Source organism: Lissotriton helveticus, chromosome 4_1, assembly GCF_964261635.1.
Source record: "Lissotriton helveticus chromosome 4_1, aLisHel1.1, whole genome shotgun sequence".
Classification (NCBI taxonomy): Eukaryota; Metazoa; Chordata; class Amphibia; order Caudata; family Salamandridae; genus Lissotriton; species Lissotriton helveticus.
The window spans coordinates 1,365,522,582-1,365,666,760 of record NC_136063.1 but is presented as its reverse complement, the minus strand read 5'-3'; positions in this window follow the sequence as shown (position 1 = coordinate 1,365,666,760).

Here is a 144,179-nt window from a genome sequence, read left to right as displayed (position 1 = left end):
GTTCGGGGATTTTAATTGTGTCCTTGATCCCGTCCTGGATAGGTTTCCGCCCCGAGATGGCACAAAGCCCCGTATGACTGCAAAGCATAGGGAGGTCATGGGGAATATAGGAGCTGTTGATGTTTGGCGCCAGAGAAACCCGAAACAGAAAGTGTACACCTGCTTTTCTCCCACTCACAACACGCATAGTCGATTGGATAGGGTATTAGTGGCGAACGCAGAGTCAACTATGTCCCTTGAGGTTACCCACCAGGCTCGTTTCTTATCTGATCACTCCCCGGTGGCGTGCATGGTGCAATGGGGAGCCCCAGTCTCCCGTCCCCGGACTTGGAGTTTGCCAGCAGATATCCTTCAGGACCAGGTGGGGAAAGGTCATGTAGAGACAGCTCTCAACGACTACGTGGACCTTAACTGGGAGGAGGGGAGCTTACCTTGGCCACCAGGTGGGATGCCCTGAAGGCGGTGGTGAGAGGGGCGTGCATGGGGCTCACCTATGGGGTCCGGAAACAGCTCCATCAGGACCTCCAGAAGGCGGAGGATACTCTCTTGAACGTGCAAACCTCGATGGCCCCTGACGCCTTACAGCGAGAGGAGGAACAGACTGCCCGGGCTCGCGTACACGACATCCTCGATCGGCTTGACAAATATACCCTCGGCCAATATAGGCAGTGCCTTCACAGGGAGGGTGATAAATCAGGGCGCCTTTTGGCTTGGATCCTCCGGAGGAAGCAGGCCCCGGAGCGTATTGTGGCCCTGCGGGACCAAACCGGGGCCATTGTTCACTCGGAACTGGGCATCCTCCGAGTTCTCCAGTCCCATTTACAACAGGTATATACCACGGACCCCGCTATCACCGAGGCCTCTTATCTCCCTTACCTCCAGGGGCTGACCCTGAAGACCCTTCCCGAGGCGGCACGGGAAGATTTGGATGAGGCCTCAACGCTAGGTGAGGTGCGTGCAGCATTGGGCCGTCTGCCGCGCCCTAGGTCCCCCGGGAGCGATGGGTTCCCTCCTGATTTCTATAAGGCGTTCAGGGGTACACTTTCCCGCCTCCTCTTGCAGGTCTTTCTCGAAGCGTTTAAGAGCGGAACTCTCCCACTGAGTATGACACGGGGGAAATCTGTATGATCCTGAAACCGGGGGGGGACAAGCCTGACCCTTCTTTGTATCGTCCGATCACTATGATCAATACTGACGTGAAGATCTTGACCAGGCTGCTGGCCACACGCCTGGCACCGTATATGTCCCATCTGGTCCATGCAGACCAGTGCGGATTTATTCCTGGGCGCAATACAGCCATGAACCTGCGGCGCTTGAATCCCATTAAACATGAAGTACATGACAGCGAGGAGCAGATGGTTTTGGTATCGATTGACCTCGCTAAAGCGTTCGATACAGTTGATTGGGGGTATCTACAGGAGGTCCTTCAAGCAGTGGGCTTGGGCCCCAACTTTTGCCAATGAATCCGAATCCTATATAGGTCCCTTAGTGCCAGGATAAGACTTGGAGCTGCACGATCGGAGGAGTGGCAGCTGGGACGGGGTACACGACAGGGGTGTCCCCTCTCGCCACTCCTACTTGCCCTGGCCATAGAGCCCTTTGCTGTTCAAGTCCGCACGGAGATGTCACAGTGGGGCACTCCGGTGGGAGACACATGCAATGTCATCTCCCCATATGCAGATGACGCCTTGTTTTATTTGAAAACCCTGAGGGAGGCACTCCCGATATTGTTGTACCACCTGGATCGGTTCGGTGAGGCGTCGGGACTGAAACTCAACTGCAACAAGTCTCTGATCTTCCCGCTGTCGGGCCCTGACTCAGTGCCACTGGAGGACTTGCCAGATCTTGGGCTGCGCTGGGAACAGGAGGGCTTCTGTTATCTCGGTATTCAGGTGGCCTCGGCGGACTCACAATTGCTGGCCCGGAATATCGATCAGATAATCAAGTCCCTGCAGCAATCAGTGTCCTTTTGGAATTCCTTGCCGCTATCTTTAATGGGTCGGCTGGCCGTCGCAAAGGTGGTAATGCTTCCTAGGACGCTATACGTCCTCCAAAATACGCTGTGTCCTCTTCCCCCACGAGTCTTTCACACTCTAAACATGCTGCTCACGTCCCTGCTTTGGGCGGGCCAGCGCAGTAGGGTAGCTCTCCACACTGTCATGCGTAACTACGAGGAGGGAGGCCTAGAGGCACAGCCCTATATTGTGCGTCACACGGCGGGCGTCTGGCAGAGGTTTGTAGAGAGGGTCCTGCGGAGGGCACCCTTCCATAGGGAACTCCCGGTCTGGATACTGGCCCCCCTAGTGTCAATGGAAAAACAAATGTCCTTCCACAACTGGCGGGAGGGGGGATGTGAGGTTCTGGACGATCTATACCCCAACTAGTCCTTCTTGATGTATTAGCAGGCGGAGGAGACCTTCGGCCTAGGAAGAGGGCAGTATCTGCACTATCAGGGACTGCTCGGTGTGGTAAGGGCGACCTGGCCTCAGTGTCCGGATGCACCACCGATGACTCACACCTTACACATTCTTCTGTCCTGCGGCAGGGGGCGCTGATTATTCTCCCTGCTATATGCAGCTATGAAACAGGACTCCACCCCACCGGTGCCGCCGGCTTGGGCGGCATGGGGGGTGATCTTGGTGCTCCAGTGGAACAGGGGCAGCAGAAGCGAATAGGGTCTCTCACGCGTAAGGCCTCGAGCAATGCAGATTCAAATTGATACACTTTAACTTCCTGCACCGTACCTACCTAACCCCAATCTCGTTGAGGCGTTTGTCTGGAGGCAGGGGGGACAGATGTAGTGCAGAGGGGGCGGGCTTCCTACATTTAGCTTGGGACTGTCAGTTGATTAAGAGCTTTTGGACGGGCGTGGTAGATCACATAGTTACCACTACAGGCCTTCAGATTGCAATGAATCCCCTGCATTTCTTACTGGCGTTAGTCCCGAAGCCCAAGAAACAGAAACTCTCCTATAAACTATTGCAACTGATGTTGGTGCTTGCCAGGCGCAGGGTGGCAATTACTTGGATGCGACAGAGGGCCCCGGAGGTGCCCATATGGCTCAGAGATGTGAGAGAGTGGTCCCTAGCCGAAGAAACACATATGCAGCTCACCTGGAGGGATGAGAAACTGCAGGAGGACTTACTTGCCTGGCGAAGCATGTGTATCTCGGGACTGGCAGAGAGAGGGCAGTCTTCCCAGAGCGAGTCTGATAGGGCAAGTGATGGATTTTTCTCACCACAGGGGTCGGGATCTGATGGAGAGGGTGGGGGAGTTTCCTAGTGTTTATTTATTGCAGGGAGTTGTGCGTGGCCTAATTGCTTCCTCACGATGTTATTTATTTACCTGCTATTCTGTTATTCCTCATGTGTCAGAGTATATCCAAGTGAAGCCTATATCCACAAGTGCCATAATGAGAAGGTCGATTTGTGTACATGTGTTGTTTCGATGCCGACTAAGGGGGGATCTTCCTTTTGTAACTGTTCAAAATAAAAATCTGAAAAATAAAGTGTAAAAAAATAAAAATAACCCTGTGGTCCCTGCGGCTCCCCGTTTCCAATGGAGCTGGAATTGCTCCCGCATACAGGGAGCAGCCACAAATGCTGCTCCGTGCGCCCGGGAGTAATTTTTTCATAAGACAGCGGGCAGGAAAACAGATGAAAAGTCCTCTCCCAGCAAGCGGGAGCAGTTTTCGTGCTCCCTCCCACTGAGAGTTGACTTACTGTTTGCTCTAACTTGGTGGGAGCTGTCAAAGCTCTCACCAAGTGAGAGAAAACATATAAGTCCCCAGGGTGTGCACCACAGGACATAGAGAGCGGGACCTGGGGGGGTGGCAGTCCCAAGGCCATTAATGACTCCAGGAGATGGCTACACGACCCCTTTCTCTATTATTCAAGGGCCTGCCCCAAGAGGTTTATGGTCCCTGGGGCCAAAAACAGCCCAGGAGGGGGGCCATGAGGCCCCTTCTCCCCCTTTCAGAATTTGTCCAAGACCAGGGGAGGTAGTGGTTTCTGGAGCCGTAAAATGCCTACAGAGGGGGGGGTTGGGGGGGGGGCAGCCCTGCTCTCATATTTACACATTAGCCTAGCCCCAGGGAGATGCGTCCCCCGGGCCCATATCAGCCAGGAGTACGGGGGGCCGCATGCACCCCCACCCCATAATATATAAATAATATGCCCCCAGGACCTGGCCCCACAGGAGCTCAAATTCCAAGAAGCGTTGGAGACGGTGCTAGTTTAAAAAAAAAACAATTCAAGGATTTCTGAACCTGATTTTTGGCATCAGTTTTTTTTTTTAAAACAATGATATTTGGTCCTATCGGGGTCTCTGGGGGTCACCAGCACCAGACGTAGGGGTCAGGGTAGTGCTGATCCAGCGCTCTCACCAAAATTTTGCATAAATGACTCTACCTACTACCACTAAACTTACCATACAATACTAGGCCCATATCAACAACAGAGCGACTGAATCATGAGGCGATAAGATCTATATATGTTGTTTTAAACTATCCACAGTAAACAAGACCAGCTTGTCATTTAGAAAGTTTATTTAAACATAATCCAGAAAAACTCAGGTTTTGGAATTTTATTAATAAGCATTAGAAAAAGGTCATAAAGAGAGATTTATTCAAAAATAATAAAGAGAGCATAATACAAGAATTATTATTCATTAGCAGAAGTAAGTAAAAATAAGCATTTCCAAATCCTAACTATCTCTCTGTCTCTACCCTCATCGCCTAGAAATAAAGTATTTAATAAAACTGCTTTCCTTACGTATGTTGTCCATCAGCATAACACGTCCCTCAGGAATCTCGAGCGCAAGCCAAATGTCTGCTGTTTGAGCTGATTCTTATACCCTAAAACTATGCTGAGCTAACTATTTTCACATTCCAAACAGACGAATTCTAGCTCTCCATTGGCTGAGCCACCTCATGCCACAGTAAAATATGACATCTTCTACTTCATGTCCGGGCTTATTCACTAGTTCATTGTTCATGCACGAAGTCTTGGCAGCACTTCCTCAGGCTGCTACATTTTGTAGCGAAAGAAGTTCAAGCAATGCAAAATCTATCACGTCTCTTCCTTTCAGCCTTGAGCTTGTCCGTTCTGAGCTTTCGTGGCACATTTAGCAAACCTCTCCACAGAGTCACTTTTGGCAGTTCTTTTCAAAACCTTTCAAAATAAAAGTTCATAGGCTTCTCATCTTTTTCAGAATAATTTTCTCTTGTGGCCTTTTCATCAACAGGCCTCTTTTCAGAAAGCGTCAGTTTTCTGCGCCACCTTTTTCTTGCGTCACTTTTTAAAGTGTGTTAATATTCTGCAGCCATCTCTAAGCTTCATTTGTAAAACTATTATATAAACAAACATAAAACATGAGTTAATTAAGGAATTAACATTTGTTCTGTTTCCCACCCAACTTTGCTAATTAATTAACCCATTAGTCTATATTACCTAGCAGAAGCAAACAAATAAAGCAGCATTTATATCTACCATTCTTCACTTAGTTCAGTAGGATTCTCCATGCATCTGTAAAAGAATAAAAGGACACCACGTAGACAAAAGCATACATAAAATAGGCACATGCCATTAATTAAACAGCCGCAATTAATAAGACAATAGACAAACAAACAAGGTTAGTTAATTATTTTTAAAACGTACTTGCTGCAACATAGAGCACATAATGTTAATTCCTTATGTTGATGAGTGCAACTTTTATTCTAGGTTGGTTTAATAACATACATGCAAACATTAGTTTTATTAAACATTATGAAAGTTTGACTTCACAAGGCTGAACAAAATATTATTCATTAACCCGCTCCATCAACTCCCTCATCTGGTGATTTTAAAATCACCAAACACCACCAAAAATTTAGCAAAAATTTTATCTAAGATGAACATAATTCGATTTCACTTATGTTAGTATTTCTAAAGACTTGTCTCATCAGTTTGTCTGCAACTCTCATATTGAGTTTTACGAAACCCCTCCAGTTCTATCTCTCTCTCTTGTGCCTTTCTGATTTTTATAAATTTTCTTTCTCTTGTGTAACATGCAACTGATCTGCAACAAAAGTGTCGCAAAAACTATAACTAATAAAGGTGTCAGTATTTCACTATGTTTGTCTTGACTAGCTGACGCTTTGCTTGTCATAATGACCTTAAACTTCTCCTTGTTAATTCCAAAAAAGGAAATGACAACTAAAACTAATCGAAGCAGAATTATTATAAGCACATATATCAGAGATATCTTACAACATCTCTTTAAAATTAGGCATCTTGAACTGTTTTACAAAAACGTAAGTCATTTTTACTAAGCAGTTTCACTAAGTTTGCAAAGAAAAAACAAACATTTTAAAATTGTCTAAATTTTCCCAAAAATTATAACACCCCCCTTTTTCAAATGTTTTATTTTTTTATATCACTTCAACCCTCAAACAACTTTTCTTCGACCTAATGTCATAAGTTATTTTTCCAGCTAACACAATTTCTTCGACCTTGTGTCACCTAACACATTTTCTTCAGCCTTATGCCAAAAACAGGAAACCTAAAATTTTAACAGGTAAGTACTTCAATCTTTGTCACTATTGTCTTTAATCTCTTTCTTACTACTACTATTTACCTCCACAGGTATCACTTCTATTTTCTTTCCTGCTTCACTTTTCTTTTCAGAATCTTTTTGACTTGATATTTCATCAATCTTTTCTTTTGATCTGTTTACCAATTTGAATTTTAGGCCTTCATTTTCTTCTGGCCAATTACCACTTTTTCTTGGTAATTTCTTCTTTGACTTGGTCACATTATATTCTGTTCTCCAAGCTCTTTTTCTGATTTTTCTTATTTGAGAATCTTCATCACTCTCTTCATTTTCAGTGTCAGAAATTTCAACTTTAGACTCAGGTACTTCTTTACTCGGCAGCTTCACTCCGTTAGGAACATCATCTTTGTAGCTGGTACTTGGCAATTCATTTTCTTCTTCGATTACCTTCAACTTCCCAGTTTCAGAATTCCTGTTCCTGATTTCAGAGCTTCTTTTCTTCTTTTCAATACTCTCCTGGTCTTGAATCACAACTTGATTAGACTCTTCTTCTACTTCTCTGTCTAACAGATCTTCATCATTTTCTGAATCTACAGTCACAACTTCCAAATCTTCTTCATTCAAAGTTTGTTTTTCAATCAAACTCTCCAGATATCGACCAACCTGTCGATCTTCAAGATCTGCATTTCTTTCAGGCTCTTCTTCAGAATATGAATCAGCAGTGGTGACACTTTCTTCATCAGAATTTTCAAGTGTAAGTACACGAAAAGTATGGCCTGTGTCAATCCACCTCTTCAGTCTTTTGCACTTCACTGCATTTGTTGTAACAAGAATAACTGGCCTCGCTTTCTGCCATCTTGGTACTAGACAATTTCTTTTTCGACGAACTTTTTTCCTGACCCAGTCACCTGGTAAAAAATCATGTGCTTGCTCTTTTTCTCTTGTTTGCACTTCAGTTCCATCTTGGTTAGACACAGAAGTCACTACATCTGATAAATTCCTGCAGTACTCCAAATTGACGCTATCATTAATAGTCATCATTCTTTCCACTGGTGTGAATGCCTGTCTCATGACTCTGTCCATAAGAATATCTTGTTGGCTTAAACCTGACTTTTTATCAGTAGTACTTCTCAGAAACATTAAAACAAGTGGAAGGGCATCTGTCCACTTTATACCTGTAGCTAGGCACATTTGTACATCTCTGTTCTTTATAGTACCATTCTCTTGCTCCACAACACCTGAAATTTCTGGTCTATATGTACATTGGAGCTTTTGTTCAATGTTTAAAACTTCACAAATCATTTGTAACAGTCTGTTTTCAATATGTCTTCTACCATCTGGTAACTTTGCAACAAATATTGCATCATTATGTCGCGTAAGAAATACTTCCACCCATCTTGAAAACAAACAGATAATCACAAGAACGTAGCACAGTTTGTTATGCAGTGCCATCTCAATTAAATCCATTTGTAATCTGGTGAATGAACCACTATCCTGTCCTTCTCTTCCCATTTCCACAACTGTTTTCTTAATTGTGTTCACTTGCTGGTAAGACAGACACCTTTTGCAAAGAAATTCTACAATTTTTCTGAATTTTGTATTGAACCAAATTCCTCTGAAAAGCTTGATCATTGAATCTTTTCCAATATGTTCCAAACTATGGTACATTCTGGCCATGTCAGCAATCATGCTATTTGGTAAAACTACTCTGCCATCTTTGTGTGTCCAACTTCCATCCTCATCTCGCTGTCTACATTCTGCTCTCAACCATGTATTTTTCTCATCATGAGTTGCTTCATCTTGTAAATCTTTGACTCCCTGCCATGTTTCAACTACAGATGTTAGTATTAGTGAACTCAAAGCATGTTCATCATTCTTTTTGTATGCTGCACATTTCATGACAGCAATCCTTTCTGGCAACTAAATGCCATCAATCAATCCTTTAATTAAATTTGCATTTCTGATAGGTGAACCTGCAGAAGTCAAATAACTTCTATGGGACCAGAGCTGTTCATAATCATGCACAACTCCATAACCGTATTCACTGTCAGCAACATCAGCAACTGTGCAGACAGAATATGCTCCTCTCATAAAGCCTTCCTCTGTTCTTAGACAAGAGCCATCAGTGAAGTAGACATAACCTGACTCTGGCAGAGGAACATCTTTAATGTTCTGTTTGGGCTTTTTGTAAAATTCTAATACATCCCGACATTCATGATCACTTGTCAAGTTTGTTTTAATCTGTTGATCAATTTCATCTATTACTCGGATGTTTTCCTTTAAAAGACCATCAGATTCATTCCAAGATACTGGGAGTACACTTATTCTTTGTGGTCTGTTTTCCTGTTCTTTATTTAATCCTGTATCTGTATTGTCTGTCTGCTTATTAACATAATCTGGCAATGGCAGTGAAGCCATCTCATTCTGCTGAATCATCCCCTGTCGCTGTATTTGTAACTGTTCATTCAGCTCATTTCTCTCAATCTCCTTTTCCTTTTACCATAATTTTGACTCATCAGGCTGTGTCAAATCAATCAGGTCAACATCACAGTTCTCATTAGTTAAAGCTTTTGTCATTACTCTCTCCAGTTTAGTTGGAATCTTTACTGGCTCATTTTCAGGTACATTAGAATAAAGTTTTTCAGTAAAATGTTTAATTTCAGAATTTAATGGGACTGTTAAAACTGTGGAACTAATTTCATTCTTTCCAAGCACAGGGATTGTCACTGCTTCCATATATTTCGTTGACTGTTTTAAATCATTTGTAGAATTCACATAATCAGGAATATTAATTCCAGAATTTCTGGGCATTTCATTATACTTTTCTGTTGCGTCATGTTGAGAAGAAGTCTGAGCTGGGACTCTATTAATCTGAACCGGGACTTTTGGTGTTACATTAATCTGTTCTGAGGGTCTTCTTGAATTTCTGTCCTGATCTGTATTTACAACATCAATTTTACACTGATCAATATTTTCTACTCTGACAGGTTTATTATTTATATTCGCTAATTTGGGAATCATTAATTTGCTCTCACATTTAGCAACAACTTTTTTTCATTTTCTGGTACCAAGAAATCATTTTCTTTTTCTTTAGAAAATTGTTATCCATGTTTTTAAATACTTACCTTATTAATATTGACTACAACAAATAAAATATTTACTTATTTATTAATACGCAAAATTCTCTAATTAGTCCACAAAGCCAAACGATTTTCAGACTCTACTTTCTCTTTTTTTCTAAGTTCTCTCTTTTAATTTGGGCAGTAGAAAAATAAACTAACTGAAAGCTTCAATGGAAATAATCCAATTAATAAATCAAAACAGGGACAGAACTGTGTATTTTAAAATTATACCTCTACGTGTGTTGCTATTTTGGATACAGCGCAATTTCTCTAATTCACTTTGTCTATCTCAGTACTGGATTGTTGTTACGCTGTTGACAATAAATCATATGCAGCTTAAATGTGCTCAGTGCGGCATACCATTCATTCAATGACAACACCCAATCACACACCAAAAGACACACACCGGGGAACAGGCGCCTCACTGCCCTGTTTGTAGAAATATATTTTGTCAGTGATCTAAACTATTCACACACAAGCTCATTCATTTGTAACAGCCCGTAGCTACTATTCCATTTGTCTAAAGAGGAGGAGATACACTTAGATAAAAGACAAGAGTGTTATAGAAATGACAAGGAAAATATTTAATCACTACTCAGGAAATGAGGAAATGCTTTTGATGACTCGGGGGCACCAGGGGTCCTCTTAAAACAATTTAAACACAGTGCTCCCTTCACAGCCGAGGGGAGACAGGGACCAGAAAGACCACAGAATTCAGAAGCACACTACGAGCGTGTACCTTAAGCTTTTATCCCTCTAGAAATGCTGCCATTCAAAAGACTTGTTTTATTGGAAAAAAACGATGGAGCGTTTTCATTAATATGTGCTTCGCTAACAGGGCATTTGGCAACACTCGTCTCACTAAACCAGACACTGCCTTTTCCCAAGCGCTAGGCTCTCAAAACATTAGTCTGTTAGAACGTACACCCACTCGTGAAAGCAATAGCAGATACAGATACCAGGCATAAACGGGCAGACAAGAATAAATGCCTATAACTTCTGCTTCCGAAAACATGCAAATAACGGTCTGCGCTGGCAAGGACAAGACACGAACGCCACGTCAAGAACGCGACAGCCACCAAACACGAACAGCGTTCAAGGCTCACCACTACTCACTCTACAAGATAAATAGGAGGCGAAACCCGTCCCAGAAAGAACAGTTCCGAAAATACAGACCACAGAACGACGCAAGCAATTCCACCAAAACTCCCAGCAATCTGACTTCAAGAAAACAAAGCTATGGGCACTATCGCCAGAGCAGAAGTAAACAGTGTGCATCAGTCATTTGGGATGCTTCGGCCAATCATAGCACAGCGGCTGCAAAATGCTCCATCCAATCAGAGCGCGGCTTTCGCGATGCTCATCCAATCTTAGCACGGCTGTAGCTGTAACGTTACTGCTGCTGCTGCTACCTCTCTTTCTCCCCTCACGCTCTCGCGCTCAATCTATTAATACACACAACGCTCGTTGACAGCTGTCACAATATTTATTAGCTGTGACATCAATAACACAGCTGCAGAAGACACTTGCAAATGTTTCGAAGTGGCAACTCGCCTCAGCCAATCACAACGCTGTTGGCGATGCTTCAGCCAATTACAGCGCGGCGGTCATGACGCACATAGTCCCTACAGTTTCTATCTCTTTCCTCGCGCTCCAAGCAGCCCCTCCCATACAAAATGTGCTCTTTATACAGCGTGCTTGCCACACGCATCCGCCTTAACACTCTTCTTCTTTAAAACAACAGCGTGATTGTAGCGAGGGAAACCAAAGCGGACACTTATTTCTTCATTCAAGTGTGTATTCTGTATGAGAATCAGCTCATACAGCCGATCCACTACTCTCTAACATGCAATAACCTGAGGATACTTGCTAATTTTAAAAATCTCGACAGGCAGTAGTGATGCGCATTACCCAATTTGAGCGCAACCACTCTAAACATAGAGACGCTGTTAACCAATCACAGTGCAGCTTTGCACGACGCCTCAGCCAATTAGAGCGCAGCTTTGCCGAGACACTCCAGACGCCTGAACCAATCAGAGCGCGGCTCTATTATGACGCGCCAGCCATTACTACCAATCAGAGCGCGGCTTTGCTCGGACGCTCCGGACGCCTAATCCAATCAGAGCGCGGCTTTGCTCTGACACCCCGGACGTCTCAGCCAATCAGAGCGCGGTGGTTCGGACGCACACAGCCACTGCAGCTTCAGGCTCTCCCCACACGCTCTCGCTCCTAAAATCGGCCCCTCCTTCACAATTTCGATCGGAATACTTCTGAATATGCTTTTTATTAACGCGCAATAAATTTAAATGTATTTAAATAGCGCGCAACACTTCTAATGTCTTTAAATAGCACGGACTTTACCTTGAAGGTTCCTAAGTGCTTTAAAATTACTTTTGTTACAATTTAGTAACTACATAAAACAAAACCATTTGCCTGCTTCTCTAAAAAGGATAGTTTTATACATTCGTTCAAGTATTCTCAGCGTGGAATAGACGACGCCATTCTCACAGAATAATCTCAATCGCCAATAGAGCAATTCTTACCCTACCCTTCTAACAGGTAATAATCAAAAGTGTTTCAGTTGAATGCAGGTACATTTAGCAATTCAAATTTAACTCAATTGACATTACAGAACATTCACGCACTTTCGAACAGGAAAACCCTAAAACATATATACATGAAAACTTCGGTATGGACTCTAACCAACCGTAGTAATCCAGAATCGCCAGTAAAATAAACGACGTTACTTTACCCTTCACACAAGCTCGAATATATTCTATTACTTTTCCCACAGTGAGTTTTAGAACGGGCTCATTGTCCCTATACTCAAAGCTTCGGTTTTATAGATAATCCTCACTATCATACATACAATTTTACTTAGCACACCTAGAACCCTAAACTTGTGTTGCACGTCTACAACACGATGATATGCGACAATATCACCTTTTGAAGCAGTACAAATGAACCTGTGTAACCTGATAACATAACAGTGTCCTGATCACAGCGTTACACTACTCTTTGCCATGGCTAACTTGGGATCTTTCACACTGCTGGAAAAAACCCTTTCAACTACATTAAACAATCTGACAACATCACTAACTCAACATATGTTAAACATTTATCCTATGTGTTAGACCTGTCTGCCTTTGGGTAGTCCCTCCTAATTAGTTATTTATTTTGTCCCCTTTTTGCCCCTCAAACCCTTTTTATCTTTTTGTGTTCACTGACTTTTTTTTGGTGTTGACAGGGGTTAGGTGCTCTTTGCCCTCATAGTTTTTGAGGCCTAGGCGCCTTCCTGACAGGATTTTTTCTGACATACAAAATGGTGGCTATTAACTGCCTCAACTGCCACCACTGGGACTGGGTCTATAGGGCACAATAGGATTCTTCTAGAACCTTCCGGTCCCTTCTGGACCTTTTGAGGTCAGCCTATAAAAAGGCTGGTGTGTGGGCGGCCATTTTGTGATGACCATAGAACCCGAGGAGTGAGGCTGTGACCTGGGAAGGGTGGCGCACAATTAGTAATTAGTTACCTTTAAGGCTGACACTTTCCACTTGAGGACGCTCCCCCCTGAGTCCCTTTGACTGAGCCCCGGTGTGGTTCATTACCCCTGAGGGAAGTGGCCCTTCAAGCTCCTGCTGGCCCCCCTCAGGTCCTTCCTGAACATTCATCTAACCCCCCTTGATAAGGCTCCAAAAGACTGACTTACCAGCCTTGTGAGTAGCGCAGCGCGAATCCACGAGGGCCCTGAGGAGCTGTAGTCGAGGAGGAGCCCCTGGGACCCCGCGCGGGTCTGAAGGGGTACATCGCCCCTGGAGAAGTGTTGTGAATAGCGCCAGCTGAGGCGGGAGACACCGCTCTCTCGCGCATGCCCCGAGGCGCGGAGATCGTGAATAGGCGGCGCCGGGCGGAGACACTGCTCCTTCGCGCCTGTTCTCTAGCGCGGCTGCCCAAGGAGTGAGGTGGGAAGCGCAGGAAAAAGCGTGTGCAGCGGCGCCCAGCGGAGACACTGCTCCGTGGCGCCTGTGTGGAGGCGCGGCTACCAAGAGGTGAGGTGGGCGGCATAGGAGGCAGCGAGGGAGGCGGCGCCCGCGGGGACACCGCCCATCGTGCCTGAGAAGAAGCGCGACCACTCGTGTGGAGAGAGTGGACGCGAGTGGCAATTCCAGGCCACTGGTGCCTCGAGGAGGCCTTCCTTAGTTGTGGGGCTGCTGGGCATGTGGCCTGGCCTATGAAGGAGGCATCGACTTGAAGAGTGAAGCCCTGGCTGCTGTGGTTACTGCTTCTGGTCCCAAGTAAGGTGGAGAAGGGAGGGGCTGTTAATTCACTGGGCAACCCCCGTGTGTCACAAAGGAGGGGTGGTGCTCCATAGCCAGCCAGTATTTGGTTAACTGAGAAACTGAAGGAGAGGAGACTGAGACTAAGGTCTATTGACCCTGCAAAGTGAGGAAACAGTGTGAATAAAGAGGGCAACTGCCCAGTGACGTTTATTTTAACCCCTGTGTGCCACCAAGAGTGGGAATTATGCTAAAGATCTGTATTCTCTTTCAGAGGCGGGAGGGGGGAAAGAAGCTCTGGGCTTGCTTGACCAAAAGTATTTAGGCTGTACAAATAAGCTGTGTTGTGCACGGAACCTGTCCATTGGAACCCTAAAATAGTCACCTGTTCTAAGGGAGGGAGTGTCACCCTTTGGGTACCAAGGTGCCAATTTAAGTGTATAAGCCTGAAGATTTTCAACTGAAGTGAATGTTAAATGTAACATCAAAAGTACAGTAATAAGCTAAGTAAGGAGGAGAGGAAGAGTTTACATGATAAAGAAGTGTGACCCTTAATTTGTATTGTAAAAGTGATTTTGAAATAACAAATGAACCTAAGAAAATAAGTAACTGACAACAAAAGAAAATATAAAGCTTTTTCTACTTTTATAAAAATTAAGGTGTAGTGTCATTTTTGAGTGGAATTGCATTGAGTTACCGCTGGGTGGTGTGCAACCTTTACACATGTGCCTCTATTTAGTGACTGTCTTACCCTAGGCCAGGCTACCCTATGTAACCAGGCTATCCTAGGTCCAACACTATGAATATACCAACATATATGTGTCATGCATGTAACATGTATGTCAAAAACAACATATTAACCGTCCGATTGCTACCAGGAAATTGATCCAGCGCTCTCACCACAATTTTGCATAAATGACTCTACCTACTACCACTAAACTTATCATAGAATACTAGGCCCATATCAACAACAGAGCAACTGAATCATGAGGCGATAAGATCTATATATGTTGTTTTAAACTATCCACAATAAACAAGACCAGCTTGTCATTTAGAAAGTTTATTTAAACATAATCTAGAAAAACTCAGGTTTTGGAATTTTATTAATAAGCATTAGAAAAAGGTCATAAAGAGAGATGTATTCAAAAATAATAAAGAGAGCATAATACAAGAATTATTATTCATTAGCAGAAGTAAGTAAAAATAAGCATTTCCAAATCCTAACTATCTCTCTGTCTCTACCCTCATCGCCTAGAAATAAAGTATTTAATAAAACTGCTTTCCTTACGTATGTTGTCCATCAGCATAACACGTCCCTCAGGAATCTCGAGCGCAAGCCAAATGTCTACTGTTTGAGCTGATTCTTATAGCCTAAAACTATGCTGAGCTAACTATTTTCACATTCCAAACAGACGAATTCTAGCTCTCCATTGGCTGAGCCACCTCATGCCACAGTAAAATATGACATCTTCTACTTCATGTCCGGGCTTATTCACTAGTTCATTGTTCATGCACGAAGTCTTGGCAGCACTTCCTCAGGCTGCTACATTTTGTAGCAAAAGAAGTTCAAGCAATGCAAAATCTATCACGTCTCTTCCTTTCAGGCTTGAGCTTGTCCGTTCTGAGCTTTCGTGGCACATTTAGCAAACCTCTCCGCAGAGTCACTTTTGGCAGTTCTTTTCAAAACCTTTCAAAATAAAAGTTCATAGGCTTCTCATCTTTTTCGGAATAATTTTCTCTTGTGGCCTTTTCATCAACAGGCCTCTTTTCAGAAAGCGTCAGTTTTCTGCGCCACCTTTTTCTTGCGTCACTTTTTAAAGTGTGTTAATATTCTGCAGCCATCTCTAAGCTTCATTTGTATAACTATTATATAAACAAACATAAAACATGAGTTAATTAAGGAATTAACATTTGTTCCGTTTCCCACCCAACTTTGCTAATTAATTAACCCATTAGTCTATATTACCTAGCAGAAGCAAACAAATAAAGCAGCATTTATATCTACCATTCTTCACTTAGTTCAGTAGGATTCTCCATGCATCTGTAAAAGAATAAAAGGACACCACGTAGACAGAAGCATACATAAAATAGGCACATGCCATTAATTAAACAGCCGCAATTAATAAGACAATAGACAAACAAACAAGGTTAGTTAATTATTTTTAAAACGTACTTGCTGCAACATAGAGCACATAATGTTAATTCCTTAAGTTGATGAGTGCAACTTTTATTCTAGGTTGGTTTAATAACATACATGCAAACATTAGTTTTATTAAACATTATGAAAGTTTGACTTCACAAGGCTGAACAAAATATTATTCATTAACCCGCTCCATCAGTGCTACGCTGCCCTATGTTTTTTTACCTTTTTGTTTGGTACTTGGCTGAGTCCAAGTGCTAAAATGGCTGCCAACATTTCCTGGTTGAAGTGTTGGCAGCCAATCAGATTTCAGCTTCAGATCTGTTGGATTTGTGGAGGGTTTGAGCCTCTATATTTATTGTTCCATAATATATCAAAAACTACGGATGCACCTTGATCATTCTTTCTACCAAATTTGGTGTAATTTCGTTCAGCAGTTCAGGTTGCAGTCCTGTCTCAAATCTCTAAGAGAATTAACATGGCAAATGCACTTTTTTACCCCCTCTTTTTATCCGTCCCTGCTTGATGGATCACCCTGAAACTTTCCAAGCTCAACTAGACAAAGTGGAGCCCTATTTTGGGAAAAGTTAGTAAAGATTCATCAAATAGCACCAAAGCAATAGAAAGGCCTTTCCAATGAAAACTAGGTCCTCATTATAACTACCTACTGGTGTCCGCCAGTAGGTAATATACAAATATATTCCATTGAAAATATCGCAACATCCTATTGCCAATAACTTTGGCGCCAGTTGACGAATCTTCGCGAATTTTTCAAAACTTATGGCCAGCTCCGGTCGGCTCCTATCTTGAAAGTTTAGGGGTGATTCGGTTAGCGGGGCCGAGAAAAAAGGGGGGTCCCAAAACGTGTTTTCCCCATGCAATTTTCCATAGGAAACTTTAGACACGGCTACAGCCCGAACTGCTGAACGGAATTACAACAAATTTGGCAAGAAACAGACCTTTTTGGTAAATGGTGTGAATCCGTTCAGTAGTTGCTGAGGAAATCAAAATTAAAAAAATGGAAATATCTAGAGGCGCGCAGGATCCGCGCACCCTGCAGATTAGGATCTGCGCTCCCTGACGATCATGAGCTGCATTTTAATTGGCTGTGAACACTCTAAACCAGGAACTGTTGGCAGACATCTTGTGCCACCTGTAGAAGTGAGGCACAAGAAAACTGTAAAATGAAGGCAGAAAACAAGAATAGGGGGCAGGGTTGAAACACCCTGACCCCCTAGGCCTGCTTAGAGGGTGCCACAAGGACTTTCTGGGCCCGAAAAAATCATTTTTTTGTTTTAAAAATGCTGTGATGCGCGCTGGGTGTGTGAATCCATCCGCGAAAATGAAAAAAAAGAAGCGCGGGCTCCCGCGCTTCGTTATTAATTAGCCCTGAGGTATTTCTAAAATATATGCGCGGGGCCCAGGAGGACCCCCCAGTCCTGGGGACCGACACCCCTTGGGGCTTTCTAAAAATATTTGGGGGGGTGGACACAGCCGCTTCCCAGTCCTGAGGACCGCCTCCCCCGGGGCATTTATTAAAAATGGGTGGGGGGCCTCCAAGGCCTCCCAAGCCCCAGGGACCGCCACCCCCGGGGCTTTTCTAAAATATTTGTGCGGGGCTCATGGCCCCCACAGCCCCGGGGACCGTCACTCCCCGGGGCTTTTTTAAATGGGTGGGGGCCTCCAAGGTCCCCCAAGCCCCGGGGATCGCCACCCCCGGGGCATTCCTAAAATATTTGTGGGGGTCACGGCCCCCCACAACCCACGGGGACTGCCACCCCTGGGGCTTTTTAATTGTTGTGAGGGGGGCCGCGGTCCCCCTTCCTGGAGCCTTCGATGGCCCTGGGGACCGCCACCCCCCAGGGCCGGCTCCTGCAGTGTCCCGGGGTGCCCACCCCCAGGATACTGCTGTTTGCCACGGTAAGGCGGGAGCATGTCTCCCGTCCTACCATAGCAAACTCTGATTTGTATTTTGGAAAATAGAGCAGTGAAACCTGCTCTCTCTTCCAAAATCCAAAGCCGTTTGCTTTTCCACACGAGGAGCTGCAGGTTAGCAGCTCCCCGTGTGGAAAAGCAATGCCGGCTCCCGGAGGACGCGGGGAGCCAGCAGGACCGTGGAGGCATTGGGGCTCCCCCCACGGTCCCCATCATTGTATATAGGCCCCGGGGGATGGGGTCCCCGGGGTGAATATAAATTAGTGGTAGGAGGCAATTTTTTTTTTAGGGAAAGATTTGGAGTTGCCACTCCAGCGCGACGCTCGTCGGCGGCCCCCTCGTGTGAACACGCTGGGTGTGCGACTCCCAGCGCAGTCTCCTGGTTTGAACGCGCTGGGTAATCGAAACCAAGCAAAAAAAAATTAATATTTTTTAAATATAAATCTAGCTTATATGTTTAGATCTTGGGTGGCTCTAAAAAGAGCCCTTGTGTTTATAGGGAGATTTTGGTACCTACAAGTAAGTACCTATGCAGAGTCTAAAATTGTTGAGAAAGACTCTGTTACCCTCATCTGTGAAATGTACACCATCTCTCCTGTAGATGCCATCCATATTAAAATGCAGATTGTTGTTGGAAATGGACCCCTTCCTATAATCGCTGAGATAAGCAGAAACAGCTTTATTGACATGTTTCCTAGCTTTCTCAATCTGTGGACAACATTGATTGGACCAGTTCCATTTCTGTCTTTGACAAATGTTAGAGTAGACATAGGCAGTTTGGGGGAAAAGTAAAATCAATTCTGCAAAGGTGTCCTTCATTAGCATTTCCAGACCTACCCCAGTCAAAGTGCCTAGGTCATTGCCACCACAGTGCACAATTATGAGGTCGGGGTGTTGGAGATGCAAACAGGATTTAACCAATGGCATCAATTGGTGCAACTTTAATCCTCTCTGTCCAATCCATTTAATGTCTACATTTTGCAAAGCTAGGTCTATGTCAATACCTCTGCTTTCAGCATACCTTTTGCACCAGAAAATATAGGTGTGTCCCACAATCCACGCTCTAAGCATCTTGATGTCAACTACTAGTAGTATAAGAACCCATTCACTGTTTATGCACTTGGTGAATGAGTCAGGCATTCAGACAAGCAGTGGTACAGTCAAATGTGCACAATGTATGCGGTCCTCTAAGCCCTTCCAGACTACTGAGTCTCTCCTGCAAAAGTCCATGGAATAGTGATGCCTGTTTGCAATCACACTGTGAGTATGTGTCCATTTCTTCAACCATCCTGACAGAAGCATGTGCTTATTTAATCTCTCTGCAGACACATAAGTGCTTATAAACTTATCCTGATGTCAACTACTAGCAGTATGAGAACCCAGTCACTGTTTATGCACTTGGAGAATGATTCAGGCATTCAGACAAGCAGTGGTACAGTCAAATTTGCACAATGTATGCGGTCCCCTGACCCCTTCCAGACTACTGAGTCTCTCCTGCAAAAGTCCAGTAAATAGGCTTGCCTGTCTGGAATCACACTGTGAGTCTGTGTCCACTTCTTAAATGATCCTGACAGAAGCATGTTCTTATTTAATTTCTCTGCTTACACATAAGTGCTTATAAACTTATCTTGCTGTCACCTACTAGCAGTCTGAGAACTTAGTCACTGTGTATGTATTAGGAGAATGAGTTAAGCTTTCAGACAAGCAGTGGTACAGTCACATGTGCACAATGTATGCGGTCTCCTAATCCCTTGCAGACTACTGAATCAGTCTTGGAAAAGTTCAGGGAATAGTCATGGTTCTCTGGAAACACACTGTGAGTCTGTGTCTACACCTACAATGATCCTGACAGAAGGATGTCCTTATCTAATTTCTCTGCTGAAACATAAGCGCTTATAAACTTATTGGGCTGTCAACTAGTAGCAGCCTGGGAACCCAGTCACTGTCTATGCACTTGGAAAATGAGTCAGGCATTCACACAAGCAATGGTACTCCTTGCTGTGAACTACTAGTACTGTAGATACTCATTTACTATGTATGCATTTGTAAAGAACTACTACCTGTGTACTTCAGTACATTAATTGTGATTAGAAAAATAAGGGTTTAAATGTTTTTATGTAAAATGTGTTTGTTTAGTAATAGAATAATATATTTTATAGATTTATTAAAATAATTTTAAATATATTTAATTTTTACAGATGTTGTTTATAATCACCTACATTCTGCTGTGCAATTTATGTATAACCCTCTAACCAAACTAATAAAGTAGCACCTATGCAATCTAGGAATCCTCCTGTCTATCTCATGCACTTATCCAATCACCCATCCAGCACTATCTACATATTCTGTCACTTCACCAAAACCTAAGCACTTATCATTTCAGCATATACTCCCTTTGCAGCACTGAAATTACTCCAGTTACAAGTCATATACTTAAGAAATGGAGCCAGACACTTCTTCATATTTACAAGGAGAGGAAAAGCCACCTTATGTAACTTTTCTTCTCCTTGTAAATACAACCCCTTCATACACAGCACTTTGCATTGAGGGGACGTTCCATAAGTGTTGTTGTGGATGATCCCACGCAACACTCATAGAACAAGACACATCTCCAGATTCATGAGAAATCATAAATCTGGAGATGTGTGTGAATGCTGTGGCATCCTAGAGTTAGTGGAGCAAGGCACAACAAGGAAAAAAATTTCATTTCTCCTCATTTTTTTCTCTGTCAATGCATGCTGCATTCCACAGCATACATTGAAGGAGGAAAATGCCTTTACTGATTGTTTTTGTGCAGGAGAGTGTCCCTTCCTGCACAAAAAACAATCTCCCCACGACACAGACATCCTTGCACCATGGTGCAAGGATGCCTGTGTCACCACATGGTTGCACTTTGTGCAACAGTGAAGAGGGAAGCATAGAGTTGCAACACATTTATATACATATGTCACATCTCTGTGCTTCGGAAGTGCCACAGCGCAATACAGCTGAAGAGCTTGCACTGTAACGTTGCAGTACTTCCTCATAAATCTTCACCTATAAATTCACCATACACTACTAATACATTCTTTCATTCATTCATGCTCTACACATATATTCAACCAAACGTCCACACATTACCATGCAATTATAGTTCTTTATTTAACCAGATAAGGTAGTTCTGATAAGAACTTTTTTTTCTTCTTTTATTGTTTTATATTTTTTTGTATTTTTTAAACAATTTTGTATTTTTTGGGATGTTTTAAAAAAAAAAAAACTGAACAATAAGACGAAGAAAAAAAACAGGTAACTTTGGGAATTAAATATCATTCCCAACCAAAAAAATGAAAAAAATTAACAACGGTGGTTGCGTTGAGCAGCGCAAATGGCATCCACGGACTGCTCTCCGTAACAAACTATTTTTTTGCACTTGATGGAGTGCTGTTCCAAAAGTCCAAATTAAGCCTTATATCCATCTGTTGTTGTAAAGTAGATGGTCCTGAGGTACTTGCTCCAGTTGCTGGTGGATGTAATGCAGCTCTCCTCATCTCCTCCCGAGCAAGATTTAGAGGGTGAATTGTCTTGAGGTGTTTATACATGCTAGCAGTGCCGCATGAATACTTCTTTTCACTGTCTCTAGAAAGTACTCTTTGACATATCTTGCATGTCACCTTTGTGGCATTAACTTTCTTTTGTCCTTCAGGAAAAGTAAAGAATTTCCAGACTACAGATTCTGGTTTCTGTTTTGTGGGTTCCTCCTGTAAGAATTCTTCTTCGGAAGATTCTTCCATCTGCTGCTGTCGTCCAGAAGCCATTGTTGGCTGAAAGGGATCCCTGTTTTCCGGCTAGCCCTGCCAGGCATTCTTCCACCCGGACCAAAAGTCCTTCAGCATTGGGCATTCCCACATTGTATGTAAGAGAGTTCCTTTCTGACCACAGCTGCGTAGGCAGCGATCAATTGAAGCACAAACAATCCTGGTCAGTAGTGTCCTAGTGAGATACCCCCAGTGCAGGATCTTTATTTGTACCAGACAAAAGAGTATTCTATGGGTAGCTCTCTCAATGCAGGAATCACTTCTTCCCACTCCCCATCCATAAAGTCACCCAAGTCACACTCCCATTTTGCCTTAAGGTCTACCACAGGGCAGGGGGTATTGTTTCGATATATGAGAGATGCTGCTTTTTTGTTTCATTGCCTCTGACAGAACCCTGTCTTCCGGATTAGAGTCCTATTTCCAGCATAAATAAGCAAGCATTTGACTGCTGAAAATAAGAGAACAACATCTTATACGAAATAGGACTAACATATTCTTGTTCTGTCAGGCATACAGTTTTCTCATAGGCACATGCATGATTTGCTACGGTGAAGAAACTACCCCAGAGTCCTAAAGTGCCAGCCTCTGAATTATTGGAGTGTTTTACGAAATCCCATTAAGAACTCTACTACAACACTCATCAGGCAGTGTAATTAAAAAGGTACTAAAAATGCACTGTTTGCCTCAATTCTTTCAATTCTTACATGGTGGTATAACCCCACAGATCCCTCTGAAGAGATTATGGCTTGCAGCAACATGGAGCTGATTTTAACACACTTTTCGGAGCTGCTTTGGATTCTAGTGAGCCATGTGTGTACTTTAGTGCAGAGTAAAAGGTCCTGGTGTAGATGATGTTGATGGCGCTGATGCTGCTGTAGCAACCTACAACAATCTTGTGTTCCACATTTTTAAATATTCACAAACTATGCGTTTTTTGGAAAAGTGCATGGTCAAAGATAATGATATTATGCAACCCCTCAGCCCAGTGCATTTATGGAGCACAACAGGATATAGAGGTATACACCCGTTACGACGCAACTTTTACTCCGCACTACCATTACAACGCGGGCATTACAACGCATGACATTACAACGCATTGCGCTGGGGGGCGCTCTAGGATAAGAGGTAAGTTTAATTTACTATCCAACACCTTCCCTAGGGTCCACGGGGACTGGAGTTAGAATAGTAAATTATACTTACCACTATCCAGCACCCCAAAGCGCTATGCGTTGTAACGGTATTCGTTGTAAATACCGCGTTGTAATGGTATGCGGAGTAAAAGTATGCGTTGTAACGTCATACATCCGGATATAGAGGAAAGACTGAGAGAGCTCTAAATACTAAAGTTATGCACAATCATGACTGAACAATAAATATATTACACTACATTTGACATTTCTATTTGTTTGAAGTAGAACATGTACCTGCGCTTTCTGGTTTTCTCGCTTAATTTCTTGATCATGTTTATTAAATTCTGATTTCTTTTCTCCAGACTGTAAATAAATCACAATTTCCAGATAAGTTCATAGGTTTCTGAGTCTACTGTTTTCATAATCTTTGAGGTAAAGAAGCAGTGAAAAGAGAATGTGCTGCTCTCTTTGCGACATGCAAGGTAATTTGTAAAGCAGAATAATTAGCTTAACCCATCAAAATGAGACCTGTGTATTATAGGGTGACCAGATACGTTCATGTCAGTACCAGCAGAAATCCCAGCCGCTAGCGCCCACCCACCCCATAGTACACCTCATTTAAATGAATTAACCTTCAAAAGAAGTTGGTGAACCAAAATGATGACTAAATGTTTAGTTATTAGCACAGCCATTTTGACTTGTGAAAGTTGTCATTGTGTGCCTTTCCTCCTTAGTTGAATAATGCAAAATGGCAGGGCCTACCAGTAGAATGGGATGGGGAGGCCACTGGGTCTCATTTGTTTATTCATTGGTCTTCAAGGAGTTCTCTGAAGGGTTGTGGTCCCTCCGCAGGAGCTTGTGTTACTCCCCTGTTCCTCCATCCAGTGTTATTTGTGAATCAAATCAGTGAACTGCTCTGCTGTGTCAGCCTTCTGTTCTCCAAATTTAGTGTTTGGACAAAACATTGAGTAAAAATATCGGGAGGCAGAAATATCAGATATGAAATATCATGACACACAAATATCATGTTGCACAAATCTCATTACAAGAATATCAGTTTTTGAGCTAAGTAGGGTAGGAAGTTAGTTTTGCAATAATTAATTAATTATAATTTGTAAATTAACTATTCAATTGAATTTTAAACATGTCATTTAGGGAATACTTCTTTATTTTAATTGTATTTTAGCTGTGTTCTACTCGGTTTGCTGTGGTCTAGGCTAGTCAGTTAATTAAGCAATAATTGATTAACATTCAATTATGAATGTTTAATTAATTATTGCATTCAATTTAAATATGTAAATTATGGAATACATGTTTTTGTTATATTTTAGGTGTGGGCTGCTAGGTTTTTAGGGGTATAGGGTGAGAAGCTAATTAATTAATAATTGAATGACATTTAATAATTTTAAATAATGTAATTTATTAAATAGTAATGAAGTACGTTGATTAATTGTTGTTAGTTTTTAAATATACATAAATATATATTTTTTCATGTTAATAATTTTAGAGTGAGAGTGCAATATTTTTTCTGTATTCATGGGGTTACTATTATATGTAATGTGTTTGAAGTGTAGTATTTTCCCTACTCTTGTGGAGACTGCAATAGGAATTCGAAAATGAACCTCTTCACAGTTCAACACTTTCCCTACTGTTGTGCTGTTTGGAGTGGGAATAGTGAATTTCATCCATCTGAAATAGAACGCTTTCCCTACTGTTGCACAGACTGGTGTGGCACTAGTAAACATTACCCTTCCAAAGTCAAAGATTTTCCCTACTGTTGATCTGTTTGGAGTGGAAATAGTAAATTCTATCCCTCTGAAATCCAACTCTTTCCCTACTGTTGCCCTGTTTGGAGTGAGAATAGTATATTTAACCCCTCTGAAGTCTAACACTTTCCCTACTGTTGTGCTGTTTGGAGTGGGAATAGTAAATATAATCCCTCCAAAGTCTAACACGTTCCCTACTGTTGCACAGATTGAAGTGGGAATAGTAAATGTTACTCCCCCGAAATCCAACACTTTTCCTACTGTTGTGCAGACAGGAGCCGGAGTAGTAAATTTGACCCCTCTGAAGTCAAACACTTTCCCTACTATTTTGCTGTCTGGAGTGTGAATAGTAAATGTATCTCCTTTGAAATACATTGATTTCCATGCTGATGCACTTATTGGAGTGGGAATAGTCAATTTTACTCCTTCCGAAGTCCAACACTTTTCCTACTGTTGTACTGTTTTGAGTGGGAATAGTAAATGTAACACTTTCCCTACTGTTGTTTAGACTTGAGTGGGAATAGTAAATTTAACCTCTCAGAAGTCCAACACTTTCCCTACTGTTGTGTTGTTTCGAGTTGGAATAGTAAATGTAACCCTTCCGAAGTCTAACACTTTCGCTACTGTTACACTGATTGGAGTGGAAATAGTAACTTTTACCCCCAGAAATCCAACACTTTTCCTACTGTTGCACAGTCTGGAGTGGGAATAATAAATTTAGTGCATCTGAAGTCCAACACTTTCCTTACTGTTGCGCAGACAGGAGACAGAAAAATAAATGTTACCCCTCTGAAGTCAACTTTCCAAACTGTTGTCCTATCTGGAGTGGGACTAGCAAATGTGTTTCCTCTGAAATACATCACATTCCCTGTTGTTGCACAGATCAGAGTGGAAATAGTAAATTTTACTCCCTCCGAAGTCCAAACCTTTCCCTACTTTTGTGCTGTTTTGAGTAAGAATAGTAAATGTAACCTCGGCGAAGTCTAACATTTTCCTTGCTGTTGTTTAGACTAGAGTGGGTATAGTAAATTTAACCCAGTTGAAGTCCAACACTTTTCCTACTGTTGCAGTGACTGAAGCAGGAATACTAAATCTAAGCTCTCATTAGTTCAACACTTTCCCTATTGTTGCATAAACTACAGAGGGAATCGTATATTTAATACTGTTAGACTTCAATAGTTTTCACTATATGGGGAGAATGGATTTCATAGCATTAATTGTTTGTTTCTGCATATTTGAAATTATAAGCTTTTCTTTTTACATTTATTTTAATGTCTATAGTATTTTTAGTTAATGTGTTTTTTTTAAGTTTTATTATTTTTTTATTGTGTACATTAATTAATATATTTTTTTCTTATTGATTTGTTTATATTTGTTATGGTTTTATTCTGTATGGATTTGATATATTTATTTATAGATATAAATATACATATATATATATACACACATATGTGTGTGTGTATACAGTGTAACATAAATAATAAAATATCATTTTATATTAATCTTTTAATATTTTAAATGCATTACAATGAATATACATATAAATAGGAATATATATATATATATTCATAGTAATACATTTAAATATTTATAATATATGAATATATATATATATATATATATTCACAGTAACACATTTAAAATATTTAAAAGAATAATAAAATGTAACCATTAATTACGTAACAGGATATTTATGCAATAAATTTCCTTGATTGAAGACTAGTGTATGCAGTCCAGCATTGTACTTTGGGTGTCTGGAGGCCAAACTGTTGTTTTGATTACAACGGACAACGTACCCGTGAAACCACACCAGCCCCGCATGGTGGACGTGGCTGGGATTTTTTAAGGGACACTTTCCCTTTAATATTTATACATTATTTATATAACTACAACCCCATATATGTGTGTGTGCTTATGTAAGTATATATTTACATTTAATATTAAATAGGAAATGTTTATCATTTACATTATATTACATTTATATATTACAATATTTACCATTTTAAACTTCAAACTATGTATTAAAAAACAATATTTTGTTTTGTTTTGTAGGATATTATGTCAACAATATTTGTTGTGATATTTTGGTACTTACCATTATAAGTATAGGAGCACAATATTGTGGTAAATGATATTTTTGACAAGATATTTTTGTCAATGTTATTTTTTATTATGATATTGTGTCAGTGATTCCAAAATTCAGATGGACTCAGTGAACTAATTCATTAAACATCTGAACCTCCCCAAAAGAATTTCAAAATGATGTCTTGGTAATCCACTTATACGTGCGCCCCTTTCATTTAATTTTCTCTCTCAGAATATGTACGTCATGTGTTTTAGAGTTCTGGGGCGATGGCACTGTGTAGAAAAGAGTTTAAGACGCATTTTAGAGAGATAGGCTAAAACTTCACCCACATGTTGATCTTGCTCTCTACAAATTTTAATTTGGCAGGAGGCTTATCCTTTTGCTGAAAAGGGTGTTCGTATTGCACTTTTTGCTTTGTAAGAAACCTTACTCATAATACAGTTAGCCTGAGTTGAGTATGGTGACAAGCCAATAATCAAGACTTATCTATTTCTTATTGTTGTATATTGCTCTGACAACTGTAATTTTTTACATATTTTTAATTGTATAACTGTACCTGATGGCTGCCTTGTGGGAAAGCTTATGCTCAATTCAGTAGAACTGATTTGGTTATGATGAGAAGCCAATGAAGGCTTCTCATCATAACAGGAGATGATGCAGGAGGCTTATCCTTTTGCTGAAAAGGGTGTTTTTATTGCACTTTTTGCTTTGTAAGAAACCTTACCCATAATACAGTTAGCCTGAGTTGAGTATGGTGACAAGCCAATATTCAAGACTGATCTGTTTCTTATTGTTGTATATTGCTCTGACAACTGTAAATTTTTTACACATTTTTAATTGTATAACTGTACCTGATGGCTGCCTTGTGGGAAAGCTTATGCTCAATTCAGTAGAACTGATTTGGTTATGATGAGAAGCCAATGATAAAGGCAACCGGCCTGACGGGGTTGTTGGAAAAAGTTAATTCAGATGCCAAAGGTCAAATCTGTTTAATACAAAAAGTTATGATAAAGGCAGTAGGCCTTATTTATTGCGAAAATCATATGCTAAAGGCAAATGTCTTTTTAGGGTTGATGTTATTACAGTTTTAAAGCCAGTAGACAAATATTTACTTCCATGAAATTTCACAGGTTACTTTATTCCGGAAGGGTTTTGGTAACAGACTTAGGTAGAACATATTTGCAGTGTTATAATCCATACTAAGCCCTTCTAGAGGAATTTTATGATGTTTTGCCAAATTAGATATTGTACATTTTTGTATTTGTATGCCTTATTCTTGCCCTTGGGTTAGCTTGAGCTCAACACAGGTTAGTTGGTTATGGTGACAAGCCAAGGAGGAAGACGATAGAAGGCCTGTTTGGTTCTTTGGGAAAACGTATGTTTATTTCTTATCAAAAGTTACCACAAAATCATTAGGTCTGACTAAGTTACAGTGAAAAGAATATGTTAATGTAAATACACCCTTAAGGGTGAATTATAATATTTAATGCACTATGTATATACAATCCAAAGTATAATTCCAAGGCAGATGTTTAATTTTGTACTTATTTTTTGTCACAGATACATGGCCAACACTTTTAGGCCGCAGCATTTTTTCTACTTTTTTTCTTTGAATGATTCTTGCATGTGCTTGTTGAGTTTGGGTGTATGTTTTATTGTGACTGGGTGAATAGGTATATGCCAAATAGTCAGCAGGTGGATGAATGTATGGTACTGCCAATATTAGTTCTAAATGAAGGCTGCGCTTTGTTCTTCTCACAAGTAAGATGACCAGATTTTAAACAAAAACCCGGGACATATCACAAATATAAACTAAGGACTACAATTTTACGTCCACAGAGGAGCAAAGAATGACTTAACTAATAGCAGTCAGCTACATCTAGGCAGGGCACGCGGCACATGTTTTTTACCCTCCTTAAGTCCCATTTTGATATATTTATGGACCCCATCGCATATAACAGAATCAGAAGGACTTTCTCAGTATATACAGATAGCAAATTAACGAAATGTCTTTGCTCCATTGCATTGTAAAAAGCAGATAACCCATTGGCACACAAAGAAGCATGTGGGCAAGGTATGGTCTGGGTGAGGGAAATAGGAAGTTTTGAAATTGTGCCTGATCTGTTTACCATATTTTAAGGAGGGTTAAAACCATGTGCCGCGTGCCCTGACTAGACAAAAAGGGGTGCATACAATGCTTAAATTAATTTCAGGCACTCCTAACTACTCTGGACCACATTCCAGTCCATTGTTTTTGGCCTATTGTGCCACTGCACAAGTAAATTCCCTTGAACGAAGTGGGCATGGTCTACAACCTTTACACCGCGGTCAAAACACCGCGGTGCCATTACGACGCGTCTTTTACAACGACTTGCGCTGGAAGGTGCTCTATACTAAGGAATAGTAGATTTACTATTCCAACACCTTCCCTACTGTACGTAGGCTGGAGTTGGAATAGTAAATCTTACTATTCCTAAGTCCAGCACCCTACAGCGGAAGTCGTGGTAACGACTTGCGTTTTAAAAGATGTGTTGTGATGTACCGCGATCATTTTGATCGCGTTGTAACATCATACATCCGGGGGCTTGGCAAGGTCTGGGTCCCTTAATCACTGTGTCTTAGGGATGCAAGTGGTACATTGATGACAAGGCCCGACAAGGCTGAAACTGGTCTAGGATTGTTTCTGTTCAATTCAAAGGGAACTTAACCAAGCAATTCAGGCTGGGCTGTTCCTAGAAGCGAGGGCCAAGTCTAATGTGATATGTGGCTGTTGCAATTCTGTAAGGACGCAAATAGGTTAAAAAAACGACATGCAATGAACTCACAGTAACTACCAATGACTGAGGTGATGTCAAGCATTTCAAACATTTTTAGAAGCATTTTTTTCAGTTCAAGAATCCTCCAGTTCATGAATCAGCTTCAAACATGAGTCCTCATGGAAATAAATCATGATGAACTTGAAAAATGAATGATTATGATTCGTAGAAGAGAACTTACTTTAAAACATGGGTGTTGTACCTCTCCAGCCTAAGGTCAGCGCACTGAATGATTTCCTCAAAGGATGTTACCTTTTAAAATAATGCGAACAATTAATTAGAGGAATAACATTAGTGTTATAAAACATATTACTGAGAAATGTCTATTTCAAAAGGTGTTCTCTATGCTTCATGAAATTTGGATCACTGTAAAATAAGAAAAATTGTATAATATTGAATAAATAATTATATTAACAATGTTCTTACTTAGGGCTTGTTTTGTGATAATGTGAAATAGTGAATTTATGATAATTAATGTATTTACTGCTGTCTGCCTTAAGAATAAGACCTCCCATATTTGTAAAAAATATTGAAAGGTTTGTGATTCACTTTAAAAATAGAGAGAAGAATGTATTACACACGTTTGGATCTAAACGCCTTTTATTTATTATTCTACTTATTTATTTTTAAATAGCACTAACTCAACCCAAATGGATCCCAGTGCGCTTTATGAATATGAAATATGATTAACCAAAAGTAGCATCTGTAGAAAACTGGGACTCCTATCACGAGTGCCCCAAAGTGATATGTGCTATTTGCAGGTGGATAAATGCCACTTGTTAACAAGCATTGACAAAGCCAATAGGTCTGGTGTTGGCCACCAGCCTTTCGGAATTCTTGTTTTGAATGAATGATTAAGCATTATTTAAAAGAACAATCATAAAAGCACGCAATACACACACATATATATATATATATATTACCTACTGGCGGTCGCCAGTAGGTATATATAGTTAGGATTTTTTCTCTATGGGATTTTTGAAAATTCTATGTCTAATAACTTTGCCGTTTGTGGACGGAATTGGCTGAAATTTTCAGGAAAATGGCACATTTTGTTTCTGAGCAGCCTTTGAAAATTTGGGGGGGGTTCGTCAAGGGGGGGCCGAGAAAAAAGGGGGGTCCCAAAACGCGTTTTTCCCATGTTAATTTCCATAGGGCGGTTGGCCTCACTTTTAGACCGAACGGCTGAATGGATTTGCACGAAACTTGGCAAAATTGTAGGGACTGGTAGCCCGATGTGCCTTTTGTAGGTCTCAATATATGTGCTCCAGTGGATTTTGAGAAATTAACGTTTAAAAAAAGATATATATCTGTAAGCGCGGACCGGGCAGCGGCCTAGGACGCGTACTTTTCGCGCAACGGAGCTTTGTGAAGCGAAGCTGATTGGTTCTCCGGCGTCTGTCAACATTCCAAACAGTCCGTAGTGGCCGCAAACAGTCCGTAGTGGCCGCCATCTTGTCTCTCGGTAGGATCGAGAGACAAGAGGAGGCCAAAGCGAAGGGGTAAATGACCATAAGGGGGAATAGTAGATCCTCGCTGACCCCCTAGGTTTGATGTGGAGGTTTTAAAAGGGCCCCGCGGGGCAAAAAAAAAAAATTATAATAATAATCTTACGGCTGAATGGATTTGCACGAAACTTGGCAAAATTGTAGGGACTGGTAGCCCGATGTGCCTTTGCTAGGTCTCAATATATGTGCTTCAGTGGATTTTGAGAAATTAACGTTCAAAAAAAGATATATATCTGTAACAGCGCACCGCTTCGCGTACTTTTCGCGTTACGGAGCTTTGCGAAGCGAAGCTGATTGGCTCTCCGGTGTCTGTAAACATTCCAAACAGTCCGTAGCGGCCGCCATCTTGTCTCTCGGTAGGATCGAGAGACAAGAGGAGGCCAAAGCGAAGGGGCAAATGACCATAAGGGGGCATAGTAGATCCTCGCTGATCCCCTAGGTTTGATGTGGAGGTTTTAAAAGGGCCCCGCGGGGCAAAAAAAATAAATAATAATAATAATCGAACGGCTGAATGGATTTGCACGAAACTTGGTAAAATATTAGGGACTGGTAGCCCGATGTGCCTTTGCTAGGTCTCAATATATGTGCTTCAGTGCATTTTGAGAAATTAACGTTCAAAAACAAGATATATATCTGTAACAGCGCTCCGCTTCGCGGAGATAAAATTATATCTGTATTACCTAGCTGTTGCTAACACCAGTTAGCGACGGCTAGTAGGAGATAGCGACCATCTTGGGCCCCACTTTGCATGTGAGTGATATTTATCACTAATGACATGCAAAGTGGGCATGCCAAGATGTTAGCGACTGGAAACAGTCGCTAACATCGCTATCTCCTATTATCAACTTTTGGAAATATTCGAGATAAGCGCGAATATCTCCAAAAAGTAACAGCTGCCCTGAGCAGTTCTTAGCCATGTTATCCTATGGGAGGTGGATAACATGGCTAAGAGGATTAGCTCGGTAATGCATGAATATCGCTGAGTTTTCAGCGATATTAATGCATTGCGGTCGGTTTTTATCGTATTTGCGATAAACTTTGATAATAGCAAGGTTTATCTGCGATAATTTCTGACGGTAAAAAAATCTTTGCAATGCATCGTTAGGGATAAATATCGCTTAACTTTGGTAATATGCCCCAACGTCTGTTAACGTTCGATTCGAAGGAAATCAGGAAGTGTTGAAAAACATTGTCTGCGCCATCTTGTCTTTTTACAAATGCCACACTTTTGTCGTGCACGGCAGCCATTTTAGATGCCTTGACCAGACCCACTCTGTGCACGCTGTCGATCCTTAGCATGGCTCCCCACCCTCGCAAGCATCTCCCCCAGGCAGTGGTCACCCCCGCTCTCTGTCTTATGCATGGGTAATAAACCTCCCCCCATCTGCGCTGCTCTTTCCTGAGAATCACACCCTGTGCCCGCCCGACACCTCCCTTTCGCCCTATTCACTACTGCACCCTCTGACACTCCTTTTCCTCTGTGTCCGATTGTCCAGGCTGGTCCTAGGGTATCAGCTAGCCCTGCAGATGTAGTTTATGGCCACAGCTGTAAAGATTCACCCCTCTTCAAAGGAGTTATAGTAGATCAAGGCCCACACTCGATGAGATCCGTCACAGCAGAAGCGTTGCTATTATCTGAAAACCATCCTGTATTGTGATTGGGGAGGGGACCGAGCGTGAAGCGGAAGATTCCAGGGATGACTCTTTGTACATCAAAGTTTTTACAATTATGTGTCACATTAAAAATATATAGCACTCCGACAAAGTAGTAAGATTATAAAACTTTAATAATTTATAAATATATACAAGAAAACAAAAATAGTAATAACATATAAACATTTTTAGGGAAAAACAACGAAGTAGCGGTCGGCTGTGCGAATAGTCCCAACGCAGCACAACGTCCAGATTTCCGGCGTGGGGCGGGTCATCAGTAGCAAACTGTTGTGCGAATAGTTCCAAGGCAGCAGAACGCGCTGAAATCTAGATGACACGAAAGTGATGTCTAGTAAGTTGCCACCCAGCAAATAACGGCGTGGGGCGTCGCGGGGGGTGGGTCTTCAGTAGCAAACTGTTGTGCGAATAGTTCCAAGGCAGCAGAACGATGGCACCAAGGTGATGTCCAGTAAGTTGCCGCACTGGTTTTGGTATCCTACAATGCTGCTCCGAATAACGGCGTGGGGCGCCCCGGGGGAGGCGGCGTGAACGGGCCTCTCCAGGTGGAGTCTCATCTGTTTTAGTGGGGCGCCCCTTTACCGTTTCAGTTGCCATTCCGTCCGTTTTTGGTCCACTGTGTCAAAAGCCGCAATTCAGCTGAGTTGCGCCCACTCTTGCGGTGCAGCGATAGGCGGCTGTCACAGGACTCTCAAAATGGCGGCAGGCTCTTTCCTTTTTGGGCCTGGTCCACTGAAATGGCCCTGGGACACCTTGGAAATCGGACGCTTGTCTGCTAGGTCTTGGACCCCATTCTCGAAAGCGTCCCCTCCGCCTTGAGAATTCATCAAAAGTTTTGGGGGCCCCGACTCCTGCAGGCTTCTGGTGGGGAGCGGCTGCCATGATTGCTCGCGGAATGACTACGACGGAGCTACGAGATGGTGGTGCTCTCATGCTGACGCCAGCTTCAGTCTGAAACATCCAGAAACAAGGTGGGGCTTTCATCGTTTGGAAAAAAAAAAGTTTTCATCCAATGAAAAGTGTTGTTTTTAGGTCATATGATCAAGCCTTCCATCATTAGGAAACCAAAAGTAAAATGAACCAATGAAAAGTTTTATAAACAAGTCACATGACCTGTTATGCGGCATAGGGTATAAAATGCGGAGAAAATACGTTGGCACGTGAGGCGGCGTCAGTAGCGGACCGATGTGCGAATAGGCCGAAGGCAGCACAACGCGCCAAGATCCGGATGGCACCGAGGTGGTGTCCAGCAAGTTGCAGCACTGGTGTGGCCATCCTACAATGCTGCGCCGAAAGTCGGCGTGGGGTGCCCCGTTGGCCTGTGAGGTGGCGTCAGTAGCGGACCGATGTGTGAATAGGCCAGAACCAGCACAAGGCGCCAAGATCCGGATGGCACCGAGGTGGTGTCATAGTTGAGAGTTCTGAGCAGCGCTTGTAACACTGTCTGAAGCTTATTTGCACCTGCTGCAGCTTCACTATTGCCCTGGTGTGGCCTAAGATCGCCCATGACATAGGCGGCCACCTCCCGGGGTCCGGCGGAACTTTTTTCCTTTTCCTTTCTGCATCTTGTCCCAAATTCGTTTGACCTGAAGACACGACCAGGTCCCTGAATGTGTGCAGGGGGACGCTATTGATTGAATCAAAATGGCGGCTTCACACAAAGCTGACTCAAGCGTTTTCTGGTGGTTTCATAGTTGAGAGGCACTTCATCTGCAGTGGGGCGCCGAGATCCGGATGGCACCGAGGTGATGTCTAGCAAGTTGCTGTACTTGTGTGGTCATCCTACAATGCTGAAACTCGGCGTGGGTCGCCCCATTAGCCTGTGAGATAGCTGTTCTTTGGATTTGGGCCTGGTCCACTAAAATGGCCCTGGGACACCTAAGAACTCGAACGCTCGATTTTTTTTTCCTTTCCTGTACATGCAAAAAAAGGTAAATGCCCGGTATGTTACACGCTTCATCTGCCACGATGAACTCTCCAGAGGAAACGAAAAAATATATAGTTGTGGTAACTATACCATGCATCGTCATATGGAGAGGTGGCACCAATTAATTATAGTGCTGCATAAAAGAGAGATTTGGAGGAGAACCCCTGACCTGCTAGTACATTCATCAAAGAAGTGGCACTGAGAGCTTCAGAGGCAAGGGAAACGGTCCCAAATATTTAGAAGAACTTTGGAAAGATTAAAATGACATGTTTAGATTGTGGTAAATTAATTTCATGTGGGCAGATGAGTGTTACTCTAATAAATACAGCATATGAACATCATCATAGTCGATGGTTGGTAGAGACATTTTGACTATATCCTGGACCTGCCCGTCCTCGCCCAAAATGGCGCCGGAATAAATGGGACTCGTAACTCCTTGTTGTGTACTGGTTGCAGAACCTTGAAATCACGAGATACGTATGCAGTTTTGAAGCACATGGCGGGCGGGGACGAGAATTGATTGAATATTTCGACATCCCTATTGATATTAAGTTCTGATGTGTTATTGATTACTGTACTGTTGAAAGTTCGAATTAACGTCACCCATGGTACTTGCCCGCAAATGTATATCTAGATAATTTTATTGTAACTGGCCCTGTCGTATTTTAATTATAAAATGTACGTCCACCGATTCCATAACTGTTAGACACCTTAGTTCTTGCAACCTAATGGCCCGCCCGTTACGTTCCTCTACAGTGTAAATGTCTACTCATCACATACGATTACAGTTTGCTCCATGGCCGGCCCACGTGGTTATAGGCTCGTATTTGTATAATGAAATTTTCACAATAAAGGTTTTTAAAAGAAAACATGGTAGTAGTATATACATTGGTAAAGTTTGTAATAATAGTCACTGTTTTAGAATCATTAAAAGGCAAGTGAAATAAAGCAGACCAATTACATGAAGGGTAAAAGGTATAATACGAAGGAACGCAGTAAAGATAAATGGTCAAGGGCTGTTGTGTTTTCTATTCCTGCAACATAAAGTGATCGATAAGAATCTCATATTCAGGCGTATCGGCGACTAAGACAGCAGGTCGACCCTCTTTTGCTCAACGGCTCCATCATGGGACGAAGAAACGCTCTTTTTCTCGAAAAAAGAATATATTTTACTTGCAGGACAGTTGTAAAATTTCCGGGAAAGTACATTAGCCTGGAACATTATAACATATATTTAAGAAAAAATAATGTTCGGAAGTAATGAAAAGCGTAATTTTTAGGTCATATGAGCAAGCCTTTCATCATTACAATAAGAAAAGTAAAATGAACCAATGAAAAGTTTTATTAACAAGTCACATGACTTGTTATGCTTACGTTACGCGCTGCGCGCCCCGGATGACTTCCGGATGCGCTAACGCGGCGCGTCATATGACGCATTACGCGACAACGCAGGTCCAGAATATAGTCAAAATGTCTCCACCAACCAGCGGTCGGAACACAACCCCTTTCAGCAGGCTAAATAGTTCTGTTAAATGAGAACAGAAGGGACAGGCAACAAGAACCATCAGTGAAAGAGGGGAGGGCTAGTTCTTCTCTACCGGGTTACATTGGGGCGCTACCGGAACTGATCGAATTGGTAGTCTACAGTGTTTCTGGATGTTTCAGACTGAAGCTGGGGTTAGCATGAGAGCAGCATCATTTCGTAGCTCCGTCGTGGCCATTCCGCAACCAATCATGGCAGCCGCTCTTTATCGTTATTTTGGGCGGGGTGGGTGGCGGAGCCGAGCTGTTTTGCAGCCATCATTGTGTGGAGTTCAGTTCATCTCACTAGTTTTGTATTTGTCATGAGGGGTTGTTCCTAATGTTTCTATTTTAGCGAGGTCAAAAAGAGATCCCATTAGTGGCCTACTGATTTTGCTCGATTCCTTTTCTTTTTTTTTACACGATTTTTCGTTATCTGCAAAGACTAAACAGAGTATTGCGACTCTGTGTTTGTTTGTAAATAGAGAATGAACCAAAGAGAACTAATTCTAAAACAGTAAATACTTGGATAACAATCAATCAAATGGAGAGAGAAGCAGGCACGACGGATTACAACGGGGGCAAAGGCCTGCGTTAACTACCTTTCACTATCTGCAAAGAGAGAGTACTCCTAATAGAAATGAGGGGGGGGGGGCACCATTCAAAGCAGATCAGTGTGCATAAACACGAAAATGTTTTCACTTACCACGTACTTGACATTCGACAGCTTATGATATTTGCTATTAAAAAACCATTGAAATTCACTGAAAAAACCATAGGTTATAGACCATATATAGTTAGGAATTAGCATTTACAAAACCTTGAAAATTCACTGAAAAAACCATAGGTTATAGACCATATATAGTTAGGAATTAGCATTTAAAAAACCTTATTTTACTCACACAAAACCATTGAAATTACATATATAGTTAGTTGCACTAACTATATATCGCGCACCTGCAATCCACTGCTGATGATGTCACATATTACATCATTCATGACATGGTCAGTGACATCACTGATGACATCACTGATGACATCTCAAATGACATCACTGATGACATCACTGATGACAACATCCAGTGACTGTATGTTTCTGTAAAGTTAAAATGTGTCTTACATATTGAAGAATGAGTGGAAGTATAAGTGTCTGGACAAAGGATTTAGTAGGTGCATGACTGAATGCATGAGTGAGTGATTAAATGTGTCTCACTGAGTGCATGGGTTAGTGACTAAAGTGTCTTAATTTGTGCATCATTATGTCTGTTGTTCTGTAAACTGCTGCATGTTTTGATCAGTAGCTATATAATTAACTATATGGGTTACTGATTGATTGTCCAAGTATTTGTATGGGAGACTGAGTGTGTGTGTGGCTGGCTGGGAGGTGTGTGACTCTGTGCAGATCAATGTGTACTTGTATCAATGATTGTATAACAAGGTAAGTATGTGTTAGTATATGTTTGAAAATGTAAGGTGCTCTATGTTTAACTGTATAGACAAGAAAATGGAAGTGTCATTGATTCTTTACAGGACTGACTAGGTGTGTGAGTAACTCCATGGATGAGTGGCAGACTGTGAGTGTCTGTATAGGTGTATGAGTGCATATGATAGTGTTGTAAAGATGAGTGATTGTATGTATGAATGATAGTATGGGTGAATGAGTGAAGGTGTGTGTAGACGTAGGAATCAGTGAGTGCGTATGTAGTAACTAGTATTGGTGTGTCAATGGTTTCAAAAATTATATTCTGTATTTAACACTGGGTGAAACAGAGGTTATATTAAAATGTGAGGAGATGCATTGTATTGTCATATGAATGATATCATCAGTGATGTGGTCATTGATGTCAAATGAGATGTCATCAGTGATGTCATCAGTGATGTCATTTGAGATGTCATCAGTGATGTCATCAGTGATGTCACTGACCATGTCATGAATGATGTAATATGTGACATCATCAGCAGTGGATTGCAGGTGCGCGATATATAGTTAGTGCAACTAACTATATATGTAATTTCAATGGTTTTGTGTGAGTAAAATAAGGTTTTTTAAATGCTAATTCCTAACTATATATGGTCTATAACCTATGGTTTTTTCAGTGAATATATATATATATATATATATATATATATATATATATATATATATATTACCTACTGGCGGTCGCCAGTAGGTATATATAGTTAGGATTTTTTCTCTATGGGTTTTTTGAAAATTCTATGTCTAATAACTTTGGCGTTTGTGGACGGAATTGGCTGAAATTTTCAGGAAAATGGCACATTTTGTTTCTGAGCAGCCCTTGAAAATTTGGGGGGGGTTCGTCCAGTGGGGGCCGAGAAAAAAGGGGGGTCCCAAAACGTGTTTTTAACATTGAGTTTTCCATAGGGCGGTTGGCCTCACTTTTAGCCCGAACGGCTGAATGGATTTGCACGAAACTTGGCAAAATTGTAGGGACTGGTAGCCCGATGTGCCTTTTGTAGGTCTCAATATATGTGCTCCAGTGGATTTTGAGAAATTAACGTTTAAAAAAAGATATATATCTGTAACAGCGGACCGGGCAGCGCACTGGTTCGCGGACTTTTCGCGCAACGGAGCTTTGTGAAGCGAAGCTGATTGGTTCTCCGGCGTCTGTCAACATTCCAAACAGTCCGTAGCGGCCGCCATCTTGTCTCTCGGTAGGATCGAGAGACAAGAGGAGGTCAAAACAAAGGGGGAAATAACTATAAGGGGGCATAGTAGATCCTCGCTGACCCCCTAGGTTTGATGTGGAGGTTTTAAAAGGGCCCCGCGGGGCAAAAAAAAATAATAATAATAATAATTGAACGGCTGAATGGATTTGCACGAAACTTGGCAAAATATTAGGGACTGGTAGCCCGATGTGCCTTTGCTAGGTCTCAATATATGTGCTCCAGTGGATTTTGAGAAATTAACGTTCAAAAAAAGATATATATCTGTAACAGCGCTCCGCTTCGCGTAACGGAGGTTTGCGAAGCTGATTGGTCATTCTGTCACTGGGCTATAGTTGGGCTACATCTGGCTGATATTTGGGCTACATTTGTTTTTTTGTGTGTCTGGCGGCCATCTTTGGGCTACATTGGGCGACATTGGGCTTCATTGGGCTACATTCGGCTAATTAGCAAATAGCTCATCGCAAACTAGGAATGGTAAAGAATCGCTATTTATTCCTTAAAGTTCGCTATTTAGGAAATGCAAATAACTTTGATGATACATATGGCGGTTCATCTCTAACAAGATAAGAAGCATAGGGATACATTTATGATGACTGGCGCATCACCAGGGATGTGTTAGTCATTCTGTGCCGCTGTTCCGTCACCTATGGTGTGCTGCATTTACAATGCGGCGCATCATGGGGCAAAAACAGCACAGATGCGTGATGTATCTGTGCCGTAAAGGTGGCGCATTGCTGGAGTTGTATCGCAAGTGTGATGAAGCTCCAGCAAGGGTCGGGGGTGCCCCTGTCGCAGGGTTTCTGTTCTCACACAGAACTGTGGACAGAGGATTGGAACCTCGGCGAATGCATTGCTGGAGTTGTATCGCAAGTGTGATGAAGCTCCAGCAAGGGTCGGGGGTGCCCCTGTCGCAGGGTTTCTGTTCTAACACAGAACTGTGGACAGAGGATTGGAACCTCGGCGAATTAGGGTGTCCCAAAACTCACGTTAGTAATCAAAAACTATTTAGCAAGCTAGGTACAGTGTCACATTGGATATAACAAACTCTCAATGTTTAGACAATCCAGAATATGAACTTATAGTACCTCAGGATACGTGGAACTCATGAACAGTCGGTCGTTATAGATTTCTTAGAAACCAGAACATGGAGTTAAGAAGAACAGATGTGTATTTGAAATGTTTATTTACTAATGCCGTCTTCTCAGGCGTAGTACCTTAGATAATAAAAGTACACATATTATCAGTAGCAAAATTACCAGCATAGTTACTAGTACATAAAAAGTGAATGGTGATAGTATGTTAACATGCTGTAAATGAATAAGAGTTAGCAACACTTATAAGCAGCCGCGGGCCGTGGAGGGAGTTACGGTGAGGCAGGGAGGCGGGGAGGGGGAGAAGCAGGGTGGAGAATACAAGTACACATATTATCAGTAGCAAAATTACCAGCATAGTTACTAGTACATAAAAAGCGAATGGTGACAGTATGTTAACATGCTGTAAATGAATAAGAGTTAGCAACACTTATAAGCAGCCGCGGGCCGTGGAGGGAGTTACGGTGGGGCAGGGAGGCGGGGAGGGGGAGGGGCAAGGTAGAGAGGGCTCCACCCTGCTTCTCCCCCTCCCCGCCTCCCTGCCCCATCGTAACTCCCTCCACGGCCCGCGGCTGCTTATATCTCACCCTCCCTAATACACATATTATATTATTTGCTAAGAAGGTCTCTTTGTGTTGGTTTAGGGCGTGCCCATACTTTAGTGTCTTAGATTTGAAGGAATCACATCAGCATACACCAGCTCTCTCTTCATGTGAACCGCATCAACTGTTGTGTATGTGTGTTCGGCAAAGCAATATAAAACCCGCCTCATGCCCAGAATTGGCAGAAGTTGCACTTATGTTATGAGTATGAAGTCGTGGAGATCAGACCTCATAACAATTCTGTATCGTGTTGTTCTTGAAACTTTAGCACTCGCTGTACAGATATAGTTTAACAAGTAAAGCAGATAGTAGACCAATAACATATTATTCTCATGTAAACCACGATGAACTACTAGGTGGAAAGCTAAAGCAACAACTAAGTGTCGTGTGCAGAAGTTGCAAAAAAGGAAAAATGGCGTTTAAACCGGTAATGAGCCCATGCTAACTTAACACGGTGTAAAGATATCCAGGACCTAGATGACACCTCCTCATGATCCGGAAACGAACTGAATAAGATAATAGAAGTGCCATCTCATGAGAGCAGATTGCAAGTTTATATGTGGACGGTCCGCAAGGTAAAGCATTAAAAACTAGGAAAATTTAATGCTGAAGAAAAATAAAACAGCCAAGTACTTTATCGAGTCTTAAGCCAATAGGCAAGGTAAATAATAAAAACTTGACAAATAAGTCAATGAATTGTCAATGAAATGCTAGTACTCAGCATATCAAACATGAAAAAGGTCTATGACATAACTGTGTATGCAAAATAAGCTGCAACAGCCTCCAATAGGAAGTCACCGTCTTCATCCGAAAACAGTTCAGCCATCCAATTTAAAAGCGGAAAAGAACATACGTGCTCTCCCAGCACCGGATCCTCTATCACCATCAGAGGACAGCTCGGTGGGTTTTCAAGAAAGCTCTGTTCCAAGAAAGACTGTGCTGCCGCCAGTAAATTCCAGGGACCAAGTAGTCCATGCATCAATGCCACAGCCATAATCCTTTCGCCAGGACAAACCAACTCGTGAGTAATGATAGGAGTCATCAGCTGATTAAAGTCGACGTCAGGAGAAACCGGTCCGCAGAGACACAAATCAATGGCCCAATCGAAATCACAGGTCAGGCAGTGAAATACAGGCTGGACACAGGTGAAGTAGGAGAACCGAAAAGATAATCCATATGCCGTGCTTAATATCGCCAACGGCATTGTGCCATAATATTCTAGCATGCGATTGCGGAACAGTGTCAGCAGCTGCAGGGTCGGAGGTTGCATAGGAGGGACATCCATATTTAAAAATGTAAAAAAGCACAAGAGCGTCCGCTGGTAATGCAAGTAAAAATGCCAATCCACGAACCAGAGTGCAGAAAATACAATGAAAGGAAGCAGGGATGACTCCAAAGATTTTCTCAAATGAAGTCACGAGACCACTGGTAACAACTTTAAAAAAGTGCACCAGGGACTTTGTGGAGGATGCGTTACAGATAGTCGGAAACATGTTGCTGAAATTGAAAGGCAAATGTTAATTGAAAAAGGTTTTGCACCTCTGTATGGGTGTTCGCTATGTGAAGTACGAAAGTTTCACGGGCCGAACTCAAGGCCACCTCTCTCTGAGACAAAAGAGCTCTTATTCTTGCCATGCCGTTGAAACGTGTCTCAAGGTTGGTATTTGTGGCCAGATTGAAAACTCCCTATGTTCATGTGTGGGAGGAAATAGAACATTTCTGCAGCAAATAACCCGTTCACTTACTGTTACGATAAAAGGAATACTTTTAATTAACTCAGAACAATCTTCATTATTGAGCATCAAATAACTACCATTTTCCAACAACTTGAACGTGGGGATGATAGCAGGAACTGGCGTGCCTTGCAACACGCAAGCCATATTTGGTCGGTGTTTGTTGCATGAACCGTGTAAATGTATGTGCCTACACATTAGTGAATGATCTGGCGTCTCAGTGCATTCCTCTCCATTCAGATAAACTTCTTGATCATCTTTGAAACATCTGTATGTGTATGGAAGCGACCAGACCTCATGAAGAAAAGCACTACCTAAAGGTTCATAACGACCTATTGGTATATATTTCATACAATTTGAAAACTTATATAAAGCAAAAGGCAGCGTTATTAAACCGTGGATAAGGCATGTTGCCAAAAAACCCGCAATCCTCTGCTGATGATGTCACTGAGCATGTCATGAATGATGTAATATGTGACATCATCAGCAGTGGATTACGGGTAATGGTATCTCTAGTTTACTCCCTTATAGCTGTCTTTCTTTTAACATAAGTGTCTGTTTCCTTCCCTTATACTTACTGTTTTTGGGTCGCTTCCGGTTCGCGTACCCGCGAGCGAACTGGGAAGCGAACTAAGAGAAATAGAGGTTGGCACAGTTCCAAATATTGTACCAATTTTTTAATAACGGGGAGGTAGTTCTGAAAAGAACTTTTTTTTTTTTTTTCTGAACATTTTTTTACTGTTTTTGAATTTTTCGGAACAGTTTTATATTTTTTTGGGTTTTTCTTGGAGGGGGCAATGAAAACGATTCATTGTAAAGGGCTCAACAGGAGCAACAAAACAAAAAAAAGAAGTATTTATTATTTTGGGCGTTTCGGACAAACTTGCATATGATAGTCAATAGCTCTGTTGATCAGAGTGATGCTTTTTTCTCCGTAGGAAATGAATCCATCGCAAAATGCGCAGATGTGTTTTACATCACCAAATCTCATTTGTATATTTGGCACCATCTCCCTGCCCTCTGGTCCCGTTACTTCCGGTACAACAGATCTTCTGGCCATAATAGGGAGATTATCTAGGTCGTTCCGAAACTGTGCAGCACTGTAGTTGTTAGGATGCCACCTAGTCATATGGCGATGCATTGTGTAGTTTCCGAAACTGTATTTTTTGTCGGTCCCTCTGGACAGTCTATCTTGACATATAAGGCAAGTTACGTATCTTGCATTTACTTTTTTCTGACCTTTGGGAATTTTAAAAAATTGCCAAATGAAGTTTTCTTTCCGGTGAGACGTCCTGGGCTGCTAAGGCAAAAACTGCCTCTCTTCGTGCTCGTCCTCCTGTTCCTCTTCTTCTTCTTCTTGTTGAATTACAACTTGAGCAGGTGGTCCACTCTTCCTTGGATGTGGTGGAGGTGGTGGGGAAGCACCAGCTGAAGCTACTAAAGAAGCCATTGCTCAGTGATCACAAAGGGTCTTTCTCTCACAATGATGAAAGTCAGAGTGAGGAAAGAAGGAGGGATTTTCATCATTTGGGAAAAACAAGAGTTCTCAACCAATCAAAAGTGTTCATTTTAGATTATATGACCTAGTCTTACATCATTAGGAAACCAAAAGTGAAATGAACCAATGAAAAGTGTTATTACCAAGTCACATGACTTGCTGTGTTTACGTTAAGCGCTTTGCAGGGCCTCCCGGTTTGCTTCCAGAAACCTGCGCTTTGCGACTCGCTTCGCGTACCAGTTCGCTAACGTAGCACGTCATATGACGTATCACGCGACAACGTGAAACGTCATGCGGACGGGAGGCGTCACGATGTTGTTTTCTAACGCGGCACTTGCGGTAAAGAAACGTTTACCGGCTCGCGGTCTATTTCGCGGCATCAAGGTCAGCTAACGGGAAGCTTCCCGATTCGCGAAGCGGGAACGAAGAAAAAAAAATATTTTAAAAAAAAATTATTCATAAACATATAAAATATATTTTTGGATTTAAAGAAGAATACATTTTACAGCTACAGATATTAGCTGTTAAAAAACCAATGAAATTCACAGAAAAAACCATAGGTTATAGACCATATATAGTTAGGAATTAGCATTTACAAAACCTTGAAAATTCACTGAAAAAACCATAGGTTATAGACCATATATAGTTAGGAATTAGCATTTAGAAAACCTTATTTTACTCACACAAAACCATTGAAATTCCATATATAGTTAGTTGCACTAACTATATATCGTGCACCCGCAATCCACTGCTGATCATGTCACATATTACATCATTCATGACATGGTCAGTGACATCACTGATGACATCACTGATGACATCTCAAATGACATCACTGATGACATCACTGATGACATCTCATTTGACATCATTCTTGTGCTAATACGATAAACCTCTTCAGACTCTGATATAACCTTAGATACACTCAGTGTATACAGACACTCACACACTGCCACTCATCCATGGAGTTACTCACACACCCAGTCAGTCATGCAAAGAAACAATCTCACCTCCATTTCTTGAACTATACAGTTAAACACACCTTACTTATTGAAACATATACTAACACATATTTACTCTCTTATACAATCCCTGATACAAGTTCACAATGATCGATACAACCACTCACTCATTCAGTGGCTCTCATGCACAGTTATTTATATATGCCAACTCTCAAATGTACTGTGTTTTACATATGTACTTACTATGACATGTAGCATTGAGATATCCATTCACTCATCAATACACTCATGCACACAGTCAACTGCCTATGTAGCTGTTTCCACATGCACTCTTGAACTCATACACCTAGTGAATAAACTGCTCACACATCTATGCATAGAGTCACACACCTTCCAGCCACCCCCACACAAACTCAATCTCCCATAGAAATACTTGGGCAACCAATTAATAACACATATAGCCTCTCGTATAGCTAATGATCAACACATGCAGCAGTTTACAGAACAACAGACATAATGATGCACAAATTAAGACAGTTTAGTCACTAACCCATGCATTCAGTGAGACACATTTAATCACTCACTCATACAGTCAGTCACGCACCTACTAAATCCTTCATCCAGACACTTATACATCCACTCATTCTTCAATATGTAAGACATATTTTAACTTTACAGAAACATACAGTCACTGGATGTAGTCATCAGTGATGTCATCAGTGATGTCATTTGAGATGTCATCAGTGATGTCATCAGTGATGTCACTGACCATGTCATGAATGATGTAATATGTGACATGATCAGCAGTGGATTGCGGGTGCACGATATATAGTTAGTGCAACTAACTATATATGGAATTTCAATGGTTTTGTGTGAGTAAAATAAGGTTTTCTAAATGCTAATTCCTAACTATATATGGTCTATAACCTATGGTTTTTTCAGTGAATTTTCAAGGTTTTGTAAATGCTAATTCCTAACTATATGTGGTCTATAACCTATGGTTTTTTCTGTGAATATATATATATATATATATATATATATATATATATATATATATATATATATATGCATTAAACACATGAACATCTCATGAAACAGATTATCCCAGTAATTCATTCATCATTAAAACCAAATGATCAGAATCACAATAAAAAGTTACGACAGGAATTTTCTCCTATGACATAAGGGAGATTTGAAAAAGGAACAAATACTAAAGCACACTGACGGAATGGTAAAGTAGGCTTACATTTTACAAGATTGCTCATTCTCAGTACAGGGATTAAAAATCTTTTTGTATGTTCACAATAAAATTTACAAAAAAAAACGTAAAATGCAATAAGGTTTGTACACATTGCCCTTCACAGGAACATATTGCAATAGTTGTCCTATCAAACTGGCCAAGAGGAAATGATAAATAACTTCTAATAATTCCAGACCTAGATTTTATCAATAAAATCCGATCCAATGTGTTAAACACCATATCCAGGGATTGCTATACACCCAGAGTTGAGTATAATTTAAGATGTGCAATATTTGTTGTATTAACTAATTCTACAACTCCGATTGCATTTAATGCCCTGGGATAGAGAAGACTGATGACCTATCCAACTTATTTGGAATATGTTGTATATAAGAGAAACATGGAATCAGACACCCCAGTCACAAGATAAACAATCCTCAATGATCTCCTTGTTAAAATTGGCCTGCGAGCTACACCAGATCAAACTCCATAACATCAGAGGGACAAGATTGATATGGTCTTTCACATATGCAAGGTACAGCACATCATGAATTACATATGCAAGACAACTGGCTGAAAGGCCCAAAGTTTTTAGGCAAAATTCGCAGATCCACCATGAATCCCGCCGAAATATTTTTTTTAAACAAAATACTTTTTTGGGCCCTGGGGGAGCCTGTGGTAATCCCTGAGCAGGCCTAGAGGGCCAGGGTGTTTCTACCCTGACCCCTTTTCTTGTTCTTTCACTGTTTTTTAAACTTTTTTCCTGTGGCTTGGTTCAACAGATCGGGAGGGTTCGCGCAGGGTTTGTGGATCCTTCGCATCCCCAGTTGTATATGTGAGTAATGTTTAAATGTCTCAGGAACTATTGCACAGTTTTACACCATTTAACAAAAAGAGTGCTTTCTGGGCCAAAAGCTACCTTTTTGCCAAATTTGGTGTAATTCCGTTCAGCAGTTCTGGCTTTAGCCGTGTCTAAAGTTTCCTATGGAAATTAACAAGGAGAAAATGCGTTTGGGACCCCCCTTTTTCTGACCCCCGCTTGACGAGTCACCCTGAAACTTACAACCCTTATTTATAGTTACCTGATATATCACTCACCTTATTTGTACTTACCTGCATGTGCGGAAAAGGCATGCATTGTAAAAAAATGTGTGGTAAAGGTATGCGTTGTAAATACATGCATTGTAATGTTGTACAACCATTGTACTTAGGACACAGGGATACGACTTGTTCTCATCCATCCAGGCATTTAAACAATCAAGCTCCATCCTGCCCATAATCTTAACAACAGCATCCTATAGTGAGATTGGGTGACAGCAGCTGAGACTCACACGATTCCCATTTTTAGAAATGGGAACAATGATTGCACAGTGCCAAGAATGAGGGAAACTGGACTCACACACAGCATTTGTAAAGTTAGCAAGTAAAGTACCCAAAGTTTTAAATTTGCCTTATATAGGTCCATAATGACTCCATCTGGCTCTGGTGCTTTATTTGCAGTCCTATTTACAATAGCCCCCATAACCTCTTACAGGGTAAAATCAATATCAATAGGAGAAAAGGAGGATGGGTGTTTAGTGGCCATGGCTACACAATTAGTTGGGTTATACATTTCTTTTTTTAAATGCTCCACCAAATTGATATGAGCGTATATTGGCACAAATTCTATTGTTGGTGCTCGTGGTTAGCTTATTATGATTAACTACATGCCAGAACAAACTAGTATTTCAAGTTTTGCAAAATAAACCAGATAGTGCCAAATATCGGCCTGCACATTTTGGTTTCTTTTCTATAAGGTCCGCTTTCTACACACTCACAAAATCAGCAATCAGCCTGCTTTTTGGGGTTGGCATTCAGTGCTTTCCTAAGCTGTTTATAAGCTAACGTACATAATCCAAGATAGAGATTAAAGGATGATATTAAAATCATAGAAAAAGAGTTCCATTCTTTACCAAGGAAAGAGAAGTATTTAAACCAATGTGGTGCATCAAAAGGAAAAGGTATGGCATTGAGTGGATGTGTGTCCCAAAGAAAAAAATGTCAGTGTTGTGTTTTGTTGTGTTGTGTTTGTTTCCCCTCCTTTGCGGTTTCTTTTTTATAGTCCATATGGCACCTTCATGACGTGGTGTCGCTTTACTATTCAGTCTATTGTATCATTAGTTTATGTTGGTAGTCACCAAATACATTTTAATTACTCTTACATTCTTTACCAAGCACTTTGTGTAAACAACTTGGCTTTTCAGGCCTAACTGATTTGTCAATAGTAAGAAATATACAATGTAACAGACTATGATGTGTGGTTAGAGTTGATTGTTCCACCGAGCCATCTCAAAGTGAACTTCGAAAGCACGTCCTTTGTATGCAAAATTAAACATGCACAAAACAAATAATGCATGCATCCACTTTAAATGAATTAAACTTATTTGGAATCAATATTACACAGCCTTTAGCACACACAAAATTGTAAACAGAAATAATGTGATCAGTCTTTAGTCGTCGTTTCCACTCTCGGTGGTTATGAATGATTTATTATCTTGAATCTTTTCAATTAATCTGTTCTAGCCAACATGTATTATCTCGTATTCATGATTTCATCTGGCCTAAAGTTGACTCTGTTCCTGACCCACTGAGCCAGTGCTTGTGTTTATTGCTCACTTGTGTTTTGAAGGGCTGCCTGACCTGTATTGCAGAAATATAGGCGGGTGAAGTCAAGGTTCCTGGGCCCTCACTTAATTATCAACACTGTTGTGTAGTTCCTATAAAACTATACAGGATCCGTGCGTTCAGATAGCATACACTGTAAGATTTGTGTCAGACTGATTCTGAACACCCCCACTGATTATGTTGGCCTCTTGTATCAGCTAGCTCACAGTGCCACTATAACCTAATCTTACCAAGGAGAGAAAAATTCTTGGCAACCATCAACATGACAACCCTGATCCCTCAGGACAGTGGAAACAATATATCAGTTTTTGCTCAGTCACTCATGCTTATTTAGTCTGTTTTAGAGAGATACACAGAATAAACAGGCTGGGCGTTTTCAATAAGTATTTATTGAACAGTTGTTATTCTGGTGTAAAACAGATGAGCTGCAACAACTGTTAGACAGTAAAAGATATAAATGAGTAGCAGTACTATGAAAGTAAACGGATGGTAAAGCTCTACCATCTTGCAGTAATCATGAATACATACAAGTATATAGGATACATGATAAAAGATGTGTACACCTACGATACCTCCCTAACTAGATGTACATAAGTGCACCTAGCATTTGTGTAGGTGTTAAGCCAAAAATCCCTCTAGGATAAAGTCAATCCCATTCCATGAAGTGAGAGACTGTGGGACACCATCCTGGTCTCGAGTTGGACACCGCGCGAGGGATGTTAGACCACTGGGATCTGGAGTATCTTCATGCAGGAGCCTCAGCGTCTCTGGTCAGTGTGTTGGCCGGGATGTCCTGGTCTCCTCTGTCTATCTTAGCAAGTTGTGATGTATATATGCCCATAGGCCTCCCCAGGGGTCCTACCTCACTGTATTACTGTGTCGGACTTAGGATGACATCAGGCATGAACTGTATACATAGATATTCTACAGGAGATGGTAGTCCTGCTGCCCTTCCAATAATCTTCATGCATAATGTATGAGAGTTCGAACTAGGGAAAACCCGCGTTCTGAATGCAGTGTCGTATCTAGATAAAAGGTCATTCCCTGTAAACCGTTATAAGTGTAATGCAGGGAACAATATAGGTGAAGGGTTACGAAGTTACCTGGGCCTATATCAGGGTACCTATATGGAATATAGCACAGTCTCCTCTTCGGAATGGACAACATAGTTAAATACTAAACGTACTACTAGGCTGACTTGATACTAGTACGCAAATAGTTAAAAAAGACATTTGTTTCTTGTTTTAGAAAAAACAATGTTTAAAAGTTCTAAAAAATCTTTTAAAAAAGGTGAAATGGAAATTGTCACTAAAGCCATAACTCTAATGTGTCCGTAGGTATAGTTCAAACTACTACAAGCATTTTGAAAGCCAAATATGCCCAAGAAGAATGCCAATTTTGTCTTGTTTGAAAAGAAAAAATATTTCTTCCAGCACATGATGAGCCAAATGAGTCAAATGTTTATGTGTTCTGGCTGGTAGGCACAACATTATCATTGCCTGCCTCCGTAGACAACCGTCCCTGTAACACCTCGCAGATTATGTCAATTGAGCACAGATGATTTTTCATACTGTCCACAGCCGATGCAGGGGCAGCCTGTGCGCCATCCAAGGAGGAAACAATGTCCATACCAATAGGAGCTGATACTACATGTGGTAGCTCTAGGAATGCTGCCATCAATATTGGAATACGCTGGGGACACTGCAGAAGATGGGCCGTTATCTGGATGCGCACATGATGGGAGTGTGAGACAGAGATCCAACATGCATTCTTCTCCATAAAACAGTAATAGGAGGACAGATATGATGCAGTCCACCCAGATTGGTCTAAATGACAGGAACCAAGACGCACTTAGTTCTCTTAGGCGAGGTGTGCCTAGATGTTTTACCATGCGATCATGGTATTTCCACTCCAGGAGTACTGGTTCCATCTCCTTGGTGACTGGGACGTCCATTGCGTAGCAAAAAAATAACAATCAGGATACCTACTATTAGAAACAGTATCAGTGTCAGTCCTCCAAAAATGCTTCCAAATACAGAGTGTATAAAGTTTAGTATAACTCCGACGACTGTCTAAAAGGTGCTTAATTGCCCAGAACCTATGGTCTTAAATAGGTGGATGATGCCTTCGTATCAGACATGTTAAAGATACAATTTACCATTTCTGTAAAATGGAAGGGGCAGTTTGTACGTATGAGCACCTGTATCTCTGCTGAAGGCCTTTCGAAATGGAGATCAAAAGTCTCTCGAGGGGAGGTTAAGGGCTCAGACTTCTGTAAAAGATGGCTTTCATTCTGCTCAAAGCATCAAACCGTATTACTGAAATATTTAGCGAAGGTCATAACGGCGTCTCCCTAACTTATTGGTGAAAACAATACTTGTATACAGCAAAAAAACCTGGAACGAATGGTCACCAAATACGTGCTGCCTGTGAGCATCCCAGAACAACCTTGATCGTTCAGCATCAAGTAACTCCCATTCTAAAATAGCCTGAACACTGGAGTGATCATGGCAGCTGGGGCACCCCTCAAGTGACAGGATAAGTTTGCTACTGAACCGTTACAGGCCCCATGCAGCATTTTATCCTGGCATATGCGTGATCCACTTAAAGTATTCTGACAGTTTGTACCACTTAAAAACACTTCTCTATCCCCACTCCAGCCTCAAAATCTAAGCCGTAATTCCCAAGATTCCTAAATGAATTCCTTACCCATTTCTTCATATCTGCCCGCCTGTTTTTGTTCAAGGCAATATTGAAATTGAAAAGTAGTGACTGGTAGAGTTATGTGGCCATGGATTAACAATTCTGTGAACGGTGACTCTGCCACTGTAAAAGCGAATTTGTCCAGTTTTTCAATACGAAGCATTGTACACTTAGCTCCCTTTTGTGCCATTTGTATCTGTTTTCCTATTAGATTGTATGCATAAAACAGAGACGTGCTGTTGATGAAACGCCAAGGCACATAGCCTGTGTGCAAAGATTGCAGCGTCCAGCTTAAAAACATAATAAAACGCAAGTGCAGTTAAAACATTGTCAACCACTGCCAGAGCTTTCGCTAGGTTTATACGATCTATTTCGTGTAATATATCTGCGGCTTCTTGTGATATTTTCCAAATCTCATTATAGACAGCATAATAGAAATGTTTATGAGGGGGCTTTCAAGGACCTAATAAAAAATCCTGTAGGTCCACATTCTCTGTAAGTAAGGATAAGTGTTGTTTTACCTGTTTAAGTGTTGAGGTTTTTAGCCAATCGAGCCATAACTTCACTGTATGATGTTCTCTCTGTACATAGCGTGGATCCGGCCTCTGGATCTTAAACCCTTTGGTTTTACCCAAGAATATTTCCTGACATCTATTGGTGTCTGTGGGCCAAATCAACCATGCTTCCAATCGGGGTCTGATCTATTGTATTGTGTGATCTCATCTAATGTAATCCCTTCTTGTGATGTTATGTTACCCTCAGTGTGTGATGGTGTGGGAATCCGAGGTGTATTCAAGTCTTAGTACTTGGCTATTCCAAGACAGGACGTTTGTTGCACGGTTTTATTCAAAAACATGATTTGCTGAGGAATGAGGGATGCTCTAAATAGCGCTTCTGTTCCCTGGACCTGCCAGTCTCTGGTACCACAGACAGATAGTAAGTCCATTGTGTCTTTCCATAAGTCGAAACCTTGTTCAGACAACTGGTTAATAAAGGAAGCAGAGTAAATCTGTTTGGTGTTTGTCAACATATTTTTCTGTGCTGGTGTTTGTGCAACCGTATAATAATATGAGACTGGGTCTGATGTGTTAAACCTTGAAAGATATGAAAAATTCTGTGCAAATGTCTTTAAACTGCTTTTTGGCAATAGGTGGTATGTGAAAACATTTCTGGGATTAGCAGATTTATGCTGAAAGTGATGACCATAATGTTGATAGCAATACATAGTTTTCTACAACAGTTCACTGTTAGAAAATGCAGCAGATTTTTCTAAACAACATATTATTTACAGTTTCAAAATCCCAATCATTGGAAAATGTAATGGAGGTAATGATATCACTCAACGATATTTTAAATAAATGTGGAATTTTTAAAATTTGGGTCAGACCAAATATATCATAATCAATCTTGTCCCGTACTATACCATCAGGTATAGGAACTGCTGTAATGTTCACTGATGACAAGTCTCTTTGTTCTTGATGTGATGATAGGTAAGGATTCAGAATCAGATTCACTTTTTGAGCTGCAGAGCTTTGTCGAATGTAAGTTCCATTTATAAGCATACTAAAGACAATTACGGAGCCTATGTAGAAAAGAAAGAAAAGTATCCCGGTCATTGCCCAGAGTTCTATCCAAGGTGATAGCAGGTAAGTCTTTTTAAGAAAGTTCAGAAAATCTTAAATTTGCTGGTTGCGTGTATCTTGGGCTGGCATTGTTTCAGGTTCACTTGGATCCAAAGAAAACTTATCAAAGTCAATGAAATAGCCCGATGCAGTTTGATCTATTTTCGGTATTTCTGCATGTCTTGTGGAAACTGTAGCTTGCTCTTGTTGAGGCATGTTGATGTAGATATCTGTGTTTGGTCGAATTGAAATTTGCCTTTTATTTTGGTTTTGATTCTGATTCTGAACTTCAGTTTCAAGAGGAACGAATTCCATTTCATCATTGCATAGTTCATCATTCCGTGCAGGTGCCTCTTCAATGTGATGAGTCTTTCTGCTTAAACTTCTTGTATGCTAGCGAGAGGAGGGTGTTGGTTACTCCAGAGTCCATGCAGCCTATTACTCGGTATCGACCACATAGTGTGGTTTAATTAGATCAATTAAGACAAATCTTTTCTCCTTTTTATTGGCAAGAGGCGGCAGAAGTACAGTTCTTGTTCCTTCAATTCCTAGGACAGGTACAGGTTTCCTATACGATGGCCCAAATTCTCTTTTGTCCGCTATATTTTCTCTGACCAGATCCCCAACAATCGAGATCCATACAGGCTTGCTGTTACTGGCTTGACTTCCCCAGTGGCGGTCCTCTTTACATATACATTGCTTTGTAGTGCCTGGGATATATTTAGATCCTGTAAAACAGTCGAATGTTTATGGATGTCAAAAGATTTCTCATCCGCCACTGTGCCTTCACAATCAAGATCAGGTACCCACATTCTTGTCCCAAATAGGATCTCAAAAGGAGTAACACCCCCTAGAGAACTTCTTGGCATTTTGTTAAAAGCTCTTTGTACTCCATATAAGTGTTTGACCCAACTACCACCCGAATCTAATACTCTAGCTGTAAAAGATTGCTTTAAGTCCCCGTTTTTCCTCTCCACTACTGAATTTCCCTCAGGATGGTACGGAGAGGAGCACCGCAATGTTACACCCAAACCTCCAATGGCTTCTTTGTAAGCCAAAGAGCTAAAAGCGGGGCCACGGTCGGAATGTAATGTGCCAATTGCGAATGTCCCTATAAAGACCCGCACATCTTTTATAACAGTTCGAGCATCAGCTGAGCACTGGGGCCACACCCATAGGAATCTAGAGCATGAATCCACTGCAACCATGATATACCTGTAAGCCCCATCTGTTTGTAAGGGGCCACAGTGGTCCAAATAAACACATGCATGTGGTTTGTCCGCTATTAGCAATGGTGTCTGCGCTGGACGTATTACGGTGAAGCCTTTCATTTTCTGACAGATGTTGCATTTCATTATATAATCTTTAGTATGCTTTGTTAATCCTGGCCACCAGTAGCGTTGTTTCAGTAGGGAAACAGTCGCCGTAACTGCTGTGTGTGCAGAACCTATACCCTTGTGTGCTGCTAGAATTAAACATAACCTGTGATCCATATTTGATATTACTCTATCCCCACTCCAGGAATCTGAGCAAATTGAACGTTATTTGCATCTAACTTGTAGGAGTACTTGAGTGGAAATATTTTCCGCACAGCTGATTTATTGTATGTAACAATAATCTCAAACAATCTCACCATCTATTCTCGTTTTTGAACGAGTGATTGCAGCTACAGAAGCCGTGCGTACAGCCCCCTTCACGGCTTTGTCTGCCAATTAATTCCCATCAACGTGAACACCATTACGTTGATGACTCAGTGTGTCTTTCATGTGAGCCCTTGGTAGTTTGTTTTTCAACTCTACTACCTGTTTCCATAGCGTTTTGTACTTAATTGTGCTACCTTTGAATCCTTGAGTCCATTTTATCCCCAGTGGTGTAAGTATTCATTGTATGACTGTACACAGTCAAAGAAATCACACACCATTAGTGTGGGGAATTCTTGATCTGTATTTAACAGTGCCAGTAACAAGGCTTTTTATTTTTCTGCTAGCTGTGCTGTGCAGTCTCCTAGACACTGAGTTTTTGTACAACTCGGATGCCATTTTCCATCCTGCATGCGCCCTTTAACGATTGCGTATGTATTGCTATTTACTCCCAATGGCCGGCTGAGCAGATCCGTCAGTGTAAATGATATACTCATACCGATCTACAGGCATTATTTCATTAGGAAGGCGATATTCTAGTTCGTATTTCAGGAATGCTTGAGTTTTTAAATGTGGGTCATACCTGAATTCTACATCTGTTGCAGTAAGAGAATTAGCCCATTGCATCCATCTCAGATGCAAGGCTTTAAAGTTAGGAACGCTAGCCTATGTAGCAGCCTCTAAGGCTGGTACCGGAGTTACAACAATTATTCGCTTCCCCTGTGCCAGTGCTCTTTCTCTCACTACAGCAGTCGGCACTGCTGTAAGAATCTTTTCTGTTGATCCAAAGCGCGTCTCATCATTTGTCTACAAATGCAATTTGTATGCAATTGGTACTGTTTCACCATCATTATATGTTAGGTAGGTGTATCCTCATTGACCCACAACTATACAGATCACTAAGTTGCGTACATTCATGCATGTCTGTAAGTGTTTTGAAGCTATCATTTCAGCTTGTAGGCAACAAAGAATATCTGTGCGTTCCTGTGTCCATTGTCTAAATGAAAATTCAGGTCTTATCAAATTGTAGAACGGTTTAACTCTTTCTGCATAATCCAAAATGTATGTTCTGTCAAAGTTCAGGAATTCCAGTATTAATTGTAAGTTCTTTAATGATTTTGGAGGTTGTAGTAGTGCACACTTTTCTAAAAAAATTAGCTGCTAAACTTTTTCCTTGACTTGAAAGCTCATATCCCAGAAAAAGGACATTGAGGTGGGCTATCTTTGATTTGAAAAAATTATATTTGTAGCCTTCAGAAGCAAACCCCAATATAATGGTATTTACTCTGTTCAATTGTCCCTCCAGGTCATCAGCCATTAGATTAATATCATACATGTAGGCCAATGCCTCTATATTTTGAAGCAATTCAGTTACTCTGGCCGAAAACAACCCCTGGCTGTTCTTATACCCTCGGGGGAGTCGACAAAATTGACGCTGGAGCCTAATGTGGAGAATGATGTTTAATACCTGCTTTCTGGCGCTATATTTTGGCAGAAGAATCCATTTGAGATATCTCGTGTTGTTTTGTATTTGTTCCGCACAATGTTATTCATTATTGCGGCACTGTGTGCATTTTGTACTGCAAATGTTTTAGTGCAAGTGTTTAAATGTCTGTATTCCAAAGCTAGATGATCCGAGTTGTCAGGTTTCAGTACTGGAAACAAAGAATTATTAATTTGAGAGGTGCAAGTTTCAATCACCCCATGGTATTCAAGTTGATCTAAGATCTCCCTGACTTGCTTTTTAGCTAATAGGATGTCATAGCCAAATGTCAGGTTCTCCCAAAAGAGACCTCTAACTTTCCTGGGCTTGTCCCCCTCCATTTGGAGTGTTATTACATATAATTTATGTGGGACACTTACCGTAGTATCAAGTGTTTCCACCGTGATATAATCATTCAATTCCGCTGTCACCAGAAATTCCATCAGGTTCTAGTGAGTTATTGTTAATTCTGCCGCACTGTCTAGCATTGTCAGAGCCCATTCCCTGTTCAGCAGTTGAGTCCTCAGAATTTTGGGCATGCCTGCAACCTGTTTCTTTTTGAACTGAGGTTTTGGTGCGGCTTTATCTTCTTTTTTAGAAGTATAGTCTTGAGTGTGCTGCTTGTCTCTGGGCTTTGTACGCTCTTCTTGTCTGTCTGAACGTCCTTCCCTCTCTGATTTTTTCGGTGAACCCTAAAAGGAATAAGAGGAACGGATATCAGTATCCTGATACCTGTCAGATTTCCTAATATTGTCCCTATTCCTAAGGTTATACCTCCTTTCGGAGGGCTCCCATGGAGAAGATCTACCTCTGAATTGAGATCTGGTTTCTTTTTTCTGTTTTTTGTTATTTACCCACTTCTTAGAAGAAGCAGGTGCCTGCTTAAAGGTGTCCTTCTCGGGACTACTCATTAGTTGTAGTTTTAATGCTTTCCCACCCAAACTGGCTCTGCCTAACTCTGCATATGCAGTCTCAATTATTTTAGGTAATTCATGCTCCTGTTGTAAAGGACTGAACTCCCTTGCGCGTTGACGGATTGCCACTGATGCTGCTTCTCCTTTAATATTTGCTAATATTATGGCTGATGCCTGGGCTTAATTACCTAGTAATTTCATCCACAAGTTCAGAGCAGGTTCTGCTATGTACTCATTTTGTATTTGTCCTAATACATCTGGTATTACTGCTAATAACGGGATACCATGTGTTCTTGTATATATGGCTGCAAAAACGGTACCCCGAGAGGTACAATCCACTATCTGTGGTGTTATTCCCATAGGCAAGCATATTGTCAGCATTCTATGTTAAGGCTAGTATTCGAGAATACTGCTTCCAGCTGTGTTATTTTCTGAGCTACCCAGAATGGCATTTGTTCACATTTAGCAGGCATTTTACCCATTACTGCTTGTAAAGTTTGTGGTGTAATTTTAGTTGTTGAATTTTGAACTGGAGTTTTGTTTGTTGTAGCTGCTGCTGGCTGGTCTGTGAGTGTCCTAATGACAAACTGTGTCAAGTTTCTGTAAATTTTGATTCATTCTTTGTGGAGTGTGAGTAAGTCTCCTCCTGGAATTATTTCAATGTCAGGATGTGGTGTGTAGGCCGCTAATATTGTCTTGACACCATGGAGAGGGGCTCATAAAGTCCGAAAGGGACAGAGCACCAGTAACAATGTCAACAAAAAGATTTTACCCTTTGGACTCTAGAACAAACTTCTAAATCAGATCCACATACACCACATTCATACACTTAGTACAACTCCAAAAGGGGTACACTAACTGATATTACAAATCTTTTATTTATAGCAAAACAAAAAATGTTAAAACATTTTTTTTCAACAACAAGTCTTTGCATTTCAATATTAAAAATAAGCACCAACAATTACCACAGCATAAAAACTATACAGTTAAAATCCATAAATCTCAAAAAACATGGCACCACATAGCAGCAAATTGACAACAGTAAATATACACCACACAGAAGGAGAAACAGAATGAGGCAGCAACAGTGCACACTTGCTGTGTTAATCTGATAATGACTATAGACAATGAGTGGGACAGTGAAATTCGGTCTCTATGGTGCTAGTCTCGTTACAGATTTAACAATATAGATTGCGTCAACGCATTTCGGTGGAACATTATGGTTACATCCACCTTCTTCAGGACAAGAATAGAGAATTCCTTCAACCTTTGCTTCCTCTATAAGTATCTTAACAGAGTTTATCTTTGATGGACCCCTACGATGCTTCTTGTGAGCAGTAGCCGACTTTTTGCCTACTTGGTTCACAACCTTATACACTATTTGGCAACTCCCAAACAGAGCTGATCACTTCAAGCAAGATTGGCCTCTTATTGATCTGAATCTCGAACAATTAAGAATTCAGTGGGCGATCTGCCTCACGATTTGTTGATTAAATGTCACCAATTCGAGAGATATTTACCAAAATGATCCTTCCCTTTATAAAAAACGGCCTCTGTATGGAGCCTGGATGTGCCCAATTTCAATGCTAACAAAAGGGCTCTATTGCCCCTATTTGTAGCTCAACGGAATCGGGTACGGCATTTCTTTTCAAACCGCCGCCATGAAATATCCCGGTCAGGAAGGGACTTTGACACCTTCACTGGCTGGAAGGGGCTGAACACCTGGCTTTTCACTAAATAGTCACTTCATTATTGGTATCCAATTAGGCAGTGCTCAGTGCCAGGACACCTTAGGGTAACAGTCGCGCTTTAGAAGTATTAATAACATAACAAAACATAACAGTGGCAAGCTATGTTAGGTTATGCCCCCAGCAACTGATGAAGGTATTTGCATACATACATAGTAATTACCAAAATTCATGGCATTAACATGTTCACTTAGTAATCTAGTATTTATATTTGTTGACAACCCAGTTATTGCAACCTTATTATGTAAAGCTTTAGCATTCAAAGTGATGCAATTATTGTCAATAATCTTTGCAGTTTCAGAAGAAATTGTAAGTTTAGAATCTTTTGCAGAAACATAGAGTGGAAAATGTAAAACAATAACCAAAGCAAGTCATATCAGAGAAATAATAATGTAGGTTCCAGTATATATGGACCTTTACATCTAGAGGAGATTTCAGTGTTGGACCCCATGGCTTCTCAATTCAAATCGTTCAACTAGAAAATTAAAAAAATAGCAGCAGTTGTTTGAGCAAATTGGCTACGTTTGGCACACATGTTTTTTTAAGGCATAGTTCTATGGTTTCTTTCACTACAGAAGAATATTGTATCAGGTTAATTGATGAGTATATTCAAGAACAATTGTGTAAGTCCTTCAAAACGTACACCAAGGTTGAAATTTAGATGCACAACAAAGTTAGTTTCAAGGAGGATCAGGTGGATTCGTATTGCTAATACAGTGGGAAATAAACTCACGTTCCCATTTATTTGCTGCTAGAAAAGTCAATTCAGGAGATGAGTATTGGGTGTTCTTGCTCTTTTGATCTCCTCACAGCTTTTTGCTCATCGTTGGAATTACTTTGTTCAGACTGCTCAGAACTTTCGGGAACAGTAGGTGGTACTCGTCCTGTTGTCAGACAACTTCCCAGAATCTCACCTCTTCTGGGCCAACAGTCGCCAGGTACTATTCGCTTTCTTGCTACACTAGGCCCTTCGCTAGGGTCTTTATCTCTTGCAGTCAACTTTGTTGGCTTAGGCCCCTCGGTACCTACAGTTGACTCTCCTGGACCCCCTGAGGCAAAATGAGTGCTGTCCCAGCAGCCTGCTGGTTCCCAACAGCTTGACTAACCTGATCCTCTGTCTCATTATAACCACCGGTACATCAGGAATATGTGCTGTTGTATCATTGAGGGGACATGGGATTCTGCAAGTATGACTTGAGTGTACCCAATATACTAATATCACCTTGAAAGGCCCTCTCCAGCAAGGTTCCAAGCACGATTTGTGCACATATTTCTTCACCATTACTGAGGTCATGGCACTGCTCCTGTTGAACCGCAAAAGCAGCTTTGCCAGCCTGGTGAGACACAGAACATACCACATCAGCCAGTCCCTGGCAGTAATTCAAAATAAGGTTGTCTGTTATGTTTACTAATGCATTAGCAGGAACAGCTTGCAGTCTCACCATTCGGCCCATAATTACTTCATGCGCCGACAATCCTGTCCTCCTGTCTGGTGTACTTTTCCAACTCATCAACACAAGAGGCCATGCATCAGGCCACTTCAAAGACGTTAAAGCACCCACTTTCACCAATCTTGATTTCAATGTGCCATTAACTTGGTCCACCAATCTAGAAGCTTCTGGATGGTAACTGCAATGGAGCTTCTGCTCAACCTGTAGTACTGCACATAACATTTTCAGGAACTAATTTTTCAAATGAGTTCTTCGATCTGACTCAAGAAAAGTCGGAAATCCAAAACATGGAATCAACTCACTTAACAATAATTATGCCTAAGGCTCCCGGTTTTCCGTTTAAACGGATTTTTGCATATACATACAGACTGAAAAATATTTTTTTTTCCATCTGTATTTATAAATAGAAACGGAAAAATGCCAATAAACCTTTGCTGCTGTGTGCCAGGAGAAGACGAGCCTGTCCCAGTGCAGGACGGGGAGAGGGCTTATCAAATTTCAGCTGAGCCCATAACAAAGGTGGACATTAAGGGGCCATCAGACCCCCTTTTGTTTAAGTATCCTGGCTGGAAGCTATTGGGGTGGGGGCCGGTGAGGAGGAAGACGCAGCCCTAGAAGCAATTGAGGGAAAACAAATGTGTACAGCTTGTCACTTCACAGGCACTTAAGAGAGGCCTGCTTTTGACTTAGTTCAGTCACTGGATCAAAGAGATATAAACACACTGTAGGAATGTTAGATGTGTTGGTTTATCCCAGTATTTAAACAAATAACAATTTAAATTCTGCTATTGGATTTATTTCTTTTACAGCGCTTTAACCCTACTCATCATAATGCAAGGTCTCTGAGCGCTTGCCAATTAATCATATGTGTGTAAATAACATGAATATGATGTGTTGCATAAGACAGTAAGGGTTACATTAGGAGGACTGCAATTTACTAACTGCAAATAACAAAAGGATATTTGTTAAAAGCAGTAACCCATTTACCATCTACATAAATCTATGTAAACCTATAACAAACAAGCACACATTGCCTAGTAAAATAAATGTGGAAAAATACTAACTGCATCTTTTGTTTTTGCGTGCGGCAAAATAAAATGTGCTTAAATACAGAAAAAAATGATCAAAAAATAAATATGGATAAATACAGTCGGAAATGTTAAAAACATAAATACCATAAAACTGGGAGCCCTAATTATGCCACAGTCAAGCTGTCATTCCTATGAATCGGGTGTTTCCATATCACTGTCCTGAGGAAGACTCAAATTGATACATAATTAGCTCATAGTTTGTAACGGATGAGCCCTGCGTATTGTCGTAACAGCCTAACTTAAACTTAAGAGCCTCTATAACAATTGTGGGTCCAGACTTACAAAGCATTCAAAGTGCTGAATTTTCACCATTAACTCACCTCTATGCACTTCACCAGCACTTTTAGCATTTAATATGCCCAGAGCATTGTACATAACTGTATTTTTGATTGAAACATTATAAGTTATCCTATAACATAACATGATATAAACTATATATTTCTCATTATTGTGTGTTCTTGAACTATTTAGTTTTAAGTACAAGGGAATAGCTTAAACTCTTTTCTCAAATTCATAAATGTGAAAAGCTAATCAGACAGAACCATATCTATATATTGTTGTATTACATTTAGCCTAGGTTCTGAGGAACACAGGGATACTGCATTGATCATTACAACTCTTCTTTCAGAGATCGTGCAGTTTTCTGCACAACCGTCAACATCAGCTATTGGGAGCAGACATTCTCAATGTCATCAATAATGTCCACTCTTCCTTTGACATCAGAAGCAACATCAAAGTTGTCAGTATTGATCTGAAGCTCACACAGATAGATGTCCACTTCTGCAGTGGTCCAACCATCCTTGGCTTCAACATCAACCCTGAGCAGCGAGAACGTCTGTACAAGATGACAGCAAAGAATAATGAGTTGACCACAAAGGAGGAAGGTAAGGAAAGCGAAAGAGAAGAGGGAAAAAACTCCAGAAGACAGAAGCAAATAAATCCCTTAAGGGCATAGAGAAGCACACTTAACAATGGGATAGAACGTCTGCTCCTTTTTGTCAAAGAATGTCAGATGAATACATTATATCTATGAAAATAAATCTTAAAGAAGGGACCGTACGGAAGGTCTGCTACATGACCAGAACCCTTTCTGGGAATTTTATGGTTACCAGGAATATTGAGAATATGACTCCATCTTGGATGAAGAAAGAGGTTTCTCCATATTCATTTCCATATGTGCAATCTCCAAAGTATTGCACAAAACATCAATGGCAACACACAATCGACAATATCACTTTAGTCAATATTAGCAATACCTGTACGAACTTCTGAACACACATATTCGATTTGGGCAAGTTAAACATACCCATCATTGTGTCTCACATGGCCTATAAGCTTCTAATAAATCAAAACTTTCACTGGAGATTATGATATTCTTTTGTCCTCAAACCTAATTTTGTGTTGTGGGTTCCCTGGATTCCAGCAAGTGTAGCTGGCTGAACTTGCAATGATTGTGTGGACACATCCATTGTCTACCGCCTACCCGCTTGTGCTCTGTGGCATTGACCCTGATTCCTTTCTCAGTTCAATGCTATGTGCTTCCCTGTGGAATTATGGGAGACGCTAGGGAGCCAGGCCCAAACCAAGGTGCTCTTCTCTAAGAAATTATGGGTGAGGTTATATCCTTCCACATGAGGCTATGGGGGACCTATTGGCTTCATGGCCTTGACAGGCAATGATAATTCACCCTCCCGATGTGATGAATTGGCTAACTCTTTTTTTCTTAAAGTAAATACAATCTATCTCTCCTTTCCAGACGCAGTTGTAGAACCGCCTATCCAAAGATCTGACCCGGCTACAGAAATAGAAGTTTCCTCCTAAAATAATTTGGTCCATTTTCCTGTGCTGCACCTTGATACTCTCGAGCTCTTAATACACCAAATAAAATCTGGCTCCCCATGTGACCCTGCTCCCCCAGGCACGCTGATCTTGGCTGTTAAAGCCATTCTTCCCACACTCATGGAGTTGTTGAACTCATCCATAACGAGTGGGATAGTGCCGCCAGCCTGGAAGCATGCCATGGTTTGAGCTCTGCTGAAGAAACCCGCTCTCTTGATCCGGTGAATTTTAATAACTATCGTCCGATATCACTTATTCCCTGGGCAACCAAGATCCTCGAGAAACATATTAACATCGTTTTAACTCAGTTCCTCGAGCGCAACCATCTGCTTGATGTTTCCCAGACAGGTTTCCGCCCCAAACATGGGACGGAGACTGCTCTGTTGGCGGTGACAGAAGAAACAAGGCAGATCCTGGATCAGGGAGGATCAGTGGCAGTGATCCTCCTTGATCTGAGCGCCGCCTTTGATACGGTAAATCATAAAATCCTTCTAAACGGTCTCTTTGACCTGGGCATATCAGGAGCAGCCTTGGCTTGGTTCAAGTCCTTCTTAAGTGATCGAACTTTCCAGGCCTTTGAAGGCACATCGGTCTCTTCAAGCAAGCCTCTGGGCTGTGGGGTGCCGCAGGGCTCTTCATTGAGCCCTACGCTCTTGAATGCATATATGAGAGCGCTGGCTGGGATTGTCCGTCCACATGGTATTAACATCATTACCTATGCGGACGACACCCAGCTAGTGGTCTCCCTTGTGCAAAAGGGCAGCCCCCAACCACAGTCCAATTTAACAACATGCTTGGAACAGGTCAAGAGCTGGATGACGAAGTCCTGTTTGAAGTTCAATGACGATAAAACGGAGCTTATGCTCCTGGGCCCCCCAGCCCCTTCTACCTTGGAGCTGTTATGGCCTTTGAGTATGGGTGCAGCCCCTACCCCCAGAGACAACATCAAAAGTCTGGGGGTGTGGCTGGATAAATCATTGACCTTCGACACACAGGCGACCACGGTATCAGCGACCTGCTTTGGCCTCCTCAGGATGATAAAAAGAATTCTTCCACTTCTTCCCTTTGAGGCCAGGCAGATAGTCATACAAGGCCTAATTCAATCTCGCCTTGACTTCAGTAATGCTTTGTACCTTGGGGCGTCTGAGTACACCCTACAAAAACTTCAGCGGACTCAAAACTGTGCAGCTCGCACATTGCTTGGAACTCCTCGTAGAACCTCAATAAAGCCTGGCATAAGAGCTCTGCACTGGCTCCCTATCAGGGAGAGAGTCAAGTTTAAATCTATGTGCATTGCCCACCAAGCATATTGGAAATCCGGTCCAGAAATCAGTCACCCTTTGATTACACCGTACCAACCCAACAAAGCTCTCCGTTCATCACATGCTTTTTTGGCTAAAGTCCCTAGGATTCAGAGAGCGAGGGCAGGAGGCCGATCTTTTGCCTATAATGCCTCTAAATTATGGAACGCTCTTCCCCTTCACCTTAGAACTGATTCTAACCTGCTGAGCTTTCGTAAACAGCTCAAGACTTTTCTTTTTTAATTAGTTAGATCACCTCCTGAGCGCTTAACAAAATTCTTTTTCAGTTCATTTCATTTCATTTCATTTCGTTCAGGGGATATGATGGCCAAGTATGTCATGCCATGAGAAGCTATGGTGGGCGGTATCCATTATGGGAATCCTGTTTCCATTTTTGAAAGAAGCTATCATGGGAGGACTATCACTATTGCTCTAAAGAACTGCAAAGTTCCTGTGTGCTCTGCATATCAGGAGACACTGGAGGAGCCCTCTGTAGACGTTCATAGAGAAGCTATGGAAGGGGCTGTGTGTACGCCATATATGTTATGTTAAAAGATTTATATAGCGTGTAGCTACCCCAGCAGCAGGCCGTCCCTGTGCTGCCCCTAAAAGAGCACAATGCATAGAGGGACCTTTCGTAAAGTGCCGCAGGAAGCAGTTATGAAGAGAATAACCAGGGCTGCAGGATCTCCCTGAAAGACCAGTGGTTCTGAACACACCTAATGGACAAAGACAGCGCATTCCAAAGGGCTGTGGCCTTAGCATAGAAAGAACTGCCTCCCACTCTGACTGTCTAAACACATGGAACAGAAGCCAATTTATGATTGGCTGAATGAACTGCCCGGGCACTAGATTGTACAGGATGCAAGGTCCCTTGGATGACAGAGGCCATTTCTGCTTTTTCTAGTGCTATATCTGCCATGTCATCACTGTCATTCCGCATAGCAAGTTCTTGATGCTTTTGGTTGCCAAAAAGAATACCACTATAATTTAATTACACTTTAATTACTGGATTATATGATCCTACAGACATTTGTGAGGTAACTGAAAAACTACAATCTGTGATGCTAGTCCACTGTTTACAATTGTCCACTGCATCACTCTAGGGCACTCTCTGCACTTTCATATTTGAAAGTCCATATTACCTATAAAACCTCTAGTGGGAGGTGCCGTACAGTACCTTACATATTAAGCAATTCCGATCTTTAAGAAGTTTGCTTTTTTCTTCTGTAAGTGTGAAGCATTCTTCGGACTTCAGGTGCAGAAGGTCTTCCAATTTCTTTATCTAGAGAAACGTAAAGACATTTTAATTGGCCACTCCTGGGTAAATCATACTTATCAAACACCAAGTTCAAGAAACCAATGGATATTCTTGGCATGTTTCTATATTTCTGAATGCAAGTAGACCATATAATATCTGAACAAGTTTTGTCAATCAATGCCAATTGTTTGTCTCTTGCATGGTGAACAGGACTTTCAGTTTATGTTTCGCTCAAAACGGATAAAGTAGGAGTAGTGCAAGCTTCCTTAACACAAATAAGAGGTAACAGGCAGTTGGCAGCAGCAACAAATTTCTCTCAAACACACATAACATATTAAACACAGAAGGTAACTTTGCCTACTTTAATGCACGCACACTCAACCACAAAAAAGGCATAGCATGCAACAGCAGTGAAAACTTCCTTCACTGCTTTAATTCTCTGGAAAGTGACAGTTACAGAACTCAACTAAACTCTGTCCCAAATGGTGGCGAGTAATGATGAATGGTTCTGAGGCAGGTGTCTGCTAAGATCCCATGCCCCTTATCTTGTAAATCACAGAGGAGCACTGCAAGGCAGGGTGTTTCAGAGCTAATGTTAAGTTGACACAGAGAATCCTGGTTATGAGGAACCTGATGCCTACAGTTGTCTCCTGCTACATTGATTAACTGGTCTAGCACTGCAAGAGGAGAGCTAGAGGTGTGTGTGAAGAGCCCCACCCCCTGATGAAGGTATTATATGTGTGCATCTGTAAGTTTGTGTGCCTAGAAAGACCGCTCTCGGTATCTGGATGTAAGTATGTATGTGTTTAGACCGGTCCTCATAGCGTGGGTAAACCCTGGCTGCTCCTGACAAACACTATCTGTGTGAGAATCAGTACTTTATGAGGACCAGTCCATGTAGTATGTTTAAATAGTTTCGAGCAAGTGTATCAAAAAACTAAAAGTGCAGTTATATTTGCCCAAGTCTGCTTTATAACCTATCCCGGTATCAAAGCACGCTTGTAGATAGAATGATAATAACATACTTAACTACCATCAGTGGACAGTGTTTCTAATGATAGGTATGACATGTTTTATGTGTGTATAGCATCTTCCCCTGCCACCTACACTTTGCACTTCCCACTCAGTCTCCTTCACTCAACTTTAGTGCTGGGCTCTGTACAGAGGAGCACCCGAAATCCTAAATGCCCTTCTGTCAAAAATGCTAATTGCTCTGCTGCCAAAAATATCACTCGGCAGATTGCGCCTCCCAGTAACCCTCGATGAAGCCTGATTTAACGCAGAGTAATTACTGCATTTCTGGTGAGCTTTCTTTTATGCTGGTAGCCAGAGAGGAGCCCGTCTGTGCCCGTCCGTGACCGAACGGGGCCAGGGGCCATGAACCCTACTTCTGTTGCCTCCACCTGCAGAGTAGTGGACAGACTAAGGTACTCTCCCAATGACTTACGTAACCTGTGGCACCCGCCGCCTAAAGGCTGCGCACAGGATGCCGGCCCATGTCCCGGAGGCCCGTTTTCCTGCAAGCATTGTCACTATCAGTCATATCCTTGTCCCCCCCTGGTAGACACTCCAACCCCTGATGACCTCAGCCCCTTGCCCCCCAGGGGTAACAGCATACTATGTAACGTTAGATCTCTCCCGAAGCATCATTCGGAGGTTTGGGACTTAATACACTCAACCCGCCCTGACTACTGCTTCTGCACCGAGACCTGGCTTAAACCCCACCTGGTCCCCGCTATCACCTTGGGGGTCCCTTCGGGGTATAAGATTCTTAGGCTAGACCGCCCTGTTAAAACTGGCGGCGGGGTCGCTGTAATCTATAAAGACACTTTTTCGGTCACTCTTCTTGACCAATGTTGGACTAACGACATTGAGATTCTGTTTTTTAAAATCGGTTCCTCGCCTCTAGCCTACTGGAAGGGAGCATTGGTGTACCGCCCTCCGGGCCCCTACACCGAAGCCTCGACCATCCTCCTGGAGACACTAGCTCCCCATATCAGTTCAGGGACCAATTTTGTACTCCTAGGGGACTTCAATGTCCACAGCTAATTATCTGATAATGCAGAAGCACGCAACCTGCTGACTGACTTATCTGCCCTAGGCTTTAAACAGTGCAACCAGGGTCCGACTCATCAGGCTGGTCACACCCTCGACATAATTCTATCTAATTCTCACTCCCTGACCTGCTACCCCCCAACACAGGTGGAATGGACCGACCACTTTATAATCAACTTCTCCCTCCCCACTCTCTCGGAGGAACGCCCCCACCCTGTTCCCCTGCCGTTATGGCGCAGGCAGTGGCATAAGGTGTCCGCTGATACTTTTAGAACGGCTTTTACACCTCCTGTTTTTCTCCCCTCAGACTCCCCCAGTTCGGCTTTGTCCAAATTCAATGATGCCTTGAGTACTGCGGTCAACCTTATTGCCCCCCTAAGACGCTGCAATCAGCGGTCGGACCGCAAGCAGGAACCATGGTACTCGGACTTACTGCGTGCGGAGAAAAAGGCCTGCAGAAAGTTGGAGAAATCCTGGAGATTCTCGCGCAGCACTGTCGATAGAGACAGGTATAGCTCAGCAATGAGACTCTATCACAAAAACATCAGAGCTGCCCGTAAGTCCCACATTATCTTCCAACTCTCTGAGGCCGGCAACGACCCCAAAATGCTGTACCAGGTGCTCTGCACATTCACCAAGCCTGTCGCTTGCGACAGCGCAGAAGTGCTGACCCAAAAACTGTGCGATGACACTGCCGGGTTTTTTTCTGATAAAATTGATGTCATTTACCGAAATATTTCCCAATCAAGCCTATCCGCGGTTGAATATGACTCCTCTCCCAGTCTCCAGCCTGGAATAGCCTGCGCTGCTCCAGCTACACTATCATTCATCCCCGAGATAACCTTGGACCAGGTCAACTCCCTGATTGGGACCATTAAATCAGGTAGCCCAGTAGATCCTGTACCTGCCCGTGTCATGCACCTTATTGGGGGTGTCCTCAGCCCCTCCATTCTGACGGTGATCAATCGCTCCCTGTCGGAGGGACTGGTCCCCCGGGAGTGGAAGGAGGCCATGGTCAAGCCTATCAGGAAAAACACCGCCATCCCCTGGTCAGACATGACCAATCTGAGGCCAATCTCCCTTCTGCCGTTCATCGGCAAACTGACGGAGAAGCACGTCAATCACCATCTTTCCACCTTCATTGAGCAGACCGGCAGCCTAGACCATTCTCAGTCCGGGTTCAGGCCTAGGCATAGTACCGAGACTGCCCTCCTCTCCGTCACGGATGCCATACGCCTGTCCCTGGACAGAGGGCTGTCAGTGGTGTTGGTGCTGTTGGACTTGTCCGCAGCATTCGACACCATATCCCACGCCATTCTCCTCACCAGATTAAAGGAGATAGGCATTGACAGATCTGCCTTGGCGTGGTTCACCAGCTTTCTCTCAGAGCGTACTCAGAAGGTGAACATGGGCTCCTTTAGCTCCACCTCTGCCAGTATCATCAGAGGAGTCCCGCAGGGCTCCTGTCTTAGCCCTACGTTGTTTAACGTATATGTCTCCTCTTTGGCCAACATGACGAGGTCCTTCGGGTTTATGCCTATCTCCTACGCTGACGATACGCAGTTGCTGTTCACTTTTAAGACCTTCACCCCGGAGATAAGACAAGCTTTCTCCAACGGCATGACTGCAATCGCCAGCTGGATGGCCAAGAACTTTCTACAGTGTAATGTGGGAAAGTCTGAGGTCATGTTATTCAGGGAGGCAAGAATTCTGTGGACCCCCGACTGGTGGCCCTCCAGCCTGGGTCAGGCCCCGCTCCCTAAACAGGTAGTAAAAAACCTGGGGGTTCGTCTAGACCATGACCTTACCCTTTTTCATCATGCCAGCACCACTGCAGGGTCCTGCTTCCACATTATTGGCCTCCTTCGGAAGGTGTTCCCCCTTCTACCAGACAACACTCGGAAGACCCTGGTCCAGGCCCTCGTTCTGAGCCGCCTGGACTATTGTAATGGCCTACTCTTAGCAGCCAATGAAGGAGTGCTCAATAAACTGCAGGTGGTGCAGAACACCGCGGCACGGCTGGTAACTAACACCCCCCCCAGAACGCCGTCCCTCCCCCTCCTCAAGGCCCTTCACTGGCTTCCCATCCGGAAACGGGTGGAATTCAAGATTTGCTGTGTGATACACAAGAGTCTACACAACCTGGGACCCCACTACTTGGCGGACAAATTTGTTTATCACCGTCCATCCCGCATTCTTAGGTCCAGTAACCAACTGTTACTTCAGGTTCCCAGACATTACAAGACCAGACAGGGAGGCCACGCCCTCTCCATCATGGGCCCACGTCTATGGAACAACCTCCCCCTCTCCCTTAGAGAATGCCCGAGTCACTCAGCTTTCAGGAAATGCCTAAAGACAGTACTATTCTAGGAGGAGTCTTCGACCTGTTCACCTCACAGCCCCGCGCGGAGATACACCTTCGGGTGTGATGCCGGCGCGTTACAAGCCCATAAATAAATAAATAAATAAATATCATCGCTGAGATGTGCTGGGCAGTTAATCAAGTGTTTTTTTTTCTTCAGCCTTCTACCGGTCATACAAGTAAGCTGCTGTCTAAGTTTCCTGTTGGGAGGGCGGAGCTACAATAAGGAAAGGGCGCGGCTGAGGCCTAAGTCAAACCCACAGCTGGTTTTAGCTGCTTCACAGGGTATTTTTACACAGCTTATTATTTATTTTTTCTTATATCTTTATTTTAAGCTGTAGTTTGTCCTTGTTGCAAATTTATTAGCAAAATGGAGGGGAACAATGTTGCACATTGTGCCTAACAAACAAAAACAAAATATCTCTCCTCCACCAGTCATGTCAAAAATTGTGGAGTCTGAGGAAACGTCTTTATCCATTTTATTAGAGGAATTGCAAGCAGTTCAAATATATGCAAAGACATGGCTAGGCTTTCTATGAAAGTCCCTGATGATGCAACGAAAATTCAGGATAATAAATCCAACATCGACGGTTTATTGCCTAATACAGCAAAAATGTTGCCCATGAGTAGGTTATTGCTTGATTTGGATAATCGCAATAGACAGTACAACTTGCATAATTTTTATTTACCAGAGGATGTTGAAGGCAATAACTGAAGACAATACTTAGAAAAACTGTTAACTGGTCTTTTACATCTCACTTTCCAAGAAAAATTCAAAATCGATAAGGCACATAGAATTCCTTCACACCATAGTCTGAGCCATACCAAACCACATCAAATGATTTTCAAAGTTTTGTTTCACCATCATTTGGTGATGATTCGGAAAGCAGCAATAGAGATCCCATCTTTGATGGTCAATGGTCAAAACATTTGTATACACCAAGCCTTTGCTAAAGAAACTGTTAAAATACACAAAGAATTCTCAGACAGTGACTAAGAAGCTGTGGTTTTAAATATGGCATTTTTGACCCATCTACTGTGAGCATGTGGATAGATGGCTTTTCCAAGTCCTTTTAGCGCCCTAAGGATATAAATCTTTTTCTGGATCAGCGGGTACCGCTCTCAATGGACACAAATGTGTCTGCCACTTGATTTCTATGTTATACTTTCTGCTTAATAACTTGCCTATTTGTCTAATTTCATCTATTAGGGCTTTATTTAGGCAGGTCACTCTTGCATGTGCTTGCAATTCTGTGCTAATATTTATGTTTTTATGTGGGCTTCTTTATGTTTGTCTATGTTGTCTTTTGAGTGTTTGTCTGCGTCTCCCTTTTTCCTCCTTTCCTTCCATGTTAGAGGTACTTTTCGTTCTTTTACTCTAGTTAGCTTTTTCTCCTTTACTGTCCTCACTTTTCTTTATAAATTGATAGTTTTAAATGTATTAAAACTGTTTCTTTCAATGTTAAGGTTACGACACCCGGTTACTTAGCAAGACATAACGCCGATATTTGTTTACTCAAGGAGACTCCAATAGATATAGTTTTGTCTTATATGAACAAAAAATGGGTTGGTAGTATTATTTCTTCTCCTGCACTTAATAAGAAAAATTGAGTCACTATTTTGTTTGCAAAAAAACATCTTCAAATTCTAAACAAACGTTAAGACTCAGAAGGACGTTACCTAATTGTTCAAATTAAAATTGATGATACTGTTTTGCATTTGCTTAACATGTACGATCCAACAACTGATGACCATAATTTTTTGTCTCTTTTCATATCAGAAATTTGGATAGAATTTCTCAAACCAAATATCGTCCTCCAAAGGCTTTTTCCACTCTAAAATTCTTTTTTAGAACCAACAAATTAGTGGATAGTTTGCTCCTTCATCATCCAACAGACAAACAATTCACTTTTTTTCTACTCCTCATAATTCATACTCCCGTATAGATTATTTCCTAATATCCCGTAAATCAACACCGTCCATTTTTGATTCTATTATTCATAATGTCGGTGTTTCGGATCATGCACCCATTTCATGTGTTTTACGACCTAGCTCCTCTCACCTATCTCAAGGTCGATGGCACATGAATACCAATGTTGTCCTTAATAAAAAAAATAAGCCAAAGCTTTTGTCCGCACTATGTAATTATTTTACTTTCAATCCTGAAAATTCGACCTCACTTGTTAATAGATGGGATGCATTTATGCCATATATCAGAGGGGGCGGAAATTTCTAGTATGGCACATAGCAACAAATCATTTAATTCCAATATTGAAGAATTAGGTAAACAGATAGCAATGTATGAACATCTTTTTGTCAGTTCTAATGACATTAAATATAAATTACAACTACAAAAACTTTGTTACGAATTAAACTCAACATTAAGCAATAGAACTGGCATACAAATTTCAAATAGCAAAACTAAATTTTGTTTCAGTCCTAATCGATCTGGAAAACGTTTTGCTAGTTATCTTTGTATTAAGAAAGATAAAAATCAAATTAGCGCAATCTGTAAAGCTAATGGTCTAATTGCTTTAGCTCACAAAGTAACAGTTAATGAATTTATCAATTATTAAACTTTATATAATAGGCCCCCTCTTCTGACTTGTTGCATATTGATAATTTTTTTAGAGATGTGTGGTTTTCCCAAGGTTAATCAGTCAGATAAGAATAAATTGGATTCACCGATTACATTAAAAGAAGGAAAGTCCACTATTAAATCCCTTAAGTTGCTTAAATCTCTCGGTCCTGATGGTATTCCTGCTAAATTTTATAAAGAATTTTCTAATTACCTTTCACCTCATTTACTCAAATTGTTTACTCGTTTTGGTAGTACAGGATCAAATTTTGGGACCTTTATTGAGACTTTGATTATAGTTCTTCCCAAATCTAATAAGGATCCCACTGGTGTACTTTAATTAATCATTATTGTAAAGGTTGTGCAAAGATTCTTGCAACCAGGTTGGCCTCTGTTCTCGATAATATTGTTCCTAGTGATCAATCTAGTTTCCTGAAAACTAGATAATGTAAGATTATTATTCCATACAACTGAAACTTGTCCATTTCTTCAGATACCATCTGCTGTTTTAGCATTAGTTTAGTTTAGTTTGGGTTTATGAAGCGCCTGGTTACACCAGCTGGTGTGTCTCCGCGCTACTTCAATTCCAAATGACAATTTCAAAAATCATTTGTTTGCAGTTTGTGTTAGTCTCAGTTCACTGTGTAAAAAGCCATGTTTTTAGTTTCTTGCCGAAAACTATATGTGATTGTTCCTCTCAAAGGGACATGGGAAGCTAATTCCAGCTCTTTGCTGCCAAATATCTGAAAAAGCGTGCACCCATGCGCGCTCTTTTTATCCTCTGGACTATTACCTGGTGATCTAGATCTTAACTGGTGTTCCGTTTTATATGGTAGGAGTAGGTTGTGCAGGTAAGCAGGGCCTTTCCCCTGCAAAATACGATGGTCAAAACACAGTGCCTTGAATGTGATCTGTTTCTGAACAGGCAATCAATGTAGTGGTTTCAGTGCATTCTTAGAAGGTGCCTTTCTCGGCAGGTTCAGAGCCAGACGGACAGCTGCATTCTGGATGGATTGCAACTTCTGAAGACCCTTTTTTGTTGCGCCCAGGAGCAGCACATTCCTGTAGTCCATTCTTGACGTAACAAGTGCATGGATCAGGGTTTTTCTAGATGTGGAAAAAGCTTTTGATAAATTTTGATAAATTGGCAATATTTTTTCCGTACCTTATCTGCTTTAACTTTGGCAACTCGTTTATACGCAGGATCTCAGCTCTGTACTCTGGTCCTTCAGGAAAACTTTTAAATCATGGTCAAATTCCTAATACATGTTTCCATTTTTGAGGTACCAGACAAGGTTGCCCCCTTTCACCTATATTTTTTCTTCTTGGTATTGAACCTTTACTTATCAATCAATCAATCAGGGGTTTATAAGCGCACTACTCCACCACGAGGGTCTCAAAGTGCTGGGGGGGGGGGGGGCGGGAACAGCTCCGGATCAGTCGAAAAGCCAGGTCTTGAGGTCCTTCCTGAATGTGTGCAGGGTTGGGGAGCGTCTGATGTTTAGAGGGAGCTCGTTCCAGGTCCTGGCTGCAATGTAGGAGAAGGCTGTCCTGCCTGTTCAGTTTCTGCGGATGTGGGGACCTCTGCTAGGGCGAAGTCGGGAGAGTGGAGGTTTCTTTTGGGTACGTGGAAGGATACTCTCTCATTGAGGTGTTTTCTTATTGCCATTAGAAACGTGTGGAAATTCTAGGCCTACACATAAATAATGTTCCTATCAAAACGTCAGCTTATGCTGGTGATGTACTCCTATATATTGGTAATCCTGAAATTTCCATACCTCCTCTATTAAATCTAATAAACCAATATTCTCAGATTTACGGATATACTCTAAACAATAATAAACAGATTTCTTTCCTTTAATGTTTGTTGTACCCCTGATATGCTACCTAACAAAGACATAATCTGGCAAAAGGAAAAGCTTAAATATCTTGGTTTATTAATTTCCCAGACCATTAAACAATTAGTTACATTGAATTGGGATTATATAGATAATCATATCAAAGACAAACTTCATAAATGGACAGCATTGCATTTATCGCGGTGGGGATAAATGGATTATATTAAAATGGGTATTGCTTAAAAACTTTTCTACCTTCTCTCTATGCTACCTATTCAACTTCCTCTTCAGTTTTATAAAAAATGTAGATAAACCTATTTCTAAATTTATTTGGAATAATACATCTCCTTGTATAAGTTCTAAAAAACAAACTAACTAACTATAATGGGGGTTTGGGTTCATCAGAGTTACTTAATTATCATAAAGCACTTATTTTAAAACCAAGGGCCTGATTACAAGTGCAGCTGTAGTTCGTCCATCGCATTAAGAGCTTAAAAGTCGTTGCTGCAGAGGACCACTGGCTGCACCAGGGAACAGTCATAATGTAAGATGCTGAGTGGGTCTGGTGCAGTCCCACTGCGCATATTATGTGTTCCTGCACCGCCAGCCATTTCAAAAGGCTGGTAGTGCAGGAACAAAGGTAGCCCTTCAGGGCCCCTATCCCCTCCCAGGGGAATACCTTCAAGGGGGTACAACATGTGCTCTGTCTGTATTCCCCCAAAGTTACAGGACCGCATGGACGTCACCATCCATGCTGTGTTGGAAATTGTTTTGCTGTTCCCATGTTAATACCTGTGTTCTAGGCACTGGCATGGGAATGGCAAAGGATCATCCTCTTTATAGGAGTTCAACTCGTAATATGGCGGACAGTCCTTGCATGGCTTTGGGGGTGCTGTGTTGGCAGAGAGGCGTCGCTGCGTCGCAAAACTCGTAATCAGCCCCTAAGTTCTTTACTATCCCATCATTCAGATTTTCCTAATCCACCTTCATGGCTTCTTGTTGAACAAAGTCTGATTTCTCCATTTCCTATAGCAGGTTTAATCACTATAGCTAACTCCACTGTATAGCTCAAAAGAACTGTAAAGCTGAAGTGTACAAAATTAGTATTACAAGATTTGGATCTGATTTTCCAATCCTCGATTTCACTCACGTGTATCATTGTAGTATAATCCTGTGTTAAAATTAGCTCAACATCCTAAATTTTGGCAATCCTGGTTCAAGGGTGTCAATTTTTATTTGGAAGATATTCAACATAATAACGCAATTCTGACCTTTGATGAATTACAGGAAAAATTTACATTGCAACCATCAGACATTTATAAATATGAACTCTTGTGTAATTCAGTCCAGGATTCATTCACAAATAATTTTCATCCAAAAGAATGTTTCAGATTTAGAAATACTTACTCGGGAAACCAGGGAGACCGGGAAGGTAAACCGCTGCCACATCTACTAAAGGCATTCAGGATCCTCGTAAAGCAAAAAGAGGGATCAACTTTGGATACGACAGAGGAGGAAAAATACCCCCCTGCCATCAAAGGCGAGCATTGATAAAGCCTGAGAATTGCAAGAGAAATGTAGTCAAAAGCAAAGCACGGCACACCATGCATTAAATTCTCTGATGAAATAGAGAATTGAAGTGGAGGTTCTTCATCTATTGTGACCCCAGGGATACTCATCTGGTACCCAAAAGTTTATAATAAATAAACAAAAAGAAGATTTGATGTTTTTAAACGATACTGTCCTGAGGAAGGTGTTCTATAAAAACGAAGCACCGAACCGCGTCAACATATGGACCTTCTTATATGTACAAAAAAAAGTTTTTAAGCAAAAATTTTTAGAATGATGTGTACTGTGAAATGTGTATTGATTCACTATAAAATGTATAAGAACTGAATATAATGTTGTTACTGTGAATAATATGTGTAATTGATTTTAATGTATTGTTAACAAATATGCATTTATTTTAAACTTAAACTTCTTTTAATAAAAATTATTTAGATACATACATGTTTATGTTGTTATCAAAATGTTTATATTGGTCTAAACAAATGGTTTGCTATAATTAACTTGAATATAAGAGTTTAAACACACAGAAAGGAATCCCTTTTTTGATTGTGACATTTCCCGGTCCTTTCTGGGTTTGCTAGGGAAAACTCTCTCTTTTTAGAGTCAGATTTAGAAATATACATTCATGTAATTGCTTCATCATCACATGCAGTATCATTGTTTTACAAAAAAGGTATTCATTCAAAAGGGGACAATTTTACAATTCTCTCATCATTTTGGAAGCAGCATTAGATTTATCAATATCTCAAGACATATAGAAGAAAATTTGGATGAATACTATTTCTGGCTGTCTCTCTATGTCAAACTAATTCCTTTATATTATTTAACTGTTTATGTACTCCTTTAAAATGATTTAATACAAAACTTTCAGATTCTTCTAATTGTTGAAATTGTAGTCAGAATGCCAGCTCTTTGCGTCATATGCTTTATGAGTTTGATACTGTTCCTAAATTTCAGAATGAGGGTTAGACGATCATTTAAAAAATATTTCATATCACAGATACCCTGTCATCTGACATAGTAGTTTGTAAATCATCTTCACTTAACCCCTTCCATGCACACGATGACCAGGAGCCGTTATGTGCAACAGTGCTCGTGTGTGTAGGACGGTTCCCGGCCATTCTCGCACATGGCACAGGAAATCCCTCTGGTGCGGGCACCAGAGGGATTTCCTTTCCTCTCCAACCGCTCTCCCCCTGCTTTCTTTGAACTGGTGATCAGCGTGCACATCGCGCAACCGTCGTGCACCACACTGCTCGTGTGCGCAGGACAGTTCATAGAATTCCACACACATGGCACCGGAAATCCCCAACAGCATCCGGAGCTGGGGAAGAGCTGCCCCAGCTCCAAAGTCTCTTCCCCTGGTTTGTGTAAAATGACAATCAGCGCGCACGTCGCAGCTGTCGTGCACCACACTGCTCGGGTGCGCAGGACGGCTCCCAGCCATCCTCACACATGGCACCGGAAATCCCTCTGTGGCAGGCACCAGAGGGATTTCCTTTCACCCCAACAGCCCCTGGAGCTGGGGAAGAGCTGCCCCAGCTCCAGAGGCTCTTCCCCAGGCTTCTGTGAAATAAAGATTAGCACGCACGTCGCGCAGTCGTCATTTCATATAAACCGAAACTGAAATGAGCCTTCAGGCTTTCTATGTGCTCAGGGGGCTATCACAGCCCCCCAAGCATGTAGAAAGACGGGAGAGGTATCATTCCAACGGTACCCCTTCCTAGCGGATCCCTGCTAGGGAGGGGCACCCAGGAGGGTGATCCTCAAGCAGGGATCCACCCTCTACACCAGGGAGGGGGAGCGGCCCCTTGGGCAAGGGCTTTTGCTTCCAAAAAATTGTTTTGGACAATACAGTCTTTGAGCCCCCTCTGGGGAGCAGATGGGGTCAGTAGCCCTGATATGCCCCCGCCGGGGGGGGGGGCAGAACGACCATTAGAAACCAGGATTTGTTTTGTAATGATGTAGAGGTGGGGGCTGCCCAAAATGGTCATGACAATGCCCCCACCCCTACCCAGAGAAATTCCAGTCTTTCTGCCCCCGGGGGCAGACGGGTGGCTCGGTTTGCTAGGTTTCCCTAGGTGTCCGCAGAGCTAAGGTTCGAAATCTACAGCTGGGCACTTTGCAAAAAAAGGGTCAGTTTTCACTGTAAAAATGTGGTGTGTCCACGTTGTATTTCGGGCCGTTTCCTATTGTGGGCACTACACCTACCCACACAAGTGAGGTACCATTTTTATTGGGAGACTTAGGGAAACACAAAATTGTAGAGCACTTTTATTACCTATTGAATTTCAATTGCATTTATGCCTTCCAAATGTAAGACAATGTGTAAAAAAGAAGTCACTTTGAAAAATGTCCTTTAATTCACATGCTAATATGGGTACCCACAATTTTGGAGATGTGCAAATATATACTGTTTCTAAACTCTATATTTTGTTCCCATTTCAGAAATACATAGGTGTCTTTTATACCGATTTTTCACTATTTATATTTTCCCAAATGAATTGCTATATACCCGATACACAATATAAAAGTATTACAAGACGCTGCTCAGTTATTGGCTCTGGGTTCCTCGGGTTCTAGGTGAACCTACAAGCCCTATATATCCCCACAACCAGAAGGGTCCAGCGGATGTAACAGTGTATTGCTTTACAAAATCTGTCATACTTAGAAGTTACAGGTGAAAACGTTGGCACAAATTGCTGTTTTTCAACTCATTTTCAATTTTTCCCATTTTTTACTTTTAGTTTCTATAAGAAAACCTTGAAGGGTCTACACAAATGACCCCTTGTTGAATTTAGAATTGTATTTACTTTACAGAAATGTATAGCTTTCCAGGATCTATCATTGCTTTCATACCCATTTTTACCATTAACTGGAAGGAGGTTGGAAGCAATAGCAAAAATAGGCTATGTCCCAGTAAAATGCCAAAACTGTGTACAAAATGTTTGTTTTCTGACAAACGTCTGTCAGTCCTTGACTGGGAAGATGGTTATTTCAGCACCACAAACCCTTTGTTGATACCATTTGCAGGGAAAAAACAGATGCTTTCATCAGCAGCCTTTTTTTCCCAAAAACAAAAACTACATTTAGCTGTATTTTGGCTAATTTCTGAGTCCCCTCCAGGGGGATCAACAAACCCTTGATACCTTTGAAATCCCCATGATGCTGAAAGAAAAGGATGCAAATTTGGCATGGATACCTTATATGGTCAACATGTTACAGGGGCATAAGCACGAACTTCCCCAAATAGCCAAAAAGAGGCTCAGCACCTGGGGGGAAAGGCCTTGCAGCAAAGGGGTTAAAACAAGGCGCTCTGTTATGAATAGCACACTTTTGAAAAAAAATTATTTCTGCAGCTTTAAAAACAATTACTACCAATTGGAAAAATGCGTCATTATCTGAACATTCTTGGTGGTCCTGGAAAATATTTACCAGAAGAGGAGCTAAATTGACTTTGTTGGGTGTCACTCACAATACTCCTAATTATCATTTATTATGGAACCCTATTGATAATTATATGGATTTTCATATCTGATTCAATCTTATTGATATATAAATAATAGTTTTATTTTTAAAATAGAATGAATTCAATTTAGTAGCTCTATTAAGTTATACTTGTAATGTTGTTTCACTTTATTCCCTTTTCAGTTTATTTGTACTTTTATTACCTTTACTGCATTTGAATATGTATAGGTACTTTATTGGTTTTACTGTTATATTAACTTACCATTGTTTTTTTTATAACCTTATTATTATTATATTGTTGTACAGTTATATGTATCTTTTACGGTGCTCTTTTTTGTCTGGTCTTTTGAATCAACCTAAAATTCAATAAAATATTTTGAACTTAAAAACATCACTCGGAGAGTGCATCTGATCAACAAATCTGCCACCAGCTCTGGTATGTGCTTCTTCTCCAACTCACAAACTCAAACTGGATAGAAGCATCATGATCCCAGCCACCTTTCGGCTCATCACGAGGAGCAAGAGATCCACAAATTGCATGGGGGTCAAATGTATTACATTCTACCAGTCTGCAACTGCCTTTCATGCTTAGCTGTACCTTTGTTCAGGGTTTTATTTGACTGCATCACTGGCACCTACCAGGAGACCATGTGTCACACTAGTTGCAAGATTAGCAAAGCACCGGCCATGCAAGGTTTCTGCTAGGAGTATATACCTGAGTTCAGCTGTGGCCATTTGGTTGTAACATTTATTTATACAATATTACTTTATGCCTAGAACAACATGAATGAACAAGTCCAGTGATGGCCTTATCTGCTGTGCGTAAACCTATCAATTCCTACATTGCCAGAGGACTGTGACCATCTACTAAAACCAGCATGGATCAAAATAAGCATAACCTTAATAGATTTAGATCACTTAGTCTAAATTCAATTTCAGACAATCTCTTTTTAGGGCTCGCCTGCTGATGCGCTTCAGCGCATAGCTGGCGAAGCTCTATAGGGGCTTATCCAGTGTTTATCCACTGGCGATTCCACTGGCGATTCCTTCAAGTGCATGTGCTTTTTAGGTCATTGCGCTTGCGCAAGCCCTAAAAAGCGCGTGCACAATGCCACCAGCCGCCTGCCTGCCTGCCTCGCATTACCACATCAAAGGCAGCCCTCCGAGCGCATTTCTCACCCCCTAATTATTCACGGCCGGCCGGCAGGCACATCAAAGGCTGCTGCTGCCGTGACTCGCATTTCTCCTCCCTCCTCCCCTATCACTGCCCAGGCCGGCCGTACTTTCTCTTTACAAGGGCGCCCATTCCTGAATCACTTGAAATCTCTCCACATTATTTGCATTTTGTTAATTAAAAAAATTAACTTCAACACAGCGTTGCACATTTTTCTCGACTTCGGAAGGATGAGTCCCAATCTCATTTGTACAAAGTGTTGTAATGGGATTATTGGAGAGTTAGAGAAACGTGCTCACAAGTTACATTTTTATGCAAATCATCTGAGTAAATAAACAATAGCATGGTGCCGTTTGCGTCCTTGACTTGATCTGGTTTTTATTTTTATTTTGCTATTATTCTCACAAAGGCTAAGAAGGTCTGCCTACTTTAGTATTAAGTGCTATACGTCGCATAAGCAACAGCTAACCATTCACTCACCCACGCAACGCCACTCACCCATGCAACGCCACTCACCCACGCAACGCCACTCACCCACGCAACGCCACTCACCCACGCAACGCCACTCACCCACGCAACGCCACTCACACACGCAACGCCACTCACACACGCAACGCCACTCACACACGCAACGCCACTCACACACGCAACGCCACTCACACACGCAACGCCACACACGCAACGCCACACACACATGCAACGCCACTCACACATGCAACGCCACTCACACATGCAACGCCACTCAACCACGCAACGCCACTCAACCACGCAACGCCACTCACACACGCAACGCCACTCAACCACGCAACGCCACTCAGCCACGCAACGCCACTCACACACGCAACGCCACTCACACACGCAACGCCACTCACACACGCAACGCCACTCACACACGCAACGCCACTCACACACGCAACGCCACTCACACACGCAACGCCACACACACACGCAACGCCACACACACACGCAACGCCACACACACACGCAATGCCACACACACACGCAACGCCACTCACACACGCAACGCCACTCACACACGCAACGCCACTCACACATGCAACGCCACTCACACATGCAACGCCACTCACACACGCAACGCCACTCAACCACTCACACACGCAACGCCACTCACACACGCAACGCCACACACGCAACGCCACACACACACGCAACGCCACACACACATGCAACGCCACACACACATGCAACGCCACTCACACATGCAACGCCACTCACACATGCAACGCCACTCACACATGCAACGCCACTCACACATGCAACGCCACTCACCCACGCAACGCCACTCAACCACGCAACGCCACTCAACCACGCAACGCCACTCAACCACGCAACGCCACTCAACCACGCAACGCCACTCAGCCACGCAACGCCACTCAGCCACGCAACGCCACTCAGCCACGCAACGCCACTCAGCCACGCAACGCCACTCAGCCACGCAACGCCACTCACACACGCAACGCCACTCACACACGCAACGCCACACACACACGCAACGCCACACACACACGCAACGCCACACACACACGCAACGCCACACACACACGCAACGCCACTCACACACGCAACGCCACTCACACACGCAACGCCACTCACACATGCAACGCCACTCACACATGCAACGCCACTCACACATGCAACGCCACTCACACACGCAACGCCACTCACCCACGCAACGCCACTCACCCACGCAACGCCACTCACCCACGCAACGCCACTCACCCACGCAACGCCACTCACCCACGCAACGCCACTCACCCACGCAACGCCACTCACCCACGCAACGCCACACACACACGCAACGCCACACACACACGCAACGCCACACACACACGCAACGCCACACACACACGCAACGCCACTCACACACGCAACGCCACTCACACACGCAACGCCACTCACCCACGCAACGCCACTCACCCACGCAACGCCACTCACCCACGCAACGCCACTCACCCACGCAACGCCACTCACCCACGCAACGCCACTCACCCACGCAACGCCACTCACCCACGCAACGCCACTCACCCACGCAACGCCACTCACCCACGCAACGCCACTCACCCACGCAACGCCACTCACACACGCAACGCCACACACACACGCAACGCCACACACACACGCAACGCCACACACACACGCAACGCCACACACACACGCAACGCCACTCACCCACGCAACGCCACTCACCCACGCAACGCCACTCACCCACGCAACGCCACTCACCCACGCAACGCCACTCACCCACGCAACGCCACTCAGCCACGCAACGCCGCTCAGCCACGCAACGCCGCTCAGCCACGCAACGCCGCTCACCCACGCAACGCCACTCACCCACGCAACGCCACTCACCCACGCAACGCCACTCACCCACGCAACGCCACTCACCCACGCAACGCCACTCATCCACGCAACGCCACTCATCCACGCAACGCCACTCATCTATATGCAAAACGAAAAATGTCAAACTCTTCTATTGCGAGACCTATTGCATTTTCAATGCTTGTTTCACTTGTTGTCATTACCTCTGAAAAAGGACTTCCAGTCCTCTATTGTTTAGAACATTGAGTTAATCATTTATCTTTCTGATATGTTTTTTAGCATCCTCAATAGAATTTATATTTGTACTGCTAACGGTCCAGGGACATTTTAGCCATTTTTTAAGTGTGAAAAAAATAACAGTGTAACCACGTTGTGGTCAAAATTAGAATGATGGAAACATCTATACATCTTTTTTGTTAAAGCAATATTTTAGTCTTCTGTGTTTATATACACACCTCACTCTGCATTTTGTCAAATGTGTTTGGCGTATTCCAACGACTGGTAATTTCAGAATTTTGAAAAGAATCCCCTGTACTTCTCTCCAATGACCTCTTGCCATTATTTGACTTAAAAATCACAAGCATTTGAGAGGCCATCATGTCCAACAAAGTTACATTTCCCCACCATCTCTACAAGTGTGTTTCACAGCATTCAACCTCTGACAAAGAAAGAGGAGGAAATATTAAGAAGCAACACATAGAAGTGCTGGTGGCAGATTCCTTGACAAGGCGGGCAAGCTCTGGCTCCAAATAATGAGTTTAGTATTAAAGGCCAAATCATCAAATCTGTCAATAGGACAGTGCCCTTCTCCATACTTGAAAAACATAATCACAGCCTCCCATCATCTCACCAGAAATTACAAGCATGATTAGTGCATTCCTGCTTTAAAGTTGTGTCCCCAAACCACTCACCTATCACTACACCTCTAATAATGGCTCCTGCAGCAGACCCAAGGTTTATGGCAATTAATACCATGATCTTAAAACTAACACACCCCAGTAAAATCCTTGAAAGAAATCTGATGAAAAAACTGAGTTGCATTATATAATGTACATCCAATTAATTGGTGAGCATGGCTTTGCACTATCAATGGCCCTAATATTATTATTTCAAGCATGCCTCAATATTCATGTGATACAGATTACAGCATAGCTGGCCAATTGAAGAAGCCTAGGTATTATGCTGCAGAAATGGTATGTGTCTTCCATCTGAACTCAGAGATCTGGCCCTGAAAAGACTGTAGAAAGCCCCTGTTTGGAAAACAGTGGTAAGGCTGTATCACGGACCTTGATCTCCTAAGTCAGATAGCATGGCAGGTAACCCCTTCTCATTCCAGTCCATTCCGAAGATGGGCCTTGCGATGTAAACCCCTTCAGACATTCTGACTATTGTAATTCAGGGAAGTGCAGCTTAGAGGGTAACAAGTGGATGGAAGAGCATAGAAATGATATGAGTATCAAAATCATTACTATCCATTGCTGTGGTAACTTGCGCTCCCACCTCCTGCAAATGAGAACACTACCGAAATGGAGAGCAACATACGTGGAGGAACAAGAATGTCTGCTGGTGCCCTGGAGAAGGTTGAGACCTTGCAAACTGCCCCTCAAGTACCCACATTTCTGAAAGTTGTTATAAAAAAGTAGGACTAGCTGGGCTCCTTGGCTCTACATGGAACTCTAGGGCAATAGTGCCTTGTGGAAAAAGGAGCCAGAAAGCCCAGTGAGACTGGAATCTTGGCTGTGGTCACACGTAATCAGTGATGGAGAAATCTCTGTTCTCTGTTGGATCTGAGGCTTGGATCCTGCAGAAGAACTCATTTGGAGGACTGGTAAAAGGACCTACACGCGTTTGACTAACCTGATGTGATCTTTTGACTGAGGCAATGAATCAGAGCAGTCAGAAAGTAAATCCCCACCATGACGAGATCTCCAAAGAAGAATTCCTGGATGTTTTGGAATACTCATGTGTACCATGCTGTAAGACTACTAATTCTACCCTTGCTGGTCTAGCCAGTGTGATGCCGAACAGTTAGTGGGTACCTGATTTTCATTTTAAATTTGGTCTAAATAAGAAACTTTTGGTGATCCACATACACTAGCAGAGACTTTGAGTACCCCGGTAGATTTCATGGCAGCGTTTTGCATTTACACATAAAAAATTGATTCGATTCTGATGCCATTTACTATTTCTTATTGTTTCATGTCATTTTAATCATCAAATTACCCTGCATTTTACTGTTTGGTTCATTGAATTTAATGCTGTGTTGGTCTCACTAAAATATTTGACATACCTTTTCTCTGAGAGAAACTTGAAGCTTTGAGCATGGGCTTCGATGTTTATATCTGTTTTTTTACCTGTTAGTAAGTGAGTTAATTAATCATGTGGCACCTTGTCTTTTCCAAAGAACTCCAGATGAATAGCATATGTTGAGCACAGTGGTATAGCTAGACCTGAGGTTGCCACCCCGCGGCGGCCATCTGAAGAGTGGGGGGTGCTGGTGATTTTTGCAGCCGCCCCGCAACAGCAGCAAGAGGGCCGCCCCCATAACTGTTGCCGCCCAAGGCGGACCCCAACCCTTGCTACACCACTGGTTTAGCAGAAGATAAAGCAAACCTTTTGCAAGTTCACATAGTAAAGCATGGATCTGGACTGATGTTCCAGGAGCCAATTCATGTACGAGTACTGATATTGCCTACGTCAGTGATTGTACCAGGCTATGCATCTCAAACAGCACTCCCTCCTGAATTGTTGGCAGAAAACCAAAAACCAGAAATTATGAAGCCTCGCCTGGACAGCCTGATCATTCTCTCTGAGATTGTGGACTGCATGGTGGGAGGGTAAAATGAGAAGAGAAGACTTTCAACCAGATGGAAATAAAGCCTGAAATGATTGGCCATTACCTCAGTGGATTTTCCATCCTTTACAACCCTTTCAAACACAGCAACACCGGCTTTTGGTGCCACTCACTCTTATTTGTTCATTCAACTAAAGTTAACATGACTTGTGTCTGCAAGCAAAGTTTATTACTCCACTTACCCTGGTAGAGCAGTCTCTGCCCTAAAAGCTTATGTAACAGGTGGAATCAAATATGGCCACCATAAACATATTATCTATACCCTATTTAGACCCTTTCCTTTGATTAGGATGATTGAGTATGTGCACAGTAATGCCATCTCCTCACTGAAGAAATCTTTTAACAGCAAAATTAACTAGGTAGACACTATCTTCCTGTCCATGCTGATGTCTTATTATTTTGTACCTGCTGGAAATCTCATCCACACCACAAAGTTTTGGAACCAGTGAGCTGTCGAAGAGTTGTCTTTATGGTTTACGGGATGCGCAAATGTTCAGGAAACTAAGCCATGGTTCCCACATAACAACATCTGTTGTACTTCAGTACCTGCTATTCAGAACCGCAGTCATACCGGCACCAGCTATCCGGCAGCATGACCCACAGAGCCCTGCACTAGAATGGGCTCACTATATTGATTTAACCTCTCTCCAAGTTATCCAGAGTAAGCATAGGTGGTTTGTGTCTTCTTGTGTGGAGGAAGTTGGCGGAGTGGCTAGGTCTGCCGTGGAGTGTGTTGCATCGATTGCAGTTTCACATATAGAGTCAGATTGCATTTCAGAAACATGCATTATTTAGACAAAACATTTACCATTAATTTACCATGGTGTTTAGTTTTTGTTTTGTTTCTTTTTGACAAAATATGCACATTTAATACTTAATTATTCTAGTTGGTTCTCGCTCTTACTGCATATTCCCACATATCCAATTAACAGTTCCAGGGACGACAAGGGACTGTTTCTAAATCTATAAATATCATAGTGTCTGCACAGACGCGGGGGCATATTCACGAGAACTGGCCCATCGCCATATATGTGTAAGATTTCTTGCACCTGGTGCAAATGCCCTAACAATGCCATGGATGTGATGTATTCACAATACAATGCTCTATGGTGCAAGAATTCACGGATGCGTCAGAAATTCTGATGCAGCATCTTTTAGGGCTAAGGTGATGCTTTGCTGGAGTTGGTCATAAGACTGACGTGACTCCAGCAATGCATCAGAACACAGAGGAGAGTCCCATGTTAAAAGCCCTGCCTCAAATTTCATGCCTAGTTTGAGAAAGAATAGGGATTTTGACGTAATCAAGGTGTAGAGTGACGCAGTGAAAAGTCATACATTTCATGGCATCAGTTCTACATGGCTTTTAACATGGGAACATCTACCCTTCATACATTTACCTGGGGGAGGTATAATGTGACACAGGCCCCTACAAACCTACGCATTAGTTTGTAAATATGGAGCAGTGTGATGCTGTGTCAAAAAGAATTACGCTGCAGCAGCACTTGCTCCTTATAAATATGCCCCACATTGATGTTACACTGAAAACATAGGGGCTGTTTTACTAGAAAATTACGTAGCCATGCGCTGCAAGCCATCTTAGTGCGCCAAAATGCATCATTAGGAAAGTGCAAGGATGCATCGTATTTACAGCAATACAATGCATCCCAGTGCGTTCCTTAGCGCTGGCACACAATTGGCTGCCTAGTACCTATGCAATCACCCTTGCACCATGGTGTAAGGGCGCCTACATTGCAGAGATGACACCTTCTTTCACAAAAACAATAATTGATGGCGTTTCCTTCCTTGTAAGTGTGCTGCAGAATGCAGCACACATAGAAAGTGCAAAAAACTAGGAGAAATTAAGGTATTTCTCTTTGCGCCACTTTAACAGCTTCCCTGCGGAGGCGTTAGAATCAAATGCATTCCCAGGTTTACAAAACCTTGTAAATCTGCGAATGCATCAGAATCCATGGGTGCTGCATGAGAACACCCACAACAACACCCATGGAGCACCCCTTTCACACAGAGTAATGCATGGAAAGGGGTCATATTTAAAAAGCCATTAAAAAAGCTGTAAAGGGTGGCTTGGCGTGGCCTTACTAAATATGGCTAAGTATTGTGCACATCAAACAAGAGACGCTCCAGTTGCACAGGGGCCTTGTAAATATGCCCCATAAACTCTTTCAGGGTAAGGTAATAGCACCAAAACTCAGGATCAAAATGCACAACTGTACCCGTATAAGGAGTAATAGAGGACATACGCCATTGGTGGAAGAATTTTAAAAACGTTCTTGGACAAATTTCTCTCACCACTAGAAGTGGTGGGTATCTCACTGCAATATCCATTTTGTAGCTTATTGCTCCTTTGTGCTCTGCATAGGGAAAGAAAAGTGCTCCAAGAAGTAACTCATTTACATACACATAGAAAATGTTTATAGGGAAGATTGGATAATTTAAATATATGTTCTCCATTTGTTGGTGTACAGCAAGCATTACCACTATTTCAGCAGCAATGAAAAACGTTTATGTTATTCAGTACATAAACATTGTTTAATGTGTGCTTTGTTTTACTAAATTGTCACAAATGCATGTTGAATACTTTACTTACAATTGTGCTTTTCTTTCACTTACCAGTTTTTGGGCTTGTTCTTTTTCCTTCCTATAGTTTTCCACCGTCTCTGTCAGTAAATCTGGTTGGCTAGTGTCTTTAACAACTTCGGGGGAGCCTTTAACCTACAGACAAATAAATAAATGTGTGCATTTCCACCATTAGTTGGTGCCAGTCTACATGAAAAACAGATTCTAAAGTTTTTACAGAAAACTAAATAATGTTCTTGCATAGTTTCTGGTATTCTGAAGAAGCAATGCATAAATTAGGCAAAAACTTATTTTAACTGGCTGCTGGAAAACATTAAGGCAATTTTCACTTGTTTAAAATCTGTCTGATATTGTGAGTGTCATTAGAATTACAGCAAAAAACTATTGAATGTCTCCTATACTTTGTTGTTGATCAAGGTAGAAATATACTTAATAGATATCCATTTTCTATAGTATTTGGGAACTGACTGCAGAAACTATATTGTAAAGTGAAATGATGTGTATGAGAATTTCAGTGCTTTTTCACTTTTAAATTGGAGACTCCAGTTGTCTCCCATCAGAAGTACTCAAGCATCTCAACTGTTCCTTGGATTTTTGCTGTGCCATACTGATTGAAGGTGCAAAATGTGTGACGAGATTTTAGTAGCTCAGAAAGAAACAGTATGAGACCATTGGAATTTTGGGAGCTCCATTGAAAACAAAGGAGGGCTCCGGGCTTTTAATGGCTGGTAGAAGCTTCGGAGCGCCAACATTAAATTCAATCCCCTCAGGCTCCCTGAGGCGTTTTGTAGTGAGGAGGTCCACGCAGGAAGGTTGCATTTTAAGATGTTTTATTCAGGTAAATAACATGTAGGATAGTTCCGAACAACCAGTTGATAAATTCTCAAGAACACACCCACCAGGGGCAGCCCGTCTGCTGCTCAGCCCATGCCTAACTGTCACTTCACCTCTCTCTGTCCCAACATTCCGAGGCTCATCAGACTCCATCATTCTATTGTGTTCAGAGCACAGGCACTGGCTGAGCAGGTGATGGAAAATACATTACAATACATATGCAGGATATCCCTTTTCCTTCCAACAGAAGAACAAATGCAATATATGATAAAATATACTAAGTGAACAAGAGAGAAATACTAAGGAAGGAACAACAAAGTGATAGAGAGAACGTCCAGGAAAAGAGCAAACAAAGCAGAGCGATGAAATAGAAGTGAGAAGACAAGGAGGCGAAGGTAAAGTGAAAGTTAGCAAAAGGAAAACCCAACCTCTAAAACAATGAAATGGAAAGAAGGGGACAGCGAGGCAGAAGAGAGAAAATATGAAAAAGAGAGACAGACGTAACAACAACCCCCACACACACATACTGGCCAGGCAGGCAAGCAAGGAAAGAAGAACAAGGCACGACGGGAACAGGACAGATGAACACCCAAGCAACGGCAGAAGAGAAGGAGGAGATTCCACCTGAACAAGGAAGAACAAGAAGAACATTACAGAAAGGGAAAGACTGAAACACAAAGAAGAAATAACTGCGAAATGTGTATAGTTCAGATTCCAAAGATGAAGAGGAAAAGAACATCAATAGGAAATCTGAACCAGGGAAATAGAGAGAAAGCGAAGAAACACAAACAGTGTCTATATGTTCCTCCCAATTTCCAAATGGACAATTCAAATAAGATAAAAGTGTAGCATTGCGTATATAAACCAGCAATGCAAAATCATAGATTACAATGAAAGTAAATAACAGGCAAATGGGACAAAACCCCATGACCGTCCTCAACACCAATGTTAAAGAGTGAGGAGCACTGGGAATGGGACAAAAGCCCATGACAAAGTAGGCTGTGTAAAGTAAACCCCCAAGAAAAGGAAAACAGTACTGCACTGTAAAGGTGGGACTATAACCCATAAGACGCCCTGTGTGAGGGTGACAGTGTAAATGTGAATGGGACTGTGACCGAAAAGGCGGTGCCCTGTGTAAGGGTACCTGTTTAAAAGTAAATGGGACTATGACCCATGCTACAGTGCCCTATTTGAGGGTAAGAACCGCGTGGGGGCTCATATAGGCATTCGTATTCTGAGCAGATAGGACAAAAACCCAGCAGGAGGTACTCTGTGTGAGAGTAAGCAACTAGATGCAGAGTAAATGGGAGAGAACCCCCTAAGAGGCAAACATAGGGGCCGATTAGGATGGCGGACGGACTTGCGTCCGTCCGCCATCCCAGAGGTGGAGGGACCATCCGCATGGGCTGCGGCGGTCCCTCCGTGCAAATTAGGATGTGACCGCCACCCTGGCGGTCACATCCTGGATATTTAACATTGCGGCGGGTGCTGCTTCATGCAGCACCCGCCGCAATGTTAAAAGTGCATGTTTAACATTTACATGCACAAAGCGGCAGGCACCGCGCGGTGCCTGCCGCTTTGTGCATGTAAATACTGGGGGGTACCATAGGTACCCCCCATGTGCACCCCCCACCCGCCTACACCCTGGGGGCCCGCAACGGGCCCCCAAATTCAAAAGTACACATGCTTTTCCACGGCGGAAAAACCGCCGCGGAAAAGCATGTTTACAAATGCATCCTAATTTGGCTGGCGGTGTCTGATAGACACTGCCAGCCAAATGAGAGCTTTTCCGCCGCGGTTGTGAGCATAAACAGCTACATATCACAGTATTAAATTGAATGTAAACAGATCCCAGAAAGTTTTACTAAGTGTACTCCAGACTGCTGTAGAACGGCAAAAGTCCAAGGTGACTGTCAATATTTAGGGTGAGCTTGCCAACGAAAATCTGTGTCAAAACTCCAGAGTATGTAAGAGAAGCTTGCCTCTTCCCGATTGCAAAAATGAAAACCCACCAAATAGAAGGACATGCCACTAGGGACCCATCCCGGCAGCATACAGTGTGCACTGAGGGATTAATTAGAGTAAATAGACCAGCCGGTTGAGGAGTACGTAACACTGAAATCAAAAAGACAAAAGAGACAAGAACAAAACGTTCTACCTCATTCCATTTAACCGCAAGGCATTCTGTAAAAACGAGACTGAGCCATATGTCAGCGCCAATGATTTGGAACCACGGTATTACTGTTAATAAAAACAATGACCAAAGCATGGTAGCACGTACAGTGCGCTATGCCGGGTGGCTCACAGCGCGCTCGGGTGCCAAAAATTCTATGTCAGGACGGAGGCTCCGATTATGCTTATCTCAATTTCTTTACTGGAACGCAGCAGCCAATCAAAACTCAGTAAAGAAAACACAAAAACTACATTACCCATAAACCCTGGGTAACCATAGAGTACATAGATAGTATATAAAAAGTCATAGAGGTCCCAACTTCCTCTTTCTTTGCTGCTCTGCAGCCAGTTAAGTGCTTTTTCCTCTACTATTGCTATTGTGCCTTTATAATTGTTGTATTTAAGCGCTCTTTATTACTTGCCTTTTGCGCTATCGTTGTATGCTAATTGAACCATTCCGGTTCCTGTGTTGCGCTGTTGCGATACGCGCCTTGCCTAATTGCCGTTTTTTCCTTCGCCGCTTCTCGGCGTGGCCTCGGGGGCGTGTGTACACCCCCCGGTTACAGGCTTGCTTGCTGCGCCTGTTATTCTTTTGTGGAGCGGGAGCGGGGCTGAGAGACGCGCGTCCTTCTCGCGCATCTCCCATTTTCGGCAGGCAAGCTCGAGCGCATGCGCAGAGACACCGTTTGTTTGCCTTAAGCGGCCGCCGGTGGAACTGCGCTTACAGTCCTTGTGTGCAGATTTCTGACAGGACTTTGAGCGCTTCGAGCAGTTCTTCGACTGGAAGATAAGTTATTTGGCTGTCAGCCTTGCCCTCCTGCCTGTCGATAGGCCCCTCACGCCCTCGTTTATATAAAAACTGGGATTGTAAAATTGTGGAATAGGCTCTGCCTAGAGTGTGACAGCAAGCCCTCCCTCCACATTTTAAACTGTTTTGTCAGGTTGGTTCCTGCTGCTTTTTGGCTTGCTTTGGGGTGTACTCTCCCCCTGCATTGCCCTTTCGGTGTCAATATTTTACTTCTCCTCCATTGGGCGCATTACCTTTACTAAAGGTCGAAATGACTGCTTATTATGAGGATGAAGAGGATTATTATTACGCTGAGGAGGAGCCCCCAGGCTCTGAGGGTGCTGCGTATATGGATCAAGCCTTGTATCAGGCTATAGCCCCTCTCAAAAGGCATCTGTCTGATTATGCCACTCAGCAAGGCTGGTTGCCTAAGTCAAGAAGTTCATAGAAGTCACCTAAGAATCCTCATATGGCGGATTTTGTTAAATTGGCTAAGAATCTGTCCTCTAACAAGACTTCTAAAAAATCTTCTACGTCTGTTAAGACACAACAAGTTTCTCCCATGACTGATGATTCTGCTTCCACTGACACTTCTTCAGACCCTGTGATTCCGCCTCCTAAGAAGAAGGCTCGCAAGGAACATTTCGTAGATGCCCCTTCCATTCCTCAAGTGTTAACCTTTGACCCGGATGACATTATCGATCCCAATTCTTCGGCCTGGCTTCCCTCTCCTGAGGTAGCAGAATATGTGCAATCACATATTCGTCGGCCTTTTGATAAAGATGTTCGCGCACGCTTGCGCTCTGAGTGTCCCAGACCGGATCTTACAGACAAGTTAGCGGATACTCCCGAAGTTGATCCCACAATGGTCACCTACATTCGCAAGTATGCCAAAGACCCGAAAAAAGGTCTGGACAGATCATGGAGGTCCTGCCAGGACAAACTTTTGGATCTTTTGAGGCCTTTGACCAAGATTTTGTACTTGGCGTATTGTGCAAAATGATTGATCCAGAAGAATTAGTGGGATGGTCTCAGAGGGCCATCTGCATTCTGGGCAATGCTAATTGTGCCCTTTCCTGCGAGCGTCGTCGCTCCATTCTGATGAAGTTGGACCCTAAGTTGATGGATCTCGCCCCTTCAGAATCGAGTTCCATGGCGCAAGGGATTCTCTTTGGTCCTCCTTTTCTAAAAGAATTAACTAACTTTGTGGCGACGTTCAGTGGCCTTGACAAGGCGCAATCCAATCTGCGTCGTGCCTTCCGTCCGGTTTTTGGACGGGCCGGACGAAGGGGACGTTCGTCCGACCGGGGAGGTAATCAGCCTACCCAAAGAGATGGTCAGTCCCAGAGAGGAGACGGACAGGACAACTATGGCTCTGGCAAAACCAGATTCTATCCTTCACGCAAAGGCAGAAACAACTACAACAAGGGCGGCTACAGAGGTGCCCAAGGAGGACGTCAAGATTCCTCCAACTCAGGTGAGCTTGATTCTGGCTTCCGAGGTTGTTTTGGGGGGCAGACTGAAATATTTTCTCCACAATTGGCGGCTAATCTCCAGCGATGCCTGGGTGTTGGAGACGGTGCAAGGCTTCAAACTAGAGTTTTACGAATGCCCTCTCCAACATCGCCTTCCGATACCCCTTGTTTTTTCCCCAACTAGATCAGGACTTCATCTCCGAAGAAGTCGTATCTCTTCTGGCGAAAGAGGCCATTATTCCTCCTTCCCGTCAGCCCGACGGCTTCGTCAGCAACATTTTTCTAGTGGAGAAAAAAGGGGGAGGTTCCCGTCTGGTCCTCAACCTCAAAGATTTCAACGGCGGAGTTGTATACCGTCATTTCAAGATGGAGGGTATCCATCTTATTCGAGATCTTCTTCAAGAAGGGGACTGGATGGTCCGCCTGGACCTGAAAGACGCCTACCTGTCTGTGCCGATCTATGTTCCTCACCGTCGCTTCCTTCAGTTTCAGTGGCTGGGGAAATGGTTCGAATACACTGTCCTTCCTTTCGGTCTTTCTTCCGCTCCATGGTGCTTTACGAAGCTCATGCGTCCAGTGATGGAATCTTTGAGAGCCCGTGGAGTCCGTTTGATTGTCTATCTCGACGACATTCTTTTGATGGCTCATTGCCCTTTTCTTCTACAACTTCATTTACAATGGTCCATCGAACTCTTACAATCTCAGGGTTTTCTGATCAATCCTCTGAAGTCAGACTTTCTACCCTCGCAGAAGATGGACTTTCTCAGGTTCCGCATCGATTCGGTAGCCTGTCAACTGCTTCTCTGGTCAGAAGATCAGAGCGATCAAACGGGAGTTGCGCATGGTCTTGTCCAAACAGGTGGTCTCTTTGCGGTCAGTGGCTCGGATAGTGGGTCTGTTGTCCTCTTCAATCCAAGCCATTTTTCCGGGCCCCTTACACTATCGCGCTCTTCAGCGCCTCAAGATCAAGCATCTTCAGAAGGGCCTTCATTACTCCGATCTCATCCCTCTTTCGGAAGATGCTCGTTGGGAAATGTTGTGGTGGTTGGACCACATGGAGTCTTGGAACGGTCGTGTGCTGTTCGGGAAGACTCCAGACGTGGTTATCGAGTCAGATGCGAGTCTTTGGGGATGGGGAGCCTGGTGCGGTTCTCTGACGACGGGGGGCCGTTGGTCCCAGGAGGAATTATCCCTCCACATCAATTGTCTAGAGCTTCTTGCGGGCTCGTTCGCGATCCATTGTCTATCCCCTCAGGCGACGAACTGTTGCATTCCCCTCCGCATGGACAACATCTCAGCGGTGAGGTATGTCAACAAGCTCGGGGGCACGAAGTCCAAACTCCTGTCGGAGATCGCTAAGGACTTTTGGCATCTATGTTTGCATCGCCAGATCACGATTATTGCCGAGTACCTTCCTGGTCGCGACAATCGTATTGCGGATTGGAACTCTCGCCATCTGCGGGATTACAGCGACTGGCGTCTTCACCCTCGGGTGTTTCAGACTTTGGCCCGGACTTGGGGACGATGCCACATGGATCTCTTTGCCTCTCGCCTGAACAGACAGCTTCCCCTGTTTTACAGCTGGCATCCGGATCCGGAGGCTCTCGCCACGGATGCCTTTCTCCAGTCTTGGCCGACTTTCCTGTGCTATGCGTTTCCACCCTTCACGTTGATCCCCAGGGTTCTGGCCTGCACGAGGTGTTTTCTCTCGGAGATCATTCTCATCACTCCTCTTTGGAGGGCTCAGGCGTGGTTTCCAGTTCTTCTGGAGATGAGTTGCTCCCCGCCGCTCCTTCTCCCCAACAGGTGGAACCTGTTGCTGGACCCTCTTCTGCAACCCCACCCCCTCATTCTTTCGGGACATCTCCGTCTTGTGGTGTGGCGGATTTCGGGGGACGCTGGCAAGTCTCAGGCCTTTCTTCAGACGCTGCCCGATTTATCGGTGAAGCTTGGGCCCCCAACACACACAAACGTTATGCGTCAGCTTGGAAACGGTGGTGTGATTGGTGTACACAACGGTCAGTGGATCCCTCTTCTGCAGATGTCACTTTAGTTCTGAATTTTCTTGCTTCTCTTGCTTCTTCTGGTTTGGCATACAGAACGCTAAATAACTTTCGTTCTGCTATTTCTGCTGGTCATGTTCCTGTGGATAGTAAGCCTATTGGGGAGCATCCTTTGGTTTCCAAATTGCTCAGAGGCATTCGGATGTTAAAACCTCCTTGCCCTAAGTATGTCGTATTATGGGATTTCTCCGTGGTTTTGAGTTTCTTGAATTCCTGGCCTGCTAATTCCTTGCATTCTCATAAGCAATTGTCGGCCAAATTGACTATGTTGCTATGCCTGTTATCTTGCAAGCGCGTGTCAGATGTCCGTGCCCTGGATCTTGCCGGGCGCATTTTTTTCCTGGAAGGTGTTTCATTTACCATTTCTCGCCGTACTAAATGTAACACGTCTTCTGTGTCTTATCCTTCTTTTCCACACAATCCGAAGCTGTGTGTGGTGCAATGCATTAAGGATTACGAGGTGAGTACGGCACCTTTTCGACATGATTTGCAGGGTCAACTGCTTATAGCTTTGCAAAAGCCTTTTAAGCCTGTCTCTCCCGCTACCTTGGCACGTAGGGTGCGCTGGCTCATGTCAGAAGCGGGCATTGACGTTTCCGTCTTTGGGGCCCATTCTGCTCAGGGAGCCATGGCTTCTAAGGTCTTTTCCTTGGGGGTTGGCCTCCATGATATCATGAAGGCCGCGAATTGGTCTTCGGAGTCTGTATTTAAAACGTTTTATTTCAAACCTATTGTTAATGTTGCTTCTGTTGTGGTGGCTGAGCTTTGAACAAGCATAATCGGAGTCTCCGTCCTGACATAGAATTTAAAATTTGCTAACATTCGTGCCAAGAATTTTCAATTCTATTAAGGACAGGAGGCGAGGATTATCCCACCCTTATTTACAGTATTTGTATTGTATTGATATATGCTTTATTGCTATTCCATTGTGTTAATTATTCTATGACTTTTCTCCCGCCCTGTTTGATCTTTGTACTTCTTCCTTTTGGAATGGCCTTTACGGCTCTGTTTTTTATTTCCTCCAGGCTCCGACCTTAAATGAGATGTGTTGCGAGTTTCTCCTTTTCGTTGGTCTACTGTTGTTCCTGTGGCTATGGGAAGTTCCTTCGTCCCTTCTTCCGGATGATGACTTCTCCGTGGGACGTCCTTAATGGATTGCTGGACTTATCGTTGTTCTTCCTGTGTGGTTCTGGACAAAGAAAGAGGAAGTTGGGACCTCTATGACTTTTTATATACTATCTATGTACTCTATGGTTACCCAGGGTTTATGGGTAATGTAGTTTTTGTGTTTTCATTACTGAGTTTTGATTGGCTACTGTGTTCCAGTAAAGAAATTGAGATAAGCATAATCCTCGCCTCCTGTCCTTAATAGAATTGAAAATTCTTGGCACGAATGTTAGCAAATTTTAAGGTGTCACACAGCAGATTTGCCAAGATTTCAGCGCGTGACATCACACAGCATTCCTGAGGAGATCCGGGTGGCAAAGAAGATGAGGTGAGCTGCGCGCGGTAATTTTAAACATAAAAATGACAGTTGAAACTGCCGATATACTGGCAGTGCGCAGCGAATGTTGAGAAGTAAAACTCACCACAGTTTGTGTAAAAACACACAGAAAGGTTGTCCCCTCCGGCCACCAATGCATCACTAACGCGAAGAAAGTGGCGAAAGTAGAATGCCTGATGAGAGTAAACTGACTCCACAAGCAATCTGACTGCCGCTGGCCGCGCGACGCGAAGGGGAGCTAAGCGAGACAGCATCTTAGTCCCACATTCCGCGCGAGTAAAACGGTGCAAGTCATCTCCTGGCCGCCCCCTTTCATGCGCGTCCAATGGGCGCGGGTCTACTGGTGGGAGGGGCGGCCCCAAGTGGTTTAAAATTAGCGCGGCAGTGAGGCTCGGCCTTTCCTGCCGTCGCGTTCCTGGCTGCTCTGCGCTGTCGGTTGTTTGTTGTCGGCGGCGGAGTATCTGTGCTTCCAGTGATTCCGCGCTTGTTAGCTGGATTGGGTAGTCCATTGTGCAAAGGCACAGGATTTCTTAGTTTCACAGTTTGATGGCACGTGTCTGTGTATATTTTTCCGTTTAGAGAATATTATAGTCTGCAGATGTCCGTTTAGTTTATATTCTACTCTGCAGACTTCCTACTTTTGTTCTGCAAATATTTTTAGAGTGCTATAAATAGTTTGAACTTTTTGCAATTTTGCACTCAGATCGTGCTAATTACCATGGGGAAAGAAACGGATGGGGCAATAGTGCAGATATCGACAATCCGGCGGTGTTTAGTGCTGTGAGTCACTGTAGCGGTTGGGAGATAATATAGTGTCTGCACCCATTGAATGTATTCCGAGGGGATACCGAATTTCTGCTGTGTGGCTAACATGTACTCCCAACTCAATGTGTCGAGTGATATCCAGTGACAGGCACCCAGAAGTCGATAGTTTCCCAGCGCAAGAAGTTATAGAGCAGAGCCGGCGTCTATTGAGAGAAGTGTGCGTGTGGGTATAAATGCGCATTTGTCGATATGTATTAGGCTGTCAAGAGGTGGCTATTGAGAGAAGTGTTGCGTGTGGGCATAAATCCGCATTTGTTGATATGCATTAGGCAGTCAAGACGCATTTGTCGATATGTATTAGGCCGTCAAGAGGCCCGTCAAGAGTGGTTTCAGCCGAGTTGCAAATATTTTACTAAGGATTTTATATTCTGTGTACAACAGTGATAATGGTCGGTTACCTGTCAGTAACTCAGGGTAGGTGCACTTTGCTTAGGAAGGAGTGCAACTGAAGGGGGTCCGCCCGGTGAGGGGCCCTGCATAGGGCCTGGTAGTGGCGATAGAGAGTGTCATTATTCCTGCCTGGAAGTTAACCCGTATATTGTGTGTTATTATTTTTACTATTGGTGTAGGTGGAGGAGCATCCCTAATGATTCGTGCCAGCAGTGCACCAGGACGGTCCGCTCTTACATGTATTCTCTGTATATGTGAATGGTAGTCAATAACCCGCAGCTGCTCCGATAATTTTGCATATTTAATATGGGCATCTTGTAGTGCCGGCATCACAGCCAGATCTGAAGCCAACAGTGCCTCCAGCGAACCTAACAGATCCTCAACTTGGCATAGTTCTCTGTTCGTCTGATGGCGGGATCCAGTGACAGCGTTGATAGCTGAGCCACGGATTGCCACCTTAAATGTTTCACATTCTGTTGCGGTTTTCACTGCTGTGCCCGTGTTTTCTATGGAGGAATGTGTGATGTGAGGGCCAGTGTGTCTTTGAACACTCCGTCTTCGAAGTGTAATGGATTCAGCCTCCATGCAGGGACTGGGTAAGGGACACAACTATTCATGAGCAGAGTTAGTTTACCCACATAGGCGGAGCGTGTAGTTTGAGTTATAAGTGATGCAATGCAAAATATATAGAATAAGAATACTCCCACATCCCCTCATTGTGATTATGCCACATCTCTATTAGACACCATCCCTGTGCCCAGTTATTCAGTGAAGCTGACAGTCATTTGGTATGAGCCGTATCTGGATGGGGATGTGAACGATCCATACCGCATCTAAAACTGCATTATAGCCTCCCCCTAGGACCCATGGGTGATCGGTCCAGTTCGCCAGCACAGTATTCACCTAGAGGTAGAATGGCTCCTGGTCCATATTTGGGGCATATAGACTCCAAGCACCACAGGACTGACGTTTAACACACCTCGCAGTAAAACACACATTGTTACCAGCCATTGAGACGAAAAGGGAACTATTGGTGGGTCCATGGGCCACACACGGATGGCAGGCACTTAATATTATAAAGCTAAAGCCGAGCCGGTTAACAACAATGCTCCACCCTGCCCAGGAAGTGAATGAGTAGGATGCTGTTAAATAGGTAGGGAAGCCCTTTGAAGAATAGCATAAGCCCTTTGATTAAAGCGCGTAATAAATACCCATCCTGCTCATGAAAGCAAGGAGCTGGATGCGGTTAATTTCGTATTGAAGCCTCCAGCTAATATAGGCAGACCACCAAAACAGATGTTTAGGGGACTGACGTGATTTGCGTGGGTGCAAAATGATACGACTGAAATTGCAAGAGGTTGATTCTAGTTATAAAACTTACTAGATCTGGTGGGTGATCGCAGCCATAACAGAGATTTAAGACAACGGACAGTTAGGGTTTAGGACTCGTGGAAAAATAATTTTAAAGGGCGATTAATTCTGCAGGCATAAACTGCTAATGTGTCTAACTAATACATGTAATACCAAAAGGCACTGCAGTCTTATGCAGAAAACCACATCACTTTCTGGACTGTCCAGTTCGGATGCTTGACATATTAATGCAATACCATGCAACAAAACGTGCCAACATTCTGTCGCCACCGCCTGGCTGTCCAGCTACCAGCAGCCCCTTACAGAGAAGGAATTTGTTTTAACAACATATATTCGAGATGATGTAAAGAGTTGAACACGAGTGCTCTAGCAGGCGGCATAGCCCCGTTCCTGGCCCCCACTATAAAAATCGATTACGCAATGCATGGTCAACTTGGTTCATCTATTTTAGTATGCGTTTTATATAGCACGGACGTTAACCGAAGGCGTGAGCTCTTCACAATAAGTACAAGTAACGACAGGTAACATTGTACAAAAGCAGACGCTTTGTTACATGAGGTCAGGTGAAATGGTGAGGCAAACAAAATACATGAAGTAGCAAACAGTGCATTACAGAAGGAACAAGTGATAAGTGTGCAGGTTACAAGAGAGTCAAGGTACAATTGGTGGTGAAATACTGCAATATGGGCGAGACACTCAGGCCTAGAACAATGGTAGGATAGGCGATGGTGGCTCCGCCAGTTGTCTTTGCCTGTCCCGGTACTTACCCAAATAACAATTTAGATAAGGGCAGGCACCGTAAGAATGCCAGCCGTCCTTATCTGTCCCGGTACTTACCCAAATAACAATTTAAATAGCACTACTTTGCTTAACAACACCACGCATCCCTATGCAGGATGGCAGAGCACGGTTGGTTGGGTAACATGCGGTTATACAGGGACAATGCATTGTGGAGCGGTGAAGGAAACAGTATGCATACGCATCACATGAGACAGCGAGGGTTACAGGTACACGAGTCCCATATCCTTCTGAGTCCACAGCGCTATATTAGAGAGGATTCCATGTGGGCTGCATAAGTGGGTAATGGCAGCGGTATACAGAGTGTTCCTTGGGACAGCGAGGGTCAGAAGGTACATGAGTCCCATATCCTTCACAGTCCACGGTGGGGCGTTAGAAGGATTCTAGTTTTATAGCTGCAAGTAAAAAGCTACAACAATTACGGATAAGCCTTCTGCATAATACATGAGGGCTTTTCACTGCAGGCATTAACGTTATACCTGCCATACCCATCCCTTTGGTTCCTGGGACCAATATCACCGGTCTTCCATTAGCACCCATAGAATATTGCAAATAACAGGCAGAATGCACCAGAGAGGCAGGGCTAAGTAAGGATGTGCGGCCCCTCTTGTAGATATTGACAGGTAAACAGCCCAATGAAAAAACGGTAGGATTCACAAGAGGTGGAGGGCCACTAGTCAGAGGGCAGGGCGCCCCGAGCAGTGAATTATGGGTTAATGAGGTCCCAGGGTGGAAGATCAATGTTGAGGCAAATAGTCCTGTGAGAGTGAGACCTGGCTTAAGAACGGTATCTACGCAATCCCCAGTAGAGGTGCGGCTTGTATAACTAAGGGCGTGTCTACGCAGTCCTCATTAGAGGTGCGGCTTATGTAACCAAGGGCGTGGCCTAAGAACGGATCTAAGCAAACGCCATCGAGGTGCGGCCTATGTAACTAAGGGCGAGTCCTAAGAACCGTCCTAATAAATCTCCAAAAGGTGTGGTGGAGGATAGAGGTGCACTAATCAGCGGCCGAAAGTAGCTAAGTGTGTGGGGGGGCTCTGTCATCGACGGGGGCCTCCTCCAGAGCTGAGGCGGAGTACAGGGCGATCTGGAAGCAGATGGACAGTAGGGGTACCTCTGCGGCAGAAGGATACAGTCAATACCTCTGCCTGGCACAGTAGGGGTGCCTGAGCCAAGAACCTGGAGCCGAGGGGGTTCCAGGAAACAGCGTCGGCGCCCCGTTAGTCCTTCGGGCGGTCGGGGGGCCTGAACCGACCGGGGGTGTGCCTCATCGCTCCGCCCTGACAGGGGGGCGGGAGTTGAGCGAAAGGAAGTGATAATGGACTGCACCGTCAGAGCATCGACTCGCCGTGCAAGAATGGCTCATTAGGCATGCGGGAAGACTGTTATCCTAAGCACTCAGTTTCTCTGGAGTTTATCCGTTTTTATGATTCTGGAGGTTGGTGCCTCAGTCGTCGCACGTAGTCAAAAAACGTGCCTAATATAACAAGTGAATGTGGAGGTTAGAGTCTTGAGGCTAGTTCTCTAACCTCCACATTCACTCATTGCTTTCCCACAAATCTGTCTCATGAGTTTCCTTGGTATGTAAGTGTTATGGTGCGCAAAGTGGAGTGAGCGCTGGGAGTGTGGGCACTATGCCGCTGGCCGCGCGACGCGAAGGGGAGCTAAGCGAGACAGCATCTTAGTCCCACATTCCGCGCGAGTAAAACGGTGCAAGTCATCTCCTGGCCGCCCCCTTTCATGCGCGTCCAATGGGCGCGGGTCTACTGGTGGGAGGGGCGGCCCCAAGTGGTTTAAAATTAGCGCGGCAGTGAGGCTCGGCCTTTCCTGCCGTCGCGTTCCTGGCTGCTCTGCGCTGTTCCCTCCCTGATCCAGACCCAGCGGCAGAGCGGCAGGCATGTTTTGAACTGTTAACGGTCTGTTTTATGTTGCAGGCGGAGTCACAGGGCGATCTGGAAGCAGATGGACAGTAGGGGTACCTCTGCGGCAGAAGGATACAGTCAATACCTCTGCCTGGCACAGTAGGGGTGCCTGAGCCAAGAACCTGGAGCCGAGGGGGTTCCAGGAAACAGCGTCGGCGCCCCGTTAGTCCTTCGGGCGGTCGGGGGGCCTGAACCGACCGGGGGTGTGCCTCATCGCTCCGCCCTGACAGGGGGGGCGGGAGTTGAGCGAAAGGAAGTGATAATGGACTGCACCGTCAGAGCATCGACTCGCCGTGCAAGAATGGCTCATTAGGCATGCGGGTCAGCGAGGGGCTGCTGCATTGGATCGCCCGTAAGATGACCCACCTTATTGCTACTTGTTGTGCAAAATAAACCTGCACCACTGCTTTCCCACAAATCTGTCTCATGAGTTTCCTTGGTATGTAAGTGTTATGGTGCGCAAAGTGGAGTGAGCGCTGGGAGTGTGGGCACTATGAAAAAAACACTGCAGTTAACAGTTACAGTCCAAACGTACAAACCATTGATAATGGTGCAGCTTGTAAAAGCAGTACAAAAAGAACCGGATACCAATAAACCCTTGTCAAGAAGAGGCTGATTGGAATTTAATTGAGCACAAAGGGTCACGAAATCCAATTGCATGTGAGATGTAAAATTAAGCCAGATCCTCGCAGAAATGTAATCCATGCGCCGTCAGGCAAACAGGTGGTATAAACAGCTTAGAAACAATCCGTGTAATTTGATTGGAAAATTATGCCAGGTTAGATGAAAAATGTGCATTTTTGCACGGAAAACTAATTTTCAAGCTGTTGGTAGTAGGCTTGATTACAGAATGACTGCTTCTATTATTTCAAAGGCACCACAGCTCAAGTCCGAAGAAACCAAAAGGTGATAGAACTTTTCTTTCAAAGGCACAACTACTCATGTAGACAGGAATGTGTAGCAAATTCCACGTTATTTCATTTTTCATTTCTGTTTGTCTTCAGGTGCATACAGAATGAGGCTTAAACAGCACATATGTGACCATGATGACATTTTAAGCTGAATGTTGAGGCTTGAAAGCACATATGTGACCATGATGAAATTTTAAGCTGCATGTTGGTAGGCGTGGTGACACAAGCAAAACTGGGTATTACAAAGTCCATGATAAGTGATATAGTAGAAGCACAGCACGCCTCGACTAGGGCTGTCCGACGGTGAGGACACTGGTGGAGCTGAAAGGCGTAGTGCATCATTTTCTTATGTTTCTTTTTGTCTTCTTTGGTTTTCTGTGTTGAACTTACTTCTTCCTTGGTGAGTCGTTCTACGTAGTTTTTCCTTTCCTGTGGATGTCTCCTCTTGTGTGCATTGTGGTTGTAGCCACAGAAGTCTTTGTAGATTGCGCCATCTTCAGGTCCTTTTTTTCTCCAGGTTCCTGAAGTCTGTATGTATCACATATGTTTTTCGCCAGCTCATCACCAAATAAATGTAGTGAGGAGGTCCACGCAGGAAGGTTGTATTTTAAGATGTTTCATTCAGGTAGATAACATGTAGGGTAGTTCAGAACAACAAGTTGATAAATTCTCATGAGTAGCCCCACCCGGAGCAGCTTGTCTGCTGCTCAGCCCATGTCCAACTGTCACTTCACCTCTCTGTGTCCCAACATTCCGAGAATCATCAGACTCAAACATTCTATTGTGTTCAGAGCACAGGCACTGGCTGAGCAGGTGATGGAAAACACATTACAATACATATGCAGGGTACTACACTTTTGTTTTACAAATGAGAACATTCTGCCCTCTAGTGGTGGAATGTTCTAATAGCCCTAGAGCCCTCTGTAGCCGTCTCTACCGTTCACCAAAGGCCTGCTCCCTTCTTAAAGACTAGCCGGGCTCTAAGGCTATATTATACAGTGCAGTTTCATACGTTCTTATTTACCAAATGATTTTACTAGGAACGCAGATATCAGTTTCATATTCAGCAAACCCGGCAGAACAAATTTCCTTCATTAATGGAAGTGATTTTTGATGCTTAGTACACCGGACACATAGAGAGCCGGATTCAAAACTAAGGACTTACAACCACCGTACAGCAGTGCACAGCAAGGATTCTAAATGTTGTAAGTCACTGCCAGGAAGACAATTACAATGGGAGTCACAACAAAGCCACTACATTGGGAGTCACTACTTCATAACTAAGATTACTATGCAATTAGAAAATGATATAATTACCTGCATTGTAATGTCGCTTTCGAAGTAGCTATTCCTTATGTAATGGTAGAAAAAACAGACCTGTATTGTTGTGACTGTCAATATAGTGGTTCCGTTGTAACTGAAATGCATGTTTGCAGATTCATTGCAATGGATCAGCACTTTCTGAAGTATCAAAAGCTGCTACATAGAACAAAAGTAGATGACAAGCCTCTCAGGTGTGTGAGTTCTTTCACAACTTTTATTCTCTCACCTGGGTGTCTTAAAGGATTCACAGACACCACCTGTACAGACTATTATGATAAAGGCAGATGTGTGGCTCACTGGTTAGAGCGGCAGACTCTGAAGCAGAGATCAGGCCCGGGAACAGGGTTCAAGTCCCGACGCGGCAGGGTCTTGAGCTCAATGTCCGTGGATTCGATAATTCTTGCCTCAGCGCCTACTCTAATCATGGGTCCACGCTGCATCTCTGGGCAATAGCTTGCTTAATCTCCACAACGGCCCCTACAACACTGGGATGCCTGGCTTCACCTTGGGGGTGCCCAGGAGGGGCTTCTCACAAGGAGAGCCAGGAAGGGTTCCACAGCGTTATACAGCGCTGGGACGCCCCGTTGGGGCAGCTGTGCGCTTTACAAAATACACTACATTTACAAAATACACTACAAGTAATTGCATCCCCCATCCTGTTTTCTTTTGCCTGATGCTCGTAACAGGGTTGTCGATAACAAACCCAGGAAGTACCCAGAAACATTCCTCAAGTTCGGAAGCACTAGAAGACACTTAAGGAGATACTTGCAACAACATGTCCAAGAGTATGGTTACACCAAAACTGGTAATGCTGCGCTCCAATATTTTTAAAATACAGGAATACCCCATATTTACATAAATACGATGCACCCCTCTTGTTTCTCTAGTGCTGGTGTGAATAAAACAATAAAACTGCCTAGCGCCGGCACAGGCACCCTTGCGCCATATTGCAAGAGTGCCTGCGCTTTGAAGGCGATTGCTTATGTGCAGGAAGGGACACATTCCTGCACATAAACAATCTTAAAAGGTGATTTTCTCTTTCAATGTGTGCTGCACAAATTAATTTCTCCTCGTGTCACCAGACTAAGAACAGGTATTCCCTGGTCTTAGATTTTGGAGCTGCCCCAGTCTCATAAATATGGGGCAGCATCAAAAAACGATAGGTGTTTCAGCAGAACACCCATTGTAACACCCATTGCACTCCCCTTTCAGACTCAGTGCAGCGTGAAAATGGGCCTTATTTACAAGGCGATGTTAAGACACGTTAAGTAGAAGGGGATATCGCCACCATGACTTTGCTAAAAGTGATGCTCTGGTGGTGATATCCCCTTGTAAATGTGCCCAAGAAGTGGTGGTTTCACTGAACATCACACAGTAGGTGTAAGGACCACTACCTGCTTGTGAAAAATCTTTTTGTTGACATTCACAATGGGGATGGTGCCCCTTGTGACCCCTTTCTATTTGCAAATGCTTATCATGACTTTTAAATTGGTGTTAAAAAAATTAATGTTTTGCAATCGTATTTTGGTCGCAAATCATTAATAAATACATAGGCTAAAACTCTGTATTTGATTTGGCAGGGACACCCTTTCCACGCCCCTTCTAAATACCAATACTGTATTTAGTCTATAACCCAAATTGTAACATGTTACTGAGTATCAATATGGGTTTGTTAAATTTAAAAAAGCCATTTTGCAGTCATAAAGGCTCAGAACTGACCTTTTTGACCGTATAATCACTTGATATGTCGGGCCCTTATTTATTGTCATTGCATTTCTGATATTCTATTACAGTTGTAATCATATGTAATACATAAATAATAACATGACATAGGTCCTGATTATAAGTTTGGCGGACAGGGTTACTCAGTCACAAATGTGACGGATATCTCATACGCCATATTATAATTCTATTATATCCTATGCAACATGTAATATGGCAGATGGGATTCACCATCACGTTTGTGATGGAGTATCCCAACCTCAAAGCTTGTAATCAGGCCCATAGTTTCCAAGATTGTCATGTACTTCATTTTGGTTGTATGTTATTACAACGAATTCCGTTGCAACGCATGCCTTTACCACGCATGCGTTACAACGGAATGCTATTTCAACGAACAACCTTTTCCTCTAATTGTTCGTGGTGACGTCATACGTCGTTAGGAGGAAGCGGGTTTCTTTCCGTTTCCTCTTAAATGACGCCGAGTGACTTTAGGTGAGTTTCTTTTTCTTTGGGGGGGGAGACCCCCCCAAGTCCCCTTTTTTAATGTTAGCCTTTACCACACATGCCTTTACTACGTACCTCGTAGTAAAGGTATGCGTGGTAAATGCTTTCGTGGTAACCACGCATGCGTTGTAATGCATGCGTGGCTAATGTTTCCGTGGAAACGGCCGCGTTGTAGTGGCCGTTTCCCCTTCATTTTACTATCTAGATGCCTGAATAGAACTGGTGATGCTCTTTGCTGGCAATCCCAGCGCTGAGTCACATTATTTGCTAATGTACCGCTTGACTGTTGATTGTAAATGAGCATATACTTGAAAGGCTCAGGTCCACAGTGATTAATTCTAGTCTAACATTTAGAATCAGTGTTTGGATCACAGAACGGCAGAGGCTTCTTTGATTTCCGATTAGGTGTGGGATACAGATGACACCACTGTAAAACTATGACGACTGCTACCAGACCTTAAGACTCATGCCATGTCCATGAGTCTCAGGCCTCAGCACCTCTGTCTTTCTCCAATTTCAATGCCAGCAATACTCCCAGACATTGTGGTGGCTCACTTGATTTAGATGTAGATTGAAATGTATAAAGCACACTGATCGCCCAAAGGGCGTCTTGGCGCTAGCAGCAGAATAGCAAGAGTCAGCTCAGTAAAAAGCAGAAAAGGAAGGAAAAGATTAGCAAGGAAAATATTAGCAAGGGGAGGAGAAAAGCCAGGTTTTTAGTTGTTTTCTAAAACTGATCAGGTTTGGCTGAGACCTGAAGTTCAATGGCAGTTGATTCCACAGTATAGCCATGGCATGTACAAAGCTTCTACCGCCCCAAGAACCTTTATAAATCCTAGGCACTACCATAGTGCTAGATGAAGCTGAGCGCAAACATCAATTAGGAGAATACCATCTCATTTTAGTCTGTAAATATTCAAGGATAGTTCCCTGAAGGGCTTTATGTGCCACACAAAGCGATTTGAAGGCAATTCTACTCTTAATCGAGTCAATGGAGCTCTTTAAAGTCCACTATTGGTAGACTCATTTTTTTTGATTTTTCAACAGCTGGACTGGCACAAACTGCACCCTATGAAATGTTTTAAGAAATCTTGTTGAGCGGCTAGATAGATAGCATTACAGTAATCCAGGTGCGTAAGCACCAAGGAGACCACTACTGTAACTTGAAGATCAATAGGAATAAATGGCAAAAAAAATGTAAAACATTTTCAAAAGATTGTAACAGGATGAGGTCAAGTGATTTATTTGATCTGTAAAAATAAGTTTAGAGTCAAAGACCACTCCAAGATTTTTTACCTTGGGGACACGTGATGGAAGAGGTCCGAAACTAGAAGGGCAACAGGAGGAATTCCAGAAAGACGGATTTGATCCAAAAAGAAGCACCTCCGTTTTAATTTTAAGCAATGCCTGTCCATCCAGTTGCCTATGGCAGACTTGAAGCTCAAGAGTCTTAACATTAAGAGCATTAGGTATGTGCATGAAACTCAGAAAAGGAGAAGCAAAGAGATGTCTGGGTGAGTCGGACATGAATATGGTGAAGATAGCCACAATGAAGATCCTTCAAACAAGGTAAATAATATTTTCATAATCCATCGGTAAAGGTAAATATTATTACCTTTTCCATGTATGTATTCCTCCTCAGATTCATATAGTTTCATTAGAAATGCATTCAGTACTCAAAATCTGATAGTAAGCATTTTATTTAAGCAGACAGCTCTTTTTCATAATATATACATATGTTCTTAAGGCTGTTACTACTTTGAATTGGCACATGGTCCAGAACCAAAGTAAAGTTTAGCGACAAATTGCATTAGCAATTATAGAGTAACCCTGTATTCCAAAAAAGGACCTAACTTCAAATGTCATACAAAACAGTGTTCATGTGGGTAAACATTTTAAAGTATTTCAAAATATTTGAAGCAAGTGCATTAGTGCTAGAAACATAGTTCTCATACTAAGGGCCTCATTATGAAATGCAGTGGTTCATTGGCCCGCCAAATCCATGGTAACGGTCCGCCTGCCCTATTAGGACTAGACCACTGTGTCTGAGGGATCCTGGATCCTGCGGCAGTGGAGCAGTGGTCAGGCAGAGCAATATGCTGGTGGTGCGGCTTCAGCACAGCCGAGCATATTACCAGTTGGTATTTGTGTTGGTTTGTATGGAAAAGTAATGCAAAGCAGAGCAAAACGCTGCTTTGCATTACTTTGCGTCAATGGGGGGGGTTACATGGTTGGTACATGGGCATACCCATACTGCCAATCATGCTTTTTGAGGCTAAACCTTATTCTCAAACATCAGTAGCAAGCGTTTAACATCAACAATTAACACCACTGAAAAGCAGGCATTAAACTAAGAAATGTTTCCATTTCTCCATGCCTTTCTGACTTACACACACACACACACACTCCCTAGCGCTATGGTGCTAAGGTGTGTGCGTAGCACTCTGCAGCTGAAATCAGAGCCGGTGCTAGGGAGAGGGGAGGAGAGAGCCATTTCTATGTGAATATGGTGCTTTCCTGCACCCACCCAGTCATGCAAAACAGCGCAGTATTCTTGGGTGCTGCACTGCATTGCGTGACACCTTTCAGAATCAGGGCCTACGAGTTCCTCTTAGTACAGGCTTTCCTGCACCCACCCAGTCATGCAACACAGCGTAGCATTCTTGGGTGCTGCACTGCATTCCGTGACACCTTTTAGAATCAGGGTCTACAAGTTCCTCTTAGTACAGGGTTCCTAATAGAAGGCAAACCTTTTGCCTATGAACACAATCCTGGATCACTTGGGCCACCCTCTATTATGTACAATGCAGCAGTTCCTGTAAACTTGGTTGGTGGTTTTAAATCCCAGTACATGTATTATTAGGTACACACAAGCAAAAAGTAATATCTTTTTTCCTTATTTAACATGGTCTTAAAACAGTCAAAGGGAAAAAGAAACTCTGGCATACCTCATTTTCCAAAGATTCCTTTTTATTGCTCAGGCTCTTTATTTTTGCCTTTAGCGCACTGATGGTCTCGTTCTTGCTAATTCCATTTGGAGGACTATTGAATGAATAAGTATCCATGTCCTAAAGAAAAGATGGCAAAATGAAATGTGCACAAACATTCCAATCATGTATTAAGTATCTGAAACGAAATGGTATGTAAGGTTTACAATGTGGTGTTTACCACAGTGGAGGTTACAACGTAAGCTTGTACAACACAGGTCAGTACAACAAAGGGCCTTTTTAAGCAGTTTACAACACAGGCAAGTATTTTTTTTTACATATTTCATTTTTATGTCACTTACAAAAGGGGGGGTTAAGGTTTAAGGGATGAAGCATTAAGGGGTATTGAGTGAGTAAAGGTACAGGTGATTAGGGGGTTTTAGGGTTCAGGGGCAGGTAGAGGTAAAGGCAGGTAAGGGTGTTTTAGGGTTCAGGGGCAGTTACAGGTACAAGGTAAAGGGAGATAAGAGTTTTTAGGGTTTAAGGAAGTAACAGTTGTCAGGATTCGTGTGCAGGTTAAGGTACATGGAGTTAAGGGTTTTTAGGGTTCTGGGTAGTGTGGCGGTAAACAAAGAAAAGGGCTTTTAGGGTTCAGGAGCCTGTAGAATTAAAGGAATAGTAGGACAAATGGAAGTAAGAGATTTTCAAGGTTAAATATACATATATATAAATATATATATATATGCACACACACACACACAAGATATAATGCCCAATGTTGTCATCAATGTAGTCATTTTACATTTTAGCAGTGATGTTATTCAGCATGTCATAAGTGATGCAATATGTGAGGTCATAAGAAGGGCATGATGAGGGCGCAAGTTCTAGTTTGGTCAGTAAACCACAACTGGTTAATTTTAGTGTTTTTTTGTGTTTAAAATCATATGTTTTAACCGACATTTTCCCCTAACTATAACTTACTTTAACCTTTGTTTTTTCAGTGAATTTCTGAGGTTTTTTTCCTTATAAATTAAGATATCATTACTTTCCTAATTATAATGTCAGCGTGACCTTTGTTTTTTCAGTGAATTTCTAGGGTTCTTCTCAAAGTAAAATAAGCTCTTACCATACCCAACCCCCTGCAGGCCGAAAGCTGTGTATAGGGTGGAGCCGGGTGCAAGGCCTGCATCCACCCAGCCATGGGTGGCCAACCCCCTATTGTGCACAGATTTCGGCTGTGAGCAGCAAGGAGTTGCATGCACCTTACCGCCATCCCTCCGCTAGCGACTACCCCACCCCCCCCTTGCCGTGTATTGGTGTTGTGTAGTTCCTATATATCCTATACAGGATCTTCACGTTCGGATAACATAAACTGTGGGTTTGGTGGCAGACTGGGTCTGAGCACCCCTACCAGATATGTTAGCTTGTTTGCATTAGCTAGCTCACAGTGCCACTAGAATCTCCTCTTATCGGGGAGAGAATAGTTTCTGGCAATCTCAGAATATGACAACCCTGATCCCTCAGGATCATGGAAACAAGGTACTACTTTTTGCTCAGTTACTCATGCTCACTTAGTTTGTCTCAGAGATACACAGCATAAACAGTCTGGGCGTTTCAATAAGAATTTATTGAGCCGTTGTTATTCTGATGTGGAATAGATTTGCTGTAACAACCATTAGACAGTAGCAGATTTATATGATTAGCAGTACTATCAAAGTAAAGGGATGGTACAGTTCTAGCATTTTGCAGTAATCATGAATATATACAAGTACATAAAACACATGATAAGAAAGTGCGTACTCCTACAATGTCTCCCTAACTAGATGTACATAATTGTACCTAGCATCGGTGTAGGTGTTATGCGTTATGTCAAGAATCCTTCTAAGGTCTAGTCAACCCCCTTACCTGAGTAAGGAGAGAAAATGGGACCCCGTCCTGGTCTCTAGTTGGAAACCCAGCGAGGGATATTAGACCACTGCTAGCTGGAGCGTCTGCATGCAGGAACCTCAGCGTCTCTGGTCAGTGTGTGAGCCGGGAAGTCACGGTCTCCTCTGTCCTTCTAAGCAAGACATGATGTATATACACCCACAGGTCTCCCCAGGGGTCCTACCTTGCTGTGTTACTGAGTCGGCCCAAAATATGACGTCGGGCTTGAACTTTAACATAGATATTATACAGGGATGTTCATCGTGCTCTGAATCCTGCTGTGCTTCCAAGAAACCTCATACATAATGTATGAGTATCGAACCAGGGAAAAACCTGCGTTCTGAATGCAGTGTCGTATCTAGGTAAAAGGTCAGTCCCTATGAATCGTTATGTATGAAATGTAGGGAAGGATATAGGTTGCAGTGTTCCCCGCCCATATAGAGTATCTATATGGAATATAACACCCACTCCTCTTCCGACTGGACAACATATATAACCTATGAGTGTACTACCATTCTAACTAGACATTCGTATGCAATAAAGTTTTAAAAACATTTCTTTAGTTAAAAATGTTTAAAAAATGTTTACAAATTTCTAAAAAGGCTTAAAAACGTAAAATAGAAAAAGCAAGTGTCCGTTGTTGTAGTCCGAACCGCTATAACCATTAGAAAGCCATATCTTCCCAATAAATGAAAAGGAATGTCAATTTTGTATCTCAGTTCCGAATTGAGCTTGTTATTAAAAAAAGGTGAATTTCGTCCAGAACACGACAAGCAAAAACTAGCTGTTTATGTGTCCTGGCTGGTTGGTAGATGCAACATTTTTGTTGCTTGCTTCCGCAGTAGACGGCCTTTGTAACACCTCGCAGAGTACATCAATTGAGCACAGATGATCTTCTACTCTGTCTGCAGCAGGTGCTGGGGCAGCCTGTGCGACGTCCAAAGCCTGGGTGCCAGTGGAGGAGCCGATGTTCATACCAACAGGTGCAGTTACAACCTGTGGTGGCTCAAGAAATGCTGCCAACAACATTGGAATGAGCTGAGGACACTGCAGAACAAGGGCCGTCATCGGGTCCAGTAGAGCATTCACGTCGGTTGCGCACGTGATGGGAGTGTCAAACAAAGGTCTAACATGCATTCTTCTCTGCAAAACAGGCATCAGAGGACAGGTAAGATACAGTCCATCCAGGCTGGTCAAAATGTCAGGAACCAAGATGCACTCAGGTCTCTTAGGCGAGGCGTGCCTAGGTATTGCACCATTCGGTCACGGTATTTCCCTTCCAGGAGCGCTTTTTCCATCTCCTTGGTGACTGGGATGTCCATTGTGTAGCACATAGAAGACAATCAGGATACCTGTTATTAGAAAGAGGATCAGCGGATGTCCTCCAAAGATGCTTCCGAATACGGAGTGTATGAAGTTTGGTATAACTCCAAGTACCATCTGAAAGGTGCTTAGAAGTCCAGGACCTATGGTCCTACATAGGTGGACAATGCCAGTCGTAATAGACATGTTAAAGATACGATTCACCATTTCTATGAAATGGAAAGGGTAATTTGTATTAATAAGTGCCTATATCTCAGCTGAAGACCTTGCGATCTCGAGTTCAAAAGTCTCTAGAGGGCACAGACTTCTTTAAAAGCATGGCTTTCATTCTGCCTAGAGTATCAAACCGTACTAAAGAAACATTCAGTGAAGGCCATGACGGCACCTCCCTGACTGTATGTGTCGGTGGAAACAATACTTGCATACAACACGTAACCCTGGAGCTCACGGTTACCAGATATGGGATGCCCGGGAGCATTCAGCAGCAGCCTTGAGTGTTCAGCATCTGATTGAGAGTGTGCGAGTGTCTGTCCTGAGGCGGAAGCCGGGACTGGTATGCTGTGACTGTAATTATGCCGTATTTTAAACAAACTGCACTTATATTTTCTTTGTTTTGCACTTGACTGTCTTTTAAATTTGTGACCACTGCAAAACAATTTGGCTCACAACTCACCTGGCCCATGCCCCTTAGCCCACCGCAGCCGATTAGACGCTGCTTGGGTCCGAATCGTTTCCTTGGCGCCCGCCATCTTGGTGGTGAATTTGGGCGAGCGGTCTAGTGCTCGGCCCCTCCCGCATCAGCCACTACAAAATGGCCCCCCTACAGAGAGCGCAGCGGACGGGCGCAGCGTGCGCGCCGGCGGCGCGCCAAAGGCAAGCCCGTCTGCGCCCGTCCGCGCCAGTACGTGGCAAGGGGCACCACACTCTGCGCATTTACTGAAATACACCGCAGTAGATTTACGCCGCCTACATGGAGCGCACCATTCATTAGACAAGGCCACAAGGGACCGCCTTGATAAGCTGGGACTCTTGCAGCAACGTGATAGATTCCTGGAAATACAATATGTTCAAAGGAATAACAAGGTAATCACTCCTCACAAACATACGAATTTTCGGGTCTCTTATTTAAATATCTCACAAAAAAGAGAGTTTCCCAAGGACCAGAAAGGACTGGGTCAAAAGTTATATCAAAGAAAAGATTCCTTTCTGGGTACTTATTTCACAAGGTGACCATGAGGCCTATCCGTAGCAATTGGCTGTATTTGACATTTACATTTGACAAATTCAAGAGGTCAGAATTTAAGTCTCCACACTAGGATATTTGTACTTTTTACTCAAAGTTTATTTTATAGAAATTCATATTTAGGCATTCATTTTAAATACACTGTATAATTTAACACCGTGGTCCTCTGGTACAAATGTATATCTAATAGCTAACAATTCCGTATTCCGTTAGATAACCGTAATACGGAATTGTTAGCTATTAGATATACATTTGTACCAGAGGACCACGGTGTTAAATTATACAGTGTATTTAAAATGAATGCCTAAATATGAATTTCTATAAAATAAACTTTGAGTAAAAAGTACAAATATCCTAGTGTGGAGACTTAAATTCTGACCTCTTGAATTTGTCAAATGTAAATGTCAAATACAGCCAATTGCTACGGATAGGCCTCATGGTCACCTTGTGAAATAAGTACCCAGAAAGGAATCTTTTCTTTGATATAACTCTTATTTAAATACACGCTCCTTAGTCAAACATCAACTGGAGATCTTTACATTACTCTCCACTGACTCACCTGATATCCTGTTTCTAACTGAAACATGGATAACCCCTGACTCTGTTCCTGATATACTGGCCGCACTCCCCACACATTATTATATACTTCACACCGACCGCTCATCAGGAAAAGCTGGAGGAGGAGTGGCCGCCATTATCCGTCGTAAACATGATTTTATATCGATCAATTCCCTCAACCTAGCAGTCGCAGATAATTTAGTGATTAAACTCGACTCTGATCACACATCATTGATCTGCGTAGTCATCTATAGGCCCCCTCAGCCCATGCCTCTCTTCCCCATGGCCCTGAGTGAACAGATAGCTAATCTAGCAATTAAATATTCCAACATTTTGCTGATTGGCGATTTCAACTACTGGTTTGGTGATCAAACAGGTGGCCCCCATTCTCTAGAATTCACCAACCTTTTAACGAATTTTAATCTTACACAACACATTTCTATGCCAACACACAACAAGGGCCATATATTGGACCAGGTTTGGACGACAAATCCAATCATTTCCGCCTTGAAGGTACTCCCATGTATATGGTCTGACCATTTTCTGGTTACATTCCATCTCACTCTGGCCATTAGGGCTAAATCCCCTCTGTTCGAGGGCGGGACTGTCAGATGTTGGAAATCCATTGATATACTAGAGCTCACAAACTTCTTGGCCGGCTCAACACCCAGCCTGGCCCAGAATGTGGATTTTTCTGACACTCAGATCTCTTGCTGGTTAAAAACAGCAAGCGATCACTTTGCCCCCCCCCCCAAAAAAAATTAAGATAAACCGAAAGGCGGAAGCCCATAAATGGTTCTCTACAGAACTAAAGGAGATGAAACTATTACTCCGCCAGAAGGAGAGGAAATGGAGAGCTCGCTATGACCCAGGAGACAAGCTCCTCTATAAACAAGAGCAGGTAAAATATAATAAAGCTATTAAGGCAGCCAAGGTAGAATATTTCTCCTCCAAGATCTTAACGTCCACCAATAAATCGAGAGAGATTTTCTCAATTGTGGATGAACTATCCAACCCTAATAGAGTGTCATCTAAACCAACCCCTACGCAGGAATTATGTGATAAGTTGAACACATTCTTCCTAGAAAAGATTGCAGCAATTAAAGCTACCATTGTATGCTCTCCATCAGTTGAGATTCCGCCTGACTCCTTCAGGAATATCTGTACTATGGATAGTTTCCCTACGATTGATGATGAATCGTTTATCTCCTTGCTGTCCAAAGTTAAATCTGGATCTCCTCGGGACTGCTGCCCCCCACATATAATGAGGGAAGTCTTCTCCATTATTCCTCAACCTGCTCTATCTTTATTAAATTCATCACTTACTCAAGGTTGCGTCCCGAAATCATTTAAGGACGCCACAGTGGTCCCTCTGATACAAAAGGTCGGCGCCGACATGTCAGAACCATCTAATTACCGCCCCATCTCCTTGCTTCCATACTTAGCTACGGTCTTGGAGGCACATGTCGCAAAATCCATGTCCGCCTTTATAGAACAGTCTGGACACTTGGATTCCCATCAAGCCGGCTTCCGTCCAGGTCATTCGACTGAGATGGTCATCTTGGCAGTTCTGGACGAGCTCCGCAGGGAGGCTGACATTGGAACCCCTCAGGCCTTGGTTCTTTTAGATCTGTCAGCCGCGTTCGACACGGTGGACCATAAGATCTTGGTGGACCGTGTCGGACGGGCAGGTTTTCAGGGCAAGGCCCTGAGATGGGTCACCTCCTTTCTGGAAGACCGTACACAGGCCGTTCGCCTGGCTAACTTTACAGCGTCGGGGCTGAACACCACATGTGGGGTTCCCCAGGGTTCCTCCTTGTCCCCACATCTGTTCAATCTCTATTTACTCCCCCTGATCAAAGCTCTAAAACAGAGGAAAGTAACAACATTTAACTACGCAGACGATCTGCAGCTTTCCTTCACCATAGATAATTCCATTGAATCTGTTACCAACTTTCAGGATACTATGGTGTTCATCCGCCATTGGATGGATTATAACCATCTAAAGCTGAACCCCGGAAAGACGGATGTACTGCTGATAGGAAATAGTCGTATCTCCTGGGGCCCTCATTATTGGCCGGCAGAACTAGGGCCCTTCCCCAAACCCTCCTCTTCCGTAAAAAGTCTGGGGGTGACTATTGATAGAGATCTGTCGCTAAACACCCAAGTGGGCACAGTGGTTTCCAAATGTTTCTTTCAACTGCGAAAGATCCAGAAGATACATCACTTGCTCACCCAGGCAGCACTGATACAAGTTGTGATTGGCCTAGTCTTGTCCCATCTAGATTACGCAAATTCAATCTATCTAGGCCTTCCCTCTTATCAGATCAAGAGGCTCCAGCTTGTACAGAACCAGGCGGCACGACTGATTTACCAGCAGCCCAAGTGGCAATCGGCCAGACCCCTGATAAAAAAGCTACATTGGCTCCCACTGCTCCAACGGGCCACCTTCAAAACTGCTTGTCTCACATTTAAGTCCCTAAATTGTTATAGCCCTATTTTTATTAGTAACTCGATCTTGAGATACATTCCAACCCGTGACCTCCGTTCCAAACACCAAAATCTGTTGGTGAGCGCAAAGTTCAAGCGGAAGCGGCATGGCGGGTGTCGCTTCGGATATCTGGCGCCCCAACTCTGGAACTCACTCCCATGGGAGATCCGTTCCTGTCCCGATCTGCTTCAATTTAGAAAGCAGCTCAAGACATGGCTGTTCATACAGGCACATGAGTAAACCAGTCGCACTGCAGTCAACTCAGAACAGCTCGAAATAGCGCCATGAAACCTTGGTCGAAGTGCGCTTTACAAATAGGTTATAACATAACATAACATAACAAGTAACTCCCATTCGAAAGTAGGCCAAATGCTGGAGTTATCACGGCAGCTGGGGCACCCCTCTGATGACAGGACAAGTTTGCCACAGAACCATTACAAGCCCCATGTAGTATAATGTCCTGACATATGAGTGATCCACTTAAAGCGCTCTCACAGTTTGTACCACTGAGAAACACTTCTTGATCCCCACTCCAGCATCGAAATCTGTATGGTAATTCCCAAGATTCCCTAATGTATTCCTTACCCATTTTTTCTTATTTGCCTGCCTGCTTTTGTTCAAGGCAATAATGAAACTGAAAAGTAGTGACCAGTAGAGTTATGTGGTCATGGATTAGCCATTTTGTGTGTGCGGTGATTCTGGCACTGTGAACGGTAATCTATCCAGTTTTTCGATACGCAGCATTGTATATTTTGCTCCCCTTTGTGCATTCCTATCTGTTTATCTGTTAGATTGTATTCAGAAAACAGAGACGTACAGTTGATAAAATGCCAAGGCACATAGCCTGCACGCACAGATTGCAGCGTGCAGCTCAACAACATAACAGAACGTAACTGAGATTGAGCGTGTTGTAATATGGCCAAATCTTGTTCCAGTATGTTTATTGCAGAAGACACAATGTTGCCTATTGAATATATCCTGGAGGTCAAAGTTGTTAACCCATTGTCTACCACTGCTAGAGATTTCTCTAAGTTAATACGGTCTATTTCCTGTATTCTTTCTGCGGCATCTTGTTGGGATATTTTCCAAATTTCATTGTAGGCAGCGTAAATTCCAGCATATATGAAACGTTTCTGACGTTGTTTCCTGAGACCTAGTAAAAAAATCCCTAAGATCCATGTCCTGTGTGAGTAAGGATAAGTGTTGTTTCACTTCTGTGAGTGTTAAGGTTTCTAGCCAATTAAGGCGCAACTTCCCAACACTGTAGGATGTCACTACTCCTGTATGTTGTCTCTGTACATAGCACAGATCTGGCCTATGGATACTGAACCCTTCGGTCCTACCCAAGAATCTAGATTGACAGCTATTTGTGTCTGTGGGCCAAATCAACCATTTCCTCCAATCGGGGTCTGATCTATTGTTTTGCATGATGTCATCTAGTGTAACCTCTTTGTGTGATGTTTCATTACCCTCGGACAGTGATGGTGTTGGCATCCGAAGATGTGTTCAAGTCCATGCTTTTGGCTAGGCCAAGGCAAGATGTCTGTTGTACTGTCTCATTCAAAAACATGATTTGTTGAGGGATAAGGCACGCTCTGAATAAAGCTTCAGTTCCCTGCACTTGCCATTCTCTAGTACCCCAGAATGATTCTAAGTCTATGGTATCTTTCTATAAGTCGTAACCTTGTTCAGACAACTGGGCAATAAAGGATGCAGTGTAAATCTGTTTGGTGTTTGTCAACATATTTTTCTGTGCGGATGTTCGTGCAACCTTATAATAATATGAGGCTGGGTCAGACATATTAAACCCCGAAAAATATGGAAACTTCTGTGCAAATGTTTTTGAACCGACTTTTGGTGGTGTTGGACAATGTTCCCACTGATGGTATGTGAACACATTGCTAGGATTAGCAGATTTATGCAAATAATTATGACCATAATGTTGATACCAATACATAGGTTCATAATCTGCTCTGCTCTCCAATGTTTCACTATTAGAAAATGCAGCAGACAACATGTTATTAACAGTTTCAAAATCCCAATCATCGGAAAATGTACTTGAGGTAATGATATCACTCAATGTTATTTTGAATAAATGTGGAATTTTCTAAAAGTTCGGTCAGGCCGAATTTGTCAAAATCAACCTTGTCCCGGACTATACCATCTGGTACAGAAACTGCTGTAATGTTCACTGACGACAAGTCTCTTTGTTCTCAATAAGATGATTGAAGTGGTTTTAAAATTAAGTTCACTTCTTGGGCAGCAGAGCTTTGCCGAATATATTGTCCACCACTAAGCATGTTAAAAACTATCACTAAGCTGAATCAGAAAAGAAAGAAAAGAATCCCGGAGAATACCCATAGTTCTACACGTGGTGATACGAAGTAAGTCTTTCTAAAAAAAGTTCAAAAAGTCTTTAACTTGCTGCTTGCATGATTTTTGGGCTGGCATCGTTTCAGGTTCACTTGGATCCCAAAAAAACGTATCAAAGTTTATGAAGTAGCCAGAAACAGTTCGATCAATTGTTGGAATTGCATCAGGATTTTTTTAAATTGTACTTTGCTCTTGTCGAGACATGTTGACGTAGCTGTCTGTATTTGGTCTAATTGCAACCTGAGTATTATTTTGATTTTCATATCAAAGTTGAATTTCAGGTTCAAGCAGGACGAGTTCCATGGCATTGTTGCATAGTCCTTCATTTCGTACAGGTGACTCTTTGAACGTGATGAGTCTTTCCATGTGAACTCCTTGAATAGTAGTGAGAGGAGGGCGTCTTCTATTTTGGAAACCACAAGGCCTACTGCTCAGTATCCGCCACATAGTGTGGTTTGATTAGGTCAATAGAGACAAATATTTTCTCCTTTTTTAAGGCAAGAAGAGGTAGAAGTACAGTTCTTGTTCCTTCAATGGCTAGGACCAATACAGGTTTTCTGTAGGATGGCCCAAATTCTTTCTGTCCGCCATTTTATATCTGACCAGATTCCCAACTTTACGGATCCAGACAGGTCTTGCCGTGACCGATTTCACTTCCCCAGTGGCGGTCTGCTTCAGGTGGACGTTACTTAGATGTGTCCTGGATTCATTTAGATCCTGTAAAACGGCCAAACGATCATGGATGTCAAAAGGCTTTTCATCCACCACTGCGCCTTCACAATCATGAACAGGAACCCACATTATTGTCCCAAATAGGACCTCATATGGACTCAACACCCCCTAGAGAACTTCTTGACATGTTACTGAGAGCCCGCTGGACTCCATAAAGATGTTTTACCCAGCTTTTGCCCGAGTCTAATACGCTAGCTGTTAAAGACTGCTTTAAGTCTCTGTTTTTTCTCTCTACTACTGAATTTCCCTTGGGATGGTACGGATTTGAGTACCGCAATGCTACACCCAAACTTCCCATGGTTTCCTTGTAAGCCCTAGAGCTAAACGCGGGGCCCTGGTCAGAATATAATATGCCAATTGCGTATATCCCTTTGAAGACTTGCAAATCTTTTATAACAGTTCGAGCGTCAGCCAAGCGCTGGGCCACACCCATAGGAATCTCGAGCAAGAGTCCACTGCTACCATTAATTTGTAAGGGGTCACAGTGGTTCAGATAAAGGCACGCAAATGGACAGTCTGATGCTGTGTAACAATGGGATCTGTGTTGGACGCTCTACGGCGTTGACAGATATCGCACTTCAAGGCGAAATCTTTGGTCTGCTTTGTTAACCTTGGCCACCATTAGAGTTGTTTCAAAAAGAAAATAGTCGCCGTAACTCCTGCATGAGCAGAACCTATCCCTCCATGCACTGCTAAGAATAAACCTAACCTATTATTATTATTTATTTTTTTGGGAGCTTATAAAGCGCACGGCTACCCCCAACGGGGTTGTCCTGGCGCTGCAGACAGCAGGCAACAAGAGGGTGTGAACGCAGCTAGAGATTGGCGAACAGCCAAGTTTTCAGTTTATAATCCATGTTTGGAATAACTCTATCCCCCACTCCAGGAATCTAAGCAAATGGAATGTTATTGGCATCTAACTTGTAGGGGTACTTGAGTGGAAATCTTTTTGGTACTGCACTGCTGTTTTAGCTTGAGGCAATAACAGCCATCATAATCTCACTGTCTATTCTAGTTTTAGAATGAGTGATTGCAGCTACAGAAGCCTTGCATACAGCCCCCTTTGCGGCTTCATCAGCCAATGAATTCCCTTCAACGTGAACGCCATCATGCTGATGACTCAGTGTGTGTATCACGTGAGTCCTTGGCAGTTCCGATTTCAACTCCACTACCTGTTCCCATAGCTTTTTATGCTTAATTGTGTCACCTTTGGCGTCTTTGAGCCCATTTTGAACCCAGTACTGCAAGTCTTTATTATATGACAGTACACAGTAAAAGGAATCACACACAATTATTGTGGGGAATTCTTGATCCGTATTTACAAGTGCCAGTATCAGTGCTTTTAATCCTGCCAACTGTGCCGTGCAGTCTCCTAGAGACTGCATTTTAGTGCAACTCGGATAGAACTTTCCATCCCGCATGCGACCTTTAACGATTGCACATACCGCGCTATATTGTTGCTTACTTCCTATGGCCGGTTGAGAAGATCCCTCAGTGTAAATATTATATTCATACAGATCGAGAGGCATTATTTAATTAGGTAGAGGATATTCTTGTTCGTATTGCAGGAATGCTTGTGTCTCTAAATTTGAGCCGTACCTGTATTCTACATCTGTTGCAGTGAGAGAATTAGCTCATTGTATCCATCTTGGATGTAAGGCTTTAGCGTTTGGGATGCTTGCTTTTGTTGCAGCCCCTAAGTCTGGAACTGGAGTCATGACTATTATTCGTTTCCCCTGAGCCAATGCTCTTTCTCTTAACACAGCAGTCTGTACCTCTGTCAGAATCATTTCAGTAGATGCAAAGCGCATCTCAGCATTTGTGTACAAATGTGATTTGTATGCAATTGGTACTGTTTCACCTTCATTATATGTGAGATAGGTGTACCCAGATTGACCCGTAACTATACGAATCACCAGGTTGCGTATGTTTAGGTGTGTCGGTAAGTGTTTGGAAGCTAGCATGTCAGCTTGCAAGGAATGTAGTGTATCTGTATGTTCATGTGTCCAATTTCTTGCTGAGAAATCAGGTTTATTTAAGCCGTAGAAAGGTTTTACTCTTTCTGCGTAATCCAAAATGTATGTTCGACCAAAATTTAGGAATCCCAGTATTGATTTAAAATTTTTCAATGATTTTGGTGGTTGGAGCAGCATGCATTTTTCTAAATAATTGTCTGCCAGGATTTTTCCTTTACTTGACAACTCGTATCGTAACAGCAGCTCACTGAGGTGGGCTATTTTTTATTTTTTAAAGTTAAATTTGTAGCCCTCAGATGCAAATCCCAAATTATATTATTCACCATGTTCAAGTGTTCCTCTAGGTCATCGTCCGTCAGATAAATATCATCCACATAGGACAATGCCTCTTCATCCAATTTTTGTAGTAACTCTGTTACTCTGGTCAAAAATAACCCCGAGCTGCTCCTATACCCCTGGGGGAGTCACCACTGGGACCCTAGCCCTTAGAATGTTGTTTAATACCTGCTTTCAGGCGTTATATTTTGGCAGAAAAATCCATTTGAGATATCAAGTGTTGTTTTGCATTTTTTCTGCACAATGTTATTGTTAAAATTTAAAGCAAGAGACACGGAGGAATGTCCAAGCCTAATTTTTTAGCCACCCAACACTCCAGAACAACTGACAACTGTCAACATTCTAAGTCAGGCTTCAGCGGAACATACCAAGGTGAGTAGAAAGGGAAGGGTGTGTGGAATGTACCAATAGGAGAAAAGTGAGATTACAACAGTTATTCATTAAGGTGGCACTGTGTACATTTTAGACTGCTAAAGTCTTAGTGTAAGTGTTTAAATGTCTGTAATCTAAAACTAAACCATATGAATTGTCGGGTTTCATGACTGGAAACAAAGGACTGTTCATTTGAGAGGTGCATGTTTCAATCACTCCTTGGTATTCAAGTTGATCTAAGATCTCCGTGACCTGTTTTTTAGCTTCTTGCTTTCTTGGATACTGCCTCTGTGCAGTGGGAGTATTTTTTAAAGGAATTATGTAGTGGGTTGAATCTGCATCCCATCCAACATGGTTTTTATATAAAGCTGGAGCTTGGGCTACCGCCCACTCCCGTGCATATGTGGGTTGCAAGCGCCTGGGAATATTGTCTGAGAATGCAGGTAGAATTACCATTTCTCTGTTAGGGCAATCCATGACGAATGCTGGCGGCCAATCTTGTTCAACTAACAAAATGTCATAGCCAAACGTAAGGTTTTACCAAAAGAGACCTCTAACTTTTCTACACTTGTCCCACTTGTAACAACCTTTAAACAGTAGCAGTGATATATGATTAGCAGTACTGCAAAAGTAAAGGGATGGTACAGTTCTACCATTTTGCAGTAATCATGAATATATACAAGTACAGAAAACACATGATATGAAAGTGTGTACTCTTACAATGTCTCCCTAACTAGATGTACCTAAATGTACCTAGCATCGGTGTAGGTGTTATGTGTTAGGCCATGAATCCCTCTAAGGTCTAATCAACGCCATTACCTAAGTAAGGAGAGAATATGGACCCCGTCCTGGTCTCGAGTTGGACACCCTGCGAGGGATGTTAGACCACTGCTAGCTGGAGCATCTGCATGCAGGAACCTCAGCGTCTCTGGTCAGTATGCCAGCCAGGAAGTCAGTCTCCTCTGTCCTTCTAAGCAAGACATGATGTATATATACCCACAGGTCTCCCCAGGGGTCCTGCCTTGCTGTGTTACTGTGTCGGCCTAAAGGATGACGTCGGGCTTGAACTTCAACATAGATATATACAGGAGATGCTCATCCTGCTGTGAGTCCTGCTGTGCTTCCAAGAAGCCTCATGCATAATGTATGAGTATTGAACCAGGGAAAACCCCGCGATCTGAATGCAGTGTTGTATCTAGGTAAAAGGTCAGTCCCTATGAACCGTTATGTATGAAATGTAGGGAAGGCTATAGGTGAAAGGTTGCAGCGTTACCTGCACCTATATAGGGTACCTATATGGAATATAACACTGGCAAAGGTCGTGCAAGATATGGGGTCGGAAGCAGGGTCTCGTCTGTGGACTGCCTGTGGGCCAACCCCTTCATGGGCGGCTAACCTCCTATGGACACCCACCCCACTTTTTGTTTTTGTAATTCGTTTTCCTGGTTCCTCGCGGCGACTTAAAAAAACAATTATTTTAAAATGTTGTGCCCAGAGGAGGTCCCTCAGGCACACCCCCCACAATGTCCAGGGGATGAGGGTACCACCATACTCCCCTCTTGTTGTATTTTGTAAACATTTTCAGGGCACAGGCACCAAGTCCTCATCATTTCTTGGACCTGGGGGTGCGAAATGACTGCAGGGGGAAACATCCTGCTCGGCCTATCACAATGCTTTATTTTTTTTATTCCTGGTCTGGTAAGACTTCTGGGGGACACCATAGAAACCAACTGTCAATATATCTCTATTTTGTAACCTTAATTTCACCAAAATTACTGAAAAGATTTACATCAAATCACAAAAAGCACACTTTGTGCCGCCAAATGTGGTGTAGTTTTGTTAAGCTGTTTTCTCTGTATCATAGTCTGATTTTCTCTATGGAAAAGACAGGGAGAAATTACATTTGGGACCCCCTTTTACTCAGCCCCCGCTTGATGAATCACCTGAAACGTTCATGGAAGGGGCTGAGGTGGATGAACATTTTTAGGTCTCGCTGAGTCAGCGCATGCGCTGCTCTGCGAGACATTTTCTAAGCGGGTTTTAAAAGTGCTACCAAAGGCTTGGCCACCAGCTTGCGAGTATGCGTACAAGCGCGCGTACCTCGCTCCGCCTTTCCAATGCAGCGTGCCTCGCTCCACCGTTCCCCAACCACAGAGCGTGTCCCCGCGATCGTGATCACTTTTACAGTCTTTCGCGCGCTTGTTTCACTATTATCACAAAGAGGTTTCTTTCATATAGCAGAGGGCTAGGAAATCCACAGTTTATTCTTTTCTTGTGTTCACCATTTGCTTTAGTGATTTCTAAGGACTTTAAGGTAAATCTCGAGAATCTGAGTTTTAAAAACATTGACAATTACCTATTTTGTCTGGAGTAGTGTTACTTTGTTTTAGATAGCACGTCATGCAGCAGTTTCTGTGTGCTGTAAATTACAAGTGGACCGTAGTGTCACCATTATTTATTTCCATTTTTTACGTCACCTCATCACCGCATGGCGTGTTTAATGGGTCTAGTTCAATGTGTAAGTATTTTCGGCGGCCTTTTCCTTTGGTAGAAGAACCACAGTTTTTGGTACTCCACGGAATCAATCTGTGTACTCTGCGGCAATGGTGGCGCTAACCAGGGCTCCCTTCACCTGCAACTCCTGCAGGACGCCTATGTAGCCACTGGCAGAGCGAGGGTGCTATGGTCCCTTATGCACGCAAATAAAACGGGCACCCATCCCCTGTTTAAATACTGTAGTGCAGTTATATATGGTTGCATATGGCCCTTCTGAACTCTCAGCCCGATGCAACTGTACTTGCTGCGCTATCAATAGCTACGCCTCTGCCTTCACTTGTGGTTCACAGCTGGCAAGCTGCAATATGGGAGGCAAGAGTCGTACTAGCACATAAAGCTGCAGTAACTTTACTTGCACCATGACCGTCTTACACCGTATTTTCTAATGTTTACATTTTCCTAGCACGTGTTCTCATGCAGCATATGCAGCATGCAAGCACCAGTAGTTGAGTTAGAACGGTGTAATTCGGGGTCCCTCTTATATACACAGTGCTCCTTGTCTCCAAAAACAACGTTTGCTGTGTACTTTGATTTAGTTCATGGCACAGGGTTGGTCCTCCCCTTGTTCTTGCCAAGAATTGTACATTGCATAATGCAGTTCCGATTTACCTAACTACACAACCACGCCTTCCTTTGGAGGATTTGGCTTTAGTCAGCTGCCCGCTCTGAAAATAGGAGTCCTCTTATTTACTGTGTATCTGTGATGCCTGAGCCTATATCTCCCCTTTTAAAAGTTCATGGCACCCCAAAAGTTTCTTCTGTGCCGTGTTGCTCCTCGAATGTATGTTCTTTTGTAAACAAAGCTCTGTTTTAGGATACATACGTCAGGGAGGCGATGGGATACTACAACATTGTTGATACGCTGGCATGCAGCATTTAAGCAATGCAGCACAGCCGTCTTTTTTATCGAATGCGCATAAGCAGTACCTGCAGCCTCACGAGAACTGTGCAGAATACTGGATAACAGTTACCAGTGAGTACGGGCTGTGGCATTTTAAGGATTTTTAGGGGTCCATGCCTTGACATACATGAGGGGCCCTGTTTGGAATAACTTCGTATTTTATTACCCATTTTCTGCTAAGTCAAGCCCCTCGATGCAAAACAATATTGAATGAGCGGAACATCCTTTACAACTGAACTTTTACAACAAAGTACCGTTACGACGCAGGTTTAACAACGAAAGTCATTACAATGACTTTCGCTGGAGGGCGCTCTAGGATAGGTAATAGTTTAATTTACTATCCAACACCTTCCCTACTATCCACGGGGACTGGAGTTGGAATATTAAATTAAACTATTCACTATCCAGCGCCCCCCAACGCAAGTCGTTGTAACGACTTGCGTTGTAAAACCTGCGTCGTAACGGTACGCATTGTAAAAGCACGCGTTGTACCGTCATACATCCATTGAATGATATTGGCGAGAGGATTTGGCCAGAGCTCCCAACTTTGGAATTGGGGAACCAGGTTTGAGTGTCAACTTTAGCTCACCACCCTTTGATTTTGGGCAGATCACTTAATCCACCCACCAAGCCCCACTTAAAAAAAAAAGAAAGAAAATCAGTAGTGTGACCTTGTGTAATGTAACTGGGGCTCGTGTAAAGCACGTCAATACCTTCTGGTCTAGTTCACACTATATAAAAACTACAAGAAAATATTAATACATTAATACATTAAAGGTTAAGATGGAGAAATCGACAGATGTGAGATAAAAAGTTCACTTTCCCAGGCAGACCCTAGGAAGGTGTGTACCCTGGGTAATTAATAATAATGAAGTTTATAAAGTGCATAGCTACTTCGACAGACGTGTCCCGGCACTAGTAGTTTGAAAAGGAGGAGGATACAGTCTATCTAAAGGGCCAGATTTACATTAATTCAATTGCCCCCTTTGCTCATGCCTTAAAAGATAATTAAATAATTAAATCAATGCATTATTTGAAATGGATGGCAATTGCAATATTAACCCTTTGCGTGCTGGTGATGGAACCACTCCGTCACCAGCCACGGATGCGCTGTGCTAATGACGGAGTGGTTCCATCACGGCCGGCCGCTGCGCCTCTGCGGCATGAATTCCACACCTGCGCTGAGTGTTCTATTGAGCGGGCGGGGCCGTGACAGAACCACTCCGTCACAAGCACAGGGCGCCCGTGGCTCATGACGGAGTGGTTCCGTCCCGAGCATGGCGGCGCCACGCGGACCCCCCTCCCCCCAGCGCCGCGGCGGAATTACCGCCGCGGAATTACCGCCGCGGCCAAGGGGTTAAAGTAGGAGTACTCGCAGTCCAAGTAGCTGTGTGCTACTGAGAAGTGCTTGTACTCTTCCACTAAAAGTACTGCACCCAGCTGAGAAGAACCCGCATTCTCACATTCAGATTGATGAAGCACAGGTTTTCAGTACCTGAGAGTACCTGCCCATGTAAAACACTGTGTCAATTACATTTTCAAATCTGTTATACATAGCTGCCAGGGTTTGGTTGGCTTATTTGTGACATTCTCATGTGTGCAGTGCGTTTATGTGTGACATTTCAAGGCTTATGAGTGATACTTTACTGCAAGTGAATGACACCCTTTAGTTACTGGTGATGGTTTAAAGAGGACTTGAAGGAACTGCAATAGCCTATAACCATCAAACAGTTGATGTTGATAGTTGCCTATCAGACCTGGTCCTCTCAACCACAGAAGATTCATAAGTTGAACCTGGGAGCCTTCACTGTTCGGATCCAGTCTCGCACTCTTATAGTCTCCCCCTCCTTGCCACTCACTCCTTTCATTCCTCGTTTTGTTTCGCTCTCCCTCTCATGTCCACACTCCGTTGTCTCATTCTTTACTTCTTTTGACCTCCTCCTCCCTTTCTGTCTGAAGAAAATCCATTGTGATTATAGAAGTGTGTGAACCCTGAGCTTCTCTGGTTTGATTGCTTAATTGTAAACAATAATTTTTTTATGTAGTAGCGGTTGAGCACTGCTTTGACCTTGAAGAAGATTGTGACCACTTCTATGCAGACCTTGATATTTTGTGTTTTATGCAAATACGCTGTTAAGGTTCTAAAAAATGTTTACCTTTTTAAAATGTACATACAGCTGGTAAAACAAGCATTGGCATAGCCAATAGGTCTCGCTTTTGGGACCTCATAAGTCTTTAGCAATGCAACAGTTGATGTTGTTGCACGAAGGATATTGGGCTGCATAACTAAATACTTATAAGTCCCCAAAGGCGAGACCTATTGGCTAGGCAAATGCTTGTTTTAGAAAGCTTTATGAAGATTCGTAGGATTAATTATTATTCTCTATTCCAGGGAAGGAGCCCTCCATAATGCCCTGTGAGGGCTTTTAAATTATATTTTGTATTCCTGATGGCACCTCTTGAAGGGTGAGGGCTACCACTAACCCCTTTTCTATGTTGTAAAGGGCTACAGAGAGTGCAACAGCCTCCAAGCAACATTAGAAAAATTAAATCACCTGTATCCATGACCCCAGAAGAGATGATTATTTTTAGTTAAAGCAGTCCGAGCTGGAGCTGTGTGCTCCTCAGATGGCGTGCAGAAACCCCATGGGAACCCATATACATAATTTGTGACAATCACTATTATTAAACATTGCAATGTGTACATTTATTAAATATACATTTGATTATAGTTATTGCTGGCTTTTTGATAAAGCCAATAGGACTGCTTTATAAATGTTGATGTGCTGACCACTTGATAAAGCAAACAGGCCCCCTGCTTTTTCTGTTTTGACTGACCCTTTGACAAAACCAGTAGGTCTGCCTTACTTAAAATGGCACTTTTATATTGTTACATGACATAGGCAGCCTTGCACGGTGGCTCAAGTGGTGGGGGTTTGGCTCTTCCCAGAGGTTTGGGTGTAGTGCCTGGCCTCAGGCACCCAAATCCACACCACACACAGAGATGGACATCTTACTTTATGTTAAAAAACACAGAAGGGTTACAGTTAGGAATTGTAATAGTATCTTGCTTTATAATTTAAAAAATCCTTAAAGATCCACTGAAAAAAAGAGTATGGGGACGTTATAGTTAGGTGAAAATGTAAGTTAAAACATATCCTTGTAAACTAACAAAAATGCTGAAATTCCCAATTTCTAAATATCTCAAGTAACTATAGCTCATGACCTAAAATAACTATAACGTGCACCCTCACCATTCAGTTCTAATTACTTCTTCAATATCTCCCATGACATGTTCTATGACAACATTGATAAATTCTCTGCATCATCTGAAATGACATCATAGAATACAACACTTTGCAAGGCGGGCGGGTGAAATCCTAGCTAAAACATCACTTTTCCATTTTTAGTGAATATATATGAGATTTAGCTATAGATATAGAAATAGATATAATTATAGATATAGACATAGATGGATTGATGGATGGATGGTTCTAAAAATAGATAGATAGACAGATAGACAGACAGACAGACAGACAGACAGACAGACAGACAGACAGACAGACAGACAGACAGACAGATAGATAGATAGATAGATAGATAGATAGATAGATAGATAGATAGATAGATAGATAGATAGATAGATAGATAGATAGATAGATAGATAGATAGATAGATAGATAGATAGATAGATAGATAGATAGATAGATAGATAGACGGACAGACAGACAGATATAGAAATAGATATAATTATAGATATAGATATAGACATAGATGGATTGAAGGATGGATGGTTCTATGAATAGATAGATAGACAGATAGACAGACAGACAGACAGACAGACAGACAGACAGACAGACAGACAGACAGACAGACAGACAGATAGATAGATAGATAGATAGATAGATAGATAGATAGATAGATAGATAGATAGATAGATGATAGATAGATAGATAAATATATAGACATATATATATATATATATATATATATATATATATATATATATATATATATATATATATATATATATATATATATATATATATATATATATATAAATATTAGCCTCTACAAAGACAAATGAGTTGTAAATATAAAACAATGTAAAACAATGTACAGTATTACATGTATTGTAAAGGCATGTGTTGTAAAGGAATACGTTGTAAAGTCTGATATTCAAGTTAAATATCAGTTCAATAGACAGTAAAATGCAGCAGATAATGAAGATGGATGCTAACGAGAAGCCATTTGTGGTACCACAACTATTTTTAGGGATTTTCGTGATATCATGTTATGCTCTTTTATTTTCCACTGAAGGTTCTGTCAATTTACCATCATTGAGACGGCCATACATACTTTAGTGGGGGATCTGGAAGGTACTTATTACACCACTTTCATGGACATCAATACCCTTGTAAACAGAGATAACATTTGTATGAATCATTTACATAAATGTGTTCCCTGCATAACTTTCAATTGTGCATTCATCACATTTGTTGCGTCTTATTCATCAGTACATTTCATTCAGAATTTAGAGCTTGCTAACTAGTGTTTAACACGATTGCAGGTAATGCTTGGGCAAGAAGTTGAGTTTTATCTCAGTCCAAAAAGGAGGTTAATTATTGGTAGGGTGTGCCTTAATGCGATCTGATCACGCTGGTCATAAATGGTATATTTGGAGTCCCTTCGGTTACTGAGTAATGTCCAGCATTAAACATGGACCCAGATATCTAGGGCCTTGAGTAGTAGCTTTTAACACCTAGCAAGGGTCTCTTTCCAGAGTTCATCTCACAGATGTCCTACCAATCTGTGTTATTCAAATAGAAAGTGTAATTATCACAGTGCAATACATGAGTGGGAAGGGTAGAAGCATGAATGCACACTTTCTTTTGTAGACAAGCAGTTGAGTCAAGTGACAGCATAAAAAATGGTGGTTTTAACAGCCCAGGTCATTCCTACACCCTTTTGTGGAAGCCTGCAAATACACAAAAACAAATGGGAAGGGACATGAAGAGATGCATGTTTAGTATTACATATGTTTATTGAAGATACATCATATGAAAACAAGAAACAGTGGCGACATGAAGGAGCAGGCGAACTGTCCGAGGACAGATCCACCAAGCAGTGATAAGGAAGGCACAATCCTCAGGGTACGGCATGGGCAAACAATCTTATACACAGCAAGCCGCCTACAACCCAAGCAGGGCCGGCCACGTCATCAAAAAGAGCATGAAGGAATAACATCTCCGGGCCATCACTACGTCCCCGTCTATTGAAGGGTCTGTAGCCCAGTTCCCTGCCTTACTGCCGCTGAGTGTTCGACCGGCCCTCTTCGAGCGCCTTCCTGTGCGTCTACAAGTCATCAACCACTGCAAGATCCCCTTATTGCAGAATTCAGTAACAAACCCCAACCTGCCACGAAAGGAGAAAGAGGGGAACCCCCTTTGTAAACTGTCCATAACCCCCGAAGCCCTTAATCCCCAATTCCTCCCGGTGACCTTCCCCCCTCCCAATCTCCCACCACCCCCCCCCCTCCCTTTGGTCCATGGTCCGCTTTAGCCGCTGTCTACGGCTTCCTCAGTCTACAATGGTAAGTTAACGTGCTTTGGGTTCTGTGCCGGTGTCAGTCAATCTTAACAGGCGACGGTACTTAGGACAGGTCACCTCCATGAACTCAGACGCTAACAGGGATAGGAATGGTTTCCACAACTCTGCGTACTTCGCTTCCTCCCCTGCCCCGGACAAGGACAATTTCTCCATACCTAGAACCATCCATAGACGATGGAGCCACCCCTGATAAGTGGGGATGTGTTTGGTTCGCCATTGCGCCACTACGTTCTGTACTGCTGACCCCAGTGCGATCGCTATCAGGCGACCCCATCGTGATTTCAGTGTGTATGTTAGTGCGTTAGGCAACCCCAGGAGCACGTAGGCGGGGAAGCGAGGGATTTCCGTTTCGAAGTGTGTGTCTATCTCTCCCAGTATCTGGCTCCAGTATCCCTGTAAAAGTGGGCAGTCCCAGAGCACATGCACCAACGTGCCTATCTGACCGCATCGGCGCCAGCACCTAGGGTCTTGTGTGCTATCCATTTCGTACAGGCGTTCGGGGGTATAATATCAGTAGTACGCTACCTTCGTGAGGGTGTCTGTAAGGCCCATGTGATAGGCTGAGTGACGTGCTCGATTCCCTCCCACTCCTTATGTGATAGATTCCTCCCCAGCTCCCGTTCCCAGCGCACCCTACTCTGCATGAGTGTTTTGTAGAGGTCTGAGATCAGTTGTTTGTCAGTGGTGCGGGAGATCAGCCAGTATTCAAATTTGGTCAGGTGTCTGTCAGCCGCCGACCTCACTGTGGTGTTGAGCGCCCAGTGCCTAACTTGGTAGTAACGGAGCCTTTCCGTCTCCGGCAGGTCGAATTCGTGTCTAAGTTGTTGGAAGGGAATCACTCCGTCAGCGCCATAAACGTGAAGTAGAGCCCGACAACCCGCAGGCTTCCAGCGCGCAAACGATTTCTCGTCCATCCCTGGGTGGAATTCTGGATTTCCTATGATGGGTGTGAGTGGGGAGGGAAGGGTGGTTAGTTCTTGACTAACCCCTACTCGGTCCCAAATCTCCAGGGGCACTCGCGTGATGAAGGATGCATAGAGGTTGGGAGGCCTGTGTTCCCGTCTCATAAAGGGGATTTCCTGCAGCGTCCGTCCTGCGACGGCCTGGTCTTGAAACAACCAGTGTTTCCCAGATTCCCACCTGACCCACTCGACTAGAAAGCGGAGCTGGGATGCTTGAAAGTATGTTGCTAAGTCTGGCATCCCGATACTGCCCTGGTCTGGCGCTAGCATGGCTATCTGACACTTCATGCGGGTTTCCTCCCATTCCAAATGAACTGCGACAATTCTGACTACATCTGCTTAATCCAACCTCAAGGTGGTGCAAGAGGGATCGTGCGGAAGAGGTATAAGATTTGTGGGAGAACTGTCATCTTAACAGCCGCGACTCTACCCAGCCAAGACAATGGAAAATATTTCCAACGACCTAACTCGCATCTGATTTTCTGCCGCAGTTTAGAGTAGTTGAGATCCACCGAGGTCTGAAGAGAGGGCGCCAGTTGAATCCCAAGATATGGGACTGCTTCCGACGTCCATGGTATGGGGAATTGCGCCTGCAGGTGGGCACGCGTTGCGGGAGCCAGGGACAAGTCGAGGGCCACCGACTTAGTCATATTAACTTTGAAGCTGGAGACGTCACCGAACCTCTCCAGGTCCGCAACACACGCCGGCAGGGAGCACCGCGGATTCGCGAGGGAAATCAAGACATTGTCAGGGTACAAGCTTATGGTGTGGATGTCACCCCCGAACTTGATACCCTGCACCGCCGGGTCGGAGCGCAAAAGGTGTGCAAGAGGCTCCATATATAGGGCGAAAAGAAGCGGGGATAAAGGGCAGCCCTGCCTGGTGCCGCGTTCGATATGGAACCTCGGCAACGTGTGCCCATTGACCCGAACCGTAGCTGTCGGGGATTTGTAGCAGTTGAACACTCTATTTCGGAATTTGGGCCCTATCCCCGCCTTCAGTAACACTTTCTCCAGGTAAGGCCAATGTATCCTATCGAATGCCTTTTCGGCGTCAATGGCCAGCATCATGTATTCACCCTCCGTTCGTGCTGCTTTTTCCAGTAGGTGGAAGGCCCGTTTAGTGTTATCTGAGGTCTGGCGTTCTGGAAAAAACCCGGACTGATCTGGGTCGACCAGTCCCCCCATACATGGACCTAAGCGGGAGGCAAGAATTCCTGTGTACAGTTTGAGGTCAACATTCAAGAGGGAGATTGGTCTATACGCTCCGCACTCCACAGGATCCTTGCCTGGTTTCGGTATCACTGCAATGGATGCTTCCAGCAAGTCCCTACGGATCGCTCCATCCTCCGCGAAAGAGGTAAAGAGTCGGGCAAGCAGCGGCGCCACTTGATGACAGAATGTTTTGTAAAAGCTTGACGGGAAACCGTCTGGTCCCGGAGCTTTGCCCAGTTTAAGCCATGAGATGGCGGAGATAACTTCCTCCGGTCTGATGTCTCTCTCCAGGCAGTCTATTTGCTCTGGCGTCAACCTCGGCAGGGGGATATCCGCCAGGAATTCCGCCTCCACCTCTGGGCTAGGAGGGTCCACGGTGTACAGTTTGGCATAGAAATCACTGAAGGCTTCCGCTATGACTTGGTGCCCGTCTACCGTGACGCCATCGCTCCTCTTTATCTCTCACACCTCCCTGCGCTGCGTGACCTCGCGAAGTTTATGAGCCAAAAGACGCCCACACCTGTCTCCGCCCGTATAATAAGCGTGGCGTAGGCGTAGTGCTGCGTATTCTGCCCTATCAAGATCGAGGGCCGCGAGTTGCTGTCGGACTGCTTTTAGTTGCCTCCATATCCTTGGAGCTCCTGTTCTCCGGTGGATCTGTTCTAGCTCCCTGGTCTGCTGTGTGAGTTCATCCCTTTTAGATTGACGTTCTGCATTTTCTGCAGTTGAGAGAGATATAAATTCACCCCTAAGGACCGCTTTCAGCGCGGCCCATTGCGTGGATAGTGTGGTGTCCTTGTTGCTGTTATGTGCAAGCTAGTCAGTGATCGCGTTCTGGATTTTCACGACCACTGCTCCCCTATGTAGAAGTGAGTCTCGGAGGCGCCAAACTCTACTGGAGCGCTGTGTAGGTGGCCTGGAAAGGGTGACCGCCACCGGTGCGTGGTCGGAGAGCGAAGCAGTTCCTATGTCGATGCTGGTGGCAAGTGGCTTAACGGCAGGGGAAACTAGCAGGTAGTCAAGACACGCGTATGTTCAGTGGGCTGCTGAGAAATGAGTATAGTCTCTCTCCCCGGGGTGTAGCTCGCGCCATAGGTCCACTAGTCCTAACTCTTGCAATCTGGCTCTGCCTGCCGCTGTGAGCGCTCCCACCTGTGTAGTGCGTTGACAGGACCTGTCAAGAATGTTATCGAAGACCAGATTGAGGTCTCCGCCTAAGACAATGTGACTGTCTGTTGTGTCGGTGACATCAGTGAGTGCAGAAAATGTTCCTGTCCATCATTGGGCCCATATATCGAGCCAATCGTAAAGGTCCGGTCGCCTACAGCGAACCTGTACACCAGTAGGCGCCCCTTGGTTTCAGCCAGCTTCCCCAGCACCTTGCCCCTGAACTTCTGTGCCACCAGGATCGCCACCCCTGCTTTCTTATCTGGGCATGAGGAGAAAAATTGATGGGGGAATTTACAAGACCTCAGCCTGTGACAGTCTTTATGCAGAAGGTGCGTTTCCTGCAGGAGGCATATGTCTGCCTTCGATTGTTCTAACTGCAGTAGGATCGCCTTGCGCTTAACAGGACTAATCAGGCCGCGCACATTCAGCGTGAGGATAGTGAGCTCGTCATTGTTCATCTAAAGGATCCAACCCACTCCTTGCCCCTTGTGTAGCCCTAGAATATCCAATCCCGTCAGACCCCGGCCCACTCCTGCGCCATGGCTCTACCTTCTCTGTCTCTGCGCCAGCCCCACCAGTGATTGATCCATGGACCAAAAACCCTCCCCAACTCAAACTCTCCCCCCGCCCCCCCCCCCCCCCCAACTGCAAATTGTCATTGTCTCTCTTCCAAGGATGAAAAGGGAAAAAGAATAAAGTAAGGTAGTCTTACTAGTCTGTCCGGGAGCATCCTCCCGCCAAAGGCCTTGCGGCCAGAACGGACAACCAAATCAATCGGCGCCTGTGTGGCTCTCATCCCGTGGGGCCGGCGCCCTTGTCCGTGGCTACTGCATCCACCGCGGCGCGTTGTCCAGCTGCGATCTCCGTCGCCGGAGGCTTCTTGACTCGCTTCCGCCTTTGCTGTTGGCTCCATTGCGGCCTCCTCCCTTCCGCCTCCGGCGTTGTTCCCTGGGCCTCCGCGTCGTCAGTCGGTGCTTCTATACCTAGCAGAGTGCAGGCTTCAGAGACTGATCGGAGCTGGTACTGTTTATTCTCCAGTCTGAAAATGAGGCGAAAGGGGTGGCCCCAGCTGTACGGAATATTATTCTGCTGTAGGTAGGATGTGACTGGCTTGAAGAGCCGACGCTTGTGCAACGTGACCGCCGCTAGGTCCTGAAATAGCAGCGGTGACGTGCCCTGCATTGTTATCGGGTGTTTCTGACGTGCTCTCTGTAGTATCTCCTCCTTGGTACGGAAGTCTTGAACACACACCAATATGTCTGGGGGGGTGCCGTCGCCGCGCGGGGTGGGCCGGTCCTGTGGGCCCTATCTAGCTGTAGAGGAGAGTCCAGTGGCCGCCCCAGCACATGGTTGAAGAGCTCTCTAGCATAGCGAAACGCATCTTGGGTAGCGTCGGACGTGGCCACATTGCGGATGCGGATGTTATGACGTCTGGAGCGATTTTCTAAGTCTTCCAGGTGGAGTTGCAGATCTACTTGTTGATCGTGCAGCCGAATAATCTCCTGTTGCTGAGCGGAGAGTTCTGTCTCCCTTTCGTCGCTCTTGGCTTCCAGGTCCGCCACCCTTTCCCCTATGCCATCCATCTCGCGTCGCACCTCCCGAATTTTGCTGGTGAACTCCGTCTTGAAGGTCTGGATATCATCACGCAGGGAAGCAAAGAGGGACTCCAAAAAGGCCTTCGTAATGGGCTCTGTACCAGCGTCCGGGGCCTGCTCCATTTTTTTCGGCGTCGGGGCTATTGCGTCCTTCTGCGGGGGGGATTGAGACTTGGCAAACATCTCTTTCACTGTCTTGCCTCGGGGCGGTCTGCCCGTAGACATCCCTCTTTCCTGGCAATCAGACCACCCGGAGTCCCAGGACCTTTGTTCAGGTTGACTGGTCGCGAGCTTCAACGTGCCTGCGAGCGAGCGGCGGGTCTCACCGAGGCCAGGGCGTTCTCTAGGGCCCCCCCCCGCAAGAGTGCCCCTCTGTGGTTCCTTGATGTGTGTGGCAGCGCGCCTCTCCTCCCCTCAGTCCTCCGAACTGTACCGCACCTCCCGCAGTGTCCAGGCCGTCGGGGCAGAGTGATTCGGGGTGTGAAAGTCTCTGTGCCCCAGAGGGCCACCGCCCAGCGTCACCACCCACTACCGACCACCGAAGGCGATGTATGAGCAGCTGGGCTCCGGGTAGGTATGCCGCTGAATGATATCTCAGGCCACTGCGAGGGTTGGGCGCCGAGGTTCGTTGCTGGGAGGTTCCCTCTCTGGCCTTGGCTTCGGGTGAGCACCGCGTCCTCGGTACTTGCGTTGGGCCTCCCTGCCGGGTGGGCGTAGCTCCTCCCTGCCACTTCTGTCCAGGCCCTGTCGTCGCTAGTGCAGCCCTCCACAACCCCTCAAGACTCTCAATGCCCCCTCTTGGCTGGCGGCGCTACGCTCCACTCACTGCACCTCGTGGGCCGTCCACGCTGGATTTTTTGACCGGGCCTCTTTTCTCTAGAGCCCACAGGGATTCCTCTCGATTGCCCCAAGACTCCGCCGCTAGCGTAGGTGCTGCTCACCTGTGGGTCATCGGGAGATGGGGTGCCGGCCGTCCGAAGGCCGCTGCTCCGGGCTGTCCAGGGCCTAGACCTCCGTTAGTGCTGCCGCTCGGACCCGGCTGCCGTCACACGCTGCGGGGGATGGGCTCCACGCGGCCCCTGAACCCCAGGCAGCCCGCCGTTCGTGATGGTGTGTTGCGGTCTAGGAGTGTGCGGGTAGCCAAGGCGCATTCATATGCCGCTACCGGACGTGGTGGATCGCTGCAACTCCGCGCCAGCCAGGCCGCTTCCTGAGCGCCGTGGGGGAAGGGCGCCCAACGGCCTCCGAGCTCCAGGTCGGCCGCCGCTCGCTGTAACTCGCTTCCACTTCGCCCCCGGCGGGTTCTCTGGTCCCATGAGTACTGTCTGCAGTTCCGACAGCTCCGGGACCCCGTGTCCCGGGTCCCGGTATGCCAGAACCGGTGCTAGAAGTCGGCCGTCGGCGGGAGCGGAGGATTTACGCGACCGCTCTCGTCGCCATCTTGGCCACGCCCCCAGAGATGCATGTTTAATAATAACTTCACTCTGGGCTGATAATAAATGAATATCAAGTTTATTCCACAACCTGATGCCCAGGAAAGAGATGTGACTGCCACTTGGGAGAAAATCAGACTTTCTTAGGCCTGCTGAGTTTGGTTAATGAAGCAAAGAGTTCTGGTTCCTCTGATTAATCCTTTATGTAGCTTAAACCAAGAAGACGGAATGGTACAGAGATGAGTGCATCTGGACAAATATTTGAAAATGTATAAAAACATGATTTCTGTCTTTGAAGTGTTTAATTAGAGCTCATATTGTCTTGTTCACACTTCTATATCAGGCCACCATCGAACCAATCTGTCTTACTGTCACAATTAGTATTTTGAGAAGTGTCTTCCTCCATCTCATATTCCCCCTTCAAACTACATGGGGAAGTGTAATCACGCCTCACCTTGCCTTCCAACACAATCAACTCATCTGAATAGATCCAACAATATAGCAGGCCAGCTTGGCACTGTGATAGTGGTTTATTGTAATGATGACATTGTGAGAAAGTGCCCTCTTTCTGCATCATTGTGCCCACTTTTTGCTGTACTGCTGATGTGCTTTGACTGAGTGTGCCCTGGGATCCTGCTAATCAGGTACCCAGGGCCTATGTTCCTTCCCTAAAACTGCATTGAAACCAAATCCTAATTGGCATCTCTGGCCACAGGTCAGCCGCTGATAAATGGTACCACAGGTACCCAGGGCACTGTGACCAGGTAAGGCCTTTAACGGCTGCAGCACTTATTGTGCCACCCTTAGAGGTCCTGTACCCTTACACTCACACACTGCCTTTGCAGGCTGCATGTCTTGGTGCAGGACACAGTGAAGAGTCGACATGGCACACATCCCTGTGGGCCATGCCTACAACCCACCGCCCTGGCACAGATCATCCACCCCTCTACCTGGGTGCACTATACCAGTGGTGAGGGTACAGGTGCATTCTTAGACATTGTAAGTGCTGTGCTGTCATTAAGAGTATAAGGTGCTGGGAGTTTGTCATTACGAACTCCACAGCACCATTCTGGCTACACTGAAAACTGAGAAGTTTGGTATCAAACTTCTCAGCACATTAAACCTACACTGATGCCAGTGTGGGATTTAATGAAAAATGCCTTTTACCTACCTGTAACGCCCCTAAATCTAGTATTTAGGGGCACCCCTGAAACTTGCTTCCTCAGATAAGAAACCAGAAGAAGAAAAGAAGTAGAAGGACCAAACAGCCATGCCGAAGCTAACAAGGGGAGGATGCCCACTGACTTAGCCCCAGCCCTACCGGCCTGTCCCCACCTCGAACCTGTTCCAGCGAAATCCCGGTGTGTCCTGCAGCCAGCAACCCCAAGAAACCTGGGGGACCTGCCTGCCTTCCATCCCAAAGACTCTGTCTCCCGTCCACACCGGATTTGTTCACAAACAGACTCCAGCTCCCCAAGGATCCGCGAGTTTGCACCACTCTGCACCCGACACACACAGCCCGAGTCCAAGTGGCCCAACACCACAAGGAGGTCTCCCCAGCAATCCTGACCTGAGATCCAGTGAACCCTGACCTGCCTCAAGCCTCCAGCCGACTCTGCAGCCTCAAACCGGAATGTCCCCCCAACCGCAACTAGGAGCAGCCGGGAAGATCCGACCCTAAAAGGCACCCTGCACCCGACACCCCACATCCTTGGGTGGCCCAACCGACGGTGCCTGACCAACTCCCAGCATCCCAACTTACCTCTCCAAGTGGTGGTCGCACCCAGAAGACCTTCGTCCCCGAGCCTGCAGTGTGTTTGCAAACCGGAGACTCCCCATTGAAAGCTACAGGGCGCCCAACGGCAAAACAGCACTCTGCACCTGGCCGCCCCAGTGCCGCTGAGGGTGCACCTTTTGTGCTGGCTTGAACGCCTATTTTCCCTGAGCTTAAGTCCAGGACCTTTGCTTCCACAACCCAGTGCTCTGCTCGTAAGCAGCCACCAACCGGAGGCCCCCTACCCCCATTGAATGACATTAGTCCTCAGCACTCTGCACCCGGCGCTCTAGTGCCGCTGAGGGTGTAACAAGAGTGCATCCTTGACCCTGGCGGACCCCTGAGTCAAACCCCAGAATACCAATTCCCACAACCGAATACATACCTTTGAACCGATAACACTATTTTCCTCCATGGGATAACATTGACTGTTTTTCTGTGAAAAGTTTCTAAGTGTGGAGTTGGAAAATTTAAGAAACCCTCTAAAACTGTAACCTAATAACTAAAACGATTTTACTTACCTGTTTACAGGAAATGTCCCAGTGCAGTATCCAGGTATACTGCACTGTGTAAGAAAAGTAAGCTGTAAAGTAATCTACTTGACATTCTACTAAAACACCAATACAAGTATATGTACAGTATATCATTACATTACTAATAGCTGTACTGTAATCAAATCAAAGTGCATATACCATTGCAATTCAAACTGTTTACAAACTCAATTACTACTGTAAAGTATGTATTGGTTACCTGTGCCAGGCTTGCTTGGTTCTAGAAAATAAAATAACTAAAAGAATATTTTTATACAAAACCAATTGATCTGAAGTTCAGTCTTTGAGGATGTGACATCATTTGCTGATTGAGTGTGTACAACAAATGCTTAACACTACCCTCTGATAACGCCTTACTGCTCGACCACACTACCACAAAGAGAGTATGGTGCTATTTACTTTTACCTCTGCCTACCTTTAGGGTTTCACTGGACTCTGTACACACTATACCTCACTTTGGTATAGTGTATACAGAGCCAGCTTCCTACAGACATCCCTCTGTATCTAAATATCAGGCGGGAGATATCTAACAGATAGCTTGTTATTCTTTAATTCCAGGTTTGAAAAATATAAGGACTCTGTACCATGAGCAGAACACCTTACTATATATCTTTTGGTCCAACTATCAGGCTGTCGTATGGTGAGATTAATAAAATTACACCTACATCACCATTTCTAACAGTTGAGCAGGAGAGAAGCAAGACATGACACAACACTTTTCGTTAGAAACATAAGGGGCACATGACGAAATGCTCCCCTCTAGTCTCCCTGAAACACTTGAAAAAAATAATTCCACAATTATTCACCCCAAATCTTCAACAGTGAAATATCCAAAGAACAACTCTGACTTCATACACCCAACAGCTTCCTATATGCAGTAGTCATTCTTCAAACTTGTAACCCGGTAGACCGGACAACCTGCCTTCCAGAAAGACGGCCCAATAGCAATTCAAAACTCTCACACAGAAGCAAAGCAGCAGCCCATCTGGCATCAAAGTATATCACTGTACCTCCCACAAAGGTGGCTTCCAAGACCTAATTGACCCATGAATGAATGAATGAATGAGTACGCTCTTGTATAGCGCATGGCTACCCTGAGGCATCCCAGCGCTACAAGACCACGGACAGAAGAAGACAATCAGTGGAACAAAAATGTCTTCAATCGCTTCCTGAATGCGAGATGGTTCATTTCCAGCCTGGTGTTATCTGGGAGTTTATTCCAGCCCTTGGCTCCATGGAAGGAGAGCTGGCGGCACCCATACGGGCTCGCTTCACTCTGGGTACCACCAGCAAATTTCGCTGATTAGATCTCAAGGATCTGGCGGCATAATGCCGGCGAAACATGGGCTGGAGGATGGTAGGACCAACATTACTTATAGACTTGTGGCCATACAGAACGTTAGAAACAAGATCCTTTCCTGGATCGGGAGCCAGTGAAGTCTTCGCCTTCGCCGAGCAGCGTCTGGGGAGATTCATAAGCAGCCGAGCTGCACAGTTTTTTACTGATTGAAGAATTTGGATTGAACCAACTGGAGCTCCCAGATAAACAGCATTTGCATAGTCCAGACGCGATAAAATCAGCGACTGGACAAGCACGCGTCTGGCCTCAAAAGGTAGGAGGGACAGGACTTTCCTAAGGACCTAAGCAGTCCATAACAGATCGCCGCAACCTTCTTGGCCTGGACCTGAAACCCCAAGGTGGTGTCTAGCCAGACCCCCAGGCTCTTTATTTGGGTCTTTGGGGTGGGAGGGGGGCCCAGACAATGCAGCCACCATTGGTCGAGGTTGATGGGAGCTTTATAGCCCAGGAGCATGATGTCAGTTTTGGCCCCGTTTAGCTTTAAGAACGACGTTGTCATCCACTCCAGAACCTTGGTGAGACAGGGGGTCAAGTTGTTACTCCCCTGATCCCCGGCGTCATCCCTTACCAGGGAGACGACCAACTGCGTATCATCGGCGTAGGTGATAAGCTGAATTCCCCAGGGAAGCACCACCTCAGCCAGTGGACTCATGCAGATGTTAAACAAGGTTGGACTGAGAGAGGAGCCCTCGGGAACGCCGTGATGAAGTTGCAGTTGGTCGGATGACACCTCCTCCTCAAAGACGGAGAAAAATCTCTCCGCCAGAAAGGACTGTAGCCATTTAAGGGCCATTCCTGAGATCCCTGCCTGATGGAGGCGCTGAAGCAAAAGTGGGTGATTTACAGTGTCGAAGGCTGCGCTGAGGTCCAACAGGACCACCGCAGCGCAGCCCCCGGCATCCACGATACTCCTAGTCGCCTCCACCACCGCCACCAGGGCAGTCTCCGTACCCTGTTTGGCTCTAAATCCAGTCTGAGAGGAATGGAGGGCGCCCGAGGTCTCAGCAAATGAGGAGAGGATCTGATTAACGTATTTTTCGTCAATCTTACTCAGGCCCGGAAGCAGCGATATAGGTCTATAGTTAGCTAGATCTTCTGGGTCCAAGTTTTTTTTTTTTAAGAGGGCTTTCACTTTCGCCATCTTCCAAATAGGGGGTACCACACCTGACTCCAGGGACGAATTAATGACCTGCATGATAGCAGGGCACACCGTCCTTGAAACCTGTTTAAGAGCTGCAGGAGGCGCAGCATCCAGGGGTGAACCCGATTTGAGGCCATCAAGGAGTCTTTCCACAGTGGCCAAGTCGAGTGGTGGAAAGGCGTCAAGACTTTCGAGGGCATCAAAAGGAACCTCTTCTAGAATCCCAGCCAAGCTTTCCATAGGGTCAGAAGCCTGTCCGGATGACTCAAAGCCTGCATAGATGTCAGACACCTTGGCAGCAAAAAAAGCGGCCAAATCATTACATCTTTTCTGGGGGTCGGGGGAGGCCATAGTGGCCAAGGGGGGGGGGGGGGGGTGACCAAAGCTTGGAATATTTTAGAGATTTCTCTTGGCCTGTTGGCTGCTTCTGCAATTTTGACCTGAAAATACGTTGATTGAGC